A 131,409-nucleotide genomic window follows, 5' to 3' on the forward strand; every position below is an offset into this window, starting at 1 on the left:
GCTATAACCCATGTTTTTTGAAATTTTGAATTTTCTTCAAATCCTCAAAAATGATGAAAAACGGCGTGCTATAGTATGCCGTACGGTAGGGGCTATAGCCCATGTTCAAAAATGATGAAAAATGAGGATAACATTTTTTTCAAAAATTCAAAAACAATGGGCTATAACCCATGTTTTTTGAAATTTTGAATTTTCTTCAAATCCTCAAAAATGATGAAAAACGGCGTGCTATAGTATGCCGTACGGTAGGAGCTATAGCCCATGTTCAAAAATGATGAAAAATGAGGATAACATTTTTTTCAAAAATTCAAAAAACGATGGGCTATAACCCATGTTTTTTGAAATTTTGAATTTTCTTCAAATCCTCAAAAATGATGAAAAACGGCGTGCTATAGTATGCCGTACGGTAGGGGCTATAGCCCATGTTCAAAAATGATGAAAAATGAGGATAACATTTTTTTCAAAAATTCAAAAAACGATGGGCTATAACCCATGTTTTTTGAAATTTTGAATTTTCTTCAAATCCTCAAAAATGATGAAAAACGGCGTGCTATAGTATGCCGTACGGTAGGGGCTATAGCCCATGTTCAAAAATGATGAAAAATGAGGATAACATTTTTTTCAAAAATTCAAAAAACGATGGGCTATAACCCATGTTTTTTGAAATTTTGAATTTTCTTCAAATCCTCAAAAATGATGAAAAACGGCGTGCTATAGTATGCCGTACGGTAGGAGCTATAGCCCATGTTCAAAAATGATGAAAAATGAGGATAACATTTTTTTCAAAAATTCAAAAAACGATGGGCTATAACCCATGTTTTTTGAAATTTTGAATTTTCTTCAAATCCTCAAAAATGATGAAAAACGGCGTGCTATAGTATGCCGTACGGTAGGGGCTATAGCCCATGTTCAAAAATGATGAAAAATGAGGATAACATTTTTTTCAAAAATTCAAAAAACAATGGGCTATAACCCATGTTTTTTGAAATTTTGAATTTTCTTCAAATCCTCAAAAATGATGAAAAACGGCGTGCTATAGTATGCCGTACGGTAGGGGCTATAGCCCATGTTCAAAAATGATGAAAAATGAGGATAACATTTTTTTCAAAAATTCAAAAACAATGGGCTATAACCCATGTTTTTTGAAATTTTGAATTTTCTTCAAATCCTCAAAAATGATGAAAAACGGCGTGCTATAGTATGCCGTACGGTAGGAGCTATAGCCCATGTTCAAAAATGATGAAAAATGAGGATAACATTTTTTTCAAAAATTAAAAAAACGATGGGCTATAACCCATGTTTTTTGAAATTTCGAATTTTCTTCAAATCCTCAAAAATGATGAAAAACGGCGTGCTATAGTATGCCGTACGGTAGGGGCTATAGCCCATGTTCAAAAATGATGAAAAATGAGGATAACATTTTTTTCAAAAATTCAAAAAACAATGGGCTATAACCCATGTTTTTTGAAATTTTGAATTTTCTTCAAATCCTCAAAAATGATGAAAAACGGCGTGCTATAGTATGCCGTACGGTAGGGGCTATAGCCCATGTTCAAAAATGATGAAAAATGAGGATAACATTTTTTTCAAAAATTCAAAAAACGATGGGCTATAACCCATGTTTTTTGAAATTTTGAATTTTCTTCAAATCCTCAAAAATGATGAAAAACGGCGTGCTATAGTATGCCGTACGGTAGGGGCTATAGCCCATGTTCAAAAATGATGAAAAATGAGGATAACATTTTTTTCAAAAATTCAAAAAACGATGGGCTATAACCCATGTTTTTTGAAATTTTGAATTTTCTTCAAATCCTCAAAAATGATGAAAAACGGCGTGCTATAGTATGCCGTACGGTAGGGGCTATAGCCCATGTTCAAAAATGAAAAATGAGGATAACATTTTTTTCAAAAATTCAAAAAACGATGGGCTATAACCCATGTTTTTTGAAATTTTGAATTTTCTTCAAATCCTCAAAAATGATGAAAAACGGCGTGCTATAGTATGCCGTACGGTAGGGGCTATAGCCCATGTTCAAAAATGATGAAAAATGAGGATAACATTTTTTTCAAAAATTCAAAAAACAATGGGCTATAACCCATGTTTTTTGAAATTTTGAATTTTCTTCAAATCCTCAAAAATGATGAAAAACGGCGTGCTATAGTATGCCGTACGGTAGGGGCTATAGCCCATGTTCAAAAATGATGAAAAATGAGGATAACATTTTTTTCAAAAATTCAAAAAACTATGGGCTATAACCCATGTTTTTTGAAATTTTGAATTTTCTTCAAATCCTCAAAAATGATGAAAAACGGCGTGCTATAGTATGCCGTACGGTAGGGGCTATAGCCCATGTTCAAAAATGATGAAAAATGAGGATAACATTTTTTTTTAAATTCAAAAACAATGGGCTATAACCCATGTTTTTTGAAATTTTGAATTTTCTTCAAATCCTCAAAAATGATGAAAAACGGCGTGCTATAGTATGCCGTACGGTAGGAGCTATAGCCCATGTTCAAAAATGATGAAAAATGAGGATAACATTTTTTTCAAAAATTCAAAAAACGATGGGCTATAACCCATGTTTTTTGAAATTTTGAATTTTCTTCAAATCCTCAAAAATGATGAAAAACGGCGTGCTATAGTATGCCGTACGGTAGGGGCTATAGCCCATGTTCAAAAATGATGAAAAATGAGGATAACATTTTTTTCAAAAATTCAAAAAACGATGGGCTATAACCCATGTTTTTTGAAATTTTGAATTTTCTTCAAATCCTCAAAAATGATGAAAAACGGCGTGCTATAGTATGCCGTACGGTAGGAGCTATAGCCCATGTTCAAAAATGATGAAAAATGAGGATAACATTTTTTTCAAAAATTCAAAAAACGAAGGGCTATAACCCATGTTTTTTGAAATTTTGAATTTTCTTCAAATCCTCAAAAATGATGAAAAACGGCGTGCTATAGTATGCCGTACGGTAGGGGCTATAGCCCATGTTCAAAAATGATGAAAAATGAGGATAACATTTTTTTCAAAAATTCAAAAAACGATGGGCTATAACCCATGTTTTTTGAAATTTTGAATTTTCTTCAAATCCTCAAAAATGATGAAAAACGGCGTGCTATAGTATGCCGTACGGTAGGAGCTATAGCCCATGTTCAAAAATGATGAAAAATGAGGATAACATTTTTTTCAAAAATTCAAAAAACGATGGGCTATAACCCATGTTTTTTGAAATTTTGAATTTTCTTCAAATCCTCAAAAATGATGAAAAACGGCGTGCTATAGTATGCCGTACGGTAGGGGCTATAGCCCATGTTCAAAAATGATGAAAAATGAGGATAACATTTTTTTCAAAAATTCAAAAAACGATGGGCTATAACCCATGTTTTTTGAAATTTTGAATTTTCTTCAAATCCTCAAAAATGATGAAAAACGGCGTGCTATAGTATGCCGTACGGTAGGGGCTATAGCCCATGTTCAAAAATGATGAAAAATGAGGATAACATTTTTTTCAAAAATTCAAAAAACGATGGGCTATAACCCATGTTTTTTGAAATTTTGAATTTTCTTCAAATCCTCAAAAATGATGAAAAACGGCGTGCTATAGTATGCCGTACGGTAGGAGCTATAGCCCATGTTCAAAAATGATGAAAAATGAGGATAACATTTTTTTCAAAAATTCAAAAAACGAAGGGCTATAACCCATGTTTTTTGAAATTTTGAATTTTCTTCAAATCCTCAAAAATGATGAAAAACGGCGTGCTATAGTATGCCGTACGGTAGGGGCTATAGCCCATGTTCAAAAATGATGAAAAATGAGGATAACATTTTTTTCAAAAATTCAAAAAACGATGGGCTATAACCCATGTTTTTTGAAATTTTGAATTTTCTTCAAATCCTCAAAAATGATGAAAAACGGCGTGCTATAGTATGCCGTACGGTAGGAGCTATAGCCCATGTTCAAAAATGATGAAAAATGAGGATAACATTTTTTTCAAAAATTCAAAAAACGATGGGCTATAACCCATGTTTTTTGAAATTTTGAATTTTCTTCAAATCCTCAAAAATGATGAAAAACGGCGTGCTATAGTATGCCGTACGGTAGGGGCTATAGCCCATGTTCAAAAATGATGAAAAATGAGGATAACATTTTTTTCAAAAATTCAAAAAACGATGGGCTATAACCCATGTTTTTTGAAATTTTGAATTTTCTTCAAATCCTCAAAAATGATGAAAAACGGCGTGCTATAGTATGCCGTACGGTAGGAGCTATAGCCCATGTTCAAAAATGATGAAAAATGAGGATAACATTTTTTTCAAAAATTCAAAAAACGAAGGGCTATAACCCATGTTTTTTGAAATTTTGAATTTTCTTCAAATCCTCAAAAATGATGAAAAACGGCGTGCTATAGTATGCCGTACGGTAGGGGCTATAGCCCATGTTCAAAAATGATGAAAAATGAGGATAACATTTTTTTCAAAAATTCAAAAAACGATGGGCTATAACCCATGTTTTTTGAAATTTTGAATTTTCTTCAAATCCTCAAAAATGATGAAAAACGGCGTGCTATAGTATGCCGTACGGTAGGAGCTATAGCCCATGTTCAAAAATGATGAAAAATGAGGATAACATTTTTTTCAAAAATTCAAAAAACGATGGGCTATAACCCATGTTTTTTGAAATTTTGAATTTTCTTCAAATCCTCAAAAATGATGAAAAACGGCGTGCTATAGTATGCCGTACGGTAGGGGCTATAGCCCATGTTCAAAAATGATGAAAAATGAGGATAACATTTTTTTCAAAAATTCAAAAAACGATGGGCTATAACCCATGTTTTTTGAAATTTTGAATTTTCTTCAAATCCTCAAAAATGATGAAAAACGGCGTGCTATAGTATGCCGTACGGTAGGGGCTATAGCCCATGTTCAAAAATGATGAAAAATGAGGATAACATTTTTTTCAAAAATTCAAAAAACGATGGGCTATAACCCATGTTTTTTGAAATTTTGAATTTTCTTCAAATCCTCAAAAATGATGAAAAACGGCGTGCTATAGTATGCCGTACGGTAGGAGCTATAGCCCATGTTCAAAAATGATGAAAAATGAGGATAACATTTTTTTCAAAAATTCAAAAAACGAAGGGCTATAACCCATGTTTTTTGAAATTTTGAATTTTCTTCAAATCCTCAAAAATGATGAAAAACGGCGTGCTATAGTATGCCGTACGGTAGGGGCTATAGCCCATGTTCAAAAATGATGAAAAATGAGGATAACATTTTTTTCAAAAATTCAAAAAACGATGGGCTATAACCCATGTTTTTTGAAATTTTGAATTTTCTTCAAATCCTCAAAAATGATGAAAAACGGCGTGCTATAGTATGCCGTACGGTAGGAGCTATAGCCCATGTTCAAAAATGATGAAAAATGAGGATAACATTTTTTTCAAAAATTCAAAAAACGATGGGCTATAACCCATGTTTTTTGAAATTTTGAATTTTCTTCAAATCCTCAAAAATGATGAAAAACGGCGTGCTATAGTATGCCGTACGGTAGGGGCTATAGCCCATGTTCAAAAATGATGAAAAATGAGGATAACATTTTTTTCAAAAATTCAAAAAACGATGGGCTATAACCCATGTTTTTTGAAATTTTGAATTTTCTTCAAATCCTCAAAAATGATGAAAAACGGCGTGCTATAGTATGCCGTACGGTAGGGGCTATAGCCCATGTTCAAAAATGATGAAAAATGAGGATAACATTTTTTTCAAAAATTCAAAAACAATGGGCTATAACCCATGTTTTTTGAAATTTAGAATTTTCTTCAAATCCTCAAAAATGATGAAAAACGGCGTGCTATAGTATGCCGTACGGTAGGAGCTATAGCCCATGTTCAAAAATGATGAAAAATGAGGATAACATTTTTTTCAAAAATTCAAAAAACGATGGGCTATAACCCATGTTTTTTGAAATTTTGAATTTTCTTCAAATCCTCAAAAATGATGAAAAACGGCGTGCTATAGTATGCCGTACGGTAGGGGCTATAGCCCATGTTCAAAAATGATGAAAAATGAGGATAACATTTTTTTCAAAAATTCAAAAAACGATGGGCTATAACCCATGTTTTTTGAAATTTCGAATTTTCTTCAAATCCTCAAAAATGATGAAAAACGGCGTGCTATAGTATGCCGTACGGTAGGGGCTATAGCCCATGTTCAAAAATGATGAAAAATGAGGATAATTTTTTTTTCAAAAATTCAAAAAACGATGGGCTATAACCCATGTTTTTTGAAATTTTGAATTTTCTTCAAATCCTCAAAAATGATGAAAAACGGCGTGCTATAGTATGCCGTACGGTAGGGGCTGTAGCCCATGTTCAAAAATGATGAAAAATGAGGATAACATTTTTTTCAAAAATTCAAAAAACGATGGGCTATAACCCTAACCTGACGCTGCCAGATCCAAAAAGCTTGCTACACAAATTTGTTTCACAGCTTATTTGGATCTGGGATCGCGGAAGCAAATTCGATGACGGGGCTGTTCCTTTTTTTCAAGATACATGGTAGATGATTGGATGGGAGCGTCTGTCTATCACCGTGTGGGCGTGCAAACACAACCAATCATATCGACGTGTCTATATACCGTCACATCCGCATCCCGCCTTTAGCTCACGCTGATTGGTTCGGTACGAAGCAGATCTGACTCAGGGCTCAACTCCGTCAGAGATCCCAGATGAGTGTTTTGTTGGGGAATATGTTTCCGCAATACCGCCCTCATCTGGCAGCGTCAGGTTACTATAACCCATGTTTTTTGAAATTTTGAATTTTCTTCAAATCCTCAAAAATGATGAAAAACGGCGTGCTATAGTATGCCGTACGGTAGGGGCTATAGCCCATGTTCAAAAATGATGAAAAATGAGGATAACATTTTTTTCAAAAATTCAAAAAACGATGGGCTATAACCCATGTTTTTTGAAATTTTGAATTTTCTTCAAATCCTCAAAAATGATGAAAAACGGCGTGCTATAGTATGCCGTACGGTAGGGGCTATAGCCCATGTTCAAAAATGATGAAAAATGAGGATAACATTTTTTTCAAAAATTCAAAAAACGATGGGCTATAACCCATGTTTTTTGAAATTTTGAATTTTCTTCAAATCCTCAAAAATGATGAAAAACGGCGTGCTATAGTATGCCGTACGGTAGGAGCTATAGCCCATGTTCAAAAATGATGAAAAATGAGGATAATTTTTTTTTCAAAAAACGATGGGCTATAACCCATGTTTTTTGAAATTTTGAATTTTCTTCAAATCCTCAAAAATGATGAAAAACGGCGTGCTATAGTATGCCGTACGGTAGGGGCTATAGCCCATGTTCAAAAATGATGAAAAATGAGGATAACATTTTTTTCAAAAATTCTAAAAACAATCGGCTATAACCCATGTTTTTTGAAATTTTGAATTTTCTTCAAATCCTCAAAAATGATGAAAAACGGCGTGCTATAGTATGCCGTACGGTAGGGGCTATAGCCCATGTTCAAAAATGATGAAAAATGAGGATAACATTTTTTTTAAAAATTCAAAAACAATGGGCTATAACCCATGTTTTTTGAAATTTTGAATTTTCTTCAAATCCTCAAAAATGATGAAAAACGGCGTGCTATAGTATGCCGTACGGTAGGAGCTATAGCCCATGTTCAAAAATGATGAAAAATGAGGATAACATTTTTTTCAAAAATTCAAAAAACGATGGGCTATAACCCATGTTTTTTGAAATTTTGAATTTTCTTCAAATCCTCAAAAATGATGAAAAACGGCGTGCTATAGTATGCCGTACGGTAGGGGCTATAGCCCATGTTCAAAAATGATGAAAAATGAGGATAACATTTTTTTCAAAAATTCAAAAAACGATGGGCTATAACCCATGTTTTTTGAAATTTTGAATTTTCTTCAAATCCTCAAAAATGATGAAAAACGGCGTGCTATAGTATGCCGTACGGTAGGAGCTATAGCCCATGTTCAAAAATGATGAAAAATGAGGATAACATTTTTTTCAAAAATTCAAAAAACGATGGGCTATAACCCATGTTTTTTGAAATTTTGAATTTTCTTCAAATCCTCAAAAATGATGAAAAACGGCGTGCTATAGTATGCCGTACGGTAGGGGCTATAGCCCATGTTCAAAAATGATGAAAAATGAGGATAACATTTTTTTCAAAAATTCAAAAAACGATGGGCTATAACCCATGTTTTTTGAAATTTTGAATTTTCTTCAAATCCTCAAAAATGATGAAAAACGGCGTGCTATAGTATGCCGTACGGTAGGGGCTATAGCCCATGTTCAAAAATGATGAAAAATGAGGATAACATTTTTTTCAAAAATTCAAAAAACGATGGGCTATAACCCATGTTTTTTGAAATTTTGAATTTTCTTCAAATCCTCAAAAATGATGAAAAACGGCGTGCTATAGTATGCCGTACGGTAGGAGCTATAGCCCATGTTCAAAAATGATGAAAAATGAGGATAACATTTTTTTCAAAAATTCAAAAAACGATGGGCTATAACCCATGTTTTTTGAAATTTTGAATTTTCTTCAAATCCTCAAAAATGATGAAAAACGGCGTGCTATAGTATGCCGTACGGTAGGGGCTATAGCCCATGTTCAAAAATGATGAAAAATGAGGATAACATTTTTTTCAAAAATTCAAAAAACGATGGGCTATAACCCATGTTTTTTGAAATTTTGAATTTTCTTCAAATCCTCAAAAATGATGAAAAACGGCGTGCTATAGTATGCCGTACGGTAGGGGCTATAGCCCATGTTCAAAAATGATGAAAAATGAGGATAACATTTTTTTCAAAAATTCAAAAAACGATGGGCTATAACCCATGTTTTTTGAAATTTTGAATTTTCTTCAAATCCTCAAAAATGATGAAAAACGGCGTGCTATAGTATGCCGTACGGTAGGAGCTATAGCCCATGTTCAAAAATGATGAAAAATGAGGATAACATTTTTTTCAAAAATTCAAAAAACGAAGGGCTATAACCCATGTTTTTTGAAATTTTGAATTTTCTTCAAATCCTCAAAAATGATGAAAAACGGCGTGCTATAGTATGCCGTACGGTAGGGGCTATAGCCCATGTTCAAAAATGATGAAAAATGAGGATAACATTTTTTTCAAAAATTCAAAAAACGATGGGCTATAACCCATGTTTTTTGAAATTTTGAATTTTCTTCAAATCCTCAAAAATGATGAAAAACGGCGTGCTATAGTATGCCGTACGGTAGGAGCTATAGCCCATGTTCAAAAATGATGAAAAATGAGGATAACATTTTTTTCAAAAATTCAAAAAACGATGGGCTATAACCCATGTTTTTTGAAATTTTGAATTTTCTTCAAATCCTCAAAAATGATGAAAAACGGCGTGCTATAGTATGCCGTACGGTAGGAGCTATAGCCCATGTTCAAAAATGATGAAAAATGAGGATAACATTTTTTTCAAAAATTCAAAAAACGATGGGCTATAACCCATGTTTTTTGAAATTTTGAATTTTCTTCAAATCCTCAAAAATGATGAAAAACGGCGTGCTATAGTATGCCGTACGGTAGGGGCTATAGCCCATGTTCAAAAATGATGAAAAATGAGGATAACATTTTTTTCAAAAATTCAAAAACAATGGGCTATAACCCATGTTTTTTTAAATTTAGAATTTTCTTCAAATCCTCAAAAATGATGAAAAACGGCGTGCTATAGTATGCCGTACGGTAGGAGCTATAGCCCATGTTCAAAAATGATGAAAAATGAGGATAACATTTTTTTCAAAAATTCAAAAAACGATGGGCTATAACCCATGTTTTTTGAAATTTTGAATTTTCTTCAAATCCTCAAAAATGATGAAAAACGGCGTGCTATAGTATGCCGTACGGTAGGGGCTATAGCCCATGTTCAAAAATGATGAAAAATGAGGATAACATTTTTTTCAAAAATTCAAAAAACGATGGGCTATAACCCATGTTTTTTGAAATTTCGAATTTTCTTCAAATCCTCAAAAATGATGAAAAACGGCGTGCTATAGTATGCCGTACGGTAGGGGCTATAGCCCATGTTCAAAAATGATGAAAAATGAGGATAATTTTTTTTTCAAAAATTCAAAAAACGATGGGCTATAACCCATGTTTTTTGAAATTTTGAATTTTCTTCAAATCCTCAAAAATGATGAAAAACGGCGTGCTATAGTATGCCGTACGGTAGGGGCTGTAGCCCATGTTCAAAAATGATGAAAAATGAGGATAACATTTTTTTCAAAAATTCAAAAAACGATGGGCTATAACCCTAACCTGACGCTGCCAGATCCAAAAAGCTTGCTACACAAATTTGTTTCACAGCTTATTTGGATCTGGGATCGCGGAAGCAAATTCGATGACGGGGCTGTTCCTTTTTTTCAAGATACATGGTAGATGATTGGATGGGAGCGTCTGTCTATCACCGTGTGGGCGTGCAAACACAACCAATCATATCGACGTGTCTATATACCGTCACATCCGCATCCCGCCTTTAGCTCACGCTGATTGGTTCGGTACGAAGCAGATCTGACTCAGGGCTCAACTCCGTCAGAGATCCCAGATGAGTGTTGTGTTGGGGAATATGTTTCCGCAATACCGCCCTCATCTGGCAGCGTCAGGTTACTATAACCCATGTTTTTTGAAATTTTGAATTTTCTTCAAATCCTCAAAAATGATGAAAAACGGCGTGCTATAGTATGCCGTACGGTAGGGGCTATAGCCCATGTTCAAAAATGATGAAAAATGAGGATAACATTTTTTTCAAAAATTCAAAAAACGATGGGCTATAACCCATGTTTTTTGAAATTTTGAATTTTCTTCAAATCCTCAAAAATGATGAAAAACGGCGTGCTATAGTATGCCGTACGGTAGGGGCTATAGCCCATGTTCAAAAATGATGAAAAATGAGGATAACATTTTTTTCAAAAATTCAAAAAACGATGGGCTATAACCCATGTTTTTTGAAATTTTGAATTTTCTTCAAATCCTCAAAAATGATGAAAAACGGCGTGCTATAGTATGCCGTACGGTAGGAGCTATAGCCCATGTTCAAAAATGATGAAAAATGAGGATAATTTTTTTTTCAAAAAACGATGGGCTATAACCCATGTTTTTTGAAATTTTGAATTTTCTTCAAATCCTCAAAAATGATGAAAAACGGCGTGCTATAGTATGCCGTACGGTAGGAGCTATAGCCCATGTTCAAAAATGATGAAAAATGAGGATAACATTTTTTTCAAAAATTCAAAAAACGAAGGGCTATAACCCATGTTTTTTGAAATTTTGAATTTTCTTCAAATCCTCAAAAATGATGAAAAACGGCGTGCTATAGTATGCCGTACGGTAGGGGCTATAGCCCATGTTCAAAAATGATGAAAAATGAGGATAACATTTTTTTCAAAAATTCAAAAAACGATGGGCTATAACCCATGTTTTTTGAAATTTTGAATTTTCTTCAAATCCTCAAAAATGATGAAAAACGGCGTGCTATAGTATGCCGTACGGTAGGAGCTATAGCCCATGTTCAAAAATGATGAAAAATGAGGATAACATTTTTTTCAAAAATTCAAAAAACGATGGGCTATAACCCATGTTTTTTGAAATTTTGAATTTTCTTCAAATCCTCAAAAATGATGAAAAACGGCGTGCTATAGTATGCCGTACGGTAGGGGCTATAGCCCATGTTCAAAAATGATGAAAAATGAGGATAACATTTTTTTCAAAAATTCAAAAAACGATGGGCTATAACCCATGTTTTTTGAAATTTTGAATTTTCTTCAAATCCTCAAAAATGATGAAAAACGGCGTGCTATAGTATGCCGTACGGTAGGGGCTATAGCCCATGTTCAAAAATGATGAAAAATGAGGATAACATTTTTTTCAAAAATTCAAAAACAATGGGCTATAACCCATGTTTTTTGAAATTTAGAATTTTCTTCAAATCCTCAAAAATGATGAAAAACGGCGTGCTATAGTATGCCGTACGGTAGGAGCTATAGCCCATGTTCAAAAATGATGAAAAATGAGGATAACATTTTTTTCAAAAATTCAAAAAACGATGGGCTATAACCCATGTTTTTTGAAATTTTGAATTTTCTTCAATCCTCAAAAATGATGAAAAACGGCGTGCTATAGTATGCCGTACGGTAGGGGCTATAGCCCATGTTCAAAAATGATGAAAAATGAGGATAACATTTTTTTCAAAAATTCAAAAAACGATGGGCTATAACCCATGTTTTTTGAAATTTCGAATTTTCTTCAAATCCTCAAAAATGATGAAAAACGGCGTGCTATAGTATGCCGTACGGTAGGGGCTATAGCCCATGTTCAAAAATGATGAAAAATGAGGATAATTTTTTTTTCAAAAATTCAAAAAACGATGGGCTATAACCCATGTTTTTTGAAATTTTGAATTTTCTTCAAATCCTCAAAAATGATGAAAAACGGCGTGCTATAGTATGCCGTACGGTAGGGGCTATAGCCCATGTTCAAAAATGATGAAAAATGAGGATAACATTTTTTTCAAAAATTCAAAAAACGATGGGCTATAACCCATGTTTTTTGAAATTTTGAATTTTCTTCAAATCCTCAAAAATGATGAAAAACGGCGTGCTATAGTATGCCGTACGGTAGGGGCTATAGCCCATGTTCAAAAATGATGAAAAATGAGGATAACATTTTTTTCAAAAATTCAAAAACAATGGGCTATAACCCATGTTTTTTGAAATTTAGAATTTTCTTCAAATCCTCAAAAATGATGAAAAACGGCGTGCTATAGTATGCCGTACGGTAGGAGCTATAGCCCATGTTCAAAAATGATGAAAAATGAGGATAACATTTTTTTCAAAAATTCAAAAAACGATGGGCTATAACCCATGTTTTTTGAAATTTTGAATTTTCTTCAAATCCTCAAAAATGATGAAAAACGGCGTGCTATAGTATGCCGTACGGTAGGGGCTATAGCCCATGTTCAAAAATGATGAAAAATGAGGATAACATTTTTTTCAAAAATTCAAAAAACGATGGGCTATAACCCATGTTTTTTGAAATTTCGAATTTTCTTCAAATCCTCAAAAATGATGAAAAACGGCGTGCTATAGTATGCCGTACGGTAGGGGCTATAGCCCATGTTCAAAAATGATGAAAAATGAGGATAATTTTTTTTTCAAAAATTCAAAAAACGATGGGCTATAACCCATGTTTTTTGAAATTTTGAATTTTCTTCAAATCCTCAAAAATGATGAAAAACGGCGTGCTATAGTATGCCGTACGGTAGGGGCTGTAGCCCATGTTCAAAAATGATGAAAAATGAGGATAACATTTTTTTCAAAAATTCAAAAAACGATGGGCTATAACCCTAACCTGACGCTGCCAGATCCAAAAAGCTTGCTACACAAATTTGTTTCACAGCTTATTTGGATCTGGGATCGCGGAAGCAAATTCGATGACGGGGCTGTTCCTTTTTTTCAAGATACATGGTAGATGATTGGATGGGAGCGTCTGTCTATCACCGTGTGGGCGTGCAAACACAACCAATCATATCGACGTGTCTATATACCGTCACATCCGCATCCCGCCTTTAGCTCACGCTGATTGGTTCGGTACGAAGCAGATCTGACTCAGGGCTCAACTCCGTCAGAGATCCCAGATGAGTGTTGTGTTGGGGAATATGTTTCCGCAATACCGCCCTCATCTGGCAGCGTCAGGTTACTATAACCCATGTTTTTTGAAATTTTGAATTTTCTTCAAATCCTCAAAAATGATGAAAAACGGCGTGCTATAGTATGCCGTACGGTAGGGGCTATAGCCCATGTTCAAAAATGATGAAAAATGAGGATAACATTTTTTTCAAAAATTCAAAAAACGATGGGCTATAACCCATGTTTTTTGAAATTTTGAATTTTCTTCAAATCCTCAAAAATGATGAAAAACGGCGTGCTATAGTATGCCGTACGGTAGGGGCTATAGCCCATGTTCAAAAATGATGAAAAATGAGGATAACATTTTTTTCAAAAATTCAAAAAACGATGGGCTATAACCCATGTTTTTTGAAATTTTGAATTTTCTTCAAATCCTCAAAAATGATGAAAAACGGCGTGCTATAGTATGCCGTACGGTAGGAGCTATAGCCCATGTTCAAAAATGATGAAAAATGAGGATAATTTTTTTTTCAAAAAACGATGGGCTATAACCCATGTTTTTTGAAATTTTGAATTTTCTTCAAATCCTCAAAAATGATGAAAAACGGCGTGCTATAGTATGCCGTACGGTAGGGGCTATAGCCCATGTTCAAAAATGATGAAAAATGAGGATAACATTTTTTTCAAAAATTCTAAAAACAATCGGCTATAACCCATGTTTTTTGAAATTTTGAATTTTCTTCAAATCCTCAAAAATGATGAAAAACGGCGTGCTATAGTATGCCGTACGGTAGGGGCTATAGCCCATGTTCAAAAATGATGAAAAATGAGGATAACATTTTTTTTAAAAATTCAAAAACAATGGGCTATAACCCATGTTTTTTGAAATTTTGAATTTTCTTCAAATCCTCAAAAATGATGAAAAACGGCGTGCTATAGTATGCCGTACGGTAGGAGCTATAGCCCATGTTCAAAAATGATGAAAAATGAGGATAACATTTTTTTCAAAAATTCAAAAAACGATGGGCTATAACCCATGTTTTTTGAAATTTTGAATTTTCTTCAAATCCTCAAAAATGATGAAAAACGGCGTGCTATAGTATGCCGTACGGTAGGGGCTATAGCCCATGTTCAAAAATGATGAAAAATGAGGATAACATTTTTTTCAAAAATTCAAAAAACGATGGGCTATAACCCATGTTTTTTGAAATTTTGAATTTTCTTCAAATCCTCAAAAATGATGAAAAACGGCGTGCTATAGTATGCCGTACGGTAGGGGCTATAGCCCATGTTCAAAAATGATGAAAAATGAGGATAACATTTTTTTCAAAAATTCAAAAAACGATGGGCTATAACCCATGTTTTTTGAAATTTTGAATTTTCTTCAAATCCTCAAAAATGATGAAAAACGGCGTGCTATAGTATGCCGTACGGTAGGAGCTATAGCCCATGTTCAAAAATGATGAAAAATGAGGATAATTTTTTTTTCAAAAAACGATGGGCTATAACCCATGTTTTTTGAAATTTTGAATTTTCTTCAAATCCTCAAAAATGATGAAAAACGGCGTGCTATAGTATGCCGTACGGTAGGGGCTATAGCCCATGTAGGAGCTATGTAGGAGCTATTTTCAAAAATGATGAAAAATGAGGATAACATTTTTTTCAAAAATTCTAAAAACAATCGGCTATAACCCATGTTTTTTGAAATTTTGAATTTTCTTCAAATCCTCAAAAATGATGAAAAACGGCGTGCTATAGTATGCCGTACGGTAGGGGCTATAGCCCATGTTCAAAAATGATGAAAAATGAGGATAACATTTTTTTAAAAAATTCAAAAACAATGGGCTATAACCCATGTTTTTTGAAATTTTGAATTTTCTTCAAATCCTCAAAAATGATGAAAAACGGCGTGCTATAGTATGCCGTACGGTAGGAGCTATAGCCCATGTTCAAAAATGATGAAAAATGAGGATAACATTTTTTTCAAAAATTCAAAAAACGATGGGCTATAACCCATGTTTTTTGAAATTTTGAATTTTCTTCAAATCCTCAAAAATGATGAAAAACGGCGTGCTATAGTATGCCGTACGGTAGGGGCTATAGCCCATGTTCAAAAATGATGAAAAATGAGGATAACATTTTTTTCAAAAATTCAAAAAACGATGGGCTATAACCCATGTTTTTTGAAATTTTGAATTTTCTTCAAATCCTCAAAAATGATGAAAAACGGCGTGCTATAGTATGCCGTACGGTAGGGGCTATAGCCCATGTTCAAAAATGATGAAAAATGAGGATAACATTTTTTTCAAAAATTCAAAAAACGATGGGCTATAACCCATGTTTTTTGAAATTTTGAATTTTCTTCAAATCCTCAAAAATGATGAAAAACGGCGTGCTATAGTATGCCGTACGGTAGGAGCTATAGCCCATGTTCAAAAATGATGAAAAATGAGGATAATTTTTTTTTCAAAAAACGATGGGCTATAACCCATGTTTTTTGAAATTTTGAATTTTCTTCAAATCCTCAAAAATGATGAAAAACGGCGTGCTATAGTATGCCGTACGGTAGGGGCTATAGCCCATGTTCAAAAATGATGAAAAATGAGGATAACATTTTTTTCAAAAATTCTAAAAACAATCGGCTATAACCCATGTTTTTTGAAATTTTGAATTTTCTTCAAATCCTCAAAAATGATGAAAAACGGCGTGCTATAGTATGCCGTACGGTAGGGGCTATAGCCCATGTTCAAAAATGATGAAAAATGAGGATAACATTTTTTTCAAAAATTCAAAAAACGATGGGCTATAACCCATGTTTTTTGAAATTTTGAATTTTCTTCAAATCCTCAAAAATGATGAAAAACGGCGTGCTATAGTATGCCGTACGGTAGGGGCTATAGCCCATGTTCAAAAATGATGAAAAATGAGGATAACATTTTTTTCAAAAATTCAAAAAACGATGGGCTATAACCCATGTTTTTTGAAATTTTGAATTTTCTTCAAATCCTCAAAAATGATGAAAAACGGCGTGCTATAGTATGCCGTACGGTAGGGGCTATAGCCCATGTTCAAAAATGATGAAAAATGAGGATAACATTTTTTCAAAAATTAAAAAAACGATGGGCTATAACACATGTTTTTTGAAATTTTGAATTTTCTTCAAATCCTCAAAAATGATGAAAATTGGCGTGCTATAGTATGGCATGAATTGAACAAAGGGCATTGTTCAATTCATCAAAACATTTAGAGACAAACAAATAGACACTTATATGTAGTTAAAGCAACAGAGTTAAGCAACAGAAACAAACAACAATGGATTCTACAGTGTAAAGACACCAATTTAATTATAAATGTCAATAAAGTTGAATATCTAATAATATCAATTTAAAATGTATTATCCAATACAAATTTCCTTACCATTTTTTATGTTTTAGTTTTGTATTGCTATTTTTATTTGCTAATTGTAGATTGACCTACTTTTTGTTTCTGGCATTCCGCTGCTTGTTATTTTTTATTTTATTTTCATGTGAAGTACTTTGAGTTGCATTTTATGTATGACATGTGCTATATAAATAAAGTTTAATATGTGAAGTACTTTAGTTGTCAAGGATGCAGACAGAGTTGAACCCAGGAGCAAAGTCACAACAAACTAGAGTATAATAATAAAGTATTTAATAAAGAATTACGAGATATCTTACACAGGGGAATGCAGGTAGGAATCAGGCATGAATCAGAATGACATCAAAGTCAACACATGAACAGGCAGGACATCTGTGACACAGGTTATGAACTGACAATGAGTGTTTGTACTGAGTCCAGTTTTATAGTGAGCAGGTTGATTGGAGAAGTGTTCACTGCTGGGCTGATTAGATGGTTGACAGGTGTGTAAATGGAACTGGGTGTGCTGGAATGGGATATGGGAGGCCAGTGTGGAGACTGAGGGAGAGACAGAATGTGACAGAGTTGCATTTTATGTATGAAATGTGCTATATAAATAAAGTTTACACCACTGACTGTCCCTCCATATAAAATAAAGGCGAAAGTCACAAAAGAAAATTGATCAGTTACAATTCCAGACTATGAAGAATCATTTAATAAAGGAATACTTCCAGATTCAGTTAAAGATTAGCTACAATAATTGTGATATTAAAAGTTAAATGCTCGTCATATGACATAACAGAGAGGAATGGGCCGGACCCTGCGCGCGATGGTCCTCCAGCACCTTGATGTCATGACATGGGACTTGAACCGGCCAACTGTCTGTAGCAGAGGCAACGGGTCAAGCGCTCCACACCATTACGCCAAGGCACCTTTGGGCATTCAGCAGATGTCTCCTGGTGCTTTTGAGTTTTTATTTTTTATTCTAGCCTTGAAAAGTTCAAATTACTGCAGCATTGGTTGAGTATTAGTTTTGAACCAGTAACCTTTGGATCATGAACCTCAGATTTATCTTTTGAGCCACACTGGCATGTAAGGTACAATCGGGAACTTATATTTAACCATCTGTTTAGAATTTAGATGGATAGTGAAAATGTTCTTCAGGAGACTAGAACCCTGAATGTTCTGTTTATGAACCTCAGGTTTATCTCCTAAGCCACACTGGCATGTAAGGTACAATCGGGAACTTATATTTTTCAAATTAAAAAAAACATGGGCTGCCATGCCGGGATTTGAACCGCCTACCCAGGGATCACTGGACGACGTGCTCTTCTACCTCCTGAGCCACAGCCTCCCCTTACATGGACAAAATTCAATGAACACATATACATGCAGCACACCTAAATGATTTCACAGGTTGTTCAATAAACAATACACAATAATGATATAACAGGCCGTTAGGGTCACAGGTTGATTGGCTGTGCAGACACAGGAAGTATAGAACACACTCCTCCCTTCCTCACAGAAGAATGGAGCCAGTCCACGTTTCCCATTAATTTAACCCCGCCCTCTATACTCTCTCTCATGTCTCCATACCTTTCTGCCTTTCACTTCCTCCCCATCTCCTTCTATCACTCTTATCATGCTCTGTCTGTCTGTCTGTCTGTCTGTCTGTCTGTCTGTCTGTCACACACACACACACACACACACACACACACACACACACACACACACACACACACACGCTGGGTGGCATACTTAGTTTAAACTAGTCATGGGTTAAGGTTAGGTTTAGGTGTGCTGCCCCGTGGGAGGTTAGGTTTAGGGTGAGGGTTTGAGATAGGTTGTAGTTGTAGGACTAATGACTGGTCTATTAACCAATGACTAGTCTAAACCAAAAACTGTCTAAACTACAGTAAGTAAGTACTGCACCCCACACACACACACACACACGGACGGACGGACGGACAGACAGACAGACAGACAGACAACTATTCAATTCAGAAGCACAGCAGGAACAAAATATACAATCAGGACTGACTGACAGGAGTCTCCTGCAAAATTCGGCAGTGTTGGCAGGTAGCCTATATGACACATAAGATCTGCTCGTAATTACGGCACATTAATTAATGTAACAGGGTTACGCACGCACGTGCGCGCACACACACACACACACACACACACACACACACACACACACACACACACACACACACACACACACACACACACACACACACACACACACACACACACACACACACTTTAATTTCTAATTGCAGTTTTTTCATACATTTTACTTAACTGAGTCTAGCACACCGTGGATGGCTTTTTCAGGACAAGACCATATTCGTATGATCTTTGGCACCCCTCCCCAAGGGGGGGGGGGGGGTGCATGGGGAGGGAGGGGACCATATCTTATGAGGATGTGAGGAGGAGTGATGACCTTGACCGTGGACATTAAGAGCCATCCAGGCCCGGGTTATTATGAACCATCCCACTTCCTTCCTGTCTTTGTCCGTCGCCATGGTTACGTGATGCTTGGAGACCCCAGACTCACCTGTAAACACTGTGGCACGGACGCAAGACAAATAAAAAGAAGAAATGGTTATCTTTTGGGACTTCTATCTGGTCTGTTTTTTTAGGGGAGTTTCATCTTCAGTGACGTAGCAGTGGCTGAGATGTTATCTGCAGTGGGGTCCTTGAGGGAGTTCCACAGGGTCCCCAGCTACATTATAGTTTGGAACCCTTATGGGTCTGTACCTGACTGAGAGTGTACGAATGGAACCAAATGGACCCGTTGTATACAGTATACAGTTAAATTAACATTGATCTTATAAATTTGGGGTCCCGCCTTTCCCGTATGGCTCACGTTGCCACTGACGCCTGATGATATGGGCTATAGCCCATATCCTCGCGGTGTATAGCGTTGTATGAGAATGGGTGTTGCGGAGGATGAGAGATTCCTCTCATCCTCCGCAACACCCAATGCATTCTCTATGGCAATAGCACAAACTTTGGCATGCTACTAGTCCTACATACTTAAACCTACCAACCCCATTCTAGCCTACTTAGGTTCATCTTACGGTGGACATGTTTGCCTGAAAAGGAATCTTTGAAAGGTGTCATAGTTTTAGAAATATAGTGCTTTCAAATTTGAGACTTTTAATGGGGCTCAATGGCAGATTTTGGCACGTAAAAAAATCACTTTCACCTAGAAACTCCATTCACACTTTTTATAATTCAGCATGCTGTGGAGACACATGCTGGAACTTTTTATTTTGAAATGTTTTGTAGTTTGAGTTATTTTCGTCTTTTTTCAAATCTTCAAAAATGATGAAAAATGGCGTGCTATAGTATGCCGTCCGAGACCATGGTCTATAGCCCATGGCCAAAAATGATGAAAAACGAGGAGTTGGAAAAAAAGACGAAATTCACTCAGAGACCATGGGCTGTGGGTTCAAGTCTAGCTGAGTTTCTTCTACTCTTCACTGTGGACCACATTTTGGAGAATAACACCCAGAAGAACAATGGAAAGCTGAGGAGATTCTCAGAGTTTTTTTCTACCACTGGACAGATGGACGACAGGACACCGGACAGTACAGAAGATTCCCTTTCTTGTAATTGCAATACATAACATTAATTTAATATTGAACAAACCGTACAGTAATTGGCTCAGTAGTACACATGCTAAGCAAACTGATTTGTCGTGGCAGCAGATGATGACCAAAGGCAGTGTTCAGGAATTAACAGATCTTCACTTGTTAAAGGACCATTTCACCACTTTTCAACCTATCTTTATATAATAGGTCCTCACTAATAATCATGAAAAAATGGCACGATTCTTTTCTACTCAGTCTGTGTCGGAGGGCTGTGGGCAGTTTAGAAACCGTCTTCCAGTGACATCATCATTAGGCAGATTTTCTTTTAAACAATTTTTTTTACAAAAATATTTAGATTTTCATTATCGTGAGAACGATGGCTTCCATTTTTTTGAAGTTGAAGTTGAACTGCCCACAGCCCTCCTATGAGACACAAACCGAGTAGAAAAAAATTGCGCCATTCTTTCATGATTATTAGTGAGGACCTAGTATATGAAGATAGGTTGAAAAGTGGTCCTTTAAATAACATCAAACAACCATAGCATCACAGCAGGGAAACTGAGCTATAGAAGTATAGACAGTTAAATGCGGCCAGCGCATGAGAGGGCCTCTACGTCAGTTCAGTGGCCTTGTGGTTAGTGTCCACCCTGAGATTGGGAGGTCAGGTTCAATCCCCGGTCGGGTCGTCATACCAAAGACTATACAAAATGGGACCCCATGCTAGGCAGCCTCCATGCTAGGCACTCTGCATCAGGGGCTGGATTGGGGGTCAGGTCTCTGTGACATACTAGCATCATGTCCGGGGGGGTGTACTTGTCAGTGTGGCTGCTCGGAGGTAGTCCAACGTTTAAATCATGTTGTATAAAAATCATGTATTTCTTGGGGTCATTATTGTCAAAAATAGTAAAGAATAAATCTCTTAATTTTTCAAGACAAAAATACAAATACAATTGCCATATTCTGCCATCTACAAGCTCGCAATGTTGTGAGCTTGCAGATCGTCTATTTTCACTGTTCGTCGTGCGAGAAGCATATTGTCCAAAACTCGTACTTTTCGGGATGGAAATTCAAAAGCAGCAAAAGTGACAGTTCGACAAGCTCCACCCGTGGTTTCGTGCTCCAAGTCAAAGCCACTGGGCAACTGCTCTATGTGGGGGCGGTGGTGTTTCTGTGGAGGTGTACCACTGCTCTATGTGGGGGCGGTGGTGTTTCTGTGGAGGTGTACCCTGCTCTATGTGTTGGCGGTGGTGTTTCTGTGTGTGCAGGTGTACCCTGCTCTATGTGGGTGCGGTGGTGTTTCTGTGTGTGGAGGTGTACCCTGCTCTATGTGGGGGCGGTGGTGTTTCTGTGGAGGTGTACCACTGCTCTATGTGGGGGTGGTGGTGTTTCTGTGGAGGTGTACCCTGCTCTATGTGGGGGCGGTGGTGTTTCTGTGGAGGTGTACCCTGCTCTATGTGTTGGCGGTGGTGTTTCTGTGTGTGCAGGTGTACCCTGCTCTATGTGTTGGCGGTGGTGTTTCTGTGTGTGCAGGTGTACCCTGCTCTATGTGGGGGCGGTGGTGTTTCTGTGGAGGTGTACCCTGCTCTATGTGGGGGCGGTGGTGTTTCTGTGTGTGGAGGTGTACCCTGCTCTATGTGGGGGCGGTGGTGTTTCTGTGTGTGCAGGTGTACCCTGCTCTATGTGGGGGTGGTGGTGTTTCTGTGGAGGTGTACCCTGCTCTATGTGGGGGCGGTGGTGTTTCTGTGGAGGTGTACCCTGCTCTATGTGGGTGCGGTGGTGTTTCTGTGTGTGCAGGTGTACCCTGCTCTATGTGGGGGTGGTGGTGTTTCTGTGGAGGTGTACCCTGCTCTATGTGGGGGCGGTGGTGTTTCTGTGGAGGTGTACCACTGCTCTATGTGGGGGTGGTGGTGTTTCTGTGGAGGTGCACCACTGCTCTATGTGGGGGTGGTGGTGTTTCTGTGGAGGTGTACCACTGCTCTATGTGGGGGCGGTGGTGTTTCTGTGTGTGGAGGTGCACCCTGCTCTATGTGGGGGAGGTGGTGTTTCTGTGGAGGTGTACCCTGCTCTATGTGGGGGCGGTGGTGTTTCTGTGTGTGGAGGTGCACCCTGCTCTATGTGGGGGTGGTGGTGTTTCTGTGGAGGTGTACCCTGCTCTATGTGGGGGCGGTGGTGTTTCTGTGTGTGGAGGTGCACCCTGCTCTATGTGGGGGAGGTGGTGTTTCTGTGGAGGTGTACCCTGCTCTATGTGGGTGCGGTGGTGTTTCCGTGTGTGGAGGTGCACCCTGCTCTATGTGGGGGAGGTGGTGTTTCTGTGGAGGTGTACCCTGCTCTATGTGGGGGCGGTGGTGTTTCTGTGTGTGGAGGTGCACCCTGCTCTATGTGGGGGTGGTGGTGTTTCTGTGGAGGTGTACCACTGCTCTATGTGGGGGCGGTGGTGTTTCTGTGTGTGGAGGTGCACCCTGCTCTATGTGGGGGCGGTGGTGTTTCTGTGTGTGGAGGTGTACCACTGCTCTATGTGGGTGCGGTGGTGTTTCTGTGTGTGGAGGTGCACCCTGCTCTATGTGGGGGTGGTGGTGTTTCTGTGGACGTGTACCACTGCTCTATGTGGGGGCGGTGGTGTTTCTGTGTGTGGAGGTGTACCCTGCTCTATGTGGGGGCGGTGGTGTTTCTGTGTGTGGAGGTGCACCCTGCTCTATGTGGGGGTGGTGGTGTTTCTGTGGAGGTGTACCACTGCTCTATGTGGGTGCGGTGGTGTTTCTGTGTGTGGAGGTGCACCCTGCTCTATGTGGGGGTGGTGGTGTTTCTGTGGAGGTGTACCACTGCTCTATGTGGGGGCGGTGGTGTTTCTGTGTGTGGAGGTGTACCCTGCTCTATGTGGGGGCGGTGGTGTTTCTGTGTGTGGAGGTGTACCACTGCTCTATGTGGGGGTGGTGGTGTTTCTGTGGAGGTGTACCACTGCTCTATGTGGGGGCGGTGGTGTTTCTGTGGAGGTGTACCACTGCTCTATGTGGGTGCGGTGGTGTTTCTGTGTGTGGAGGTGCACCCTGCTCTATGTGGGGGCGGTGGTGTTTCTGTGTGTGGAGGTGTACCACTGCTCTATGTGGGGGCGGTGGTGTTTCTGTGTGTGGAGGTGTACCACTGCTCTATGTGGGGGCGGTGGTGTTTCTGTGTGTGGAGGTGTACCACTGCTCTATGTGGGGGCGGTGGTGTTTCTGTGTGTGGAGGTGTACCACTGCTCTATGTGGGGGCGGTGGTGTTTCTGTGTGTGGAGGTGCACCACTGCTCTATGTGGGGGCGGTGGTGTTTCTGTGTGTGGAGGTGTACCCTGCTCTATGTGGGGGCGGTGGTGTTTCTGTGTGTGGAGGTGTACCACTGCTCTATGTGGGGGTGGTGGTGTTTCTGTGGAGGTGTACCACTGCTCTGTGGGGGCGGTGGTGTTTCTGTGTGTGGAGGTGCACCACTGCTCTATGTGGGGGCGGTGGTGTTTCTGTGTGTGGAGGTGTACCCTGCTCTATGTGGGGGCGGTGGTGTTTCTGTGTGTGGAGGTGTACCACTGCTCTATGTGGGTGCGGTGGTGTTTCTGTGTGTGGAGGTGCACCCTGCTCTATGTGGGGGTGGTGGTGTTTCTGTGGAGGTGTACCACTGCTCTATGTGGGTGCGGTGGTGTTTCTGTGTGTGGAGGTGTACCCTGCTCTATGTGGGGGTGGTGGTGTTTCTGTGGAGGTGTACCACTGCTCTATGTGGGGGCGGTGGTGTTTCTGTGGAGGTGTACCCTGCTCTATGTGGGTGCGGTGGTGTTTCTGTGGAGGTGTACCACTGCTCTATGTGGGGGCGGTGGTGTTTCTGTGGAGGTGTACCCTGCTCTATGTGGGTGCGGTGGTGTTTCTGTGGAGGTGCACGGGACTGTAGGAGAAGCTTAGGACGGGCGGGCCCACGCTCCCCACGTGGCGCACTCTAATGAGGTCGGACAGGAAGCGCATCACTCTCAGGTCGTCGTCGCTGCCGCAGAAGCCGCCGTGCTCCAGGAGGAGTTGGCTCCTCCTCCTCCTCTGTGCGCGGACATCGTCCTCCTCCTCCTTCCCGGCTTGGTGTAGAGGAGCATGGAGCAGGTCCTCCACGGAGGAGGAGGAGGAGGAGGAGGTGAAGGTGTGGAGCAGAGCCTGGCCGGCCAGCGCCGTCAGGCAGCTCTCCAGGTGCAGCAGGTAGGTGCTGCCCCTGTAGATGGAGCTGTGAGGGACAGCCAGACACTTGACCACGGAGCCTGCGGACGGACGGACGGTATACTGTTGTTTAGAGTTATAACCAAGATGAAATAAATAAGTTAAACTGGAATTTAGAAAATAATAATAATCCCACTATCAGAATTAGGTATTATCCCACCCTCAATGTCTTCACATATTGTACATTTTATATAAAACAGCATTCATTATGCAGGCACAATTTCAGCCACATCTTTTGTCCATTAGGCCCACTCTGCTGCCATCTGGTGCTGTGTGTGTGTAATATCATGTCATGGTTTTTTTTGCACTAGAATCGAGCCTCCAAACCAGTGTTGTTTTCGTCGACTAACACTATGGCAAAGAATGTTTGTCGACTACCTTTTTTCACTGACGGAAACTAAATGGAAAATAAATGAAAACTAATCTATGGTGATTACATGATTTAGTTTGATGGTGTTATATTTTCTTTTGTGTTTTTGTTGTATTGTTTATTTCCCCTTTTTGTGCAGTCTCTGTGCTTTTATTTCTTTATTGCACAGCGGCTCCCTTTGTCAACTTGTAGTCTTTTGTATTGTTCTTAATGAACTTTTAATCTGCTTAATCAATGACCTCTTCCATACAGTAAAGGATTCCAAGCTGGCTTCTTCCTTTCCTTGCATTGTATTTTTGTTCATTGGTATTGTCTATTGTTTATACCATGTGTTAAATAAATAAACCTAAAACTAAGGCTAAATATAATTGACAATTTCGTCAACAGATAAAAACTAGACTAAAATGTTAGGAAGGGACTAGAGGTCCGGTATAAGTCATTTTACACTTGGTTGCATGCTGAAAATAGCAGATCTACAAGCTCACGACGCGTTGCAGCGTGACGCGTTGTGAGCTTGTAGATCGGCAATTTTCAGCAAGTGTAAAATCAGCCATTACGACGGCATTAAAGCCTGACAAAATACATTTTAGTCGACTAAATCAACTGTAGATTTAGTCGACTAAAATCGCATGACATTTAGTCGACTAACACTAAAACATTCCAGATGACTAAAATCTGACTAAAACTAAATTAAGTCTCATTCCAAAGACTATGACTAAACAAAAATAGAAATTTGCTGCCCAAATCTACACTGCTCCGAACATTTTAATCAAAGGTAGGGTTAGTGATATTTCTTGATCAAAACGAAAGGTTTGTAATAGTAATCATTACTGTGTCTCTCCAGCTCTTTAATATGCAGATATTTTCAGGTAGCTGGCAATTTTTCAGCCAATCAGGAGATAGTACCCATTTATCAGCTTAAAATTGTCTTCCTGGACTACAATTCCCATAATGCTTTGGTGCATCCTTGTGGATAGGGGGAGGGCAAGGGGCCAGCTATGCACTCCAATGTTGAAGCGCTGGGCCCTAGTGGTAAGAGGAAGGACTGCAGGCGGACCCGTGGATTCTTGACGAGGAAACCCCGTGCAACCGAGCGCCCAATGTAAAGCCCAGGTGCACTCTGGGTGCACTTCCGCATTTGGACACCAAAATTTGGTGTCCAAATGCGGAAGTGAAATGCTGAATCAGCGAAAAGACGGTACTTCCGGCAGCCTTCCGGGTGCTTCAAAACGCCACTGAGCAACTTCCACTGACATGAATAGCGGAGGGGGCGGAGCTTCGCGCTAGTTTAGTCTCTATCCTTTTAATACTCTATGGGGGAGGGCTGTCTTACTGAGACAATGATGTAGTCCAGGAAGTAAGTGAGCCCAGTGTCCATGATATCAGAGACACTGGGCTCACTGCTCAAATCTAAAATATCTAAAACCGCATATTACACACATAAAAACCCCCAGGAAAGTGTTCTAAATCTTCTAAACGTCATTAACATAATATATTTTTTTGCAAAAAAAGGTGAAGTGTCCCTTTAAATTGGTAGCCATTGTATCGCAGGAAAGACTTTCCGTCAGGATGGAAACTGGGTAGGTAATTCTGTCTCTTCTCATGACAATATTGTCACCCACCCAGCAGTGGAACAATACAACTAAAACATGTACAGTATGCACATGTACAGTATGTACCAACCTTGGTATGACGGACAGCGCAGGGTCCTCTGGTCCAGATCCAGCACGGCCAGGTAGCGTGCGTACCTGGCCAGAGAGTTGAGCACGCCGCACGATGAGGTAGAGGACGACCTGTTCATCAGAGAGAGAGGGAGACCAGGTGTGAGGCGTGAGGCAATTCCTTTCCACATTTCTTCTACTCCAATGTTGATGATAAAATATGCAGCAATGTTTCACAAGCCATCCATCTTCAACCTTCAACAAGCAGTGGTTCAGGAACCATTTGTATTATTATATTATTATTTAAAAAGAATTCTAGCTTTTATTTTTTTAAATATATTTTTTATCCCACGATTTTGTAACCCATTTTTCACCCCTGTGTCAATCATCTAATGTGATCCTGGGCTCTACACACCCTCCGCCAACCTAGTCCCCCATATATGGGGGACAAGGGGAGAGCAACGGACATGAACTCATGCTTCCTTCATGCCTGAGTGTCAAGTTGCTCCTTTACACAGGGGGGAGTTCCTTTCCCCTCCATCAGGCGCCCCGGCTGGCCAGGGGGAGGCAGTTTAGTGACCAGGATTACTGCATGTTTTTGTGTGAGGGTACCTACCCTAGGGGACACAGGGAGAACATGCAAACTCCACACAGAAAGGACCTTTCGCCAAATTCTAGCTTTTAATTAAGAAATTAAATTAAACAAAATAAGAAAACTGTGAAAAGATTTGGTAACCACTACCATACGGTCGTTTCTCTTATCTATGCTTTGAATGGGAGCAAAAGCACAATCACAGAGGCTGATCAGGAGGCAGGAAAACGGACACTACCGTTTACAGCCCAGAGGAGAAAAAAGAAAAAAACGGCGACGGGGGTCATCAATGAATTATTATCTGTGGCCTTGCACACTTACAATGGATGAACGGATTATACATTTTGGACATGCGGTATATACCTGTGTACGCCGATAAGACGCCAGGCGAGGAGGTCGGTCAGCTGAAGGGGAGCGGTCAGACAGGGCAGCACCGCGTCGGCGCCCTCCGGGCCTCCGGGGGCGGGCACGAACAGGGCCAGGGCGTCCACCAGCTTCCGGACGGCGCTCTCGTCCCCTCCGAGCACCACCAGCGGCCGGCCGCTCAGCAGGCAGAAGACGGCGTGCTGCGAGAAGGAGTTCTGCTGCAGGAAGCGCAGCGCTCGGAGGGCAGCCCTGAATCGGAATCATATATTGTCACAAAAAAGTGGGTGAAATTTGTTTTCGGGGCATACTTCCAAATCGTCATTTTTCCACTAAATTAACCCATTTTGGGACGGGAACCTTTTTTTTGGTGTTAGCATTATGTTATAATATAGCTATTGAAAAATAGCAGATCTACAAGCTCGTAGCGTGCCACTCGGTGGCGCGCTACGAGCTTGTAGGCCTGCTATTTTGTTTTTATAATCGAAGAACGACTGACAAAGAAACATAGCTTTTTTCAGAAAACTGTCAGGGTTTAGAAGACAATTTTATAATCAGATCTCAGGTACAAAATGGGATAAAGAAATGGAAGAAGAGAGGGGGGGGAGGGGAATAAGTCAAGGCAGGAAAGAAGAAAGTTTGAGCGCTTTAACCCACAAAAAGTTTCACAAACGGCAACATATAGCTTATTATTTACCTACGCCTCCTGCCCGTCCTCTGGCCTCTGCGGTGGTGGTGGAACCTGTTGTGGGACGACGACAGGGAGGTGGGCTCCGAGGAGGAGGTGAAGCTGGCGCAGTCCGACGCCACCTCCTCGTCCACGCTCAGTAACCTCAGGGGAGGAGCGGCGAAGCGAGAAGGAGGCGGCCACAGGCTCACCTCTGGCAGGAGGAGCGTTGTTGTTGTTGTCGTTGTCGCAGGAGGAGCCACGTTCACGTGGAGTTCAGGCACCGTGGGGACCCTCTGGCAGCCGTCTTCCCGGACTTCATTACCCACAGTCCTTTGCTGCGCGGACTCTTCTCTCTCACCCGGAGACTCCATTCTCTGAACAGGCTCCTCCTCCTCCTCTCGCTGGCCGTCATTTCCCCCAGTCCTTAATTCCTCCATTGACTCCTCCTCCTCCTCCTCCTCCTCCTGCTCCTCGGCATCCAGGAACCCGCCGTCGTCGTCGAGCTGGTGCTCCTCCGCCTCTTCCTCCGTGATGGCGGTGAGGTCGTCGGGGACGATGGACTCCGTGGTGCTCAGGACCTCGATGCTGTCCTCGCTGTTGGCGCGCCTGGCGGAGGCACGCTGCAGCACCGCGTGCCTGGCGGTCCCCGCCTCCACCGCCGCTGGCAGTGCGCGCCTCGCCGAGGTGTCAAACATCCCAGCTGATGTTTCTGCAGGTTAAAATGAGAGTGAGAGAACACGTTTTGTCTTGTATATTATGAGACATTATGAAAGTGATTCTCAAAGATTTTGTGCTATGTATTCATTTGGCTAGCGGGCCCCCCCATCTGAATAGATTTTGCACCACGGACAGATATTACTAACTAGTTACAGTAGCTCATTTGATGTGATGGTAATAACTGAGTATCAGCCAAGTGTTATATTTCACAGAACTGGGCATGCCATAGGAGGGAGAGCCACTAATAATGTCGTCCCTTCCAAGTTCAAGACTGATAGTGGGATAAACTCATTCCTGTACACAGGGGCCGTGTCCTGGAATAGTTTATCTCGTAGACTTTAACACAGATTCTCAGTGTGTGTGTGTGTGTGTGTGTGTGTGTGTGTGTGTGTGTGTGTGTGTGTGTGTGTGTGTGTGTGTGTGTGTGTGTGTCTGTGGGGGTCCCTGCTAGTATAGGGGCTTGACTATAGACTCAGGGGGTCCCTGCTAGGGGCTTGACTATAGACTCAGAGGGTCCCTGCTAGCCTGCTAGGGGCTTGACTATAGACTCAGGGGGTCCCTGCTAGTATAGGGTCTTGACTATAGACTCAGGTCCCTGCTTAGGGGCTTGACTATAGACTCAGGTCCCTGCTTAGGGGCTTGACTATAGACTCAGGGGGTCCCTGCTTAGGGGCTTCACTTCACTTGGGAGAAGATGAGTTTCAACCTGGCATTTGCCAAGAAGGCACCATGGCAGAAGTGCTAGTCAAAGTGAAAACTGGCCAATAACAGCTATAATGAAGTTTGGGATAGCAGCGGCCACTTGTGTGTCCAAAGTGGCCACTGATACCCCAAACTACAAAGAGGACTATAGCTTTTAACGGAAGAATCACACCCAGTGTGAAGTGAGCGGTGCAGGCACGCTCTCTACGAGCTTGTAGGTCTGCTATTTTTGAAAAATCGAAGAACCACTGACATAGAAACATAGCTTTTTCACAAAACTGTCAGGATGTAGAAGACATTTTTAGAATCTGATCTCAGGTCAGAATGGGTTGGTATATAGCCATATACATACATGGACACTGGTGCTGCTATAGACAGACACATAGACACACTCGGTCAAACGTTGGAGCCGCTTTCGACACTCAAACGTGAAAGCAGTGACCGTAATGTTGCCCAACAACAGCATTCATAACTAAGCAGAATGTGACGCCTGATGCATCCCTGCTGGTCATCACATGGGGACACCAAGGGGGCGGGTCATACCGTAGACGGCCTGCTGGGTGCGATACGACCTCTCGGTGCCGAGCACTTCGATGCTGTCGCCACTGCTCACACTCCCCGTCATCATCATCTCAATGGCGACGTCGGGGTCGGGGGTCACCGACGCTGACCCCGAACCCTCGTCGTCCCCCTCCTCCTCCTCCGCGGCCTCCATCTTGATGGGGATCTCCTCCACGCAGGAGTGGAAGGAGTCCAGGCTAGCCGGAGAGGCCACCAGCGGCACCTCCAGGCACTCTCTGGCTCCTCCTCTCGACCTCCGTGGATCCGACGACAGCTCTCTGCAGGGATGTTATTCATTTAAGCAATATTACACGAGAGGGTGTGGGTTAACGTGATTATTGCCCACGACAGGGATGCAGTCAGGAACGAGACGAAGTCGAGTTCCGCAAGCATCACTGAAGTTCTACCACAGTTACCCTTAAAACTAATAAAATCGCTGAAAGAATATATTCTTTTAATGACAGATGTAGTCACTACGACCACAAATGTCCCAAGAAACTAGCTAGCCTATAGCCACCGAGTTTGCTAGCGCTCTGGGAGAACAGAGCAGCTGAATTCTTTGTTTTGAGTAGGTGTTGATTTAAGGCGAGACACCCCAGGTGAATAGGGAAAAAAAGTTAAATAATAGCTATCACAATGAAACTTCTCCAGTTGATTACTTATATTAAAACTAAGATTTTTTGTATTACAAGTTTTCTGAAATTTTATGTTTAAATATGCAAATTAGGCATTATATGCGCTAATTTGCATACATTTCGGGACGATAAATCTGAAGATCGGATAAAGCCAGGTTCAAAATTATCCTTTCATTTTGTTGACACAGAGACAAAGAAAATTACACATGGGATTTTTGATATCTCTAATTATCACTCCACAAATCAGAAAATAGTGTCAACAGGCATAAAAAACCCAATTTTCGGCATGTTTTTGGTATAAAATGTGATGTAAATCAGGCTGTGAATGATATATCAACAAATCCATGTGTAAATGTCTGCGGAATATAGTTTTGAATAAGACTGGAAAGTTTGGTGTATGTGAGTTCAACTGAAGTGGAGATTCTTTAAAGATTTGTATTGTAAAATTCCAAAACGTTTTATTTGAAGCCACTATTTTGAGACAAAATATCTCATCCAAACCTTGGCAACAACATATAATGGCATATATCATTGGAAAGGTCTGGACCTCAAGCTGACTGTGGTCTGATCCAAATATGGTCACTTCCTTTGTACCAACAACCAATCATGAAAATAGAGATGGTGGCTTTTCACCCCGAAAAACGAGTTGTCATTGGCTAAAATAAACTATCCAACTAAACATCTAAATCTGTATTTTTAATGTGTATTTTGCTTTAGTTTGAAAGAAAACATGTTTAGGAAGCAAAATAGCAAAAAAAAAAGAAAAATCATGATTTCACCTGGGGTGTCTCACCTTAACCCACGGCTAGAAGGCTGTTTCAACCAATCAGATTGCTTCCTCGAAATGTGGTGTTGAAGTGATACCGTGTTACTTTCTTCAAATTAACTCGATGACTGACGCGATTTCTCGTGTTTAGGAATTTTACCCATCTGTGCCAATGATGACAAATCTCGTCATTATTATTGATTCGGAAAGATATCGTGTCACTTTCCGCTGTGGTCAGTCAATGAATTATTTCCCGTCCGTCCACTTCCATTATAAGTGTGATCTTTAGCTGTGTTTTTCTCGGGAATTGAGGCTCAGATTGAGGCGATTGAACAGAACGTCGGCGCTGCTATAAACGTTATGCTTCACTGGGCAAATACATTTTTGGTCATACTCGCACCTTGACAGGCATGCAGCAGAGATTCCATGCATTTATAGAGATGTCGTGTAGTGGTAAGGAAAGGAAAGGTACTATGTTTACCCAGGGTAACTGGACTAAGCTCAAGAACTTGTTTACAGCCAGGCCCTGCTCATAGAACATTTCATAGTAGAGGTTCAATGCCTTGTCCAAGGGCACTTCAGCGGTGGTAATTTTTAACGTGCCGGTCCGGGGATACGACCTAGCGACCTTCCGATATCAAGACCGCTCCGCAAACCGTTCGGCCACCGCTGCCCGCTGTAAACTAGTCGGTGGCCGTAAGTAATTCAAAATTCTGACCTAGCGTCTCTTTCCCTCTCGTCGTCCTCCTCGCAGCAGTCCTGCTCGGACCGGGGCCACAGGTCAAACAGGAAGTTGGTGAGCTCCAGCCTCCGGGACAGCGTGCGCGTGAGGCGCGCGGTGTGCAGGGCGCCGTGAGCGCCGCGCAGCCGGCGCTCCGTGTCCGCCAGCTGCTCCAGGGTCAGCGTCAGGAAGTAGGCGTCGCTGAGCTCCTCCAGAGGCTTCAGGCGCCGCTCAAACCGCCGGGGAGGGGAGGAGCTATGGAGGGGCGAGGATTTGGGTTTATTATTAGTTCGTTTTTATTTTCGTTTTTTATATTTTGCTTTTGTTTTGGCTCCAACCATCCGAGTTGCGCAAGCGCCTTCTTTATTCAGCTATGCGTGTCCACTGCTATGATTTTGGAATATCATAATATTTTAATCCTATAGTTTTAGGCCTGACGTCGAAATAAAATGAAAGAATATATATTCAAAGATTTGTGCCGCATTTTTACGATTTTTCAAAAATAGCAGACCTACAAGTTTGTAGATCTGCTATTTTTCAAAAGCTAAAATATAACATAATGCTTAGTTAAACCACCAAAAGGGATTCCCGCCCAGAATGGGAAAGAAGCACTATTTTTTACCTACCTTCATACAATTGGTCTTCACTAATGCTCATTATAAGATGCTGGCACCATTAAAAAAGCCTTGTATTTTTGTTTGTGTATCAATGCGGCACTATGTAACTTTTTCTAATGAATACAATGTAATTTAGTCCAATCTGTATGGTAGAATATTTTAATACAATATAACTTATCCAATTGGGGTGGTCGTATTTTGTCTCCCTGCTCTTCTATTGAGACATTTAGATAGATGGTGCCAAAGGTCATGTCTCACCTAGACACAGGATCTGACATGAATGTTGACCTGATAGTCAAGATTTAATTTATCCCCTGAGCAGGTAGGCAGGCTCTATTAGCTCAATGGTAAAAATGTGAGCACTTTGTGCCGGAAACCGTTTGAATCCAGGGTAGAAGAGGAAGGTTACACAGTGGTGCTTTAATTTGTTTAACTGAGAATACTTTCTTAAGGGAGTAGTTCACCCAAAGATGGACTTATTTTCTATCAAATTACTCACCCCATGAAGCCTTGAATGCATAGAGATTTTTTTTTGTCGCAATCCTAAGTCAATAATTTGATGAACGGTGGAGTCTACTGGTACTATTGACCGATGGACCGGTCATGAACTTATTGGAATGCGACAAAACAACAAAATCTCCATGAATTCAAGGCTTCATGTGGTGTGTGTAATTGAAAGAAAATACCGTTTTCGTTTTTTACTTTTCAAGATGGGAACCCGTTTTTGGGTTGTTGTTGTTGCTATGTACAGAGTCAGACTAGTATATAGCAACATAATGTTTTTGTAATTTTTGAATAAATATTAGAAGATAAAAATACTTTTTCTGTCCTTTCTGAACCTCACCCCTGACAAATACATAAAAATATGACACAAAAAACTAAAACACAAAAGATAATACTAAACTAAAGTAGAGTTCAAAAAGCAACAAAACTAACCAAAATTATTCAAACTAAAATTAAAGTGTAAAAAGAATAACCTTGGTGGGGGGGAGGGGCAGGGCGAGGGTGTCAGTGTCCCGGGCGGGTCAGCCAGGCTGTCGGACGGGTCGTATGGCAGGAAGTCAGGCTGCTTCAACTTCCTGTTGGGGTAGGAAGTGACCTGGTGGCGAACAGTGAATCAAACTAAGCGATTTAATTCGATTCATAACAATAATCAATAATCGATTATTTAAATTAAATAATCATTGAATAATCGATCCCAATTGTGAGCATTATACAGTATAGGCAAAATTGTTCAGAATTAGGTAAAGTAGCGGGTCTACAAGTAATTGATCCATATTTTAACTTTTCGTGTTTTTTTGAAAATGAACGTGCTAGTTGATACTACAGCGTCACACAAAATCATCAAAAGTAGCAGATATAGAAGCTCAAAGCTTTGTTGTTTGTAGATCTGCTACTTGAATTTGAATCCTAAAAAGTAACAGTTTTGGACATATGAGGTTTCCACCCAACAGAGACGATAAAACGAATCTCTCACAAGATAGAATCTGCCATCGCCACTGCCATGAACATGTAGTTGTTGTTAGTATAGGAAATAAAAAACACAGAAGCACCCAGGAGGAAATGGAGGAGGGGAGGAGACAAACAAAGTTCCTGTTTCAACACAACAAAGGCACACAACACACTTCAAATGTTACAAAACCGATAATCACCAGTTAGGTTACTTATCAAGATGACCTTTATTCGACCAGTATTCTGACAGCCTACTGGCTGAGATTAGGAAACACAGAAGTGAAACTGACTTAGAGCCGATTCATACTCCTATTTTACTGCTGTTTCGGCGCTGTAGTGCCGAAATGATTTCGGCTCGTCAGAAATTTTCAGTAGCACCGAAGAGACGACTTTAGGACTGTACCGGCCCCCCCGAACCTCAAATGACGTCACATTGTAGGCTCTACAGAGCCGAACCGACTTTTATTCGTCTATAAAATAGGAGCATGAATCGGCCCTTACATGGCCGGTTAAGACTGATATGAGGTTAGGGGACTTAAGCGGTCGGTTAAAACTGATATGATGTTAGGGGAGTTACATGGCCGGTTAAGACTGAGTTGGTGCCTATATATATATATATATTTATATATATTTTTTAACCTGCATCTCTGGGGGTGCCGGTGGCCTAGTGGTTCAGGCGCAAACCGCTATGGACACCATAGCTATAAGTGTAAAAGACGTACCTGGCGGAGGAGTTCTCTGTGGTCCAGGATGGAGTGCTCCACTGCAGCCAGCTCAGAGGGCTCATCTCCCACGTCCATGAACTCATCTGTGTCTGCTGCTGCTGGAGGCTGGAGCTCTGCTGCTCTCTGCAGAGTCAAACGCTTGTACCTGTAACCAAACATTTAGAAAATAAAGGATTTTCAAGTTGGGACGCCCAGTTTGTGCCACGCATTGGCACCCACTTTGAGAAGCTCTGCATTAGCCACAGATCCCAATCGACACAAAAAAAATTGAACGAAATGGACCCCATAAGGATCCATTTGGTTCCATCTGTACACAAGAAACGTCACACATTCCACATTGGCTGTGCCTGCCTGCACACACACACACACACACACACACACACACACACACACACACACACACACACACACACACACACACACACACAAGTCAGCCTACATACAGAAGGGTGACAAATGAAAGGGAAAGAAGTGTCATGAAGTGTGTCATTGTGTCAAGGTGCAGGGTCACCACGAGCCAACAGAACAGCTTCAATGCACAGTGACATACGTAGATCCTACAAGAGACTCTGGGGAACTAACAACACATTATTCACTGATGATGATGATGATGATCGCTGACATGTAAGTGGCAACTTATTGTAAGATATGATAATAGTTACGCAAGTATTCAGACAAGACAGGTCTGAACAGTTTGACACAATATCTTGAGAAAGATAAACATTGCATTTAAATATACTTCCTTTAGCTATTTGCCAGTTAGTTGTCCAGATCTTTTCAAATTATTGAGATATTAAATATCGGAAACCAAAACGTATAAGTTGGCCAAAACATTAAGTTAGTCAAATAAATATTATACGGTTATTATTATATAATATATATATTTAAAAAATATATATATATTATGAGTGGGCCTTGATTGACTTTCTCTGAACTTCGTTCGGCATTGGAAAGCCCACATTTCACCCCTTTTTAAAGAATCAATTAGTCAAGAAACATAATTGGACCATGAAGTCGAATTATTCCACTTATTAATAGGAAACCACTTTCAAAACCTGGCATCACTTTTCAAACTTCCATTTCAGCATGCATGTCATGGTAGGCAACACAACACATGTTTAAAGAATTGCAAAAATTGCAGATAAGCTCACATTGCATCACAAATCACAATGTGTTGTGTTGTGAGCTTGTAGATCAGCTATTGTCATGACACTACTATACAACGAACTACACGATAGGGCTTAAGTGGTTCACCAGGCTAGTTGATTTAGTCGACTATAAGAGAATCTGTGAGAATGTTTTCACTGTGATACATTAATAATACAAAAAGATGTTGATGAGTACAACTATGTATATTATACCCCTCATTCATCCTGGAAGAGACTTCTCCCATCAGGACAGAATAGAAAGGTTTCATCACAGGATACTTGTACAACATGGCTCGGCAAGGCTTACTTATTAAGGTCACGGGCAATGTGCTTTCAACCACAGTTACCAGCACTATTTACTTGAGTCTCTGTTCCTGGAAACAGTAGCCAGAAGCAGTTTTTGTCACTGAAGCTCCTTCTGTCCTTGCCTCAATAATGAACCGTCTTTTATAACCACATGGATCTTTATCAATTGTCAACTTTCCTTATCAACATTATTGCCACTGTTGGGCAGAAATGTGTATGTCTAAAAAAACCTTGATACTTTTCAGTATTAAAAAAAATAACCTGTGTTCCAATGGATCCACTGTAGTTGATGTTTAGCTCTTGTTAATAATACTTGTTTAGCTCTTGTTAAAACCCAGACAGACTTAACCACTTCCCCCTTCACTTTCAAATGTTGAAAATATGAAGGTTTCTGCCTCTGAGAATAAACAATATTTGCATCATTGCATGTATGCATCCATCTTGTGTGTATCGTCTGTTACTTTTCAGGATTCAAATAAAATAAATAGCCAAAATAGCAGATCGACAAGCTTGGAGCGCATCGATTTGCGCCACGTTTCGAGCTTGTAGATCTAATGATCCCCGAGCGCGGCATGGCTGCAGCTCACCGCTCCTTGGCTGCGGCTCACCGCTCCAAGAGATGGGTCAAATGCGGAGAACAACAAGAACAAACGTGTTTGACAAATGGCACGACTTTGACTTTGTACTATGATCAAGAAGGCAGGGCGTTAAGTTATGAAAAAACACACAAAAAGTTAGAATATGGAGATAAGAGGTTCCTGCCCGACAGCGACGATATGTGATGTATGCATCCATCTTGTGCTACTCCATGTGCGTATCTTACTCCAGCTCTCGTACTCTCTCTATGGCCCGGGCTACACTGGGGACTGAATTGGCTCCGCAACTATGCTACTATAATTAATGGAACCCGTCTGTGGTGCACAGGTTGTGCTCTATTTTTCGCGTGTCCGCAGTCCTTCACCTCACCTTCAGAGGGAAAAAAAAACAGGAAATACGTACCTACCCTAGGGGACACGGGGAGAACATGCAAACTCCACACAGAAAGGCCCTTTCGCCAACCCCGCCGTCGGGTATGGGCACTAATGACGCGGAGGAGGAAACACGCCGCCAGCACCCACAGCGTCCCGAGCGGGAATCGAACCCAGGACCTTCTAGCTGTGAGGCGACAGCACTACCAACTGTGCCACCGTGCCCCTACTCTTGTACTCTATGTGTGTATCTTACTCCAGCTCATGTACTCTTGTACTCTATGTGTGTATCTTACTCCAGCTCTTGCAGTCTCCGCTGCAGCTCCTTGGCGAAGGCCCGGCGGTTGCCGGTCTTCAGGCTGTCGGAGGCGCGAGAGAAGCACGCGGAGAGCTCAAGGAAGCAGTGCATCAGCTTGTCCTGGTCCGAGGACACGTAGGCCATGCAGAACGGACGCACCATGCCGCGCGCCTCCAGGTCGTACAGGGTCAGGTGGTGGACGTAGGCGAAGGCGCCGTCCGCCGAGTCTCCCAGCACCACCCGGGAGTCCTCGCTGAAGCTGAGGCGGGGGCCACCGCCGGCGCCCGTCATGGTGTAGTGGGCGGTGGGCCCGGGGCAGGACGCCTGGTAGTCCACGGACATGAGGCGCACGGAGAAGTGGTTGAGGTCGAACGTGCCGAGGACCCTGGGGTCGTCCGGGATGGTCAGCAGCGGCTGGGGTCCCACCTGTAGTAGGGGACAAACACAGTGACCGTTTTAGAAATGGTAAATGCTGGCGTTTACTATATATAACGCTGTGTGCGAACACAGCAGCCAGATTTGTGAACCATTGTGTTTCCTGCATCTGTCCCAAAAGTGAATGCAAAAACTTGAAAGATATGGTATTTGACTTGTTTCAAAAAGCAAACTTGAAGACTTATCTTTTCTCATGCCAAGAAAGCTCCTTTGAATTGAAATGTATTACTTTCACACAAAGTAACATTCACACAAAGTATAAGACATAGGGCTTAAAGGGGAATACCACTAATTTTCAACATTTTACTATGTCATATACCTTAGAGCTCTTGTGTGGAAATAATTAAAAAGTCCCCCTGGAGGTCTGGAAAAAATCATTAACATGACATCAAGATGTGATTCACCATGTTAATGATTATTTTTCAGGCAGAATGGGGGACTTTTTTATTATTTCCACACAAAAGCTCTAATGTATATTAATGACATAGTACAATGTTGAAAATGAGTGGAATGCCCCTTTAATCAAATTCTGGCTAAATTGTAAAACGATGAATTGTAAATTGTACAAAAACAAATTGTACAAAAACACCGTTCACGTTCACCTGCTCCGAGAACTCGGCCACCAGGATGAAGTCTCGGTGGAAGTGAGCGGCGGTGCTCCAGGGGTCCGCCGAGGGGAACAGAGGGACGGACAGCTCCTCTGGCAGGACGTCCTCCACCACCTCCACCCCGTCGTCCCCAAAGCCCTCCGTACCGGTGAACGCCAGCAGGTCCGGCGACCCGATCATCCTTCCTTCAGTCGGAGTTGAAGGGTCAATCCATGTGCAGCAGTGGAGTGGCTCAGCCTCAGAGCCTAATATCTCCCCTTGCCAAGGGGATGGAATCCCCCCTATAGGCTAGAGGATAAGGTGTTGGGTTTTCCACACGAAAGACCCCAGTTTCAAATCATGGGTGTTACACACATGGCCTCATTAAGGCCTCTTTGATAGGCTAATAGATCAATCCTCTTGATCTATAACCACCACAACTGTGTTTGAGTTTTGGGTTTAGATAAAAACTAAATCTTTGAGTGATGACAAAGTGAGATCAACTCATTGGATGGTCATTTAATGTGGTGTTGGTGGTCCTGTGTGGTCCCATGCAGGCAGCTTCTGTTCACTCCTGTTCAAACTCCTGTAGGATACAGAAAAGTATACCATCAAGTAAATAAAGTGATATTGTTCCGTTAAAAAAAAAACCTGAGCTTCCCCAGGACCCCATACCTTCAAGTATTCTGAAGTAGGCCTAGCCTACAAATTACAAAGTACATTTCCCAGTTTTAGATAAGGCCATATTATAAAGATTTATTTGTCCCAAAAATAGTTAGACTCCATAATATATTTGTAAGTTTCAAAAGTGCAATATTTCTAGTTGAAAAAAATATATAATTATTATCATTAAATAAATAAAACTTTTGTTAGGTCAGTATAGCCTACAGTAGGCTCGCCGCTCTCAAGCTAAATGTACAGTTTACTGTACAGTGTCAGTCCACCACTGCCCCTGTAGTGAGTCAGCTGTTATAGCGCTATAACATAGAAATAGAGAATTAAACGTGTTGCGCAGTTCACTTTAATATGGAAAGATCACTTTATAATTTTGAATCCACTTGAGCATTAAATTATCCCCCGCCCGCCGCCCACTATAACTATAATGAATACAAACCTTTTAGCTCGTTTGAAGAAATGGAACTCTTCCAAGAAGTGCAGCAGCAGCAACAACAGCAGCAACAGCCAATAAATAAGTCGTGGGTGGCGTAAACAAACGGCCACTTGGAGAGTAATCCGAGAAGCGAAAGTTCTCCGTCACGCAGACGCAGATCACACGGTCAGCCTGTGTAGAACAAGACGGGGGTTTAGTTTCCTCTTTTCATTTCAACTCCGTCTATATATATACTTTCTTCTGATTCTGAACTGCACCAAATAACAGTCTCTTCGAATATTATGCAGTCTGACCGGCTGCGGCATAATTATGATACCATGCACGTACTCTAAAACCCTACCTAGCCATGTGACTGACAGACAGCTGGTGGTGGTCAGGACTCAGCTCTGTTGTCAGTGTTGTGTCACACTTGTTCGGCTGCTGTCTTTAAGAGGTGCTTTTGGCGTTACACCGAGATTGGTGAACTAGAGAATCCGGTGACCCTGCGGGGTCGCTGTTTTGTTGGTTTCATGTGTGACAGGCCTGCAGCTAGGGCTAAACTCTGTCACTGTCACTCCGCCAAAGGACTTTTATTCTGTTAATTTGATTATACTTTATTTATTAACAGTTGCCAAATTAAGTACAGTGGTACGATATACAAATGGTGCAAAAAGGATAACACAAAAAAAACCTTGTCTTGTTTAGCCTATTTAATTCAGCATCGTGAAAACAAGTAAGAAACTACAACAACTGGGACTTAATTGACTCATATCAGGGAGTTACTATTTGTATGGGTTTTTTTATTAATAAGATACTAACTCAAAAGCCAATCAAATCTTTAGGTGAGGCTGGCGAACCTGTAGTTTATCTTTCGACAAATTCGACAGAATGCGAGATCTTGAGCCACAGTATTAGATTAGGGCACCGACCTGGTTGTAACAGCGGCGCTCTACAGCCAAACCAATTGTGGGCGGGTTAACTTTATGAATGAATTCCTCAGAACACAACCACAGACAGACTCGTAAACTATCCAAACGTTTATTTAGTGTTAATGTAACGTCCATTTATCACCTGACTTTGCCATTGTAACAACGAGCAAGAGTCGTCTCTACACATTCTATGCAAACATAAAAAGACCTGTTTAATGTTAGTAACTGTATCAAAATATTGATTTTAATTTAAAAAATCATAAAAAGTATATCGATGTGTAAACAACAAATATCGTATAGGCTATCGTTTGACTTTGTATCGTATATCGTTTTGCAATGGAAATAATCGGTATCGAATCATTTTGCAATGGACATAATCAATTAAGCAATACTAGTCTACTTGTGCATAGCATTGCCTGGCGACTGTGTTTTGAGGGGAGTTGAGTTTGTTGGTATTCAACCAATGACATCAGCCTGACCGCAATTTGTTCTTATTAGCGGATGACTTGGCTCTGCTGGTCTCAGACAGGGACAAATTGCAGGTTGAGAAAGCCCTCAGCTCTGAACTCGGCAGAATCTGCACCTGGCCCACTGCACAAACTATCATTACATCTGGCCTATGGGTAAAACTGAATCCATTCTCTTTGGGTCAAATAAAAACCTTATCAAGGCTGACGGCTTTACAGTCAAAGTAGGAGGTGACAATGTTTTAGAATTGATTTTAAGATTGTATTGCTTGTTTTTCTCAAAGCCAAGCCAGCTTATACATCTGTGATCTTTGAACTCACTATAAGCCAGGCCGCTGACTGAGTGAGATCATCAAGCAAAGTATTGCCTTGTCACAAAGGGGGGACCAGGCTTTTGCCGTAGGCTATGGACTCCTTGGTTGTGGAACTCACTGCCTGGGGACCTGAGGCATGCAGGCAAAGGCAGTGTCCTCTTCTAACAACACACCCTTTTTTTTCCAATGGAAAAAATAATTGACATTCAATGCTATTTTTCCACTAATTCATCTGAGTCTATTAATCAGAGTCGTCTTATTTTGATCGTTATTTTTATTGTTATTAGTATACAGTTATCTTAGAGGCAAATGTGATAAAATGGCAACTAATGTAATAAAAAAATCACACCCGTGTGAACTGAGTGGTGCAACTCCCCTCTCCCCAACCCCCCTCCTCTCTCTCTCTCTCTCTCTCTCTCATTAGCAGGCAACAGTGCAGCACGTGCAGCACTATCTCTCTCTCTGTTTCTGGCACAACAGCAAATAGTTGAACCAACACATACTGTAGGTGAACACGGACATTGCTGTTCCTTGGAGTGGTTGCACCACTCAAAAAACTAGATTTTTGTAAGAATACTTTGAAGACTAACAGGAGAACTCATTCAAGGTTTCTTCGACTATGCATGCACCTCATGGTATGGCACCACAAATGTCCTAAAAACAAGGCTCCAGAGATATCCCAAAACAAACTGGTCGGCCTCACTCTTAAAACTCACCTCACCCCTGCTCATTTTGATAGGTTGGGATGGCTTAGGGTAGACGTTACGTCAGAGTACAGCAACTTGCAATGGGCCTGGTCTACAAGACAGTGAATACACTCTATACACCACAAAGACAGCCATGTAGGCCTACCTGTCAAACTACTTCCTGAACGTCAATGCCAGCATCCACAATCACATCGCCAGAGGGAGCGCCAAACCATATTTGTCTCAAACAAGGGGTTAAAATGTTGCCCCTATGACACAAAAATGTGGCACGCCCTACCAACAGTTGTAAATGAATGTGAATCTCTACTCTCCTTCAAAGCCGCTCTCAAAGAGCACTCACGGGCGGCTGCAATTCGTAACTGGCCCCAGTAAAAAAAGTCAAAGTCCACCCCTTTATTGTACATATTATTGTGACCATAGGTTTCCCATGATTTCCCATCAGTCGTGTCACACATCATGTCACGCCTCCATATATGGCCACGCCTCGTGACACGTCACGCAACCATATATGGCCGTCTACATGAAGATCACGACACGGACCTCATCAAACCCTGGATAGCCAGCCCCATACATGGAGAAGACCATATGTTGATCTGACCTTAAGACACGCTTCATATATGGCCAGTACAGAATTCATTCCATATGTTGATCTGACCCTCTATCCCAGCGCTCGCCCAGCAGTATGCCGTCACTAAGGCGATCTCGCCCTCAGGACGTCTTACTGGTTTATTTTTCTTTCTAACTTCTTATACACTTTTGCAGATTATAGTACTGTATATTTATATGTCATTAAATGTTCAGATGACTTGAATATGAAGGACCCCAATGGAAACAAGCCATAGTGCTTTCTTGGGTTATAAAATCTCTTAACAGACCTTGTATTGAACTGTTTTCTGCAAACTGTTAAAGTATTCAAAGAATCAATTACAATTAGGAAATATGCAGCCCTATATGCTGTGCATTTATGTAAAGACAAAATAATGCATAAACGTGTATTATATTATTAACATCATTAGCCTACATTAAAGAATAAGAGTACAGGCTGAACATGTTAGAGTTTAGTTATTAAGTTAACAAGCAATGAGAAGAGGAATTAATAATCCTTTCATTTCTATTAGCACTGTAAATCCATTGCATCAGCTGATCTGTGACTACTATGCATCACTTTAAATCTGGCTGCTGCCCCACAGCATCACATGTCTTACTCACAGTAAGACTTACTTTGTGTAAGCCTCAAGTCTGGGCATCTTTCCAAGATTATTCTGCTTATACATCCACGTATGACGCCGGTGGTGTCACGTAGTCTATGTGAAGTTCACATACCTTTCTCACTGCTGGGCTGCCTGCAATTAATACAGTGATTGTTAAATTAAGAACAGGAATGCAAATAAGTGCAATAAGAAAAAGATATCCTCTCACAACCACTGACCGCAAGAGCCAACATTCATAACAGCATTCATACGGTGTTATTAACAACTGCATGTAATACAGGGACCTACTGTACAAGACTTACATCATAATTTAAATGGTTACTTTACCCAAAGGAGGCAAGCTACAGGCTGTAAAATAGGAGTAAACCTTTTTAAATAAAAACAATTGCCACATTAAAACCTCCAGTGAAGTATATATTTTATGTCTAGACTTCATTACTGCTATACTGGGTCTACAACCCTGAAAAGTTTCTGCAATGTCTTCTGTATAGCTACAATTTAGAGGTGGGAAGAACAATTATTTATGTTTATTTTATGGTAAATGTAGGGCATATAACACACACACACACACACACACACACACCAGTAAATATAAATGAATACCCTACTCACACTATAGTGTCTTACAAAACGATCAAAAATAGAAGATCAGCAAGCTGGAAATGTGGCCCGAAGTGATACGTTTTGAGCTCGTCAATCTGCAACTTTGAATCCTGAAAAGTAAACATTTCCACCCAACAGAGACAATATGCATTTTTTTAAATGAGTGATAACAAAAGAAATAAATCAGACGAGGCCATGTATGGGAACTCAACTTGCCTACCGCTCATTCCTGGTCAGGTGCAAGTGCGACTCACTTGCCTTGCTGCTATTGGTGTGGCTGCCCAGTTTGGAGGAGCTCTACACAGCTGCAGCACATCCCGAGGATGATCAAAGACCCCACACACGCCCTGATAACAGTCTATTCAAACTGTTGCCATCAGGGAAGCGGTATCGGCGCCTCAAGGGGACACGGTGGCACAGTTGGTAGTGCTGTCGCCTCACAGCTAGAAGGTCCTGGGTTCGATTCCCGCTCGGGACGCTGTGGGCGCTGGCGGCCCTTTCTGTGTGGAGTTTGCATGTTCTCCCTGTGTACCCTAGGGTTGGTACCCTCACAAAAAACATGCAGTAATCCTGGTCTCTAAAATGCCTTCCCCTGGCCAGCCGGGGCACCTGATGGAGGGGAAAGGAACTGGTTGGAATAACGTGCTCCTTCCACGTGCTACGTCCAACCAGGGAAACTCCCCCCCGTCAGGTGAAAAGGAGCAACTTGGACACTCAGGCATGAAGGAAGCATGAGTTCAAGTCCGTTGCTCTCCCATGTGCCCCATATATGGAGACTCGGTTGGCGGAGGGTGTGTAGAGCCCAGGATCACTTTAGATAATTGACACAGGGGTGAAAAATGGGTTACAAAATCGTGGGATATAAAATATATACCGGTATATTAAAAAAAAAGCCAGCACTAGCCGACTGAACAGTTTCCTCCCCCAGGCTATAAGAAAAAGTTACTGTTAAAACGACAAAGACACAACTATACTATAAAAATTGTCTTGTAACAAACTTGTTGGCTGGTGCGAGAACTTTATTTTGCACATTCTGTTACTTATCCCCTTCCATTTGCACATAATATGGCCTTGTGGACCTTCAATGAACTCCACGCAAAAAACATTCACCCGCTAGTAATCAATACACTATATATTCAATAATCCCACGCAAGCCATCCAAAAAGGTTCTGTTCATTTGGCGAGTCGGGTGTTCTTCTCACCACAGTCCGTAAAAAGAGACCCAGAAGCTTGTCCATGTGTGTGTGGGTGGAATTATCATTTTGCACATCCTTCAGAAAAATAAATAAAATAAAGACCGCATTTTTCAACAACTTAGGTTATATAAACCCGTCCTAGCCTCGTCCTCGTTCCCATTGGCACGTGTTTGACTTCCCTCAGTCCAGTTTGCTTATCAGGGTCACCCACCTCCAGCTGTATTATATATCCCGATATATTAATGTAAATTAAAATGCCTTTGACTCTACTTGGGTTCCTCTCCTCCAACTGGGTGTGGTAGAGTAAAGTGCACGGTGCTTGCTGCATCCTGTATAGGGTTGGGATCCTTAGTGGTTCCTCAATGTCGGATCGAGTTCCTCCGGTTCCGGATCCCAACGCTAGGGAAGGAAGGAGGAAGCAAGAAGGAGCCAAGGCCATCGAAAAGCATCGAGAAAAAAAAACAAAAAACACATTCAAGTGTCTATTAATAAGAAGAGAGTCTCTTCTGGTAGCAAATATGATTTGCAACATTAACCTCACAACTCTGTCATCAATGAAATGCCTTTTTTTTTTTAACACTTAAAAGGGGGATGAAAGTTGGAACCCTAGGCTGATTGTTTAGGATGTTGTTTTCCAGTTCAGGTTAAAAATAAAATACAGCAGGGTAAAAACATGGCAGGCTGCCTAGGATTGACCTTATAGTACCCCATGATGTAAGCAATGCAGCTGCAGCTAATCACATTAACAATGTGTGTTAGATTTAGGTGTACCTGCCATTGTGCATTGACAATACAGTTGACTGCCGTCTATGGTTGCACAAAGGTAATTGGTGCATTAATTAAATGTTCATACCTACAGTAACACTTAACTAGCCTGCCATGTTTTTTAATATGCTTAGCCTAAAAGCTGAAAAACAACAACCTACAATATAAGCAAAACCTAGGGTTTCCTTTAAGCCCTATTCAATTAAGTTGTATGACAGTGTCTCAAAAAAGGCAAAAGCAAAAACACAATCTAAAATGTCTATTTTTGCCATTGAAAGGTTTAGCTTACAATGACAACTTCCCAAAATAATGGACACCAGGTTGAAAGTGGTTAACACAAAACACCCCCTTACTTGATCTCAGGTGCGCGTGTACACGTTACTTTATGTGATATGTTGGTGTGTTTGTGTGTGTGTGTGTGTGTGCCGTGCACGTGTTCATATGAGCAGTACTTCGGGCTCCGACACGGCGCAGTAGAGCATGAAGCCTATCTGGTCCACCTGCTCTTCCGAGAGGCCGCTCAACAGATTGACGGCCGGCTTGAAGTAGCTGTGCATGGCGCCTTGCTCCAGGTAGCCGATGAGCTCCGTGACGCACTGTTGGAAGCGCGCGGCCACGGCGCCCTGGGACCAGTCGCTCTCGCCGTCGCTGAGGTGCAGGATGAGGTTGTGCAGCGGCGCGGCGGGGAGCGGGCGCAGCGCCGGGTTCAGGCGGCACACCGCCTTCAGGGTCTTGAGCACGAGCCGGCGGCGGCCGCCGTCCGCGGCGTCCAGCTGGGCCAGGCGCTGGGTCTCCCACGGGTAGAGGGACAGGTGCCACGCGTTGACCCAGGGCGAGGTGAGCTCGGGCTGGCCCGTCAGCGCCACGTCGCCCTCCCGGATCAGCGGCAGGATGGAGAGGAACAGGCGCTGCTCCTCGTCGCTCCCTTCGTCTCCGTGCCTAGAAGACGGCACAGCGTGGCTTAGGGGTAGGATTAGGGTTGGTCCCGATCGGAACGGGAGATCGGGCCGATAACGTCATTTTCAAATGGTCGGAATCGGATTGGGAGCCAAAGAACGTGAACGGGACATCCCTAGTATCAATATTATATCCATATGATGACATTAGACTGGCAGTGGATATTGTACTATTGTGATATGGCATAAACGTGTTCTATAGATATAAATATCGGATCGGGAAAAATCGGTATCGGCAGATGCTCAAAATCAAATGATCGGGAGCCAGAAAACGTGATCAGGACATCCCTAGGTAGGATCCTAGTCTTAGCAGAAATGGAAATAAGAAATAAAATGTAAAGATATTTTGAAATATATTTTCGTGGAAGTAAATGGCAGCTTCCTTACTCGGATTTCGGGAGGTGTAGTTCCAGACTCTATATAGCAGGGGTGCCCACACTTTATCTAGGACTGAGATAGTGCTTTTCATAGGTACTCCAAGACGCTTTACATGTGTGGGGGCCAGGGGAGGGAACATAAGAAAAGGACAACTTTATTTTTGACTTGAGAACTACTTTTAAAATGACCAGCTCAAGCTCGAACCTTTTTTTCCACCCATTGCTGAAAATGCTTTGAAAATGTAGGTGAGGGGGCTTTAATAATGGCGCTGGCATTTTAAGACAAGTGCACTTGGAATGGGAAATAGAGGGGGAAATGGAATTGGCGTTTTGTTTTTATAAATAAGGTTATGCTACTGATGTTTGCATGGAACACTATAGAAGCCATGAAGTCAGTGAGCTGATTGACATGCCCATCTTGATGTCAATCAATCAAGTCACCTTAATTAAATTAGCAGATGCCAATCATATTTACTTTTTTAAGGGCATGTCATGTGGTCTACCTGTGATCTACTGGTAGATCACTATCAACTTTTTGGGCACCTCTATAGCATGCGAAGATTGTTGAATAGTTCTCTGGCTACGTGAGACTAGTAGGATCCGGAACCAGAGACAATTGAGGCGATAGTAGACACCTTTATGAACACAGCTATTGGTAAGCATTTATTTTGCAGATTGCTCACACACAAGAAAAGCACATTAATAATAATAATACTTACTGTATCTCAAGCTGTGGGACTCCAGGTACGGGTCTGACCAGGCAGTCCATGGTGCTGCTGATACAAAGCCAGTTCATGGTGTCTAGAATAGCCTTGTTCATCATGTTCACCAGCGCCTCTGAAGACAGGTAACCCCCCACCAGGTGTCTGTGGCACAACACACACAACGTAGAGAAATCTCAGCGAAGCTCAACTCTGTATGTTACACAACATGTTGGATTGTTATGGATTCATCTGTTGCTAGGAGACATGCGGAAATCCTTGCATTTCAACATCCACAAGCAAATATATTGGGTGGAAACCTCATATGTCCAAACCTTTACTTTTGTTTTCAGCGTTCAAATACAAAAACCAGATCGTTGCAGTTAACAGGTAAAATCGCAAATTGGCCTGTTATAGCACAATCATGAGGCTGATTTGAACAATTTCAAGTGGCATTTCATCCTTGGCCTAGGGGCCCTAGTGGGAAAGTGCGTGCGAAAATGTATTGGCAATCGCACGCTGCATTCATTATTTGAGGCATTCTGTTCAAAACTGAGCAATCCTGCAAACTTGGGGCAGGTAAAGTATAACAAGCACCTGTCCCAGTAGCTGCATCCTCGGGGGTGGTACTCCAGGTTGACCCTGCGGACCATCCAGTGGAGGGGGTGGGTGAGGAGGGTCTCTTCCCCCGGAACCAGACGCCACAGAGACGACTCCAGCTGCAGAGGAACTAGAAGACATGCATGGTCCGCACTCACAACCTGCACACACACACACACACACACACGTTTGCAAATTGACATCACATCACAATGGCAACAAGCTCCTGGGGATTTTGGGTTCTCCCTTTGGCATGAACTGACTGACTGTACTACTTACTACCTCTAGTATTAACCGTGTTGTTCCGTATTAATCGTGTTAACAAAGTATTCAATCAATCAATGTTAGGGATTGGGAAGGATGACAGACTGAATTGTCACGTCACAGAATGGCTTTTGTGTACAAGCTACAGTTTGTTGCTCTCGGTGGAAACCTTGTGTGTCCAAAACGTAACTTTTCAGATAAAATAGCAGATCTACAAGCTCATTGTGAGCTTGTCGGTCGGCTATTTTCGCTACTTTTGCACAATGCCCAAAAAAAGAAATATGCAATGATTTGCAGATACATGCAAATAACCAGTGCCACGTAGTCGTACACAATGAAGAACTGTAGCAAAGTCCGTTAACCCATTAAGACCTGGAATGCATGTGTGTCACTTTAACTTTTAACCACTTTAACCATTATTTTATGAGGGGTCCCTGGAACAACATATGGGGCCGGCAGCTAATTCCACACATCATTTTTGGGGTCCTTGACATGAACAAGTTTGAGAACCAGTGACATAGAAACATAGGTTTATCTGAAAACTGTCATGATTTAGAAGACATTTGTGGAATCTGGTCTCTGCTAGTCTCAATGGGAAAATCAACGTGTGTGCATCAGCGCCACCTGCAGGTCATCGAGCAGAGAGCCTCCCAGACTCATCTCTCCCAGGGGCATGTCAGGGTGGCGCGTGTGGAGGAAGCCCTGGATCTCTGTGCAGATGTCCAGACCTAGACGCTGGGCCCGGCACACCTCCTCAGACCCCAGCGCTGCCCGTGTGTCATAGTACTGCTGCAGGCGCTCCTAGACGCAGACGCGCGCGCGCACACACACACACACACACACACACACACACACACACACACACACGCTTGTATTAGTGCAGGGGGGTCTTCAACAGGGCATCCGGGACACTTAGGGCAAGGGTTCAAATATTGTCACATCAGCTATTTTCACTTTTTTCTTGAAAAGTCTACCAAGTCTACCAAGATTTGCACCACGTTTCGAGCTTGCAGATCAGCTACTTTGATACTATTGTGTGACGCTGTAGTGTGATCAAGCAGGGCGTTAATTTACGAGAAAAGTCAAAGAGAAAAGTTAGAATATGGAATTGTGTTGACTAAGACTAATAGACTAAAAGACTAAGGTTTTTCAGGAGACTAAATGGTGTGTTATTCATAAGACTGAGACTAATCTACAAGCTCACAACGTGTCAATGTAGGCTAGTTGAACTATTCAAAAATGTTTTTCAAAATAGTAAAAAAAGAAATAGCAAAGAAGTTTAGGGGCTTATCATGGACGAAAATATAAGGCCAAATCTTTTCTGGAAAAATTAACATTGCATTAAGACTAAAAGACTAAGGTTTTTCAGAAGACTAAATAGGACTAAATCTAAATGGTGTGATATCCAAGGCTAAATCTAAATATTCCGAAAAGATTAACACTGTGCCCGACAGCAACGACATGTTGAGTTTATCATACACGTATGTTGCAATGATTAGTCAAGTGACAGTTTTGTTTGAACTTTCAAGAGATGTGCACATACTTCTGGATTATGTTATATATAGAACGTTGTTTTGGAACTGTCTAACAGGATAATGTAGTTTATATTTTTACAACTTTCAACATGGCGTCCCTAATTTGGGCATGTCATTAGGGGGGACGACGTTTTTGACGATTTTCCAAAACGACCCAACCATTTTCAAAAATGGATAAAACAGGCAATGTACAAGTCCACGACGCTTTGCAGTGTGGCACGTCGTGAGCTTGTAGATCGACTGTTTTAACAACCAAGTGTAAATTAGGGCTTAAGTGGTTAATGGCATTCCATAGAGGGTGCTTTAGCAAATGGAACGAACAGCTGCAGGGAAGGAACCGACGCCAATTCAGTTAACAAGTTAAAGCAGAAGAGCAATGCCGGGTGACAATTGTCACCATGCACCGTTTAGCTCTTGAAAAAGTCAGGGTTTCATTGTTATTAGGGTTACCAAAAGGTGCACAGCACAGCGGTCTATGATGTGAGGTGCCAGCCAAGGGATTAAACACTAAATAATGAAGGCGTAATAGTCGCACACTGGGAGCTTCTTCAGGTTGAAGAAGGCCCAGCTCAGTCTGTCCCAAAACGTTGGTAACGTTTGCATCGGCAGCTACGAGCGTGTGGCTATAATACTCCATTATTTAATTGTATAATAACAGAGGTTCTCAACCTTTTGTGGATCAGGGTCCGTCCACATTTCAAAAGGTTTGTCTCACGAAACCATCCGATGGCTGAGCAAGTTTAATTTATAAATCATTCAATCAATTGTGTTTCCCACTTGTATCAATTAAATGGAACTAACATAATATATATTCTAAATTCAGTGTCACAGTGAAAGCTTTTTAAGAAAATATACCATGACATTTTCTCACATATATTTAGAAAAATGGGTTTTTGCCAATGATTCGGGGGCCCACTGCGAAGCAATTAATTATTAGATAATCAGTAGAGCACCGAAGTCTGATGTAATTTACGCATTCTACCTGGGTCATGTTATTTTTTCCCCCCCGTTCAGAATTCCCATAGATAATATGTTTAATATAGCATCTGTGTTCCAAAAATAAATTAATTAATGAATAAAGAAATCACCCAAAGTTATTCTCCATTGGGAAGAAATTACTTCAATGACCCAGTCCCAGAGGATGAACGATGATGACTTCTGTACTCTCCTGTCTCTTCAAACTATTTTAAGTTTTCAGAGCACTTTAAAAACAAATGCAAATCTACAACCTTATGCAACTCTATAAACGGGGTTTAAATGAGAACATACTTGCAGGGTGAGGACACACAGCTGGATCCTCTTGGGTGTGGACTGGAGCACTGGTGGTGCATCCAGAGCGAGAGACACCTGCTGCTGTTGGCACAGATCACCTGGGACACAGATAGAAACCATAAACACAATTAACACAGGATATCATTGCTGTCGAGTGTCACACAGAAATAGTGAAAATAGCAGACTTGCAACGATTTGCATTGCACCACGTTGTAAGCTTATACATCTGCATTTTTGGGCCCCCTTGTAAGTAACTCAGACCCCCCCCAGCGGTCCTGGACCCCATTGTTCAGTGTTTGTGTGCATTTTCAGCACCTTTCTTCTGTTTGGCCGCCTTGGCCACGTGCTTCATGACCACGCCTTCTAGGCCATTCCTGATCATGGTGGGGGAGGCGGAGACTAAACTCAGCTCCTCCCAGCTCTCCACCATCTTCTGCTCCACCTTCTCGTCCTCCGCGGCACGCCCCGCTCGCTCGATCAGCTGGAGACGACACACACACACACACACACACACACACACACACACACACACACACACACACACACACACACACACACACACACACACACACACACACACACACACACACCCTGTGTTTAGGTATTATCATTCTAAAGCTTATTTTGCTGCTGTTTGCAGCCAACACGTTGAAGAAATCACAACCTGAGGCTTTGAACCCGTAATTGCTCCCGATGTGCAGATTGGTGCATTGCATGGTTTCCTCCACCATGGGTGTATGAATGTGTGTGTGGATGGGTGAATGTGATGCACAATCTATGTAAAGCGCTTTGGATAAAAATAAATCATCATTTATAATTAAGTAAGTTGCTTCTAAACTGCTATTCTATTATTATTTTTTAATAAAACAAATTATCCCACGATTGTGTAACCCATATTTCACCCCTGTGTCAATTATCTAATGTGATCCTGGGATCCTCCGCCAACCTGGGGAGAGCAACGGACTTGAACTCATGCTTCCTTCATGCATGAGTGTCAAAGTTGCTCCTTTACACCTGACAGGGGGGAGTTTCCCTGGTTGGACGTAGCGCGTGGAAGGAACACGTTATTCCAACCAGTTCCTTTCACCTCCATCAGGCCTTTCACCTCCATCCCCCTGGCTGGCCAGGGGGAGGCAGTTTAGAGACCAGGATTACTGCATATTGTTTGTGAGGGTAGAACGGGGAGAACATGCAAACTCCACACAGAAAGGCCCTTTCGCCAACCCCGCACTGATGACGCGGAGGAGAGAATAATCCGCCATCACCCACAGCGTCCCCAGCGGAACCCAGGGCCTTCTAGCTGTGAGGCGACAGCACTACCGACTGTGCCACCGTGCCCCTGCCATTCTATTATTAATTTAACCACTTCAAATAGTATTTAATCTTAATATAACTAATGACCAAAAATAACTGACAACACTGTGGGCTTGTAGATCTGCCATTTTCGGTGGGCTTCTATGGAATCTAAATGACTGAAATCAGTCACGGTGACAGAGAAATGCAATATATCACATACACACACACACACACACACACACACACACACGTGTTGGCAATTAAGACTTTCTACAACCAGGAAAAGCAGCTGTTATGAACAGCTGTTTGCATACCTCTCTAATGGAGAAGATTGGAATTACTTAAAGCATGCAAATTGAATTTACACCCACAAAGTAAGCCCGGGTAAGTGCTTAATTTCCACACGCGACACAGTGTAGTAGTAGCATAGGTGCTGCAGTCTTTCTAGGCGTTTGTGTTGTTGCTGGCTGCGTGGCAGTGCGTGCACGTGTAATGTCCGAGATTTGAACCTGTGTGTGAAATCAAACATCTGCCCCAACTCAAGGCCAATCCATTTTGGGCGGGAACCCCTTTTGGTGTTAGCATTATGTTATGCTTTAGCTATTGAAAATAGCAGATCTACAAGCTCATAGCGCGCCACCGAGTGGCGCGCTACGAGCTTGTAGGTCTGCTATTTTTGAAAAATCGAAGAACGACTGACATAGAAACATAGCTTTTTTCAGAAAACTGTCAGGATGTAGAAGACATTTTTAGAATCTGATTTCAGGTAAGAATGGGTTAAGGCTAACGAGCTTTTGGACGAGGATCAGACGGGCTTCATAATCAGCCGCCAAACTCATGACAATGTAAGGAGAACTATACACATTGTAGATCAAGCACAGAGGACTAAAACAAGCACTCTACTAGTGAGTGTTGATGCAGAGGCTGCCTATGATAGGGTCAACTGGAGCTTCCTTTACGCGGTATTGACAAGATTTGGATTCAATAAGAAAGCATTACAATGTGTAAAAACATTATACCAACAACCTACGGCTAGAATTAAAGTGAATGGGAGTTTATCTGGGAAATTCAACCTACAACGATCGACTAGGCAAGGATGCTGTCTTTCGCCTACGTTGTTCGCGTTTTTTATTGAACCCTTAGCACAAGCCGTGAGGGATAATGAAGGTATACAAGGGGTGACGGTAAACGGTAGCGAACACAAGATAGGACTTTTTGCCGATGATGTAATTGCCTTCCTCCAGAAACCAAATGACTCACTCCCCATCTTAAGCAAAGTATTAGAAGAATTTGGTCGTTTATCAGGCTACAAGATCAATATAGCCAAAACACAGATTTTGGCTTTAAACTATACTCCAAATGCAACTATAAGGGGAGCCTTCAATTTTAATTGGGAACAAAAAAGTATTAAATATTTGGGTATAAACATAACAAAAAGTTTGTCCACACTATATAAAGCCAACTACGAAAAATTAAATCAGGAGATAAAAAAAGACATTGAAAGATGGGCTACTTTGCCACTAGACCTGAACTCAAGGTTGGAGGCAATTAAAATAAATGTATTATCCAGACTGCTTTTTCTATTCCAATCCTTACCTGTAGAGGTCCCACAAGGGCAATTTATTACATGGGACAGAATGATCTCTAGGTTTGTGTGGGCAGGGCAGAGGCCAAGGGTCAGATTTCAAACACTTCAACTCCCAAAGGAAAAAGGGGGCATGAGTCTTCCCAACCTAAAAATGTACTATTATTCGGCCCAATTACGATATGTAGGATGTTGGTGTAAACCAGATTATATAGCAAAATGGAAAGATATGGAAAAGGAATTCAACAAACATCCCATTCAGAATATTATAGGAGACAAGGAAAAGTTTAAGAAAATAAAACATTGTATGGATCCAATCACACTGTTTACACTGGAGATCTGGTTTAAAATAGTAAAAAAATATAAGTTAGAAGAGGATATAAAGATTTTAAAATGGATGGCATTTGATAGTTCATTTAAACCTGCAGGGTATGATAAGGAATTTAAAATATGGAGTAATAGAGGAATGACGGCATGGTGTGTTTTGGAGAAAAATGGGGCATTGGAGAGTTTCACAGATTTGAGTGTTAAATACATGTTGGATAAACATGATTTCTTCAGGTATTTGCAACTAAGGGACTATTACACTAAGGAAGTCAAAGGGAGGCCCTCCATAGAAGTGAATGGTATTGTCCAAATCATCAAAAATATATACAAGGGGAAAAATATTCGAATTATATCAGCAATATATACAACTCTGATGAGTGGCAGTCATTCAACGGAATACATTAAAAATAAATGGGAAGCAGAACTAAACATAGAAATTACAGAAAAGGATTGGACACATATGTGGAGAATGCATCAGTCAACTACCAATTCACGGATATGGAGGGAATTCTCTTGGAAAAACCTATGCAGATTTTTTATAACACCAAAAATCAAGAGTAAACAGTTGAAGCAACAGATACAATGTTGGAGAGGTTGTGGGGATGCAAATGTAGATCACTCACATGTTTTTTGGAAATGTCCCAAAATGGATATGTTTTGGAAAATGATACATGAGCAGATACAAAAGATATTGGGATACGAGGTGCCTATGAAGTGTGATGTTTTGTATTTAGGAAACCTGATGGGGGGTCAGATACGAGGAGAGGATAGATATTTGATAAACATTTTATTGGCGGCAGCAAAGAAAGCTATCACAAGAAAATGGGGACAGATGGAACCTCCAACACAGGAACAATGGGAGGACTTGATTCAGGAGATTCATTTTATGGAGAAACTAACACACAGTCTGAGGCTACAAGAAGAAAAAATGGAGGACAAATGGTATAAATGGACAATATTTAAGGGTATAGGGGAATGAGAGACAACTGTGGATGCCTAGAAAGATGTATGTAACTTTTTAAAACGCAATGTCGATGCCTGTTGTATTTTTTTATTTTTCTGTTTTTTATTTTTTGTACGTCTGTGATGTTATATGTATTGTAAGTTGGTTTTTTCTGTCTTGTCTTGTAAAACAATAAAATTTTAAGTTAAAAAAAAAAAAAAAAAGAATGGGTTAAGGCTGGACTACTCTGCTCCACACACACGTGTGCGGCGATGTACAAATATACTTTGAACCTTCAAATACAACTCGACTGGGGGGGGGGGGAATCTGAAATTTCCACCCTGTGGTCTGGGCCCACTGTTGGGCCGCAAGCGTATCGAAGTGGCCCACCAAATTATTATTGGCACAACACTAGGACTTTGATGATTATATAACATTAATATTTAAAAAGTAATGTAAATAAATGACATGGATTTTGTTTTTTTTATCATTTCTTTAAACCTTGAAAATGTGTTTTCATAGTGATACCAATAAATAAGAACGTATTTCTAGTTGTAGTTCTGACTTTCTGAAAATGTTTTGTGCCAGAGAGACCCTCAGAAGAGAAGAATTCAAAATGTTTGTAATACTAAAGATTTTTCTAATATTTTCTAAAATAGCAGATGTACAGTACAAGCTTGTATAGTATATCTGCTGTTTTTGCATAGCAAACACTAAAAATCTAAAATGACAAGGATGCAGCTTTAACAGTTTTTAATGGGTTAAGTATTCTACATTCCACTGAGATTGCAATGCTCATTAAAATAAACTCTGAAATGATGACAATGATACAAAACATTATTTCGGTAATCTCAAATAATTGTGATTAGATTATGTAATGATAGGGACTGACAGACAGGTCTAGGCCCTTATCCAGAAAAGGTCAGGAACCACTGCACTGGAAAGGACACCGTATCCTTCCTTGACCAATGAAAAGATGGAAAAAACTCACCCTTTTGACAGCCAGCGTGGCGATGCCCAAAATTGCAGCCCCGCCCACTCCCAGGACCAATCGGGCGTTAGACAGCAGGAAGTCCACCACCATGGCGATGCCATCTTCTCCTCGCCCCCTTCTGCTGCCGTGGAAGTTGTACATCACTTCCTGTTCTTGGAGTTGGCCTTGAGGGACGGCAAAGGCGGTTCGTTTAGGAACATGCACAGCGACATGTTTCACAAACTCTACAAATGGTCTCCTACTGCAAGTGGGCACCGGCGTGTTTACTGGTGCTAGATCCTGCAAGAGTTGTGTTGCTGCCGCTGGGACAGAGAAAGTAGATTTTCTCCTGATTTGGCTCCCCTTTTTTTTTTAGGAAAAAAAAGGCCATTTTAGAATGAAAATCTTGAGAAAGTATAAACCAAACCAGTGTGGTGTAAGGCTGATTTTCTTTTTCGGTAGAAAACTGTTGAGTCTTATTCCGTAGCACAGATTAGCGATGTAGTAACGATAACCTTTTTGCCCTTCCCGATACTGATTCCAATCCCCATAACTTGCATATCGATTGATACCGAGTCCGATACCATTGTGTAATTAAAAAAAGAAATCGCACTTGTGAAGTGAACGGTGCTCTTATCATCATACATAACATCACATTCCGTGCTCAGCTAATAGGCCTATCTCACAGCCCTTTCCCCGCCCCCCTTAGTCTTAGTTACCAACTTACCATCTTGTTTTCATCATAATAATATTGGACCAGAGCAACATCCCTACCTGCTTTCTCTGCACCATTTAAGGCCGTTTCCAAATGTTAAAATGTAAAAGACCAACCAATATTATTATGAAGAAAACAACATGTTTAAAGATAGCTCTTTAAACATGTAATGTCTATGGAGTGACGTCACGTCAACACCACTAGGTCTGGAAAGGGGGCGGGGCATGGCTGTGAGATAGGCCTATTAGCTGAGCTCATTCCGTGCTCAAACAGACAAACACACATACACACAAAGCTGTGCAAAGGAGCCGCTCAAAAATATTTAGGACAGTGGTTCTCAAAGTTGGGTCGATGCCCAAGGACCCTCTGGGTTCCTTGAGGGGGTTCCAAATGAACCCTTACAAGTTTGTAACTCGGAGAATATAACTCGGAGTAGTTTTCTTTCAGAATCACTGATCTAGGAATAAATAAAAAGTTAACAAAATAATAATGACAATGTAAATGAAATCTCATCATGTGATACATTGCGTGGTATCGGAATGGCATTAACTAACATACACGTCATGGACACGGATACCAGCGTTTTGGGCCGTATCGCCAGCTTTACCGACACTGGCATCGGTACAACTCAAGCAGAGATCACTTATCCACTCTGAGATTGTCCCTTCTGTTTAGCGGATAGACAGGGTCGGGGCGCTGGGTATACGTGACCGCAACAGAAATACACTTTGTCAACTTGCCCAAAGCAGAGACTGTGCGCTGCTGTGCTTATAATATCGAGCCCTGATCACTTGGGAGCCAGAAATAGTATCACTGTTAAGTAACCACGTTGTTCCAGTCTGGAGCAGCAGCAAGGCTAGCTTTTTGGCACAAAACGGGTGAGAGGGCACAAGATCTATGGCATATACCCTTTTGTTCTGACTGGCATCCGTCTGTGAAGCTATTTATGGATGCAACATATGTACACATTGTCCTAGAATGCAGCATACGTGCCACGTTGTTGAATCTTCTGAACATTGAGGACAGCACAACAATGAACCAAATAACCAATACATGCACAGCACAGAATAAACACAGCTTGACTTTGTTAACTGGTGTTAAAACCAGACAAAGCCCAGGGAACACACAAAGCCACCTGTCATTCATTTAGCTAGAACAATGGTTCTCAAAGTGGGAGAAGATTGTGTACAGCAGCACAAAAATGTATCCATATTTTATACGAAGGCTATTTAAGGATTTTTTTATATATATATATTTTGGAAATGTTTAATCATTTTGATTTGTTTTTTTCACATGGGGGTCCGTGGCCTAATAAATATCAATTTGGAAGTCCTTGACATGAAAACGTTTGAGAACCACTGAGCTAGAAGTAGAAAATACAAGGAGATACAGCCAAGTAAAACAACACTCAAATGTAGGTCACATGATGGTTCAGTGGTTAGCACTGGTGGTCTGCATAGCCAGAGGTTACTGGGTTTAAACTTTGAACCCAATTTAGGGGCCTTTTTCTTTCTCTGTGGAGAGAGTAGCCTACATGTAGTGCAGGGGTGCCCAAAAGGTAGATCGCGATCTACCAGTAGATCACAAAGGCTGTGCAGTGTGCAGGTAGATCACATGGCATGTATGAAACATATAATTTAATAGAAAAACTATATTTTTGGGGGGCATCTGACACTTGAAATAAGGTGACTTGATTGACATCAAAAAGGGCCTGTCAGTTCAATCCCACAATGCGATACTACACAAACATCAGTAGCATTACAAAGTTATATAAAAAACTACCAATTATAATTTCCCCCTCAATTTCCTATTTCTTATGCAACGCCAGTGCCATTATTCCAAAGCCTTCCAAGGTAACTATTTTCAGCAATGTGAATTGGTGGGTATAGATCTTGTTGAGCTGGTCATTGTGAAAGTAGCTCTCAAGTCCAAAAAGAGTGGGCACCCCTGTGGATCTACTCACACAGCACAAAACATGCATGTATGTTATTAAGAGACATTGACCTTGAGCAAGGCACTTATTATAGCTGCATGGTTCCCGGGGCACTGCAGTGCTCAATGGCTGCACAGCTTGATCCTTATAGTTAGGATAGGCTACATTAAAGTATCATTAAATTAAATGGTAATACTGAACTGCTACTGAGTAAGGCCGAGGCTCTTCAGGTCTGTGTTATGAATTCAGCCAGAGAGTGGGCGGGGCAAGCTGATTGCTTGCTTTACGAGGGCATTGTCAATGAACAACAACAAAAACCCCCAAAGGCTAAGGTGACGTAGTTTCCATTTAAACATCCCCCACGTCTGGCGACGTTGATATTGGCTGGATATCACGGTATCCGATACAAACAATATTGATAAGAAGAAAGAAGGAATTTGTTTTTGTGCCTGCGTACTGTACTGGCTAACTAGCAAGTTTGCTAAGTTAACTAGCCTCAGCCAGCCAGTCAGATGTGTTGATTGTGTCCCAACCCTCACAATGTTATATTATGATCCAAGTGGATCTATTTCGAGGTGTATATATATATATATATATAGGCCTTACTTACCACTCAGTAAGGATTGGAAAGTAATACTACGACCCCCCGAAGCATTAGAATGTGTACTTCAGCCTCACACGGCATCCTGTAGCTAACAGCGGCTAACAACAAGCTAAGCTTAAGCTAACGACTGCTGCTGTCCAGCAGCTGTTGTGACTGACAGTCAGGAACCCGCCTACACCGCACAGCAGATTGGCACTCCATCCGGCCAATAGGAAGGCAGAGAGCGCACACACACGCACGCGCGCACGCACACACACACACACACACACACTGATTGATTGATTGATTGATTTATTAACAGTTTGCAGAATTACAGTACATTTCAAGTACAACTCAATACAAAAACTGTTAACAATGAGTGGACGACACCATTCAGCATTACACTTGTTTACAATAGGGCCCACCATTTTCAATTCATCAAAACATTTAGAGACGTACGAATATACACAACTATATAGTCAAAAATAAATCATCATAGGAAGTAAAAATGGAAAAGAAATGTATACAGTGAGGGGAAACAGAGGTGGGTGGGGAATTCAGATTTTACGGGGGCCAGTTTCGAATTGCAGCCGTCCGTAGGTGGCCTTTGAGAGCAGTTTTGAAGGAGTCAAGGGATTCGCATGTCTTAATGACTGTTGGTAGGGGTAGGGCCTTCCACATTTTGGTGGCATAGGAGCTAAATTAATTTAATCTCTTGTTTGTACCGAATCTGGGTTGCACATGGTTTGTTGAACTCCCTCTGGTGTTGTGGGTCGGTGTGGACTTCGTTGACATTAAGGAAGTATTTAGACAGGTACATGAGAATCTTGAGGATCAGACCCATTACAAGGTGTTGTACTCTGTCGTCAACCCTAAGCCATTCCAGCCTGTCAAAGTGGGCAGGGGTGAGGTGGGTTCGGGGAGTGAGGCCAAATAGTAGCCTGACCAGTTTGTTTTGGGAAGTCTGGAGCCTTGTTTTCAGGGCCTTAGATGCTGTGGTACCAGGAGGTGCAAGCATAGTCGAAGAAACCTTGTACGAGGGCTCCTGTTAGGGTCTTCAAGGTGTTTTTGTTGACCAGTGAGGAGATCCTGTATAGGAATCTTGTTCTTTGGTTGACCTTTTTGATTACGTGGGTGGCCATTTTATCACCGGAAAAATTTGCCTCCAGGATGGAACCTAGGTAGGTAATTTCCTCTTTTCGTGTGATAATAATATGTCACCCACTCTAACCAAAAAGCCATCTGGCTTGCTACTATTTGATCCAAATAGAATGGATTCCGTTTTTCCCAGGTGTAAAGATAGTTTGTTATCAGCGAGCCAGGTGCAGATTCTACCAAGTTCAGAGCTGAGGGCCTTTTCAACCTGCAGTTTGTTCCTATCATTCCCCCCCACTCAGGTGGAAGAGTGCATCACTGCATGCCTGGCTGACATCTCACAGTGGATGTCTTCTAACCACATCAAGCTGAACCCAGACAAGACTGAGATTGCCTTTGATGTATAGTGTCTGTAGACTCTGTACCAAGTGATCCATATGTTGTAGCAGCAGCGATGGGGAGTGGAAGAAAGTGGAGTCAGGCAACAGGTTCTATAGTCTACGAATCTGGTCAGTTTTATTGAACAGAATTCACTCAGTTACAAGGCGCCACGGGCAGAAGGCCCCGTGGTTGGCTGTTTTCACAGGCCTAATTGTAAATAACTCTACAGCTTACTGTTCTATGCAAGTCACCACCGTATCAACTTACACCTTCCGTGTGCAGTCAGTGTACCTAGCTGAAAATAGGTTTGACTGATATGTACATGTGTCCAGATCTGTCCAGATCTGATCCATCACCTTCTTCCCAGCTAAGCGGGAGCTAACTCCGCACGTCCCAAACTCTTCTCCCTTCTGGCTCCTAAACTATGGAATGCACTTCCCATTACAATCAGAACTGCAGACTCACTCCCAATCTTCCGCCGTAGTCTGAAAACCCACCTCTTCAGACTCCATCTTAGCCCATAGAACTTGCCGTAGTACTTGCCCTAGCTGCGACGACCTACAGGCGTATGCAAAGGCTCAACTTATGTAACTTAAATAGCATTTTATGTAGACATGCATAGTTTCATTACATACTGTAGATATAGATATTCCACTGTTAGCTTGTATGATTCATGATGACTATTTTCTTATGTATATGATGTATTACCATGTTTTTTGTTCTTGTTTACTGTAAGTCGCTAATATGTAACAGTGTCTTTACAGGTCTCCCTAAACCAGTAAGACGACCTGAGGTCACGTGCACACATCCGCCTGGTTGACGGCAGACTTCTGGGCTGGCTGGGCTGGTGCTTTGGCATGATAACTGGTAAGATCAACATATGGAATGAATTCTGTATTGGCCATACAGTATATGGAGCGTGTCTTGAGTGTACAGGATTTGATGAGGTCAGTTCAACATGGAATGTCAGAACAAGTCAACTCCATATATGGAGATCTAAGGGTGGAAGCGGGGCAGTGTCTTGAGTGTACAGGGTTTGATGAGGGCCCAGGTAGGTCCGGGCCTTCATTTTCGGACCTGTTGAATGGACAGGTATCAGTCAAAAGGGAGACATCGAAGAGGAAGGACGGTGGGATAGGATCAACATATGGAATGTCATACTGTATATAGAGAAGGCCATATATGGAGACATGATGTCACGAGGTGTGATGTCACGAGGCGTGATGGACTGATAACCATATAGGAGGCGCGTGACACGACTGACGGATGGGTTTTTCAGGTTTTCATAGTAATCTGCGACCTAAGGTCGCAACAAAACATGAATCAGATGACTACAGTTGATTCAGAACACCCTGCTGCTGGAGTCCTTGCTAATACCCAGAAAGTGGAGCATGTCAGTTCTGTGAAGCGGGTGCAAATCCTTACACTGGTTCTCGGAAGACTTAATTTCAAAATACTACTATTGGTCTATAAAGCTTTGAATGGTTTAGGGCCAAAATACATTTCTGATCTTATACAATATCATGAACCATCCAGACCTCTTCAGGTCATCTGGGGAAGATCTAGCCTGGCTAATAAGCCAGACTCAAATCACACTGTCGTGTGCCGGCAGGCCATTTTTTTTTGCCAACGGCTGATTCGGTCTGGCTTATTAGCCAGGCTAGGAAAGATCTGCTTTCTGTCCCTGAAGCCAAAAATAAACATGAGGAAACAGCATTTAGTTTGTATGAACCACATAATCTGGAACAAACTCCCAGAAAACACAGCTAAAGACCTTTGGTTTCTGCGACCTTTACCTTTCCGTTTTATTTCTCTTCTGCACTGTAACTTATTTTCCTTTCGGCTTTCCCTTCAGGGGTCACCACAGCGAATCATCTGCGTCCATCTCACCCTGTCCCCTGCCTCCTCTTCTCACCAACTAACTTCATGTCCTCTTTCACTACATCCATAAATCTTCTCTTTGTTCTTCCTCTATAGGCCTCCTGCTTGGCAGTTCCAACCTCAACATCTAGCGATATACTCACTAGCCCTCCTCTGTACGTGTCCAATTAACCCATCTCAGTCTGGCCTGACGCGCTGATGTACTCGTTCCTGATCCTATCCATCCTTGTTACTCTCAGATAATCTGTTATATTCTTCCTGTTTCTTTTGTTAGGCATCCTATTATATATTGTAGCATCTGACCCAAACCACCACACACTGGAGCCGTGAACCAAGTCAGCCCAGCGGGCGTTGTTTATTATAATGTTATTTTACAGGAGATATCAGCTCATCAAACGGGTAAGTTAAAGCAGTACATTTAACTTACAGTACATTGTCTCTTTTCCTTTTCGGGTGGATGTCTTTCAGGAGGTATAGGTTTCAACTGAGGTGAATACAAGGTTTAGTTAACTTAACATAGGATCAAGGTAGGTAAATTACTCAAAGTCTCTGTCCTAGAAGCGCTGTCATTTAAGGGAGATAATCAACTGTTTCGTTTAGCCATTCACTTATCCTCTCCCAGTGGACCGGTGAGTTAGCCTGGTGCCAGACTTCATCCAGCCAAAGTCAAAGTCATACGATTTGTCACACACGTTACCGCAGTGAAATTTGTTCTCCGCATTTGACCCATCTCTTGGAGCAGTGAGCCAAGGAGCGGTGAGCTGCAGCCATGCCGCGCTGCCAAGCAGGGAGGCATTGGGTCCCATTTTTTGGTATGACCCGGCTGGGGATCGAACCCCCGACCTCCCAGTTTCAGGGCGGACACTATAACCACAAGGCCACTGTCTGGTATATATTGTGGCATATATTAGTATCGCAACGCGAGGCTAGCGGTGAGTGGGGTTTGGAGATACAAGGTTTCCTTTGGATATCACTGAGCCCTGTGTTCCTTAAACATTCCTTATAGTTTCTCATGCCATGTCATCTGGGCTAGACATGGTCCGTGACCGTGCATATGTCTGAGGGTGAGAAACATACACGTGTGTCACTGACTCAGACTGTTTAACATTGAATGGATAATGTAAGGAGTGTATAAGAGTTCGCTTACCGCCGCCAGCGCCAACCTTCATCTTCTAGAGAGCAGACACCGACTGACTGTGAGGAGGACAGGTTTGTATGTTCGCGCAGGTGAGTTGCATCCTTGATTGCTCTAACACACCTCTTGTTACTGTAGGACTATATGGGGAGAACACAGAGCCCCTCCAGGTATCTCATTTAATTGCCCTCAGTAGGAGGCACAAAAGAGTCAATAGTAACTTTCTTTTAAACAATGCATTTGCCTAGATGGGCTTATTGATGCCTTTGTGTTTATTTAATCTATTTTCTTGACTGTTTATGCCATGCAGCACTTTGAGATTTGTGTCAAATAGTGTTAAAAAGAATGTATTATTATTATTCAAAGTGATTATGTGTCTTGATGAGTTGAATACACAGGTCAATGGAAAAGGCATCAGGGCATTATTTTGTTATCCTTTTAGCATTATGAATTCCCCAATAACCCCAATCCTTAACGGACCACAGATCTGTTTTTGATCCTATACACAGGTTCAATGTTTGTTTTGTAAACGCCATTGACAATGAAGGGAAAATGTACGTCATAATGTAACTCATTACGTCATATTCTCTTTATTGTTAGGCGTTTAATGTTTGTGTTGGCACCATTTGTTTTACATCTCCATTACATCACCTAATCAATCAATGAGTTAAACTTTAATATATTAGCGCCCCTCACTTCACACGAGTTTGATTTGTTACTAAATGCACACAACATTAACATTGAGAAAGGAGGTAAAGGAGACATTTTCTTTGTCAGAAAATATGGTTTATACTGCAGAAACATTTTGAAGTTGATCAGTTTTGATTTATTACATCACCTCATGTACCACAAGGTAAAAAAAAAAGCCTTCATAAGTGAGAAATTCAATTTCTCTAAGTTTTACAACTTCATTCATGTAAAGCTAATTATCATAATTGTTAACAATTTGTGGTAGGAAAAAAATGCCTTTATAAGTAAGAAATTCAATTTCTCAAGAGTTTTACAACTTCATTCAAGTACAGCTATAATTATCATAATAGTTACCAATTTGTGGTGGCCAGATTCAGTTTGTGCGGTTATAATTCAATTTAGAAGTGAGCATAACGGTTTTATTCATTCCCAGGTACCTGAGTATACAGTGGAGTTTGGAGGTGAGCCCTTTGTAGTGTAACATGGCCACAGAACGTGGGCTCCTAATTCATGGACTCAGAACATTTGACCATCTGCCAAATGCTCTGAATCAGAAAATGTAACATCCTTATGAAATCATCCTAATGACTTGTTTATGCATACCTACATTTGGAGCTTTGAGGGAGACGTGTACACCTTCATAAACATTGACTTTTAATTTCTTAACCAAAACCTTGACTTTTAATTTCTTAAACACTGAAAACCATACAAAAAAAGCTCAAATCACCTGACATGCTGAAAATAGGTATGCCATGGTGAAATTGGTTAATCCAAATGTGAATCCTGTTTTAAACTGGCAATGCCTTTAAAACAATTAAACTGTTGAGTGGGTGGAGTACAAGCTAAACTGTCAGGACATGCTATGGATGTTATTTTCTTTTCATTACTAATGATTAATGAAACTAAATCCAAACATCACCTGATACCAATTTGGAAAGATTAAATTTGTTTTCCTGATTTAGGTAGGAATGAAAAAATATATACCTGCAGCACTAAATAAAATAACTTCTAAATTAGGGGTCAGTGTAAAAAGCCCTTAGTTTTTTTTTTTAGGATTTGTGATAATATATTACACATTTGACCAAGCTGATGTTGGAAGATATTCAACCCAAAACCATGTTTATTAGGGATGCACGATATATATCAGTCAGCTCATCACATTGCTTATACCCATAGCAAAACTATGCCCAATATGTTGCCACGAATATAACTAATGTTGTGATGACAGGCGTGCTAGCCTAAATAAACGACATTTAAGCTAAAAAAAAAGAAAAAGAAAATCTCCCACACAGTCTTGAAATGCAGGAAAAAAAAGGTTTCATGGGAATATAACGTTTTCTTGCATTTGAAGACACTGCGCAGGAGTTCTTTCAGTGCGTTGGGGCCAAGTCTGGTCTTCTCCTACGCACCCCGTCGCCTATACAGTAGGTGTGCAAAAGCCTTGCTTTTATCCAAGCTGAAATACTTTGTGCTCATGTCCTTCTGTAAATGCACCAATGCAGACAGTGCTTCGAAAGAAAACATAACAGGTACTGATAGTTGTTTTGGGGGGGCGTTTTTTTCTGCACCAAGAATCACAGTTTAAGTATAAAACTTAAAGGTCAACTCTAATGGTGAAACATAAATTGGTATCAGTATCATCTGTAATTGGGAATAATCAGTTATACGCAAAAACAATGCCATTATCGTGCATCCCTGCTGTTTCTACAGCTGCAGCTACAGTTTCTGCATGTGGAACTGGGCTACGGGAACGTAGCAAGGGATAATCTGTTTGGATACGCATGTGTGCGAGTCAGAGCTGTGAGAAAAAATGCACAACGTTCAATCAAAGTGTATAGGTCTACACAAGCTCAACATTCTAACAACTTACATAACAATTCTTTTTTTGTTTTTGTCTCTTTTGTACAAGTCCATACATACATCTTTTTGCCCCATTAGCTCTGGAGGTCTGTACATCTTAAGTTACAAAAAAATACATGCTATTTTGATTTCTATGAACACAGAAAAAAAGAAAGGAAAAAAAAATAAAAGCATATTGTGGAGATTGTTTTTAACAGTATAACAACAGAGTATAACTGTAGATTAACTAGATGCTGGCTTTAAGTCTGCCAGAAACAAAACACACGGCCACAAACTGATTTAGATTCAAATCAAAAACAATAAAGGTGATGATAGCTCTTCTCCTTATGGCAGACTAAAAGTGGAGCAAGAAAGTGGCAAAAATAATCTGAGGTGTAAAACATGCAGGGACTGGGGTGTGTGTGTATTTATATGTATGTATGTATGAGTGTGCAAAGTCCTCAGTGACGTCTCATTTTTACTTTGCGTCCTGAATTTTCTCTGTGTTTGTCGTGCTCGTGGCCGCGTCGCCAGTAATTCTCTGAGCTGTTGCTATGGCGACGGTGACGGCTGCCGGAGAGGGATGGGCGCCTGTTCTCCTCCTTATCCATCTCTAGAACCCTGGGCCTGGTGAGAGAGAGCGAGGGACAGACGGACACAAGAGAAGTTCATTGAGATAATTAGGCACTGTGTAGAGTGATCAGGGTCACTACCAAAGATCTGGCATCGGTCAGCCCTCTAATGGGAATGCAGTACAACTCCACGATAACCTAAAACAACGGTTCCCAAACTAGCCGATCTACAAGCTCAGGTAAATAAAACTTTCGGGCAGGTGGAGGTTCCTTTCAGGTTGCCCGACCGGGCAAGTTCTCGTTTGAGAGGGGACGCATCCCTCTATATACACAACACGAGATACGTCTTTTGGTCTGTGGAATGTAAAATAAGAGCACTGTTAACCTACTGTATAATGTGCTGTTTTCACTGCCCATAAAAAGAAAAGTGTTAAATTGAACGGAAATTCACTTACCGGTATCTAAGATTTTATAATAAACGATTTACTTTTCGGGCATGCACCTTTGGGCAAGTAGAACATGATCTGTACTTGCCAGACGGGCAAGTGCCTCTGAGACCTTAGTGTCAATGGTGTGAGAACCCTTGATCTAAAACAAAGTCAGTAACGTACCTGTGAGCGGCGTCTGGGTCTGCCCTGCGATGACCCTGAGAAGAGCGCCTGGCCTTCAGAGGAGCAGGTCTCTCCAGTGGAGAGGAACGTAAAGGGCTGTCTGAGTCAACACGAGGTGCGTCAGGCTTGGTCCTGACAAACACAGAGGGAGCAAAGGTTACAGCCATGAGGAGAAAGCACTGCAAAGCAGAATGCCCCACACCACGTCAAACAAAAAGTCTCAAGGTGCACTCAATAATGTCATGAAACGGAGAAAACAGCTAGCACACATAGTTATATTTAACTCTCCACAGACAGAGCAACTCCGAGGAAGACCCATTAGGTATAAACATGTCCGTTGGTCTGTCAGTGGAGAGAGGTACATAAAACTACAGTTTTGTGACAAGTAATGTAAATGTATTGTGTGCTGGCTGTTTTCTCAGTTTTAGAACCAGAGGACAAAATTGAATTCTTCCCTACATTGCCTACCACAATTTTCAGTCCTTCAGTGCTTCCGTCATACAAGTCTGGAGCACGGAAGTGGATGTAAATCAAATTAGTCAAAAGCGTTATATAGCTTGCTGCTTGGCAGAAATGGAAATTCAAAAGTATGATTTAAAGATGCGTAACGTTATATTATATTTGAACGGAAATGACGAACAGATAATAAGCTTCCTTTATCGGCTTTCGGGAGGTTCAAGTTCCAGACTATACAGCATTCAGAGATTGTGGAATAGTTGTCTGGCTAGTGGCTACTAAACAAGACTACTAGATGTCTGGCTAGTGGCTACTAAACAAGACTACTAGATGTCTGGCTAGTGGCTACTAAACAAGACTACTAGATGTCTGGCTAGTGGCTACTAAACAAGACTACTAGATGATGGACTGCAGTGTTGACTCACTTCCTGAGGATGATGACCGCACGCCTCTCCTTGATGTCCTGGGGTCTGATACAGTGGGTGATGTCATCAGCAGCGTAGCCACTAGGAGAGAAGACAGGCTCTATAAGTATACAAACGGAACAAAATGGACCTGTATGGATCATTTGGTTCCCTCAACTTCAAGGGTTATGGTGTACCCATGGGCTAATAAATACCAAACTGAACTTGAAATTTAAAAGAAAATTGAGTTAATGGGCACTGCACAGGTGGTGTTCACTGGGGCTGGGGCGGTGCCACTCTATTTGTGGCGTTTACCCGTCACTAGAGAGTGGGAAGTTGAACAGAGACAGCGTTTCCAGACCTGAGCCGACAGCCGCAGACGTTTTCTCTGTCGGCCAGCGTCTTTTCCGGGTTTTTAGACAGCTTGTGGATGGAAATTAAGCTCCACCCACGAGGTTGACTGCCGCTGGTGCAAGCGTTTCCGGGAATCTGGCCGTCGCGGCATTCCGCCGCGTGGGTGGAGCTTAATTTCCATCCACAAGCTGTCTAAAAACCCGGAAAAAGCTGGCCGACAGAGAAAAAGTCTGCGGCTCTCTGGTAAGTCTGGCAACAGCTAGAGAGGAGGTGAGCGTGGGAGAAGACATTGTCTGTTGACCTTCGTAAACGCAACTTTATCACGTTTAGGTATAGCTAAAGCCTGGGAACTGTTGTACCTTTTACGTGGTGATCGAATAAATGGTCAAATTTACAGGTGGAGTGGACCTGAATTCATTTGCGTGTCTCTTTAACTCTCATGTTTTGCTCCTTGTGGTGGCCTTTTAAACCACCACAATAATGGCTATAGGGAGTTACAAATGAACCCTTATGGGCAACTGTCCGGGGGCGGCCAGCCATACACCTACCTGAGTATCGTGACACTGCCTCTCTTCACCGGCAGGATGTGCACGGGCTCCGACACGCGGATGGGCTTGAACTGGAAGCGACAGCCGAAGCAGAGGGCGCTGTCGCTGAAGAAGGACACCGACACGATGGGCCGTGCGAAGATGTGCTGGGGGTCAACGTGTGACACGATGCAGCCGCCCGGCTGGTAGTCGTTGATGACGGCGCTGTTAACGAAGCCCTCTGGGACGACTCCGCTGGACACCAGGCGCTTGATCACCAACTCTTCCACCCAGTCCGGGATGTCGTCCACCTCGCCCTTGGCGTACAGCCTCTCCTGGCCCGGCCCTCGCTTCTCCAGCTGGGCGCCGTATGTGTACCCCTCCCCGAAGAAGTACTTGTTCCGCAGAGGCGCGCGGTCCACTGTGTGCTCGCGGTACCGGCCAGCCTCCGCGTTGGCGACCACCTCATCGATCTTATCCTCGATGGCGGCGTACTCCTCCGCCGTGAAGATGCTCTTCTGCTCGATGCCGCTCTTCACTCTCCGGGCCTCATGCTCCTCGTGGGGTTCCCCCCCGCTGTTGTTGTTGTCGTCACCGCCGCTGTGCTCCACCTCGTCATCATCCGACTCCCGGAACTTGCGTTTTCGGCCGTTCCTCCCGCTACCATTGGCTCCTCCATCCGAGTGCTTGTTTTTGTGGTCGTCTCCGTGAGGAGTCATGGATTTCAACTTCTCCCTCAGGTCAGAGTATCCACTACTGGCTGCCATCATGACCCTGTGCTACTGCCACCCGCGGGTAGATATTTAACAACACAGTTCGGCAGGGGTGGGTGAACGTTAAGCCTGGCTTGGTAAACAAACACGGGTTCTGATTAGATCAGAGCGACATTGCAGCTACTGTGGGCTGAACGTGCAATCTAACCCCGGCGGTGTGGGGGTTGGCCAGCTGTCAAAAGACCAAGAGGCTGCTGCTCTCTCTCTGGCTGGCTGTCAGTATTGGTTGGTGGATGATGCTGATGCTGTAGCTGCTAAAACCGTTAGCTTGGAAGAGCCAACAAGTCAATACGAACAACACCCGAAGAAACGCACAAACAATAAATGTCATTAGCAGAGCTGATAACCCTGGCCACTCGGTCTATAGCTTAACGCTCCCGATAAACGAGCTTTACAATATTGTCGCACCTCACTCACCGACACGACACACACTCACACTCTCACACACACACATGCACACACGCACACACACACGGTGGCTAACGGTTAGCATTAGCCAGAGCTGCCTGCCTGTTGGTGGTGGTACCGCCGGACAAACACAACGTTTTCCATGTCTTATTTTTGCGTTTATGTTGCAAACCACCGGCTGACAAACCTCCGTACTTTTGTCCACCGACCGCCTGCCAGGAAATTATGAATTCATTGGAAGTCCATAAAGTAACGATAAGAAAAGATAGAACAAACAAACAGTTCCAACACGACTGTCTTTTCCTCAGTGGAAACCCAAACCAGGCTGAAAATAAACTACTCGTGTAACCTGCCAGAGGTCTGCGCGCATGCGCAGCCTGTCTTGACGTCGGCGTTGCCAGGTCTACGAAAACAAGCCAAAAAGAAGCGAAGACATTTTTGATTGATTCATTCATGATTCATTGATTGAACTTGAAGTATGTACCAGTTTGGAGAATTAGTAAATTACAGTACATTTCAAGCACAACTCAATACAAAACTTTACGTACAAATATACACTTTTATACCCCAAAACAGGAAATCATCAATCATAGAGGAGGTAAACCTAATAACTCTATGAGGTAAACAGGGAAAAGTAACATAGTGAGGGGGAAAAGGGGGTGGGTGGTGGATTCAGATTTATGGGGGCCAGTTTCGAATTGCAGCCGTCCGTAGGTGCCCTTTGAAGGAGTTTTGAAGGAGTCAAGTCAAGGGATATCGTAGAGTGCCTTGGATTAGTGGTTAAAATGTTGGTTTCGGGTTTCAACGTGGGAGACAAGCCCAAAGTGATTTATAATAATCGGACATGGCAACACTGTCTGTCATGCCTTGGGGTGGGTGGGCCATAGGGGGTGGGCGCTATCGTGTCCCCTGGTCGCTCATTGGCTGACAGACACGTCAATCCGTCTTGAGGGAACCCGAAGCCGGTTCGGGGAGGGTGGGTCATAGGGGCGGGTACCGTCCTAAAGTGGGCTCTTCGGCGCTACTGAAAATTTCTGACGAGCCAAAATCATAATTTTCGCCACATGTCGCAACTGTCTAATATACGAGTAAGATATGAGGGGGCCCATGCAGTTCAACTATGATTACCGGTATTTTGGGGGGTTACCAGTTCAATATGATTGTTTTGTGGAGGTCCCATTGTGAGAAAGGCTTCATCTGCAATGCATTCTGGTGCCAATTCTAGGCCAATGACAACACATTTTCTACAATCTATTGTATTCTATCCGTTCAAGTCAACTATGATTATTTTGTGGAGCCAGCAGTCAGGTTCACACTTACCCTAAAGTAAAATTGTCCTTTCTTTTCTTTTATATATAGGCTATAGTAAACTACCGGTTTCTCTACACTTACCTGTATGCCTAGGCTATCTGTGTTTCATTCTTTGCTGTACGTGCTGCCATGACAACTGAATTTCCCTGGCGATCAACAAAGGTCTGTCTGTCTGTAGTCAGTCAGTCAGTCTGTCTGATAAACATCTTTGGATTTTAGCATGCATACTAATACTATTTTCAGCAGTCAGCATAACATTTGGTGTGGACATGACTCACTCTTTGAAATTATGCTTTATTTCATTGTGATAAAAATATCCTATACAAAATAAACAAGTTAATGTGGTAACAACACATAAATGAAAACAGCACTTGTTTATAATATTAACATGTCTTAAGCTTTACAAACGGTTAAACAACATCAGTAGAAAAATAAAAACTGATCATATGTCACTTATAAAAAATTGTCATAACAAAGGCATACGTTACAAGTTATTTTTCTTCCTTCATTTGACAGTAAATAGCATTTCTAATAAAGCAACCCGCATCTTCATTGTGATCCATCAAAACTAGCAAAAGACATACCGGTACTAGCATAATATAAGTGCAATTATACAGTCGCCCTGACAATAGATTCTCAATTTAATAATAGCTAAACCATCAATGCAAAAACTGTGCAATCTATTACACTGGTAGTGATGTTGCATAATTCCCCCAAAAATGGAGCAACTGACTTATTCAGGTATGTATACTTTACATATCATAATACAAGATACAAACACCTGAAGACAAGAGGAGGTAGGTTATTCTGTGTGTGTACTGTATGTGTGTGTGTGTGTGTGTGTGTGTGTGTGTGTGTGTGTGTGTGTGACTGTGTGTGTGTGTGTGTGTGTGTGTCTGTCTGTCTGTCTGATGAGAACCTTTTAATGATGCGACTATTTGATACACCAGCGGTTCTCAAAGTGGGGCCCGGGGACCCCAGGGAGGCTTGAGGCGGTTCCAAAGGCAACATGACTAGAAGTTGGGAACCAAATGGACGCTTACACGTCTGTAACTATACATCATCAAACCATACTACTTTTATCACCATAGTAGCCGTCTAGTCGGTGTCGGCTCTCAGCTGCATTCAGCAACCTTTTTCCACACCTTCCAACCAACTGATCTCCTGACTTCATTCAGTTCATTCTAGTCTGTAGTAGTTTGTTTGGTGGAGAGGTACCTCGATGCATACCAAATGGTCTTTTTGTAAAGATAAAACTACAACATGGTGATCTCACTGGGAGGCAGGGTCAGTCTCTTCTCTCTGGCCGACATCATGTTCTCCACGTGCATGGCAATGACTCGACACAACTCCAAACCCTGCACGCACGCACGCACGCACGCACGCACGCACGCATGCACGCACGCACGCACGCGCACACACACGCACACACACACACACACACACACACACACACACACACGAATGAATGAATGAATGAATAAAGAAAACAGCCACAGGATAGTTCAGCCAAAATGCTAATCATGAAAGTCATTAGAATTGTGCTTGTGTGCTTTTGTGTGCGTGCGACCATGCGTGCATTACCTGCTCTAGTTGCAGTTGAACGACCCTCTGCGTGGTGACGTCTCCCAGAGTGAGGTCCACGTAGGGGTAGCTGGAGCCAGCCGAGGGCCTCTGGGTGCGGCTGGACTGCACCTCCGCCAGGGGGATCAGTGCCATCACCTCCTGCACTCACAGCACCAGCAGGACATTTCAGTTGACCGTCCATCCACAATTATGATGAACGGTTTAATCCTTCTCAAACCCTTTCATGCCGAGGACCCCCAAAATGATGTGTATATACTGTACCACACCAATGATTTTAAAATGTATAAACAATTCATTCATATGAATACAAATTGCATTTCTGTTTTGTAAAGAACAAAAGAGCCGATAAGACAACTAATTTAAATATACACGGAAAACAATGACTGACCAATAAACAAAAATTAATAATGTATGGCAAAAATTGTCTGTATATCATTCAATAACTTTATACTATATTATATTAATAATACAAATAAAAATAATCTAGTGGGCGTGTAGATCATGCGATTATGTCATAATTGTGAGTTGTGACAGTTTATATACTTGTTCCAGATCAGCATTTGGCCTTATTGGCCTTAGAGTGTCTATTTTGAGATTACAGAGTGCCCTGGCTGCCTGGCACTCAGCATCAAGGATTTGGCAGGGATTGCATCACTGCAACATACTAGCGTAGTGTCCAGGGGGTGTACTTGTACATCAAGTTGCCTGAAACAGGAGACTTCTGAGCTATAACACTTAGTTTATACTATTTTATATGGGTGGTCCCAACAGGTGTTATGGAATTTACATCATGCAGTGATATGCAATATTAATATTGTACATAGTTTTTACGTATTTGAGTATATTTATTTGTCAGACTACAGACTAGATATTTGCCTCTTTGACTGCTTGAACTGCAATATTAGTTATACCGTGTTATGTCGTGTCAATAATTCAACAGGTCACAGCCAGATTAAGGCAGCGTGTGTCATATTTCCACTAGAGGCCAAATGTCAGCCACAATGCTTGGCCTGTCTAGGTGTCGCTAGTTGACGGCAATAGCAGAGGGGAAGTATGGAAACATAGTGATCTGAGTATGATATCTAGATGGGTCAAGCTGACCAGTTGCTGGACACTTGTGTGTCACTGGTCACTAAAGGTCTGTGATTTAAATCTGGGACTGGACATACTAGAACACCAACATGATTTAAATGAAGAGGGGAATGAGACTGGACATACTAGAACAGTGGTTCCCAAACCTTTTAGCTCAAGACCCAAAATTGATATTAGAGAATTAGAGACGTTTGCCCGGGACCCAAAATAGTGAAAATAGCAGATCTACATGCTCACAGCGTGTCGCTTCGCGCCTCATTGTGAGCTGGTAGAAAGCGAAAGCGTGATCAACGTACACGATGGACAGCTGATGGACAGTGTGTGTGTGTGTGTGTGTGTGACAGCATGCAGTGTTTCCTCACGTGCGTGTCCTTGTGCAGGAAGTGCAGGCCGTTCTGGTTGACAGAGAGGATGGAGGGGGCGTAGTAGGTGGTGGAGCTGCTGCTGTGGATGTAGAAGAAGGAGGAGCCAAACATGGGGAACGCACTGACCAGACCTACACACGCACGTGCATGCGCGCGCACACCACACACACACACACACACACACACACACACGCACACACACACACGCACACACACACACACACACACACACACACACACACACACACACACACACACACACACACACGCACAGGCAGACGCCCAAACAAACAAGTTATTACTATACCTACTACTATTACTATACCGTGAGGACATTAACACTTTAGGACAGCAATTTTATCAAGCTCACGTTGTAACCTTTTGGCTATGACCACAAGCTATAGTTGGTAGGTTTGTCCATACTTTCCTAAGGTCTGTTATGGATTATGTGTGTGTGTTAAAAAAAACCCGATTTGAATCATGTGGATCTCGGTCTTCATGTGCCATGAGATGTGGCCAGCTAGCCTGTGACGTCACGTCAGTCATCTATCATCTATGACTCACACAAATACAAAATCTATATCAAATGGGGATGGCCTGTAATGCAATACAAACCGGCGGTCTTTTCTTTATTGTTGCTTTTTTCAAAGATTCTTTTGGGGGGGCTTTTATGCCTTTCTTGATAGGACAGTATTCTGACAGGAGGAATGACACACAGCAAAGGTCGTCGGGACCGGGATTCAAACAAGCAACACACTGTCTCTCTACGCCAGCCGTCCGCAGGCTCGGATTAACAATGGAACTTAGTGGGGCTTAAGCCCCACGGCCTGCAGCTTGCAGGGCCCTGTGCGACGAGAGACAAATGGTAGGTACAGCAGTGGCTTCCGTCGAAGCCATATTCATAGGTCACTGATTGGAATGTAACGTCAACACAGGAACCTCAGCTAGTGTTTTTGGTCGTCCAACAGTTTCTTAACCACTATAGGTGGGAGCCTGGAAGGAGACTCAAAAATAGAAGATCCAGTCGGGGAGCAGTGCTGGCGGTGGCCACGTGCGCGGTGGTGCGCTGAACGCACACACGTTCATTCACTGGGCGCACAAACGCAAAAAGTGTCATTCTTGATTGAGTTACGTGCGCGCGAATCACATGCACGCGGGCGAAGTGCGCGTTGCATGGGGCCTTTTGATTTGGTGTAGCACCACCAGGGCTTTAGGGGTTGATCCGTCACTGGCCGTTCAGGGCCAAACCGAAGTGAAAAAAGAAGGTTGTGTGAGGGGGACCTACCCAGGAACTGTGCTCTAGCCTGGTGAGGGCTCAGGGTCTGCACCTGCTGCATGTGCTGTGTCACCATGTTGGCCCACTGCTGTGGGGGCTGCTTCTTGAACAGAGGCGGGGAGATGTACTCTGACAGCTCATGGCTGGAGGGGTGGGAAAAGATCAATATAAATCCAGAGGTTTAAGAAGGTTATTAAAGTTAACCTTTTGTTTCTTTAAACATTCTTTATATTCTTTACGTTACATGTTTTTCAATTTCTTCCATATAGGTTTTTATTCCAAACAAAAACAAAACAACAAATAACATTACATACTGTATCAATTGGTACGTAAAAGATAAAGGTGACTTTAGTCAATCAATCATTACCTCTACAAAATCAGGTCGCAAAGGCATTACATATATATTAATTACATATTCAACCTAATTAGACCAAAACTTAATGAACTCCTCCTTCTGCAGCCGGAGAGAAAGTGATCTGTTCCATAATATAGATTAGATATCATTTACTATATCTATCCATTTCTTATGGTGGGGGCCTCGAGAAGTAACCAGGTCCATACAAAGACTTTTCTAGAGGTATCAGAACACCAAATAGGTATTCATCAGATCTCCCTGTCTGGAAATGTAAATGTCCAAAAAATAATGCAGTAAACTCTTCTGAAATCCCAAATTTGCCAGCAGATGTCACTGTTGAGGCCTGTTTGCCTGTTTCCAGAAAACCTAACAGCACAGAAAATCTACTGAATATTCAGGTTGTATTATTGAGGTCAAAATTTTTAAAAGAAAAACAAATTAAATAAATGAAAATGAATGTCATGAAACCTTTAAGACCACAAGATGGACTCCTTAGGTGCAATAGTGTCATCATAAATACGTGTCATACATATTCTGAAGAACACCTGGAGAGTTGACATTTAGTAATTGATCAAAATAAGAATATTATAATGGTGTGTAAAAACTAATTCTACAATTTTCCACGGACAAGATCAAGTATTTTGCCACAGACACATTTGTCCACATATTGCTGACCCCTGGTCCCAGCACTGAACCCAGGTCGGTCTAATGGTGAACACAACACTCACATGCTGGGGTTGAAGGCGATGTCTTTGGCTCGGTGCTGCAGGGCGGCTAGCTTGGAGATCTGGTGGAAGCGCTTATCACTCACCTCCCCTCGGGGGAGAACATTCAGGAGGCCCTTACGGTAGTCAGGGAGGATCTGGGTGTACACACAGACACACGCACGCACGCACGCACACACGCACGCACACACGCACACGCACACACACACACACACACACACACACACACACACACACACACACACACACACACACACACACACACACACACACACACACACACACACACACACACACACACACACACACACACACACGCTGTTGTTTATGTGGAGTCTCTGATTAATTCCATTCATTCATCAATTCTTTTTTTTTTTTCAGCGTAATCTTTGGATTCTGGATTCACCGTTTTACAAACTAAAACGCTCCGTGAGTAAAAGACACCAGTGGGTAGGTAAATAAGATATTTTTTCAAGGTGAACTACTCCATGAATAAAATATGCTCTTGCTCAGCAGTATCCACTTTATTCAAATTATTGTGAAACAGAGGAAAATATTTAATGATATTAATACTTTTACTCCAGTATTTTTTTTTAATTCCAGACTCTTACTTGCAACAGAGTATTTTCTACATTGCAGTATTGATACTTTTGCTTAGGTACAAAACATGAGTACTTTTTCCACCTGTGACTGCTGACTTTCCTCACATGAATCAGGGAGATAAAAAACCCATTGCAATAGATGTAGCAAGTGTGACATCTAGTGGCCGAATGTTGTCTGTTGCATCTTTAACACAGCAGATTGTATTTGACTGTAGCTGAGTGTGAGGAGGATGTACCTACTAAACCAGGGGTTCTCAATGTTTTTGTCTGGGGACCCCCGGAAGTGCTTTGGCCTTGTCTCGTGACCCCCGCCCTGTCCCCCTCCCCACCCCCAATACAAATTGACCGCTACAATAACCTTACTGTAATAATGGAGAAAATACATCACAAATAAATACTGAAACCAGATAATTTATCATTAAGGAAAGTTTATGCATGTACTCTGCATGTGTACTATCATGTAAACTCATCATTTCAATTTTCAAGCCATTCAGTTGGAAAATAAATGAAAACGTTTTTATTCATTTATTTTAATAATCTGGGGACGCCCCAACATAATTTGCCGACCCCCTGAGAGGTCGCAACCCCCAGTGCATTGTGTACCTGGTTGAAGTGCACTGTGTACCTGGTTGAAGTGCATTGTGTACCTGGTTGAAGTGCATTGTGTACCTGGTTGAAGTGCATTGTGTACCTGGTTGAAGTGCATTGTGTACCTGGTTGAAGTGCATTGTGTACCTGGTTGAAGTGCATTGTGTACCTGGTTGAAGTGCATTGTGCACCTGGTTGAAGTGCATTGTGTACCTGGTTGAAGTGCATTGTGCACCTGGTTGAAGTGCATTGTGTACCTGGTTGAAGTGCATTGTGTACCTGGTTGAAGTGCACTGTGTACCTGGTTGAAGTGCATTGTGCACCTGGTTGAAGTGCATTGTGTACCTGGTTGAAGTGAATTGTGTACCTGGTTGAAGTGCATTGTGTACCTGGTTGAAGTGCATTGTGTACCTGGTTGAAGTGCATTGTGTACCTGGTTGAAGTGCATTGTGTACCTGGTTGAAGTGCATTGTGTACCTGGTTGAAGTGCATTGTGTACCTGGTTGAAGTGCATTGTGTACCTGGTTGAAGTGCATTGTGTACCTGTTTGAAGTGCATTGTGTACCTGGTTGAAGTGCATTGTGTACCTGTTTGAAGTGCATTGTGTACCTGGTTGAAGTGCATTGTGTACCTGGTTGAAGTGCATTGTGTACCTGGTTGAAGTGCATTGTGTACCTGGTTGAAGTGCATTGTGTACCTGTTTGAAGTGCATTGTGTACCTGGTTGAAGTGCATTGTGTACCTGGTTGAAGTGCATTGTGTACCTGGTTGAAGTGCATTGTGTACCTGGTTGAAGTGCATTGTGTACCTGGTTGAAGTGCATTGTGTACCTGTTTGAAGTGCATTGTGTACCTGGTTGAAGTGCATTGTGTACCTGGTTGAAGTGCATTGTGTACCTGGTTGAAGTGTATTGTGTACCTGGTTGAAGTGCATTGTGTACCTGGTTGAAGTGCATTGTGTACCTGGTTGAAGTGCATTGTGTACCTGTTTGAAGTGCATTGTGTACCTGGTTGAAGTGCATTGTGTACCTGGTTGAAGTGCATTGTGTACCTGGTTGAAGTGCATTGTGTACCTGGTTGAAGTGCATTGTGTACCTGGTTGAAGTGCATTGTGTACCTGGTTGAAGTGCATTGTGTACCTGGTTGAAGTGCATTGTGTACCTGGTTGAAGTGCATTGTGTACCTGGTTGAAGTGCATTGCGACACAGAGCTCGTTGTCGAACTTGAGCACCTGGTTCCAGACGACCCTGCGGAACCAGAAGCTGTAGGTGCTGTCCAGCTCCTCCCCCTCCGTAGCGATGTCCAGGATGTACTCGTTCTTGTTCAGCGGACGCACATTCTGACCTGGACGGACACATTATTATTATTATATTATTATTATAGGGCAACTTAAAAGTACAAACAATTTTTTTGTTGCATGATAAAAAATAAAAAATAGTATAAAACTACAACTCGTTGAAACTTGTATTGTGGGGTTTACAAAACTGACGAATAGAGAACATTTCCTTAGTTTTAGTTTGAACAAATCAGGCAACAAAGTCTTATGCACACCTGAAAGGCTCAGAGACGGGTGTGTAGGCAGGGCTCAAAGTATTCAAAAGATTGCACATGAAGTGCACAAAGACCCGCACACCGTCTGCACTTGCAATATGAACACTTTGCATTGTTTGAAAAGTGAATTAATTAAAACTAAAATGAAATAAAAACGAATAACAAATGCAAACCTTGGGACAGAATTAATGCGCAAACCACACGGGAACAGTCAAACGTGTGATGATCTTTGCACTTTCCAGTGTTTTGGAGCTTGTGTGTGTATGTGTTTTACTGCATTTATTGAAAGACCACTATGTAGACGAAACATGTATGAAGAGAATGACCTCTGTTGGTGACCAGAAAGATAGTGTATTCGTCCATGGCCTCCAGTTTCTGTGTGCTCATCTCGTAACACAGCTCCTCGATCACGTCCAGAGCAACCTGAACAGCAGGACAACATTTTAAATGTAGGAGTTTAATTAACACTCATAATGAGTGATTTCATTTAGAGTAAGCAAGGTGAGCAGTAAACAGCATGAACAAGCACTATCCGTATGGACTTACGGAACAGGTTTTGACTTTCAGGTGACGCTCGATGCCTCCAGGGAAGAGGAACAGCTGTCGCTTGGAGCTCCGTCCTGCCTGGAGAGAAACACACAGACGCACACGCACACGCACACGCACACACGCACACACGCACACACACACACACACACACACACACACACACACACACACACACACACACACACACACAATGGGGATGTGTCCTCCAGGTGCCAGTTACAAATAGGAAAGCCTAAACATTTTGATTAGTAAGATATAAAAGACGTTATTGTACTGGGAATGGCATTATTACTCACCAGCATAGCCTGCAGTTCCATGCTGTTGGGAGGGACGGTGCGGCCGCCATATTGGAAGGTTTTCTTCAGGTTTTGCTCACATGCTTTCGCGATCCCTGCACACACAGACATCACAAGTAAGTGACACATCACATTGTCGGGGCGGAAACCTCGTTATGTTACTGTTCAGGATTTCAAATAAAAAAACAGCAAAAGTAAGAGCTCAAAACGAGTGTACAGGGTTTGATGAGGTCAGATAAACATATGGAATGTCAGAACAGGTCAGCACCATATATATATCTAAGGGTGGTAGCGGGGACATTCTCTTGAGTGTACAGGGTTTGATGAGGGCCGGGCATTCATTTTCAGGCCTGTTTTCACCGACTGCCGGGTGCGTCTGCACTAATAACTTTGGGGCATATGGAATGTCAGAACAGGTTCTGACATATATCCATATATGGAGATCTAAGGGGTTATTGATGACAACTAAAGGGCAGCACTCTGTGGATTCGTCCAGCCTCGACATTTCTAACATAAAAATCACACCCGTGTGAAGTGAGGGGCGCTAATATATTAAAGTCTAACTCATGTTGAAGCCATGTCAACGCCATTAACGATAAAGAGACAATATGACGTAAATGGCACATTATGACGTAAAGTTTCCCTTCATTGTTTACAAAACAAACATTAAACCTGTGTATAGGAGGGGCTAGCACCCCTCAAAAACATTAGGGTAGCCTAAACAAAATGTCCGGGTTCACAATGGGGCTCCATGGGCTGGCAAGTAGACTAATTGCGACAGCAGCTCGCATTTACTATGACATCAGGGATCTCCATCACTGATGATGTCACGTGATGTCACGGGACCTGGGCACCATATATGGGGGGCTTTCCCCATGTATGGGGATTTTGAGTGAGTACACTGACGGACAAAAACGTACGATGTCACAGTGAATGCGACCTGCGGTCTAGAGTAAGTGTACTAATGGGTTCCTACCCTGATAGAGAGCTCCACCTCCACGGAAGGCCTGGGCCAGGAACTTCATCAGATAGGGCTTCAGGACCTCCGTACAGCGATGGAAGGCTGTCAGGATGTACAGCAGCCTCCAGCCCCGCTGGCAGCTGTCCCTGCACAACACAACATACAATTACGAGTTACAATTTAATCCAGAGGTAAATTAAATTTACACGGTCATGTAAAAACTCTGCACACTGTAACTTTGTAAAGCTCCCAGTCAAGGCTCCACTATAAAATAACGCTTCGACACAGTCTTCATAAGTAGTAAATATACAATGTAATACATCAAATGCATAGATAGTAATCTAGGTCTAGATAGGTAAACCAAGAACCTATCATCATTCTAAACAAATCAAATCTATAATCTGTACAAAAGTATACAAACTATAGGATGACAGGTCTACAATACAAATTATGTGGCCTCTGTCCACATAACATACAATATCAATACCGATTTGATTTATATTGCAATTCTTAATTACATTGCAATTAGATTTTTTACAATTTATTGCCAAGTTACTTAAAACAATTCTAAACCATATAGAACATAAAATGTTCAATCTTACACTTCCATGTACAGTGTGTGTGTGTGTGTGTGTGTGTGTGTGTGTGTGTGTGTGTGTGTGTGTGTGTGTGTGTGTGTGTGTGTGCATGCGTGCGTGCGTTTATGTACTGTATGTATTGTATGTATGACATGTTATAATGCGTGTTAAACTTACGGCTTGGAGCTGGTGTTGGCGGTGAGCTGTTTGAGGAGCTGGCAATACGCTTCATCTTTCATCAGGCTGAACTCTCCTGTTAGCTGGGAACAAACACAGGCATGTGTTACAGACAGTATAAGACATTAATGCTAAAAATATAACACAAAAAATGTCCTGGCAACTTTTTCCATTGTGGACCACACTATCCCCCCCCACCCCTGAAGTTTGAGTTTGAGTGTGTGTGTGTGTGCGTACGTGCGTGCGTACATGCGTGCGTGCGTGCATGTGTGCGTGCGTGCGACGTGCGTGCGTGCCAGACTGAAGTGAATGTTGGCTGTGAATAAGTGAATAAGTTCATGTGCATGTGTTGCCTATATTCTGTTCATTTAGGGCTTTTATTTTATTGTATTACCTTCAGAAAGGTGCTGATGACTTCCTGGTCTGTCTGTCCCTTTATAGGATGGTCACCCATGAAGCGCATCGCCGCTGAGCACATGAAGCACACACATTTATTGAAGGATACATTTCTGTTGCAATTCATCAGATGTTTAGACGCATAGGAACAACACAATTACAATTTACAATTTATGGCATGGCAGAGCGACTTAAAGTAAGCAAGCACAACACATGGTAATACATCAAATGCATAGAAATAGTCTTCTAGGATCATGAGCAATCTAAGAACCTAACAAACCATCTCATTCAACACTTTTCATGTTTTTAAAAAAACGCACAAATGTGAGTTTGTGATTTATAGATCACTGTTTCTTAAAGAGGGGTGTTCTGGGGACCGTGAGGAGACCAAATGAACCATTTCCCACGCTATAACTCACAAATGGAACCACAAGGATCCATTTGGTTCAATTTTAATAATACCAGAGTTAAATAAACACTGAGGAATGTACTGCCGTACAGATAACAACATAAAACACATGAATGGAGGAGAGAGACACAGGTGACAACAACGTACACAGGAAGAGATCTGCCGCCACTCTGTTAATGGCTTGGTCGTGGAACTCGATGAGAGACTCAGTCAGAGGCGTCTGCAAACGACAACAAGGACAAAACCCCCAACAAACCATATGAATGTACATCAACTCATGGATGTGAGTAATAATTCATAATGGATCTCACAACACTAGGTGCACAAAAGGTTGCCTCATGTTATTCTGACAGGGCGCCGGGAACCTCATAATACCCGTTGTCAACTTGTCATAGCACCCGTTTTAACTATCTGTCTGTGTCCCACATGGAGATCTCTGTATCTGTCTGTCTGCCTGTGTGTGTGTGTGTGTGTGTGTGTGTGTGTGTGTGTGTGTGTGTGTGTGTGTGTGTGTGTGTGTGTGTGTGTGTGTGTGTGAAGAGTGCAAACTGACTGTGAAAAGTGGACTGGTTAAGTAATCAATTGGCAGGTGTATGGTTGCCATGGCAAACAATTGGCTGAGGCAGAGGCTGGAAATTGGTGAGGTGAGGGGATTTAGGCTGATTAGGCCCACTGGCAGAGCCTGACCAGAAATAATATTTACAGTGTAAAGAATGATCATGTACACAAATAAAAAATAGGTTAAGTTAGGAGCTAGATAATAATGAGTGCACAAAAAGATACATCTGCACACTGGTCTGGATATATTCATATTTGAACTGACGTACCTGGAATTGTATAGTTTGACTTGGTTACACAGATTATTGTGAAAATAGCCGATCTACAAGGCATTGTGAGCTTGTAGATCGGCTATTATCACAATGTTTGCCTCTTTCTGTGGTAACAAATATTTGACAATTTGGCCAATGTTTGTTATGTTGTTTAACAAAGAATGTTTCTATAGTATAGATTGTTGTTTCACATACAGTAGTAGGCTAGTATTTACAAAGGTCTCAAAAGTCCTTACATTGCCTTTAGAAATGTACAGATACCCTGTATACCCTTACACTGTACACAGTATGTTGGTTTGTTTACTGTTGAGTGAGAGAACAATGTCACACATTAAGCTAATCTTGGGGACCCCCTCAAAAACCTCCCTGGGGTTCCCGACCCACAGATGAGATAGTAGACAGGGATGGTACGGCACCTTGGAGAACTTGATCATTTCAGATGGATCTCTGAAGGTCTTGCCCTTGCTCTTCAATGAATCCCTGAGACACAAAGAAAACAGGACGAGTTTTACAACAACATAGTGCACAACTGCAGCAAAGTGCAGGATCCAACTGTGTGCGTGGCGTGCGTGTATTACTATATTTGTGAGGAACAAAATGTTCCCACAACCGAAGTCGAAATTTGGAAGACCATTTTCCTGGTTTATGGTGAAAAGAAAGAGTTGGGGAGTTAAAGCTTATAATTAGGAAAAGATTCGGGTTGGGGTTAGAGTTAGCATGTAGGGGTGAGGGGTGGAATTATGGCTGATTTATATTTGGCATGGTGCCCCAAATTGTAAAATTCTGGGCACACAACATTGCGCTTGAGCTTGTTTTTGGTGCATGACACCAGCACACAATAAGTATAACTCACACACTGTGGGCCCAATTCATCAAGCAATTTACACTCATATTTTGAGCCTACAGAGATTTCCGACCAGAATTCTGGTGTGGGATCCATCATTATTTTTTGACTGTGACTTTGAGCGCATATACTACGCCCATTCTCAAGTCAAGTCCGAGGCTTGACTTATCAGGGATAAAAGCTTGCGTAAATGTATTTAGCATGCTTTAGTCTTCATGCTGAATCAATTAATAGTCACAAACCTCAAATAGAATATGTAGTATATGTGCCCAACATTGGTCAACAACACATACAAAGAATTATAGCCTATATATATACTGTATATACTGTATATAGCCAAAAGCGATGTATTTCGCAGCTTGCGCTTGCGTGCATATTCTATGGTTCACATGACGGTCTGACAGACAGACAGTCATGTTTCAGTAGGGCTAATTATATCATCAATAGTTACAGACTGTAACTTTGCAAAGGGCTAATTATATCAAATAAAATAAAAATAAAATGTACTATCATTAATAAATGCAGGTGCATTATAAGTGAGTGTATACTTTATAACATTCAGTCAGTTCATCAATTGCGAGATACTCGCTTGCCAAAATAAGGTTGGAGATCCGTGCCTTTAGCAGGTTATGATATGATATATGACGTTTTTCTCCCTGAGGTTAGATATTTCCTGTTGCCTTATATGGCGTAAGAATGAGCTACACCCGCGATAGGCACAAATTAATTCATAGTACGACATGGCGACGAATGGCGCGTGAGATTTGGGCGTACCGAACATATACCCTCCTTTAGTCACTTTATTTACACCTGGGTGTTATTCTATTTCCTTAGTGAATCTGTGTGTGTACGTGTCTATGTGTGTGCATGTGTGCGTGCGTGCGTGCGTGTGTGCGTTTCTCACCCCTTTCCATTGGTTCCCTGTCTGAAGTACTTCTTGGCGAACTCCATCATGTCATACTTGGTGTCCTGTAGAAAGGTTTCGTCCACCTCTCCGTCACCCAGAGTGTCGAAGCCGTCCAGAGAGACTCTCTGCATGCAGCGACGAAGTTCAATCAACAAACATCCTCACAACGCAATGGAAATGTGTGTGTGTGTGTGTGTGTGTGTGCGTGCGTGCGTGCGTGCGTGCGTGCGTGCGTGCGTGCGTGCGTGCGTGCGTGCGTGCGTGCGTGCGTGCGTGCGTGTGTGTGTGTGCGCGCGTGTGTGTGTGTTTACAGATGTGACATTCCAAAGTTTAGAGACACTACCTACCATTGGCACTTCGGTGGGACATTGTCAAAGCATTACCACAGAAAATAGGGACAAGTGTGAAATGGTGCCCGGTGTGAATGGGCTTTATGCACACAGAATAACTCTTCGTACTTCTTCCGGGCAAGGAAGCTTTGAGAAGGAAAGGAAATGGTCACGTGACTGGGCTGCGCCATGACACTTTCACGGGAGCCAACTCACACCGGAAGTTCAATGAATACATGGCAGTGAATGGAGTCGGCTGGACCAGCTCATAACAAACATTATTTATGAACAATTGAGACCTTTGTCATATAATCGGTTCAGAAAAGAAGAAGACATATCACAGGTCAGGGGCGTCATGTTTCAATAATGATTGTGAGTGCTCAAAGTCCCGAACAAAAGCCACCTTATTAGCATTTGAATGCCCAAGTTGGATCGGCCCAACACCTCTTGCCCTTAATACGTGGGTGCATATTGGCTTATTATTTTAACCGTGGGTGTTTCAGCTACCAGGCACCCCCGGAGTCTCCGCGGCTGTCACAGGTTGTTTTCTAATCACTTGCTTTTCGATGTGCACATAGTATATAAATATAGTTTTATTTGAGGATCTAAACAGCAGCAGGTACCGTTTCTGGCTCGGAGGTATCGCGAGATTTGACTGACAGACGGTGGGAATTCTCGCGATACTTGGTACGTTCAGAAAAGTGCTTTGTGCTCTTTACCATGCCTCTATAAAATTACACAGTGTACAGCAACACAGCAGACAATAATGTGTTACATTATCTTATGTTATCTCCCAGAAGCGATAACTTTACATTACAAAAGGTCTAGTCATTCAGAAATAGTGTTTGTTCATGAGCTGGTCAGTGACTCTGCCAAACTTCCGGGTGTAGTTTGGCTCCTATGAAAGCCTCCATGAAAGTGTCATGGCACAGCCCAGTCACGTGACCATTTCCTTTCCTTCTCAAAGCTTCCTTGCTTCCGGGGCCTTTCCTTACTTCCTTCACAGGTGTTACCGATGATACAAATTAAGGCTCCTGTTCCATTTAGTGTACAGTGGTTCTCAAACGTTTTCATTTCAAGGACCCCCATAACTCGTAAGGGTCCATTTGGAGTTATGGGCGTCCTTGAAATGGACCCATAAGGGTGTACTATTTGTACACTCTCAGAGTCAAGGACTCAAGGACACTTTGAGACCCATTGGTGTAGCAAAGTGTTTCCAGTGATCCAACATGCACAATGGGGGTTATGGGGGTCCTTGAAATGTGTTACCAACAATGGTACTAATGAAGGCATTAGGTATCACCTAGAAAGTAGGGAAGTTCTTCCCAAAATGGTGTGTATGCATAGAGCCCATTGGCCTGGGGGGAGAAAAATACTTTACTGGGAAACAGGAGAATTAAATGAAGAGGTCAGAGTTCACGTGTGTACCTCTATAGTCTGGTCTATCTCGTGTGCTCCCATGGGGAAACCCACGGCCGCGGCCACCGCCGATGACACAGCCACTTGCCCTGCCCCTGGGCGGGGCTCGGACGTGCGGTCCAGCGGCAGGGACAGGAAGTCGGGGGCGGCTACGGGACGGACGCAGTCCACCGGGAACGCCCCGGCGCGGCCACACACCGCGCCAAACTTCCATCCTGACACACACGCACACACACACACACACACACACACAACAAAACATGGCCCCCTGATGCATTAGATTAAGGACAATATCAGAAAGTCACCACCAGAACCAGGGATGAGTCAAAGATGCTTAAAATGAGTTTATATAGGGTTAATATCAGTGGTTTTAAGGAGTCTGATAAAATGAATGTCAAGTATATATTATAAAAATATAAAAGAAGCAACTAAACACGTTCAGATCCGAACCTCGGATGGATGACCAAAACTACGGACTGCAATCCTATTTTAAATGGGACTCCATGGGATGCGCGCACGTTTCTTGGTGCTGGGGGTAGGCCTATATGCAAGGCGTAGCCTAGTTAGTGTTCAAAGTAGATTTTCAGTGAAAACATTTCATATTGATAAAGTACATTAATTCCGACAAAGGCAGACAATGGTTGGATTTCAATTGATGGAACACTCTGTCAAAGGCATCAAATGTGAAAAAAACACACAGAAGCCAGAGTATGACCCCATCTGTCTTAATGCATACAGAATCATGCAGTAGACAAATTATGTTGAAAGGAAGACGATCAAAGCAAGGACATTACAATACAAAATTAAAGCGTGGGCATAAGTCTGCCATTTGGATAAATTTCTCAGTTGTTATTGACAAAGATGGAAACAAATTTGTTTTATAGTTGCTACAAAAAGTTCAAAGAGAAATCACTTCTTCTTGTTAACAAGATACAACGGAGTAATGAGAAGCACTTTGATATGGAGATTCGGGCATAATAGACTTGTTGTTGGTCTGTCTGTCTGTCTGTCTGTCTGTCTGTCTGTCTGTCTGTCTGTCTGTCTGTCTGTCTGTCTGTCTGTCTGTCTGTCTGTCTGTCTGTCTGTCTGTCTGTCTGTCGATTATTGTGTAATTTGTTTGTATGTGTAAACTTGAAACATATAGACCTATAACAAGGTCTATTTCCCCTTAATCTTTATCCTTTTAGTGTTCTTCTACAAAAGAAAACGTACAAGTTAGTTACAAGGTTGCATTCTGTCGCGCGTGCCAAGCTGTCATTCTCTTGTTTTATTCATTTCTCAATCTCACCACGGAGTAACCTCGCATCTCGGAGGACAGTCAAGACGGGCAGTGTCGGTAGGCCAATCACAGGCAGGCGGGGCGTTACCATGCCTCAGCCATGCCTATGCTCGGACGCAAAGGAGATTCACGCGGCTTAAACGTTGCTATACGACTCACCGAAGTCTGGAGTATCTCTCTTCAGGTCTTCCAGGAACACCACCTTCTTCCTCACCACACAGCCATAGTTATATCCTGGAATACACACACACACACACACGCATGCACACACACACACACACACACACACACACACACACACACACACACACACAACTTTTCAGCAATCAAATTCAAAAGCATCAAAAGTAGCAGATCTACAAGCTTGAAACAGCAACAGCTACAAAATAGACCTGTTAGTTCCAGCCGTAGACTCAAGAATGAAAGTTAACGCTGACTATTTCAGTGTGTGTGATGTCATCGGTGTGTGCACCGTGGTGACCTCTCTCACCTTTCTCCAGGCCGTCCATGACCTGCAGCCTGATGATGTCACCTTTGTGGAAGGTGAGCAGCGAGCGATCGTCTGTCACAAAGTTACGCTCCGCTATCACGTAGTCAGAGTCCTGGGAAACAGAGCCGGGGACACACAAATACAACATTGTAACCCTGTAACCAAGACCATGACGGGTGCAGTACGTAGTTCAGACAAGTCATTGGTCCGACGAATGACAACCCACCTCATCTCCTAACCTAACCACAACCGCAAGCACGGGAGCAGACACTATAGTCCGACATGCGGATGAATGTCGGACTAATGCCCTGCCTGAAAAGCGTCCACCTCCCGACCATGACAAATTGTTTGACTGTTTGAGAACCTCTGGCTTAAGAAACAGACGTGTACATGAAGTGTACAGTATGTCATGACTGAAAGAATAAGGTTTGCGTATATATACAAAGTGGCCAAAATGAGTTCTCAGACGGTGGCCGGCCGGGATGTCCCTTAGACATGATAGGGTGAGAAGCTCAGTCACTCGAGAGAGAGAGAGAGACTCGGAGTAGAGCGGGTGCAGTCCTTAGTTTAGACAGTTTTTGGTTTAGACTAGTCATTGGTTAGACCAGTCATTAGTCCTACAACTACAACCTATCTCAAACCCTCACCCTGGCCTAAACCTAACCACCCATGGGGCAGCACACCTAAACCTAACCTTAACCCATGTCTAACCAATGACTAGTCTAACCTAAGCATGCCGCCGCTCCGGTTGAAGATGGGCGGACGTGTGAACGTACCTTCTTGATCTCATTGATGAAGGTGTCGATGATGTGCTTGACCTGCGGAGCCTTGGCCGAGAACAGGATGAGCTTCTCATTGGTCAGGTTGAACTCCAGCATGTTCTCCGATGGGATGGTCACAAACAGGATGTCAGCGTAACTATGGAAACACAATGAATGGGAGGGAGCAACTATCAGGAAGAAGGCACAACTAAGCATACCGTACGGGCAGGAACGTCTTATTTCCATATTTTACCTTTTGGTGGTTTTTCGTAACTTCGTGCCCTACTTGATCATACTTACAGCATCACAAGTAGCAGATATACAAGCTTGAAACGTGGTGCGAAGAGATGCGTTTTGAGCTTGTAGATCTAGCACTACGGCTACTATACGGCTTGTACGATCTGCTACGTTTTTTATTCTTTCATTTGAATCCTGATGAAAATCACAGTATTGGACATTTGAGTTCTCTACCCGACAGAGATGAGCTATCAAAAGGATATATCAAGTGGATCAAAATGGATTTGAAAGTTTAAGTAGACGCAACAAGAGCACGGGACAAATGCAAGTATAGGGAACAATGCAAGTTAGGAATGCATTCCTCATTAAGCAATACCTTGTCAGAGAGTCCCCGTTGTACATGTCTGTCTGTCTGTCTGTCTGTCTGTCTGTCCCTTTTATGTCCATATATGGAGATCCCTTATCTTTCTGTCCCTTTTATGCCCATGGCATAAAAAAGAGCGAAGGCAAAGACATACACAGAGGCCTCCGTATATGGGCGAGAAGGGGACACAGATGCACTATGACCCTCGTCAGTCCCTCGTGTGTCCCTTTTATGCCCATACATGGAGATCTGTGTCTGTCCGCCTGTGCTCTTTCATGCCCATATACGTATATGGAGACCTCACTCTGACTCAGAAATAACCATTAACAAAACCGATACGTCAAATGCGGGAAGCGAACGCAGCTATACACCAAATATGGAGTGTGTTGCATCAATCACAAACAAATCACTCTGCTCCATATATGGGCACAACAGCGGGACAGACACACAGACAGACATGATCTGCTAGGTCTCATAGTAAGTGCTCACTGCGTTCGCAATCAAGATGTCCAGGGCCACAGATTTGACCACTATGCCCATATATGGTCTGACAGGAAATATATCTCCATATATGAGCAAATTGGTCACATCTGTGGTGCAACCTATAGTATTTCAAATAGGGCTTACCGGTAAGTGGTTCATTAATAATGTAGCCTTTTAGTCCACCTGCTGGAATATGAACCCTGGCATTTTGAGTACCGTAACGTTTTATGTTAGAAATGTTGAGTATGGGTCCCCAACATCTAGAAACGGCGCGGATGCTAACTTGCATATGTTGAGCAATTTTTCATAATTGCCATAATATGTGACCATATACCATTAGCAACCTATATAAGGCAAAATATTTCAAATTTTCATCATGCTTTAAGTATCATGTGATTTGTAAAACTAGGGGGTTTTCTTGATGCTGAATCCATTCCAAGCATTAGTTTTGCACAAAAAACACTCCTTGGGCTAAAAACGGGTCAGCACATTTGGGCAAGTGGCTATGGCCGTGTTAGCATCTGGTAGTTTCTACATGCTGGGGACCTATACTCAACATTCTAACAGAAAAACTTTAGGGTACTCAAAATTCCCAAGTTCACATTGGGCTATATGGGCTGGCGAATAGACTTTACTTTCCAGAAATGACAGATACGGAGACGTCCATATGGGCAGAAAGGGGACATAGATGGGTAATCTGACAAAGCCCTCGGATTGGCGGTGTGATGTAGGTGTGAGGGCTTCATAACGGCCCAAAACTCTAGTACCGTATAAGGGGATTTTTCAGATTTATTGATATTTTATGGACAACGGGCCGAATCGACCGACTTTCCACTTGGCACATACTTCACTTGGCTCCTCGGAGATACGCGTGCCAAGTTTGAAGTCAATCAGTCAGACGGTTCTACCGAGCAATCTTTGTTCCTACTCTCACCTATGGTCATGAAGTGTGAAAGAATAAGGTCGCGAATACAAGCGGCCAAAATGAGTTTTCTTCGACGGGCTGGCATGTCCCTTAGAGATAGGGTGAGTTCAGTCACACGAGAGAGAGAGACTTGCTGCTCCTTCGCCTGGAAAGTAGCCAGCTGAGGTGGTTCGGGCATCTGGTTAGGATGCCTCTCGGGCGCCTCCCTAGGGAGGTCCTCGACGCACGTCCCACTGGGAGGAGACCCCGGGGCAGACCAAGGCGCAGTTGGAGGAAACACATCGACTCACTGGCCTTGGAACGTCTCGGAATCCCCCAGGAGGAACTCAGTAATGTTGCTCTGGAGAGGGAAGTCTGGAGCACTCTGGTGGAGCTGTTGCCCCCGCAACCCGACTACGGATAAGCGGTTGAAGATGGATGGATGGATGGACACGGAGGGACGGAATAGTCATGGTTGTCCCTTGCTGCCGACCCACCTGAAAAAGTTACATCGAGCCTCTGGATTGGAGGCGTGGCCCTGAGGACGGGCACACACAAAGAACCGCCTGCCCATGTTAGGCCCCTCCCTCTTTACCGTACGGAGGACGCACGGCTCCCCGTGGACCTTACAGGACGGCGGCGGCGGGGGCCCGCGAAACATTGATTTCCAGAACGTCGGCGACGTAGACGTCGTGGGACCGCCGGTGGTCAAACACTCTATTGTTGTCTTTGTCCCCGTTAGTTTGCCACTCTCCTTTCCTGTGCTGCCGTCGGGTGCCGAACGCGGAGACGTGTCACCACAGGCATGAGATGCAACGTTGGCGTCCTCGCCCGTGATTGAGGGGACCCTCCGCTGATCAGTGTGCAGGAATGTTGGGGAGTTTCGTGAAGAGCTCACTCGATGACTGGCAGTGACGTTGGTGGGCTTGGGTTTAAAGAAGGCGAAGAGGCTGCCCTGATGTGGCTTTGCAAGAGGCTTTGTCGCTTTGCCTTTCTTTCCCTTTGGGATGACGGACTCCACCGCAAATGTTCTTCTCTTTCCGTTAAGGCTCCCCGCTGCTCCGAGCGGGTTCATGTTCTCTCTCCTCCTCCTCTTCTCGGCCTCTTGTGATCCGGGCAACGGGTCACTAATGGCCTCAGTTTTAGCCGATTGTCGGTCCACCTTTGTCAGAAAGCGAAAGAGCTTTTGCTGTTTTCCTGCAAACTCTGGTAGGTGTCGAGTGCAGAGGGGAGGGGTCTGGGAGCTGGGAAGAAGCGTGCAGCTGAGCTCCCCCCAGACCGGACAGTGGTCCGAACCCTCCACCTCAGGCATGATGTCTGCCGCCACAAGCTGCTCCGTGGCCAGTGAGCGGTCAGCAAATATATAGTCGATGCGAGTGCCATAGTTGGTCTGCCGCGCTCCAGTGAGCGTGCACCAGTGAGTGAAAGCGTCAGAGCGAGCTGGGTGGAAATGACGAAACGTGTCCGCAAATTTTCCACCTTGGCTCGAATCTGATGAAGTCTCCTCCGACTCTTCCTCCTCCACTCTTATGTTTTGTTTACTCTCATGGTGTAAAAAGCCATTCAGCCATTTTCTCCCAGGGTTCTCTTCAAAACCGCCAGTGTCGTCGGGGTCACAGTGGTCTATCGGTCGGTGGGCTACGTTCAGATCTCCTGACACAATGACGTGGCTTCCAGACTTCAGTAAAGCTTCGGCACGACACTGAAGCAACTTGTAGAAACGCATTTTGAAATGTTTTCGCTCTGGCTTTTCGGGGTTGCCTCGCGGGCAGTACACGTTAACTACAGTAAGCGTTTGTGTTTGGTTTTGATATGCGGTTCTGTGCTGTGTGACCATGGCTCGTCCTTCGTTGTCCAAGAGCCGCAGCTCCTCTGCGAAGAACTCCTGATGGTCACCATAGCAGCCGACAGAGCCTTCACGGTTGGTCAGTGAGCCGCTGAGACCCTCTTCAGCGGCGAAGGGCGTGGCGACGTCCTTACAGTACGTAGCCACTCCCGCATAGCCGCTGCGTCCGCGACTGAAGCTGAAATAGGAGCTGTATCCATCAACAATGGCACTTCTTTCGTCCAGTAGGTCTCTTGTCACCTTGGTCTCCTGTAAGCAGACAATGTCTGCATCCAGTGAATCGAGAGCTTGTTTAATTCCTCCTTTAAACGTCCTGATGCCGTTTATGTTCCAAGTGACAATCTTCATTTCGCACCTAAATGTTATTGCATTAATCTATCCCAGTCTCGCTACTGGGCATCCGCATGCACCTGTGTATATGAAGGGCCTTCAACTGTTTATGGGAACTATACCATCATGGTTGCTCTCTCACAGATTGAAGCTTTTCACCAGGAAGATGTTTCTTCCCACTAACACTTAGCCAAAGTGATGTATCTGTATAGTTGGCTACACCACCATGACATGGCGGTAGACAATGGCAAACAACTCATACAATACTAAAGGTCTGTGCCTGTTACCCCTGTTGGCAAATATGATGTCTAAATATGGACATCCTCCACCACACCACGGTGACATCATGGGAAAATGCCCAAATATGGATTTCTACAACACGATGCTCACATCACAGAACAAATTGTATAAAATGAACACTCTCAGCAGTCTATTATTCACACTGCTTTCCCTGAGGTGAGCAGGTGTTTAGTGCTCTGAGATGATTTAGTTCATTGCTATCAACAATTGATTCATTGACACATTCTTTGCGAAGAACCTCGCGATGGAGGCCAGCCATGCCGGAGGAGAGTTCGGCTGCACACTCCCAGAGCTGCGCTCTCTCATGGAGCTCCGAGGTGCCGAGGCTCTGAGCAAAGTCAAGGAAGCATACGGGGACATTTACGAAGTCTGCAACCGGTTGAAGACGTCACCCACGGATGGTCTTAGTGGGCAGCCCGCAGACATCGAGAAGAGGAAAAAGGTGTTCGGGCGGAATCTAATAACGCCGAAGAAGCCAAAAACCTTTTCCCGATTATTGTGGGAAGCACTTCAAGATGCAACTCTGATTATCCTCGAGGTGGCAGCCATAATCTCATTAGGACTTTCTTTTTACGTTCCTCCAAATTCCAATGCAGCATATTGTGGAATCGCAGCTGGTGGCGTAGAGGATGATGGTGAGTCAGTGGCGGGCTGGATCGAGGGCACAGCCATCCTCCTATCCGTCGTCTTTGTGGTGTTTGTGACCGCTTTCGTCGACTGGAGGAAAGAGAGACAGTTCCGGGGGCTCCAGAGCCGCATAGAACGAGAGCAGAAATGCACTGTCGTCCGTCACGGACATGTCCTCCAGATCCCCGTTGCTGAGATAGTGGTTGGTGACATTGCGCACGCTAAATACGGTGACCTCTTACCTGCCGATGGCATCCTCATCCAGGGGAATGATCTAAAGATAGACGAGAGCTCTCTCACTGGGGAGTCGGACCATGTCAAGAAAACCCAGGACAAGGATCCCTTCCTGCTGTCAGGAACCCATGTGATGGAGGGCTCAGGGAGGATGGTGGTCACTGCCGTTGGGGTCAACTCACAGAGTGGAATCATCTTTACCTTGCTTGGATGTGCTGGTGCCGAGGATGACAATGAAGAGAAGCAGAAAAAGAAGAAAAAGAACAAGAAATGGGACGGATCACTGGAAAACCACAAGAAAGACACCCAGAATGGTTCTTCTATGATGACGCTGCATCTGAACGTTGATGAAGGGGCTGACACCGAGGACAAGAAGAAAGCCAACCTGCCAAAGAAGGAGAAGTCAATTCTCCAGGGCAAGTTGACCAAACTAGCTGTCCAGATTGGCAAAACAGGTCTGTTCATGTCAACCATCACTGTCGTCATCTTGTTTTTGCGTTTTTTGGTGGACAGCTTCGGTATCCAGGGCTTACCCTGGCTGACGGAGTGCACACCGATCTATTTCCAGCTCTTTGTCAAGTTCCTCATCATCGGTGTGACTGTTTTGGTGGTGGCTGTGCCAGAGGGTTTGCCTCTAGCTGTCACCCTCTCCCTTGCATACTCTGTCAAGAAAATGATGAGGGACAACAATTTGGTACGTCACCTGGATGCGTGTGAAACCATGGGCAATGCCACTGCCATCTGTTCTGACAAGACGGGCACACTCACCATGAACCGCATGACCGTGGTGCAGGTCTACATTGCAGAGGAACACCACAAGAACATCCCCGAACCTGAGAACATTCCCACCTCCACCTCGGAACTCCTGGCCCAGGGAATTGCGGTCAACTGCGCCTACACTTCCAAGATTATGGCTCCAGAAAAGCAAGGTGGTCTGCCGCGGCAGGTGGGTAACAAGACCGAATGTGCGTTGCTGGGCTTTGCCACCAACCTAGAGCTTCACTACCAGGCGATCCGCAATGAGATCCCAGAGGAGAAGCTGTACAAGGTATACACGTTCAACTCTGCGCGCAAATCGATGAGCACAGTTCTGAAGAAGGCTGATGGCAGCTATCGCATGTTCAGCAAGGGAGCCTCAGAGATCCTGCTCAAGAAGTGCTCCACGATCCTGACTGCCAGTGGGGAGTCCAAGGTGTTACAGCCGCGAGACAGAGGCGACATTGTGGAGAACGTGATCGAGCCCATGGCCTCGGAGGGCCTGAGGACCATCTGCATGGCATACAGGGACTTTCCTGCCTCAGAGGGCGAGCCCAACTGGGACAACGAGAAAGACATACTGACTGGACTCACTTGCATCTGTGTCGTTGGCATTGAAGACCCTGTCCGACCAGAGGTCCCTGACGCCATCAAGAAGTGCCAGTCGGCGGGCATCACGGTACGGATGGTCACGGGAGACAACATCAACACGGCCCGAGCCATCGCCATCAAATGCGGCATTCTGGAGCCTGGTGGTGACTTCCTGTGTTTGGAGGGTAACGACTTCAACCGGAGGATACGTAACAAGAGTGGCGAGATTGAGCAGCATCTCATAGACAAAATCTGGCCCAAGCTACGAGTACTGGCGCGTTCCTCACCTACGGACAAGCACACTTTAGTCAAAGGGATCATCGACAGCACAGCATTGGAACAGCGGCAGGTGGTGGCAGTAACGGGCGACGGCACAAACGACGCGCCCGCCTTGAAGAAAGCCGACGTCGGGTTCGCCATGGGCTTGGCCGGCACCGACGTCGCCAAAGAGGCCTCCGACATCATCCTGATCGACGACAACTTCTCCAGCATCGTCAAGGCCGTCATGTGGGGCCGAAATGTCTACGACAGCATCTCCAAGTTCCTCCAGTTTCAGCTGACGGTGAATGTGGTCGCCGTCATCGTGGCCTTCACCGGGGCCTGCATCACGCAGGACTCTCCGCTGAAAGCGGTCCAGATGCTGTGGGTCAACCTGATCATGGACAGCTTGGCGTCCCTGGCCCTGGCCACCGAACCCCCCACGGAGGCCCTGTTGCTGAGGAAGCCCTACGGCCGCGACAAGCCCCTCATCTCCCGTCGGATGATGAAGAACATCCTGGGACAGGCGGCCTACCAGCTCGTCGTCATCTTCACACTGCTCTTCGCCGGCGACACGCTCTTTGACATTAAGAGTGGGAGGGACGCAGCTCTCCACGCCCCGCCCTCGCAGCACTACACCATCGTCTTCAACACCTTCGTCCTGATGCAGCTCTTCAACGAGATCAACGCCCGCAAGATCCACGGCGAGAGGAACGTCTTCGCGGGGATCCTCAGCAACGTGATCTTCTGCGCCATCCTCCTCGGCACCTTCGTCGTCCAGGTGGTCATCGTGCAGTGGGGCGGGGAGCCCTTCAGCTGCGTGGGCCTGTCCGCGGCCCAGTGGCTGTGGTGCACGCTCCTGGGCACGGGGAGTCTGCTGTGGGGCCAGGTGCTCGCCTCCATCCCCACCGGCTCTCTGGGGTTCCTCACCACGGCGGGCCACGGCACCAAGAAGGAGGAGATCCCCGACGAGGAGCTGGAGGACATGGACGACGCGGAGATCGACCACTCGGAGCGAGAGCTCCGCCACGGTCAGGTCCTCTGGTTCAGAGGGCTCACCCGCGTCCGGACCCAGCTCCGGGTGGTGAACGCGTTCCGTACCTACGAGAGGACGGGGACACGTGCGCCACGGACCTCCATCCATGACTTCATGAGCGATCCGGACTTCCGGATAGAAGACTCGGAGCCTCACGTGGACGACATTGGTACTGAGGACGATTTCACCAACACCATGCCCACCAAACCGTCCCCTGTGACTGTTGCTCAGGTTCATGTTGGTTAAAGGGAGTTTAACCAACAATTAGGCAAGGTTTCAGCCCCCAATCATGATGTCACAGGGACATACATAAAGCAAACATAAAAATTCCATAGAATTGGCTGCCAAAAAGCTATGCACTAGGTACACTGTTGATTTTTAGATTTTTTGGACACTTTCCTTCATTGCAGATTCACTGCCATGCACGTTACGGGACATGAATGTAGTGCATGTGTTACAAATATTATAAGTCCATAGACGTGGCATGTTATGTTTAGTGCCCTAAACAAGTCCATAGACTTGGTTGCCATTCGTTTTTCGTTAAACATGCTCAAAACAAACTTGGCTGCCATATGATGTAATGTCAAAAGCCCTTCATTGGAGGTGCTAGCAACCTCAAAAGGTATTTAAAAATAAAACAATGTGTGCACAAGAGATTTGGTGTCATGTGGTTTGAGAGATTAGCTCTCGACACACACACAGTATTTTTCTTCATCTTTGTCCGTAAGACTCCTTTCACCAGCATAAATGACTTATGACTGATTTGTTTTACAGTAGAGTACTGGGGAAAACAGAAGAATAAATGCATAGGAACACTCACAAAAGAAAAATCTAATATATATACACCAGTGGTTCTCAACCTAAGGGGTGGGACCCCGGACGATTTTGGGGGGGTCCCCAGATGGCAGTAAAGTGACAATTTAAGGACCTTTTTAATACCTACAAAAAATAAATGAAACACCATTACTGCATCTATAAAGTAATCAATTATATACTATAATAAAATAATCACACCCCTGTGAAGTGAGGGGTGTTCTTTTCTCTTAACATCATCATGACGTAAAATAGACATTTGCTCAGACACTATATATGGCGTAAAAAATTGTCCATTCATTGGCAATGGGAATGTAATGTTTATGTAGGACAAATTTTGTGCACACACACCAAAAGCTAGATATACTGTAGGAGGGGCTAGCGCCCCTCAAAAACTGGTCAAACATTGGCCACAAGAAAGAGGCTAACATTTCCTCAAAGCAGAGCTTGTAGATATGCTATTTTCACAGTATATGGAACGCTTCAACTCCTACAATTCCGATTGCTTGTCAGGGTGGGGGGGTCCCCAGTGACCGGCCGGCCACAGCCTGAAAAGGTGGAGAACCACTGATATAAAACAGAACAACGTTTACAAATAGGTATGGAAAAGAAGGGCGTATACATACGTGTATGACCGGAGCACTCTGAAGTAGTCTGAGGCTGCAGCGCCGCTCTTGACCGTCTTCAGCAGCTTGATGCCACTGTGAGACACGGACAGGACCTGGACACCTGTCCCCACACTGCCCTGCGCACGCACGCACGCGCACACACACACACACACACACACACACACACACACACACACACACACACACACACACGTACGTAAGTATTACTATGTAATATTTACTCAACGTTTTAGGACAGATTTTCTGTTTGTTGTTGTCGCTATTTCTAACCCTGACTAAACTCTGTGTCTCACACAGAGAAAAGAACTGACGATCCATACAAGCTCACAACAACGCGTCGCAAAGACTCAATGCAACGGGTTGTTAGCTTGTAAATCAGCTATTTTCAGTGCACGACTATGGCACGCAAGTATAAAGCATCTTTTCTACTGGGGGTCCCTGGCACGAAGAAAGTTATGGGGGGACCGTGGTCATATACAGTACATATAATTTTGGGGGTCCTTGACACGTAAAAGTGTTACAACCAATGCTGTAGTGTAAACACTCAGCTCACCGAGGCAGGAAACAGACGAGAGAAGTAGATCTCCCAGGTCTCTCTGGCCGCAGTGACGATGATCTTCTTCACCTCTTCCGCTGACTCTGTGTTCTGTTCAACTCCATGTTTAGCTAACGCACACGCACACGCACACGCACACACACACACACACACACACACACACACACACACACACACACACACACACACACACACACACACACACACACACACACACACACACACACACACATTTTAATCATTTATTTATGTCCACATAAGAGATACAAATACAAGGACACAAATATTTACAAGGTGCCGTACAGAATGCAGTCAGCAAATCCCGAACAAATAAATACCCACACACCCTTCAGGGGTACAGGTAACAGCGTCTTCGCCATATTTGGCGGCTACCGATAGTGGAAGATATTGCACAGAATTTCGCAAGCCGTTTGGCTGCTTTTTTCGGCATCCCAAGTTGTTGGAAGCCTCTTACGACCAAACTGTGTACATGTCCTAGGCTGCCGAAGATAAACACATATAGATTGCACCTATAGCCTAGTTCAATGATGGACTGGAGGAGCGGCTGGTACTTAATGACCTTAGTCATAAAGGCTTCCTCTAAGCTAGAGTCAAAGGTGCAGGCCATTTCAAGAATGAAAACTGATTTGTTCTCTTCATTAACCACAACAACATCTGGTGTGTTAGCAGAGAGATGTGCAAAAATGTCAGTATTTTCAGTACAGAGTTGAAACATGGAAGGTTTGACACAGGAATGTTTGTACATTCTCACAGACAGTGCAAAATGTTTGGATATGTCCTTAGTTATTAGATCAACTATTCTGTCGTGGCGTGCTATGTAAAGCCCTTTATAGGCAAAACAGCCATTCAGAATGTGTGACATGGTTTCTGTAACAAGCCCTGTGGTGTGATGCAAGCAATGAGGTGCATGGGTGGAGGGAAACCAGAGGGAGAGGTTGAGTTTGGTGGGAAGGATCTGTAGCCTGGCTTTTACTGTAAAGGTGATAATGTCCTCATTGAGAGCAGTGTTCCTTATAAATGAATGGGAAACAGAGTGGTCAGCATGGGGAAGACAAGCCAGTTTCCCCTGGAGTTTGAGTCCAGTCCAGTGTTGTTGTTGCCGATGTTGGAACATATCCAACAGGGTCCGCCGGGCACCCTTAGGTGTCAACAGGTGGGTGTGTCCGCTGTAGGTCACTGTTGCTCTAACAGAGGTGAGAAGGTCAGTTATTATGTCCTCAGAGACCTCCACAGTCTCAGAGTCAGGCCGCGCCCACTCCAGGGACACACCGGCTTGGATGCAGAGGTCGTTCAGATCCGGCCAATCTGACGAGACACCGAAGCCTGGGGAGCGAGTGTCCAGTTTCCCACTGGGTTTCCTTTTGAACCCAAGGAAGTGGGGCTGTGGCTCCCTGGCTAAGGGGACCTTGCGTCTCCTCATATCGAGGAACAGGGAAGATCTGGCTAGCTCCCTAACATCCTTATCATCATTATTCAGCATGCTTAATAGATGAGCTATGCGCATGCTGATATAGATCCATGACACATTCGGTACACACACACACACACACACACACACACCATGTTTAAACGTCAGTGCTTATAGGAAGTGAAGGTGCATCTTGAATACAAACATCTATTTGACCTACCAAACAAAGACTTCATTTTCTGCCTTTCGTCCTGGGTGATGCGAACACATGCCATCGATAGAGTGTCGTTCACTATCTGGAGGAGAGGAGAGGAGAGGAGAGGAGAGGAGAGGAGAGGAGAGGAGAGGAGAGGAGAGGAGAGGAGAGGAGAGGAGACTGTTTCTGTAACCGGTGTAACTAGCAGTACAATAAGAATAAATTAAACCTTGAAAGAGAGATAATTTATGAACATTGATACGTAAATTATTATCCACCTTTACAGTACATTCATATCATAATGTACCTGTTTGAAAATAAGGTCAAGCACCAGGGGATGGTTGAAACTGTCTTTGGGATAAAACACCTGGAGATGAAAAAACAGTCACTTTACAGTAGCATGCCAATCGTGTGTGTGTGTGTGCACGGCGTGTGTGCTTACGTGCGTGTGCATGTGTGTGTTTGCGTGCACTACCTCCTTCCTGAGCATGATCCTCCAGGGAACGTTGGTGTAGGTGTAATGCTCCTCATTGGTGCTCTGGTGAAGTTTTGTCTGGATGCTCTCTGTCTCCACTGGGAGCTCTCTGGGAACTGCAACCCCCATTGATCACAATAATATCCATGTAACATCTCCATATAAATATATATATAATTCTGTGCGATGATAACCTGCATTAGTATTATGCAGGAGAGAAAGCAATTCATCTGAATGCCTTTGAATGTCTTTGAATGTGTGGTATAAATTAAGTAATTAAAGCTAATAATTCAAAACCATGCATATTATTGAAGTGCTTTATTCAGAGGAATTTATGGCCTAAAATGTTTAAACTGCACGAACCTGCAACATAACCACTTCAGCCCTATTTTATATCAAAAATGTGCCAGGACATGCATGGAAACGTCACGTATAAAAAACAAAACAAAATAAAACAAACGTTAGCTTACAAAAGCTGACGAGTGGTGACGAGCGTGAACAGCGTGAATGAACGCAGGAATGGCCCTGGCTGGATGCATATTATCAATGGTCTATTGTGTGACCTGCTAAGTAGTAGAGGTGTAGGCATACTGTCAGATGTTCTGAAGCAGTCCAAACCATTTCTCTTAATCTTAATCCAGAGCGATTTGCAGTAAACAAGGAAAACACAATGTATCAAATGTATCAAATGCATACTAGTGTCATCTAGGATCATATAGGTAATGCAAGAACCTAAACAGTAGAATATCCCCAAAAAAAGGAGATGGTTTGGGTACCAGTGGCTGATGGATTCATGCACAAAACTAGATAAAGTGCCCCTCGGGGCACAGGTCTCCACCAGGGGAGGTCAGGTTGTGGCCTCCTGGTGGAGAGGCTCCCCCGCTATAATAGGCCAATGTGAAAAGGGTGCAATTTCTTCTTACGCCTTGGATGGGAATTGGATGATTTGAGGCATTTTGTTCAAAAAAAATCCACCTAATCCACCTAATCCGCAATAACAGGCCAATGTGAAAAGGGTGGGATATCATTCTCAGCCTAGTAGGAAAGTCTGTGAAAGATTTCAAATAAATTGCACACTGCTTTCATGATTTGAGGCTTTTTTTCCCTTCTAAACGGGCCAATCCTGCAAATTTATGTTAGCCAATTAGGATGGAATCCTAATCCGTCTTGAACACATGACTATAGAGTTAGGCCCTCATTTATCAATCGAGTGTAAATTCTGCCACAGATTCGAGTGCAGGTTTCGTAGTACACCCACGTCGCCACGGCATTTATAAAGTGATCGCAAACAGCTGATCCTTCCTTAATTTCGTTCTGACGTTAATAAATGTGACGGCTGAAATCTATCTGGCACGCCCTATGAAATCAAGCCTCGCCCTCGTTTTTGCGACTGAACACATGAAATACGACCTGTGGGAACCATGGGAAAAACGTTTCTCCCGTGCCTTGCTGCCCGCCTCACCCACCTCTCTCATACACACACACACACACACACACACACACACACACACACACACACACACACACACACACACACACACACACACACACACACACACACACACACACACACACACACACATACACAGAAGCACACGCAACTTGCAAGCCCAACTAACTGGTGTCTTGTTAAATAAATAAAGAACGAACACCTGCATGAATTAAATAAAGTTGTAGGCCTACCCTGTCTGTTTCCCTCTCACCTCGCTTGCCTTGCTGTCATGTCCACGCAGGCACGCACGCACCTACATGACACGTACATCGACATCGCATCGCCATGAATGGAATTAGTTTGTAGGCTGGCCTATATACATTTTACCCATTCATGCGCAGTGCACGGCGAAGGCGTGATACTGCGCACTGCTGTGATATTAAAGTCCTGTGGATGACTCAGTGATGCCTGCATGAGAGATAGATGTCGTCAAGGCAGTCATAATCAACGTTTATGTAGTGATTTGATCATTGATGAACGAATCATAAACATATGGATGAAGGCTTGCCGCTTGCATGTGTGCTGGTGACGCACGCCGCGGTCCCGTCCTCCCGACCCCCGAAAATGATCTCGCTTTTATCTGAACTGTCAAAACTGTCAAAACCTGTCTAATTATTACACTTATTTAAATGGTGAATGATTAAGCCCCTTACGCCTATAGCCTGCTAGTACTTACTACAAATAGGCAAGCTGTATGCTTGTCATTGTCACTTGGAAGTAAAGGCGTGCAGTCCATTTATGTTTTTTTTTTAAATAATATTATAATCACATATGCCGCATCACTGCATGCGCTCCAAAATCATCTCAGAAGTGCGCTTGCATAACAAGGCCAGTAAAGCACTGTTTGATTAAGCACAAACTAATACATTGTAAACATGTTATATTGTTTTTAATTGCGCGATTTTAATTACTTGTAAAGTTGGAAATCTCTCCCTTTTTTTTACATACACATACCGTTTTATATTAACATTTTAGGAGTGAAAACATTATGTTTAGATGCCTGTGACAGCGTGTCAGCAGTTCAGACAACGCTGCTCCGCTTGTGTAAGACAGAAAAACAGCCAAGGAAAAAGCGTAAGACAGCTCCCGAGCAGACGTGGGTTTTGAACGTTGTCAAGTTCAATTTCAAGCTTTGCCAGAAATGGTAAATGTCGAAAATGTCGGCAATTTCGGCGTGCACCCATATTTTGGCGTACGCACGGTTGATAAATGAGGGCCATAGTGTGTAACGATTTGCAGGATTTTTGGACAGAATCTGGAGGAGTAATATAAAAAAATGTGTTTTACAAAAGTCTCCTTGTGGCGCTATAACAGGCCGTTCTGGAAAATTTGTGTCCGAAAAATTCGGCATGTACGCAGACGGACGGACGGACACACACATGGACGGACACACACACACACACACACACGCACACACACACACACACACACACACACACACACACGGAGTGCAAAACATAGTCTCTCCCCATGCCTTTGGCCTGGTGGAAACAATTACAGAGGTGACCTCTGCGAGGACATGCATATGACAACACTACATAGAATAAAATGTGGTATATATTTGGTATAAATTGTGTGGGTTAATAGTAGGCATACTACTGGATAAAATATATATATATACACAGTACACCCCTGGTTGTTTCCTACATGTCTTCACAGTCTTGGTATGAGTTATGTACTTAGTATAGTCTGTGTGTGTCTGGTTCCCTGTCTTACATCTCTGGAACGAAGCACTTTGTTCCTGCCTGACCTTTGCCTGTTATTTGCCTGTTCCTGTGTTGGAATGCTTTACTGCCACACAATTTCGTAAGCCATGAAATCCTCGAGGATTTCGTTTTTATGAACCACAAATCTGGAACAAACTCCCAGAAAACTGCAGGCCTGCAGAATGCCACTCAAAAACACAAGTAAAGACCTTTCTGTTTGCCACTGCCTATGCACTATAGGCAGCGGCAATGTATACTACAGGTAGGCCTATCAGTATATACATTTTTCTTTACTTTTTTTGTTTTATACATCCCAATGTATAACTATAATTGTATAATTGTGTTTCCTTTGCTTGATCATCTGTGTAAAGCACACTGAATTGCCTTGTTAATTGTGCCACTTTCTTGCATCCTGACCTTTGCCTGTTATTTGGATTCCAAATTCCAAGTTCCCCTTTTTGAGTTGTTTGCCTGTGTAGGATTGATTTCCTTGCTGCTGGATAAACACTGTTCAGAAGTCTGACTCTGGTGGTGGTGTTGCTCCCAATGCTCATGTATGGTTTGCCTGGCCGTGGGTGTAACAGTGGTTTGAACAGCAGCTTTATTGCGTGAACAAATCGTATGTGCAATCCACTGGTAACTTATTTCATTAATATGGTATTACGGTACGGTATTACTGTATTGTACCACAAGTAAGGAATAGAATATGAGAAATAAACTTTGAGAGGGCCATTTTCCCGGTTGGGGTTAGTGTTAGGATCAGGCCCTTCGATTTAGGGTTAAATTTATACTTAGTTGTGTGCTGGTGTCGGTTTGTAGATCTGCAATCTTTTTGGCTATTGTTCGGCAAATTTCAATGGCGTCCTAAAATCATTAGAGGTCCTCACAAGTATAGTAATACAAATGTGTGTGGGGTGTGTGTGTGTGTGTGTGTGTGTGTGTGCGTGCGTGCGTGCGTGCGTGCGTGCGTGCGTGCGTGCGTGCGTGTGCTGTACGTACCTGGAGGAGGTATGGGGACAGGGCGTTCCGGTCCTTTCTTCTGGCGAGTCTGGGTTTTGAATTGTGTCTGTTTCGCGGCAGGTTTCGCGGTAGGTTTCGGAGGAGGAGGTTGTGTAGGACGTTTGGGCTGCAGGGCAGAGACACAGTTACTGTTAGTCACTCAGAGGACAACCCACCAGATGCGTTGCAACACAATACATGGTGAGCTTTACAATTTACAATTTAGGCATTTAGCAGACGCTCTTAATTCAGAGCGACTTACATTAAGCAAGAACAAAAAAGCATCATACATCATACATCACACATCACATTGCATGCTTTCAGCATGCAACCATGCAAGTGTAAAAGCAGCCATTACGATGCCATCATGCAAGGGCTATAACTAATACTAGAATAAAACAAAAACATTTCAGATGACTAAAATATGACTAAAACTAAATGGAATTTTATTCAAAAGACTGCGTGCGTGCGTGTGTACCTGTGGAGCAGGAGGGTTGTCCATCTGGGGTTTCAGGATATGTAAGGCTTCATCACGAGGCGTCTGCTTCTTTTTAAACTTACCCTCTGGTCTCCTGTACAGATTCACACCAGTCTCACACTTTAATAACAAAGGATTAATGAAGGATAATTTAACTTTGTAAAACTTGTAATCTGACCGGTTGATAGGTATGGCATAATAGCCATATCCCTTGGTGAAATTGTCTTTGTACACTTCTATATCACTCTATATCAGAAACAAATGGCAAAATACATGGCCAGCGAATGCTACAGTACATGTCAAAAATATTGTACAGTCTGCATACTTCACTGAGTGAGTGACACCCACAGCCACAGCACTATAGTAGAGCAAATAGAGGGAGCAACCATCATACCACCCACATTTTCATTCTACTAGCTAGTCTGCCACAAAATGTGTTTGTCCTTAATGTCCTAGGCCTTATTATGGTAAAGTAGTACAAGCATATGTGACCAGATTTGACTGAGAGACTGCCATCGTACAAATTACAGCTTTTCACCAGTGGAGATTTTAATGACTTAATAGCACAGGCAGACGCTAAAAAAAAATCCAATGGCAGTCCCTCAGTCAAATGTAGTCACATATCATTGTAGTTAAGCTCACCTCTTGCCAGGTGGCAGAACTTCTGGTGGTGGAGGCGGTGAGTTATATCTGGTGATGATTTCTTTATAAGAAAGTCAAGCATGGGAGGATAGAAGCACATCAAACAACAATATGTTATTATTTAAAACTTTGATTAGACTTTATATATTTATGCATATTGCGTGGTTGCCCAATAGGCGGCCCGCAACGGGAAACTGTCATGCCCACACTGACCTCTATCAACAACTATTCATCATGGTAAGTTGTCTTTTGCTTTCCTATCTTCCTACCTTTCTCAGCCTGTCATACTGTACGTCTGAGAGCAATGCCTTTTGATTGATTTAAATATGTAATAACAGTTTGCAGAATTACAGTACATTTCAAGCACAACGCAATACGCCTCATATAATTTTCAAAGAGAAGCCGCAAAAATAAACAGCTCTAGTTTTTGCAAATCCTCAATGTTTTCAAGCAACCAAACAAAAGGTTGGTTCTCAACTTATTTAGTTGTGTCACCTTGTGTCAATATCTTAGGCATTTCATTTTTGCTGAACATTTTAAAACAAGCTGACACAACCACATCACAATGTGACGTGCATGTGAGCTTGCCCTTTTTGACAAAGAATTGGTGGGCTAGAACTCTCCAAAATTGGTATTGGCATCATGGGACCGAACAATCTGACAATGGCCAGGCTCTAGTCAACAGATGCAATTAAATTACCCGTACTCTCATCATGTCCTTGGACTCCAGAGTCTAGGAGGACTTACCGCCCGTGCATTCTCTGTCACTTTACACGTCCGTCAACCAACATTAAGGAACAAGCTAATTGAGTTTGTCAGTGCATTGGAGCCACGGTTATACGTGAGGAGATAAAATCCATAAAATACAGGCTGAGCGCCTCAAGCGTGCATCTTCCTCGCACCGTGTGTTCAGATTGAGGCGTGGATGTTTTAAACAGCAGTTATAATAATATACACTCATTTTTTTTATTACACCCTTTTTCAAATATACGTTTCTTATTGGGTGATTGAGCACAGGTTTAATAGTATAGTTGTTTTATATATATATATATATATATATATATATATATATATATATATATATATAACAATTAATACTATATTATCCACACACAACACAGTCACAGCTCAGGTCAGAATATGAAACAAGGGGTTCTTACCCTTGATATCTTGGCTGCTGGAGAGGATGGGGTCTGAAGGGACAACTGAACACTTCACTACCTCACCAGTAGCGGTTTTCACAGGCGTTGTTACCACCGGGGCTGGACACACAAGCAGGACACACACACACACACACACACAGATACAGATACAGATAAAGATGGATGGATGGATGGATGGATGGATGGATGGATGGATGGATGGATGGATGGATGGATGTCTGTCTGTCTGTCTGTCTGTCTGTCTGTCTGTCTGTCTGTCTGTCTGTCTGTCTGTCTGTCTGTCTGTCTGTCTGTCTGTCTGTCTGTCTGTCTGTCTGTCTGTCTGTCTGTCTGTCTGTCTGTCTGTCTGTCTGTCTGTCTGTCTGTCTGTCTGTCTGTCTGTCTGTCTGTCTGTCTGTCTGTCTGTCTGTCTGTCTGTCTGTCTGTCTGTCTGTCTGTCTGTCTGTCTGTCTGTCTGTCTGTCTGTCTGTCTGTCTGTCTGTCTGTCTGTCTGTCTGTCTGTCTGTCTGTCTGTCTGTCTGTCTGTCTGTCTGTCTGTCTGTCTGTCTGTCTGTCTGTCTGTCTGTCTGTCTGTCTGTCTGTCTGTCTGTCTGTCTGTCTGTCTGTCTGTCTGTCTGTCTGTCTGTCTGTCTGTCTGTCTGTCTGTCTGTCTGTCTGTCTGTCTGTCTGTCTGTCTGTCTGTCTGTCTGTCTGTCTGTCTGTCTGTCTGTCTGTCTGTCTGTCTGTCTGTCTGTCTGTCTGTCTGTCTGTCTGTCTGTCTGTCTGTCTGTCTGTCTGTCTGTCTGTCTGTCTGTCTGTCTGTCTGTCTGTCTGTCTGTCTGTCTGTCTGTCTGTCTGTCTGTCTGTCTGTCTGTCTGTCTGTCTGTCTGTCTGTCTGTCTGTCTGTCTGTCTGTCTGTCTGTCTGTCTGTCTGTCTGTCTGTCTGTCTGTCTGTCTGTCTGTCTGTCTGTCTGTCTGTCTGTCTGTCTGTCTGTCTGTCTGTCTGTCTGTCTGTCTGTCTGTCTGTCTGTCTGTCTGTCTGTCTGTCTGTCTGTCTGTCTGTCTGTCTGTCTGTCTGTCTGTCTGTCTGTCTGTCTGTCTGTCTGTCTGTCTGTCTGTCTGTCTGTCTGTCTGTCTGTCTGTCTGTCTGTCTGTCTGTCTGTCTGTCTGTCTGTCTGTCTGTCTGTCTGTCTGTCTGTCTGTCTGTCTGTCTGTCTGTCTGTCTGTCTGTCTGTCTGTCTGTCTGTCTGTCTGTCTGTCTGTCTGTCTGTCTGTCTGTCTGTCTGTCTGTCTGTCTGTCTGTCTGTCTGTCTGTCTGTCTGTCTGTCTGTCTGTCTGTCTGTCTGTCTGTCTGTCTGTCTGTCTGTCTGTCTGTCTGTCTGTCTGTCTGTCTGTCTGTCTGTCTGTCTGTCTGTCTGTCTGTCTGTCTGTCTGTCTGTCTGTCTGTCTGTCTGTCTGTCTGTCTGTCTGTCTGTCTGTCTGTCTGTCTGTCTGTCTGTCTGTCTGGCTGGCTGGCTGGCTGGCTGGGTGTCTGTCTGGCTGGGTGTCTGTCTGTCTGTCTGTCCGTCCCTTCCTTACCAAACTTCTTGGCTGGTTCCTTGTTTATGGGTATGGCTGGAGCCTTCTTCCTTGGAACACTGTCGTGGCCAGACTTGGCCTTCATGGGGATTAAAGCCACAAAGAGACTGTATTACTACCATGACAACAGTATCCACATGGCTCTACTGCATGCGCCATGATATTTACCATCGGGCAAGTTTGTACATTTAAATATGCCGACCAGAACGTTCCCACTCCCAGAGAGTTAGTGTCGAAGTGTCGGTCGGAACCCATGGGAAAATAAATTCTTCTAGTCTTCAGATTAGTGTCAAAATTAACCCCTAACTGCTCCTGATGAGCAGGTTGGTGCCTTGCATGGTTCCCCCTGTCTTCAGTGTGTGAATGTATAGTGCACACTGTAAAGTGCCCTGGATAATGGCGCTATATAAAATGGGCCAAGCAGTGGGTCCACTGGTACGACGCAATGGTACTGCACGTGGGCACCCCAAATGTCATGGTGTTTTTCTTTTTCTTTCTTTAAAACCTTTGGAAAATGTGTTTTCACTGTGATACTGATGAATAAGAACTTATGGTTCCGCCGATCCAAGGCCAGAACAACATGCTCTGAATATGCACGCGTTTTAAGTGGTCAGGACGGGTGGGCCGGCCATCACGAACGCGTTCAAGATATTCAAGTAGGCCCGGAAACCAGAAAATGTGACTTAAAAGGGCCATTCACACTGAGCACTACTTTACAACTATATCGTTCACCATTGTATTTATTTTTTTATATTTGGTGTGAACGTAACATTGTGATACGTTGTAAGCTTATAGATCTGCTAGCCTATACTTTCGGTGAAGAGATTTAGTGTACATGGAAAAATAACACACCAAGGACAGTGCAACTAGGGTCCGTTTTACTAAGTGATATTGATAAATTCCAAATATAGGCATTCTGTGGCACCTCTGGACTACTTTAGGGGAGTCAAAATATTGCTGTAAATATTGGAAAGTATAAGTAAAACTGACCTGTGGGCTATCTTTGTGTTGCTCCGACTTAACTTTGCTGGGTTTGGTTTCACGGGGCTGCTGGACTGCAGGACTGCTGGGGTCGGGTTGAGGCTGGGTATTATTGGGTCGGGGGGTTTGAGGCTGATGGGGCTGCCCCCCCTGGGGGTGGGCTGCGGCAGGAGGGTAGGGGCTGGGAGGCAGGTCGCCCGTAGGGTGGTAGGGGCTGGGAGGGATGTTGGCATAGGGGCTGGGGGGGATGTTGGCGTAGGGACTGGGCGGTATGGGGGAGTAGGCGTTATACGCACTGGGGGCGTAGCCCAGTAGAGGGCTGGTGGGGGGGCTGATGATGGGCGACGTGGGGGGGCTGGTTATGTTGGTCATTGCGTGCATGGTGGCCTGCTGCGCCTGAGAAAAACAACAACAACAACAACAACAAATCAAATGTAGGAACTTGATGTCTTTACAAATCATAGTGAAAATGTAACCTTGCTTGTGTTAAAAACACAAGAGTAGCCTGATGGAGGGGAAAGGAACTGGTTGGAATAACGTGTTCCTTCCACACGCTACAGTACGTCCAACCAGGGAAACTCCCCCCTGTCAGGTGTAAAGGAGCAACTTGGACACTCAGGCATGAAGGAAGCATGAGTTCAAGTCCGTTGCTCTCCCCATGTCCCCCGTATATGGGGGACTAGGTTGGCGGAGGGTGTGTAGAGCCCAGGATCACAATAGATGATTGACACAGGGGTGAAAAATGGGTTACAAAATCGAGTACTTGATTTGAGACTTGCTTGAGATAGATAATTATTACACACTTTCCTGTTAGCCTGGCTACATTCTTGCGGCTTTATTTATTTGTCAAACTCACATTGTCGTTGCATTTTTAATACATTTTAAAGTGCAGGCTCGTTCGCAAAGTCTAGCCAAAAATAGTACCTGGATAAATCAAGCTGAACCAAGCTTAATAATTATGAAAATTAAAAGCCATTAATTATGTTCACATTGCACAATGACCATTACAACAGCAGCCATTTGGCTCTCATGTCCATGGCGTGGGGTGGAGAGTGAGGTTTTCCACCCCTGAATGTGACATAAAAACGACGAAAATGGCCATTAGGTGAACGGTCAGTGAAGGACGTTACATACCATGATGACCGCCTGCTGTGTGGCGATAGTCTGCTGCTGCTGTGCCAGCATCATCTGCTGAGGATCTTTGGGGAGGGAGAGAGACACAAGAAGACAATTAGAAAAGGCAGAAATAAATATAAGAACACACACACCCTCTGGTCCTCTTTCTTAAAGACCCAGTGAAATGAAAAATACGATTTTCACAATTTTAGACCATAATCATCATCATATGGGCATACCTAACAATGGATGCCAAAATAATTTGAATTAGGTACTTCCTTTAAACGAAAACGTGCTGCGTGATGACGTGTAGAGGCTCACATCAATAAAAGCCAATAAAAAATGAAGCTCATCCGTTTGATTCCCATTGCTGCACGTCCTCCAAACACAGGTGGTTTTGATTACAGAACTACTACAGAACTACGTTTTTAATCTCCTTCAAGATGACATCCAGACAGTTTATTACTTGTTTTAAAACGTAATCATCACGCTAAAATATGTATAGAGGTTGTGATTGGTTAGATATAAGCCCCTGGCTTTGTTCCCCGTCTCTCTGTCACTTTGTAAACAAACACTCTGCATGTGCGTGGCTGCGTGCATGTGTCCGTGCATGAGACAGACTACGTCCCATAGCCTGGAGGTTTGAGGCTGAAACTTCAAAATAAAATGCTCAAATTAACCACTGTTCCATTATAAGATATTTAGGAAATTCACACTTTTTTGTTGGAGAAGAATTGCAATAAACAGCATTCTTCTTATAGGAAACCGTTGGGGAATCCGGCCCTGCTTGTTATGTTACACACCAGTTGGCACGCCTCCCGCAGGCGGTGGTGACATCACCCTCACTCCTCCCGCAGGTGGTGGTGACATCACCCTCACTCCTCCCGGAGGTGGCGACGTCACCCGTGACGCAGGTGGCGAAGTGACGCGCGACGCAGGTGGTGACATCAGCTCTCCCGGCATAGGCGGCGACATCACCCCGCCCACAGGCAAGACTCTCACAGCTGGAACAGATAACACAAATGAAGGATGTCGTTAGTTCATGCAGGGCACGGGAGTCATAGGCCTCATATACACGCGTACAGAACGCATGTTCTGTGTTCTGTCTGTGTTTGATGGCCGCCTCAATGCTTTTCCAATGGGATTGCTGCCCCCCTCCCCCCATCAGACACAAATGTTTGGTCAAACCATGTGACTGCCATTGGAAAAGCATTGAGGTGCCCATCAAACACAGACAGAACACAGAACATGCGTTTGATACGTGTGTATGAGGCCATACACGCCTCAACTGTAATCAGCTGTCAGTCTGCTGATTGCTTTCCTACACACCAATCACAGCTCATTCGCTCAACAAGGCGGTCCATTTGCGTGACTCAAGTTAAATACAGTGGGCCTGCTCTTTGACAGTGTTCCCTGGTGGGTGGGGTGGTACTGGGCGTGCATCACAATGGGCAACAAGGCATTCCCAAAAATATATATTTGGATAGAAAGATTGTCAAATTATAATTAACGTATAATAATACGCGCCTTTCCCCATGTCATTGGTTAGACCAGTCATTAGTCCGACAGCTACAACCTATCTCAAACCCTCACCCTAAACCTAACCTCCCACGGGGCAGCACTCCTAAACCTAACCTTAACCCATGTCTAACCAATGACTAGTCTAAACTAAGTATATGCACCCCCTGACTTGAGCTAATGTTTATCTCACGAATTACCTGCTAATATCGCATGAGGGTATAGTTAATGGAAAAACATGCATGAGTGCATTTTCTCCGGCCAACTTTCAGAGAATTGGCTTCATATTACATTTGAATGTAAACCCAGAGATAGTGCTCGTTATCCAGACTGACCTCCAGGGTGGGGGCTCTGTCCCCCCGGCTGTCCGTCCCCCGAGCCTCTTCCCACGCCACCGCCCCCCCGCAGCCTGCTGGTCAACTCAGAGGTTGGGTCCACGTCCTGAAGACAGACAGACAGACAGACAGACAGACAGACAGACAGACAACAAAAAAGACAAAGACAAACAGACAGAAATCTTAAGCATTTAGAGTAACAGTAAGCAAGGTACAAGTAAACACAATGAAATACAACACATGCATAGAGACTGTAACCTAGGATCATTGGTCAACCAAGAACCTTTGTAGGGAAGAGTCCTTTAATTTGCACAACTGCAGGGACAGGTGCGTCGGAGCAGGCAAACAGTGCGAACAATGAGAAGAAGAAAGGAACTTCCGACAGCCTGTCTTCACTCATAGCAGTAGTTTATTAGACGACTGGAGACGGAGTTACAACATTTCGCTCTATATTACGACCTTCATCAGGTATCTGGTTACAAAAGCAACAGGTAACGGTTCTATAGAGGAACTCAGCGAGGCGAGGAGGACCAATCAGACACACACGCCAGTCTGTTACCATGGAGAGAGGACAGCCCACACAGGTGGTAAAGGTGGTATTTTTTTAATCCATAGTAAACAAATGAAAACAATTTTTTTTGACATATTAGTGTCGATGAAATAGATTAGAATATGCATTGATGAATGCATAAACAAAAGGTAATAGGTGCAGAGAAAACACTATAGGGTCTGACCAAAAAATTAAAAAATGACATCAAAAGCGGTCAATATACAAGGCTCCAGCATCTATTACCTTTTACATTTATTTATAATGTTTATGTATATTGTAATGTATCTATTTCATTGACGGCTAAAAATGTAATTTTGTGCCATAGTTTTCTTTTGTCACTTATTTACTAGGGATTTGAAAATGTCCACCTTTACCAGCTGTACCACCAATGTCAGACTGGCGTGTGTGTCTGATTGGTCCTCTCTGAGTTCCTCTATACCATTACCCAAGAGGCCAATAGCAAGAGAGGCCAACTTTACCACCCACCTCTCCGCAGGAGACAGGAAGAATGTTGGAGTCTATTCATTTGGGAGAGTGAAGTGAACACAGCTTATATGATCCATTCCTTTACTCTAAGTTAACTAAATACTGGACCCAATCATCACAAGGCACACCATATTTCCAATATATTCATACTAAAATGGCTTCTTTTAGCGAGACAAATCAGGAGAAAATCTATTTTGTTATCGAGTATCGACTTTTCTTTATCCCGGAAGAGTCCGGAAGAGTCTCTCTGTCCATGTGCAATTTGACGGACGACACATAGGGGGCTCTGGCCCCATATTTAAGATGAGAACATGTGAATATTATAACATGAAATGAATGGACACATTAAAAGTGAAATAAAATGTGTTCCAATGCTTAATAATAATACAATTCTCCATAACTGTCTCTCAATGCTCATCCACATGACGTTTGTCAGTGTTGTCACCACGCCTACTTTTTTTTGTAGGCTTTTTGTGGGCTTTGTGTACCATTTCACCTCTAGTGGCTCCAATGAAGTTCGCCCATCTTAATAAATTAACAATCTTTGCCATTACCTGTTGCTCAGATACCTGATGAAGGTCGAAATAGAGAGAAATGTTGTCACTCCCTCTCCAGTCATCTAATAAACTACTGCTGACACTGTGTGGGACTTCCTTTCCAAACCAAGAACTGTCTAAACAGTAAACACTATATATATTTAAAAATCACACCCGTGTGAAGTGAGGGGCGCTAATATATTAAAGTCTAACTCATGTTGCTATGATTAGGTGATGTAATGATGATGTAAAAGCCAGGAGGGAGGAGGATTTGGGACATGTGGAGCGGTGTCCCAGATGTTAAGGTTCTGACAGCTTCTGAGCAAAACTCAGAGCTTGTACATATGGCATCACAACATGGATGCAAAATCAAAGACATGAATCACTGCATGTGAGCTTTATGATGTGCGTGCGTGCGTGCGTGTGTGTGTGTGTGTGTGTGTGACACTCACACAGACACGCAGTCCTCCACCCCGTGTGGGTGTCCGCGGAGCCTAATATATGCGGCCTGCCGTGCAAGCTCCAAACGACTTTGAGCTTGTCTTTGGTCACGTTTTCTAAAGTGTGAAGTTCCCATAATGTTGTTTAAACGAGTGGTTCTCAAACATATTCAAATCGAGGACCCCCAGAATAACACGACTTTGTCCACAGATTTGTGTTGTTAATGTTTCAAAAACATTTAAAATTTGAAACATTTGAAACATCTGTCGTTAGCCTGCAGTGGCCTGATGACACTCACCTGTGTTTGCTTCACTATCAACTTCTGCTCTCACACTGCCAGATCAAAGTTTGTTGTTACTGTGTGTTCCTGCCTGTTTTGTCCTGCTGTTGCCTCGTCCTCATGTAAGCTGTTAAGTGTTCTTTGTTCTAATAAATTCTGGACTTTACCTGCCTGCCTGCTTGCTCTGCATCTGGGTCCACAACCTGACACACATCGTGACAGGATATAGGTTTTAAGTGCGCATGTGGCCTATAATAACAGTCACCTTCTATTGGTCTTGTTTTCATAGACCTGGTGGCAACAGTGCTATTGTCATCGCGTCGTCATGCGACGCGGTGTGAATCGGGGATTTTTTTCCTCCCCCCAGCGTGCGCGTGCATAGCCATGTTGTCTCATTAAATAGTGAAGCGCTTCATTTGGCCAGCAGTGTCCGTTCCATCCACAGCGTAAGAGGATCCGTCGTGTCGCCCCCGGGCTGGGCGCGGAGGGGGAAATCACCCCGGAGATCGAGTGGCTGTGACGACATGTTACGGTAACTGGGTAACGCAATCTGGTTGCTGCTGCTGCCGGGTTGTCTGATACATGCTAGTGCCTGTTCAGCCACATCCGATCTCGATCTGAGCACGGCTCAGAGCGCTCACTGTGTCACTGTCCCCCCGACCCGACCCAGGAAAGGACCGAGGGTGCAGTGGTGGAAAGTAACTAAGTACATTTACTTAAGCACTGCACTTAAGTACAATTTTGAGGCATTTGTATACTTTACTTGAGAGAACCCACTGAAGGACCCCCAGGCAAAACTCTATGCAGGGAAGTTGGATGTTTCTAGACACGCGATTTCAAAGTCAAAGTCATATGATCTGTCACACACGTTACCGCAGTGAAATTTGTTCTCCGCATCTCTTGGAGCGGTGAGCCGCAGCCAAGGAGCGGTGAGCTGCAGCCGTGCCACGCTCGGGAATCATTTGATTAGTAGATTTGACCCCCAACCCTTTGATGCTTGAGTGTCAAGCAGGGAGGCACTGGGTCCCATTTTTACAGTCTCTGGTATGACCCGGCCGGGGATCGAACCCCGACCTCCCAGTTTCAGGGCGGACACTCTAACCACAAGGCCACTGAGCTGATTTCAAATGCAATTATCAGTCACATCCTTCTTCAATAGTTACAGAAGTTATTTAGTGTTCATCATAAATTGACCTTCTTCAACTTGACAGTTGTCTACCAAATTACACCATAATATGGTTTCTAATCATACTATAATTCAGTCAATGTCTGAGTGTGTGTCTGTGTGTGTGTGTGTCTGTGTGTCACTGTGACTGCTGTAGCTCCTCACTGCCTGGCCCTGCACCAATCACTACCACTTTCACACAGGCATAATAATATGGAGGGCGTAACGAAGCCCTTTTCTCGATTTGACACATTAATGATTAATAGTGAATTTATTAGTGAATTAAAAAAGCGAAAATGCACCCAGGGCGCAGTACCCCCCGTTAATTTCCCTCATAGACTTTTCAGAAAGTATTTATTTAAAGACGTTTACGCCGTGGACAAAGCCAACTCTTTTCGGGCCAAACAAAGAATTAAAAAGTAGAAAAAAAAACGTCAGGCTTTTTTTTGTTGTTTATCTTCTTTGTAATTATTTGTTTGGTCCAAAATATTGTGTGTGTTGTCATGATTTGTCACGACAAGAGTTGCAATTCAATACTCAATATCAATACTGGCACTCATTAATCTGCTTTCATCTATAGGTAACAATTTAGGCATTTAGCAGACACTCTTTATCCAGAGAGACAACTTACAATAAGCAAGAACAACACAAGGTAATACATCAAATGCATAGAAATAGTCATCTAGGATCATAAGTAAAACTATAAGAACCTATATCATCCGTCTATATCAGCAGAATATCCGCACATTTAAACTATAAACACTATAAAATGCCATAGAATGCCATATCAATAATGACCTGGCATCTGTCTACATAGCATGCTTTCTAAATCTACATATTTTAGCCTTTGCATGAGCCTGTAATGTCGTCGAGGCTGCGGGCTAAGGCGGAATCCGACGAGGTGAGTTTTCAGACTACGGGGGAAGATTGCGAGTGAGCCTGCAGTGAGCCTGCAGTGAGCCTGCAGTGAGCCTGCAGTGAGCCTGCAGTGAGCCTGCAGTTCTGATTGCAGTGGAGAGTTCGTTCCATTAGTTTGGGAGCCCAAACATTCTGTAGGTGCCCATGCGTGCGTGCGTGTGTGTGTGTGTGTGTGTGTTGCAGTGTGTGTGTGTGCTTGCAACTTACTCCGGTTCCGTCAGAGAGCGCAGGGTCAAATAGGCTATCGAGATAACGGTCCATTCCCCGCTGTGGCTCAAAGTCTGCAAAGAGAGAAAGAAAATGCATGCAATTGAACTTGAACTCTGTAGTGTGTGTGTGTGTGTGTGTGTGTGTGTGTGTGTGTGTGTGTGTGTGTGTGTGTGCGTGTGTACACTACAGTACCTTGAGTGTATGCATCGTATCCATTGGGCATAGCAGTGTCGGGGCCATCCTCATCGAACCCACTACCCAACAGGCTTCTATAAGACACAACAATGGCACAATCACACACACCTTGTTTTCCTCTGGGTGTGGCACCTATGTTTTCAATCCCACTACTAATGTATAGACATTCTGAATGCCCCTGCTGACAGATTCAGCAGCGTAGCTCGGAATCTGTTCATTAGAGAAGTGGACCAGTGGTCCGGGGACCACCAGTAGGCCTTGAGGGGGTTCCAGGTGGTCCCCAGTTGGTAACCAAATTGACCCTTATAGATCTTTAACTCTTGAGAGCCGGGTCCATTTGGTTTCATTTTACGCTCTCAGGAGTAAAATTATTGTTAAAAATCTGCATTACTTAATTTACAAGAAGTCTACACATTTAGAATGTTTATTTTGATTGACGTTTGCCTGTTGTCTCTCCTATTAAACATCAATACAGCATGAAATTGTGGACAAAGTCTTATCCAACGACAACAAAATATTCTTTCGTTTTGGGTCTGAGAGGCTAAATGTCATCATCAAATGGTGATGGTCCGTGGCTCAAACGCAGAAAAAATAATGGGCCTTCATAAGAAAAGGGTCGAAAGAAATATAAATAGTAGAAGAAGAATCCTCTTAGGTTGTTCTAAATGAGTGAGCAGATTAGGGTATATTTTCTATCCTGGCTAATAGACCCAATGTCCTGTCGGAATCAGTTGAGAAAAAAAATAAAGCAGACCAACCTCTGCCATTTAATTATTGGACTAAAAGCCACTGCTTTAGGGTTAGGGTCTTACATGCTAGCGTTGTGTCGGACCCGGGCCGGCTCCTGGGCACTGATGATGAAGTAGCTGGGTCGTTTGGGGAAGTCAGCCGGAAGCTCCAGGTCCGACATGAGATCCATCACGTAGTCTGAGCCCTCTAGCTCCACCCACTGGGCGTGTTCCTTCAGACACACCGACCAACCGCGACGGCCCTCTGTCACAGCTCTGCACGCACGCAGGCAGGCAGGCAGGCACGCACGCACGCATGCACGCACAGTCGCACACACACACACACACACACACACACACACACACACACACACACACACACACACACACACACACACACACACACACACACACACACACACACACACACACACACAGGAAACAGTTATTAGTGAATAAGTTATGTTTTATTAGCTAGTTTGATGTTTGCAGTCTAAGTATAAAACATGGATGCATAATCTTTTTAAACCTTTGGTTGCTTTGAATGCCAGCATCAGTGTTTTGTACATGTGAGAATTTTGGCTGGTTGAAGACCAAGCGTGATGCGGCATTCTGGATCAATTGGAGAGGCTTAAGTGTACATGCCGGTAGGCATGTACAGTACATGGTGTGTATTTTTAGGGTGAAAGTGCATGAGACCTGTGTTGGAGGATGTCCTTGGCCAGGTCTTCTCCCGTGGTCCAGGAATGGAGGGGACACAGGAAGGACACGTCTGGAGGACAGACAGAGGACAAGTTATTCACTGGGATCATTCCTTGTTTGTCACATTCTGAGCCAATAATTTGATGGCCAATCAATAATCTCCAATACGAGACTCAATTGAGTCCCTTTCATGACCAGCCACCCGGTCAAAAATAAACAAAATGTATGATCCCAGCGGTTTGACTCATATTGATCATGAATCAACTGACTGCGAGAAAACGCTGCTGAATCTACATTTTCGCCTGAAACAGACTGTATTAAATATGAGTGACTGGACTATCGTAAACGATACAGAGACACCTGCCCGACAATGTCGCCCGGAAAGTTTGTATATTTTTGGACAATGCTTATACTGTAGTATGAGACGATTTTAAGATGATCCGATGTTATTCTCCATCAGAGGTGGACAGTATTGAGTACTGTATAGATTATCAAAAAAGTACAGATCCTCAGAATCTGTACTTCTATACTATAGAAGTACAGATTCTGAGGATCTGTACTTTTTTGATACTCCTTAAGGCCTATTCATAGTCCAAAAAACAGAGAGATGTGTTGTGTGAGCGGTGACGTCATGTTTATAATAATAAACATATTATATTTAACTTTTAACTCTGAGTTGTAATTTCTGTAGAGTAGGCTACTGAATACTTTTAGGTTGGATGTTTGTTGAGGGTCCCTATCCCCCTCCAATGTCTGGCTTTCAGACATGACTCCATGCCAACGCGGAAGTCGTTCCCCATATAGAGAAAAACTTCTGCGACCCATGGGATGAACGAGTGACGTCAGGTACTTCGGTATACTCAACTCAATACAGAATGGAATGGATGAACACACACACACACACACACACACACACACACACACACACACACACACACGCACACACACACACACGCACACACACACACACGCACACACACACACACACACACACACAGGGTTCTCATAATGAGATGATGCCAAACTGGAAACACATGTGTTCATTGAGAGAACACGCATGGAGCAATAATTGCGCCGTGATGCTGAAGGCGTTTCTGAACATGTGACCAGCGGGCCGAGGATAATCTCACAGATGTTGTATGTATACTGGAAACACTGGCAAGGTGCGCCGATCCTCCCAATAACAGCTTACAGTACAGTACACCATCACATGCATGAGCATGTTATCTAGACCAGGGTTTCTCAAAGTGGGTGCCGTGGTGGAAACCCACAGGGCCAGTCCAGGGTTGACCGCAGAACACTTGGAATTCATCAATATCACTTCAGTTAAACCACTTAAGAGTCTATTATGCTTAGTAAACCAGACCTGAGTTGCACGGTACTTTTTCCATTTACCCCGCAACTCTCTTCACCTGGAATGCACGCATGCGCACACGCACGCATGCGCACACGCACGCATGCGCACACGCACGCACAGAATGAGCCGGGCATCCTCCTCCTATCCTATCTGCCATGTTATCTAATCCTCAGCAGAACTTGGCCAACAGGCCAGAGGACAGATTAGTTGGATGAGAGGAGGAAATTAGAGAGACACAGATAAGTCCTCGGCTGCGCGGCTGAATAGTAGCGATGCATCAATCACTAGGGCTCAGGTGAAAACAGGTGAGACGGGGTCAGCAGGGGGGGAGAGAGAGAGAGAGAGAGAGAGAGAGAGAGAGAGACATGGGGAGAGAGAGAGAGAGAGAGAGAGAGAGAGAGAGAGAGAGAGAGACACACACACATGGGAAGAGAGAGAGAGAGAGAGAGAGAGAGAGAGAGTGTGTCAGTCAAAGATGAGACACAGTTAAATACAGCTGGCTTCATGTGCTGTGCCCGTTTATTTTTTTTCTAATCCTGGCAGCTACAACGTATATTACGGCACAAATGAGACCGATGCCGAGTTATTCAAAGAGTGCAATAACTAAAGAAGAGATGGAGAGATGAATGTGTCAGTCTACTGCCAAATCATGTTTCAATCCATTTATTGCCATCCGTGTCTTTACTGACAAACTGATTTGATGGCAATGGTGTTTATGGCAATAGCCTGGCTGGGTGATTATTACTACAACTTGCAAAAATACACTCTAAGCTAAGAGTTGTGTGGTACAACTAAAGCCTTTATGTAGTAGTCCTTGGGCCGGACGAGATATCGGTACCGAAAAGGCGGCAAAGTTTAGTTGTGATTTTTTTATTCCTATACATCCCTAGATTAGGTTTTGATATGATAGACCTTGCTGACTGGTAGCTTTTTAGTGGTTATCACCTCAAACCCCCCTTTTTGGTATATGGCTCTGGCGAAATTGTGTAAAGGCAAATAAAAATTCACTAAAATTACATAAATACACATGGAAGTGTGAAATTTGGCATGGAGTATCCTGACACATAGGGGTAAGTATCAGAATAGGATTTTGGGGCTATCTACCATTGTATTCTTAAATATGACCTACATCATCCTCAGAAACACAAAAATATACACTGTCCGTTTAACAAATAACAACAAAGATGGTTATTTTCCAGCACATTAGGGTGAATATAACTGCCTCACTTGTATATAGAAAACTTCCCATATCCTTAAGCTTCAATTTAAGCCCAAGATGACCTCTCTATCTTGAAGATTACTCTTTCTGTGGCCAAAATGCTGCACTATACCTCAAATCGGAGACATTTTCATTATCAGTCCTAGAATGTAACAATAGGTTCACATGTTCTGCAACTACTGCTGTCTGAAGTTAGAAACATGAATACTACAGCAGGAACACAAATGCCTTTTATTATATTTATATTTATTTATTATATTATATGCACATAATAGCTTGTTTCAGTACATAGCCTATCAATAGTCAGTCACCCAAATCAATGTGCACCCAAATGTTAATAGAAAATAGAAGAAAAAAAATAGAAATGTTGAATGGGAGAAGAGGTAGAAACCTGATTGTGTCCACCTTGATGCATTAATATAATTCAACCATCATCACTCCATGTCACCCTCAATAAATATATGTGAAACCACAAGCCGACTATGGTCCTGCATGGTTCTCTAATAGGCACACTGGTGTAAGGGTGATATAGCCTACAACCAGCAAACCCCTTCGTACAGTATACAATTCTTTCATGGTCCTTTGAGCACGGATCACCCTGCCATCAGAGATGGACCGGAGTCCCCCTCCCCAGCTCCACCGCCACCATCGGCGCAGCAGCGACCATGGGCCCCAGCCCCCCAGCAGCCATGGCCCTCAGCCCCCCAGCAGCCATGGCCGTACTGTACTGTACATTATGTGTCGCATGTCGTTATAGGTGAGCCGTACTGTACTGTACATTATGTGTCGCATGACGTTATAGGTGAGCCGTACTGTACTGTACATTATGTGTTGCATGTCGTTATAGGTGAGCCGTACTGTACTGTACTGTACATTATGTGTCGCATGTCGTTAAGGTGAGCCGTACTGTACTGTACATTATGTGTCGCATGACGTTATAGGTGAGCCGTACTGTACTGTACATTATGTGTTGCATGTCGTTATAGGTGAGCCGTACTGTACATTATGTGTCGCATGTCGTTATAGGTGAGCCGTACTGTACTGTACATTATGTGTCGCATGTCGTTATAGGTGAGCCGTACTGTACTGTACTGTACTGTACATTATGTGTCGCATGTCGTTAAGGTGAGCCGTACTGTACTGTACATTATGTGTCGCATGTCGTTATGTTGTCCAGCATTCACAGCATGTCAGGGCCCTCAGCTCCACAGCAGCAGCCATGGCCCCCACTCCCCCAGCTCCCCAGCAGCAGCCATGGCCCCCACTCCCCAGCAGCCATGGCCCCCACTCCCCCAGCTCCCCAGCAGCCATGGCCCCCACTCCCCCAGCAGCCATGGACCCCACTCCCCCAGCTCCCAGCAGCAGCCATGGCCCCCACTCCCCAGCAGCCATGGCCCCCACTCCCCCAGCTCCCAGCAGCAGCCATCGCCCTCAGCTCCCCAGCAGCCATGGCCCCCACTCCCCCAGCTCCCCAGCAGCCATTTCAGGACTCTATAGGGTCCAGCATTCACAGCATGTCAGAGCTCTATAGGGTCCAGCATTCAATGCATTTCAGGGCTCTATATGGTCCAGCATTCACAGCATGTCAGGGCTCTATAGGGTCCAGCATTCACAGCATGTCAGGGCTATATAGAGTCCAGCAGTCACACAGCATTTCAGGGTTTCTATAGGGTCCAGCATTCACTGCATGTCAGGGCTCCATAGGGTCCAGCACTTTCATCATGTATAGGTCTATATGGCTCTGAAATAGCATTCAGGGCTCTATAGGATTCAATTAAATAGCTATCAATTCAATCCTTACATTAGGAGCATGTCTGGGCTCTCTAGGGTCCAGCATTCACAGCATGTCAGGGCCCTCAGCTCCCCAACAGCAGCCATGGCCCCCAGCTCCCTAGCAGCCATGGCCCCCACTCCCCCAGCAGCAGCCATGGCCCCCACTCCCCCAGCTCCCAGCAGCAGCCATCGCCCTCAGCTCCCCAGCAGCCATGGCCCCCACTCCCCCAGCTCCCCAGCAGCCATGGCCCCCACTCCCCCAGCAGCCATGGACCCCACTCCCCCAGCTCCCAGCAGCAGCCATGGCCCCCAGCTCCCCAGCAGCCATTTCAGGGCTCTATAGGGTCCAGCATTCACAGCATGTCAGAGCTCTATAGGGTCCAGCATTCAATGCATTTCAGGGCTCTATATGGTCCAGCATTCACAGCATGTCAGGGCTCTATAGGGTCCAGCAGTCACAGCATTTCAGGGTTTCTATAGGGTCCAGCATTCACTGCATGTCAGGGCTCCATAGGGTCCAGCACTTTCGTCATGTAGGTCTATATGGCTCTGAAATAGCATTCAGGGCTCTATAGGATTCAATTAAATAGGTATCAATTCAATCCTTACATTAGGAGCATGTCTGGGCTCTCTAGGGTCCAGCATTCACAGCATGTCAGGGCCCTCAGCTCCCCAACAGCAGCCATGGCCCCCAGATCCCTAGCAGCCATGGCCCCCACTCCCCCAGCTCCCAGCAGCAGCCATGGCCCCCAGCTCCCCAGCAGCCATGGCCCCCACTCCCCCAGCTCCCAGCAGCAGCCATGGCCCCCAGCACCCCAGCAGCCATGGCCCCCACTCCCCCAGCTCCCCAGCAGCCATTTCAGGGCTCTATATGGTCCAGCATTCACAGCATGTCAGAGCTCTATAGGGTCCAGCATTCAATGCATTTCAGGCCTCTATAGGGTCCAGCATTCACAGCATGTCAGGGCTCTATAGGGTCCAGCATTCACAGCATGTCAGGGCTCTATAGGGTCCAGCAGTCACACAGCATTTCAGGGTTTCTATAGGGTCCAGCATTCACTGCATGTCAGGGCTCTATAGGGTCCAGCACTTTCGTCATGTAGGTCTATAGGGCTCTGAAATAGCATTCAGGGCTCTATAGGATTCAATTAAATAGGTATCAATTCAATCCTTACATTAGGAGCATGTCTGGGCTCTATAGGGTCCAGCATTCACAGCATGTCAGGGTCCTCAGCTCCCCAACAGCAGCCATGGCCCCCAGCTCCCCATCAGCCATGGCCCCCACTCCCCCAGCTCCCAGCAGCAGCCATGGCCCCCAGCCCCCCCTAGCAGCCATGGCCCCCACTCCCCCAGCTCCCCAGCAGCAGCTGAGGGCCATGGCTGCTGGGGGGCTGGGGCCCATGGTCGCTGCTGCGCCGATGGTGGCGGTGGAGCTGGGGAGGGGGACTCCGGTCCATCTCTGATGGCAGGGTGATCCGTGCTCGAAGGACCATGAAAGAATTGTATACTGTACGAAGGGGTTTGCTGGTTGTATGCTATATCACCCTTACACCAGTGTGCCTATTAGAGAACCATGCAGGACCATAGTCGGCTTGTGGTTTCACATATATTTATTGAGGGTGACATGGAGTGATGATGGTTGAATTATATTAATGCATCAAGGTGGACACAATCAGGTTTCTACCTCTTCTCCTATTCAACATTTCTATTTTATTTTTTTCTATTTTCTATTAACATTTGGGTGCACATTGATTTTGGTGACTATATTGATAGGCTATGTACTAAAACAAGCTATTATGTGCATATAATATAATAAATAAATATAAATATAATAAAAGGCATTTGTGTTCCTGCTGTAGTATTCATGTTTCTAACTTCAGACAGCAGTAGTTGCAGAACATGTGAACCTATTGTTACATTCTAGGACTCTGGAAGGCTATAGTGACTGATAATGAAAATGTCTCCGATTTGAGGTATAGTGCAGCATTTTGGCCACAGAAAGAGTAATCTTCAAGATAGAGAGGTCATCTTGGGCTTAAATTGAAGCTTAAGGATATGGGAAGTTTTCTATATACAAGTGAGGCAGTTATATTCACCCTAATGTGCTCGAAAATAACCATCTTTGTTGTTATTTGTTAAACGGACAGTGTATATTTTTGTGTTTCTGAGGATGATGTAGGTCATATTTAAGAATACAATGGTAGATAGCCCCAAAATCCTATTTTGATACTTACCCCTATGTGTCAGGATACTCCATGCCAAATTTCACACTTCCATGTGTATTTATGTAATTTTAGTGAATTTATATTTGCCTTTACACAATTTCGCCAGAGCCATATACCAAAAAGGGGGGTTTGAGGTGATAACCACTAAAAAGCTACCAGTCAGCAAGGTCTATCATATCAAAACCTAATCTAGGGATGTATAGGAATAAAAAAATCACAACTAAACTTTAGTGGACTATAGTGGAAAAAGTGTAAAAACACTCATTACGACGGCATCAAGACCCGCCAAAATACATTTTAGTCGACTAAATCAACTGTAGATTTAGTCGACTAAATTTTATGACATTTAGTTGACTAAAACTAGACTAACACTAAGACATTCCAGGTGACTAAAATGTGACTAAAACTAAATGAAGTTTCAGTCCAAAGACTATGACTAAACTAAAATAGGAATTTGCTGCCAAAAACAACACTGAAACCAAGTTGTGTCACTCAACAGTGCAACAAGAGCAGATCCCCTTTAGTGGCATTTTTTAGTGGCAAGTTATTTGTTCCTGTACAGATTGGTTCGTGGACGAGACAAGACTTTGAGTAGCCTATTCCAACTGAAATGTAACCGGGAACGCTGTGATTATGTCGTTGAACTTGAAGGACTACACTGCCAGCTAACTTTACTTAATCCTCTTGGTTCCCTGTGGAACATAAGGGTGTGACTACAGTATCTGCTTCCATCTGGTCCTATCCTGTGCAGCACGCTGTGCCTCGTCTCACTTCTGAGGTCACAGTTCTTCGCCAGGTTGTTTTTGGCCGCTCCCTGGTTTCCTCTTTGCATCAACTTTATGGATGCTGTCCTGGTCCATTCGGAGGACATGTCCAAACCATCCGGTGGTGTTTAATTTCCGGCAACACATTGCGACAGTTCGTCTTTCTGTACAGGTCCTCATTCGAGATCTTTTCTGGCCCCAAAAAATATGCAACATATCTTCCAGAGACACCCATTGTGGACTGAGTTGATCTTTTTCCATGTCACTCTCAAACAGTCGCCAGCATTCTGAGCCATACTGCTAAACTGACTGCTGTTACATCTTGGCTGGATCTTGGTTTTTAGGCCGTAGCTGCTTGGATTTACAGCTGGTCCGAAGGCTTGCAAATGTGCTGCGAGCTTTCACGAGCCTAAAGGTGGTTGCACATTGGTGCGATTTTTGGCTGCGTTTTGCGGATCCAAAAGTAGTAGGCTATCACTAGCTGTCAGCCTTTCACCAACACTCCACTAGACTCCACTAGACTAAACAGATAAAATCGAATGAGTGAGTACGTGCGTGTGTGGTTCTCACTATCAAAGTAGTGTGTGTGTGTGTGTGTGTGTGTGTGTGTGTGTGTGTGTGTGTGTGTGTGTTTTTTGTGCGTGTGTTCTCACTATCGAAGCAGTGTATGTATGTGTGCGTGTGCGTTCGTGCATGTGTTCTCACTATTGAAGCAGTGTGCGTGCGTGCGTGCGTGTGTGCGTGCGTGCGTGCGTGCGTGCGTGCTTGCGTGCGTGCGTTCTCACTATCGAAGCAGTGTATGTGCAGCACGGTGTAAGCTCTCTTGCGGTTGGCGGTCCACTCCAGCAGGCAGGGTGGGTAGGTGCGCACGTACTCGGGTCCGGCGCTGGTGCGCTGCAGGGCCTGCAGGAGGCGGTGTTGACACACGCACTCGTAGCCGTCCGGAGCGTAGTCTGACACAAACCTGCAGCGAGAACAACCAAACTACCATGAAGCAGACGGATGAATGAACAGTATGAATACAGTAGACTGGGTTGTTATTGTATATCTATCGCCCTATGCTCTTAATGTTAAATGTTTAATGATGGTTGTTTAATTGTGCCGAGCAGGGAGAAAAAAGTAGCAGAGCCGAACGGCCAAGATAAAATATTATATGCACACTTGTTTTCTCATTCTGTAATAAATATTGGTTAAATATATTCGTGAGTTATCTGAATGAACTAAGTACATTTACTTAAGTGCTGTACTCGAGTGCAATTTTGAGGTATTTGTACTTTACTTGAGTAATTGCAATCTGCAGTATTTTTACTTGTACTCCACTACATCTCAGTGCCAAAATTATTCCTTTTACTCGACTACAATAATTTGAAAACTTTAGTTACTTTGGCGATTTCGGCCATTTGAAAATAGCAGATCTACAATGCGTCACGATGCGACGCATTGTGAGCTTGTAGATCGGCTATTTGCAAAACATTTTGTACACATTTCAATCTTGTGAAATGGGACATTCTGCAATGTGAGTACTTTTAGTACTGTAAGTTCATTTTGATGCCGATACTTTTGTAGTTTTACTTGAGTACATATTGAATACAGTTACTATACTGTAACGGAGTACATCTACATTGCAGTGTTGATACGTTTACTTAAGTACAACATTTGAGCACTTTTTCCACCAGTGAGTAGATGTGTGAGCATTTTGCATACATGGACATTAAGTAACATCTGCATGCAAGTGCACACGTGCAGACGCAAATGCACACAGGAACCATATGGTCACTGTCGGTCGGGTGCTGGAAAACCTCATAGTTATGTCAAAAACGGTTACTTTTCAGGTTTCAAATTCAAAGTAAGCGCGGCATGTTTAGAGCTTTTAGATGTGCTACTTTGTATGCTTTTGTGTGACGCTGTAGTACGATTGAATAGGGCGTCCATTTAAGAAATAACACAAAAAGTTAGAATATGGAGATAAGAGGTTTTTCCACCCGACCATACGAGAATTTGCACGCGGAACACGCAGAAGCACACAGCATGGAGTCAGACAGCTATGTTGTGTAACGTGATTGATGCCTTTTTCAGGCCCATCTTTTCATTTGTTATTCTTAAAATTGCTAAATACAATGCAGTAGTACTTAGTATTGATATACAATTGATTATTTACATAGCAAAACGATTCGATACCCTTATGAGTTGCTTGACGGGGGGTTCCAAATGGACCCTTAAGGTGGCTGCATGCATGCTACCATTTTAAGTGATCACCCTGTCACCTTTTAGGTGGATACTAGGCGCTCATGATAGACAGGGGATCTAACTGCACGTGGCCAGTGCATGAATGAGTCTTACTTGAGCAGGTACTTGGCCAGCCTCTGAGAGGGCAGAAAGGCAGAGAGACAGGCAGTGAGAAGGAGCCAGCCCCGCTCAGAGTTGAGAATGTTTGGGTTCCGCCACACCTGGTCGGGAGAGAGCAGAGG

At 43.4% G+C, this 131,409-nt stretch overlaps 6 protein-coding genes across 6 annotated transcripts in view; 1 reads left to right on the forward strand and 5 right to left on the reverse strand.

Moving 5' to 3' along the window:
- Nucleotides 1–24,421: 24,421 nt before the first annotated feature.
- LOC308312009 (guanine nucleotide exchange protein smcr8a-like) lies at nt 24,422–45,132 on the reverse strand. The gene is made up of 14 exons (XM_080758858.1): nt 44,732–45,132; nt 43,927–44,044; nt 42,715–42,791; nt 40,313–40,480; nt 39,214–39,784; nt 38,175–38,602; nt 35,454–35,601; nt 34,257–34,378; nt 32,660–32,944; nt 30,523–30,818; nt 28,588–29,269; nt 27,891–28,142; nt 26,958–27,067; nt 24,422–24,945 (listed from the first exon to the last, which is right to left on the reverse strand). The coding sequence occupies exons 5-14, from the start codon at nt 39,397–39,399 to the stop codon at nt 24,548–24,550; spliced, it is 2,907 nt and encodes a 968-aa protein (XP_080614984.1). The 5' UTR covers nt 39,400–39,784; nt 40,313–40,480; nt 42,715–42,791; nt 43,927–44,044; nt 44,732–45,132; the 3' UTR covers nt 24,422–24,547.
- Nucleotides 45,133–45,523: 391 nt separating this feature from the next.
- Nucleotides 45,524–60,704, reverse strand: mief2 (mitochondrial elongation factor 2). The gene is made up of 8 exons (XM_080759830.1): nt 60,568–60,704; nt 57,328–57,494; nt 52,501–52,666; nt 52,183–52,283; nt 50,003–50,179; nt 49,112–49,275; nt 48,533–48,679; nt 45,524–47,419 (listed from the first exon to the last, which is right to left on the reverse strand). Exons 2-8 carry the CDS (start codon nt 57,469–57,471, stop codon nt 46,918–46,920), a joined length of 1,401 nt encoding a protein of 466 aa, XP_080615956.1. The 5' UTR covers nt 57,472–57,494; nt 60,568–60,704; the 3' UTR covers nt 45,524–46,917.
- Nucleotides 60,705–66,809: 6,105 nt separating this feature from the next.
- On the reverse strand, nt 66,810–71,997 carry alkbh5 (alkB homolog 5, RNA demethylase). Its single transcript, XM_080759238.1, has 4 exons — nt 70,507–71,997; nt 69,626–69,706; nt 68,745–68,876; nt 66,810–68,188 (listed from the first exon to the last, which is right to left on the reverse strand). Exons 1-4 carry the CDS (start codon nt 71,253–71,255, stop codon nt 68,023–68,025), a joined length of 1,128 nt encoding a protein of 375 aa, XP_080615364.1. The 5' UTR covers nt 71,256–71,997; the 3' UTR covers nt 66,810–68,022.
- A 2,236-nt stretch (nt 71,998–74,233) lies between these two features.
- The window catches only part of myo15ab (myosin XVAb), a gene marked incomplete at both ends in the record, with an annotated part of 122,408 nt that continues 65,232 nt past the window's right edge, over nt 74,234–131,409 (reverse strand). Inside the window, 39 exons of the mRNA XM_080758870.1 lie at nt 74,234–74,335; nt 74,562–74,702; nt 76,019–76,152; nt 77,307–77,440; nt 78,381–78,514; nt 80,749–80,909; nt 81,443–81,539; nt 81,663–81,740; nt 81,962–82,056; nt 82,938–83,068; nt 83,678–83,760; nt 84,072–84,145; nt 84,630–84,702; nt 85,729–85,792; nt 87,061–87,188; nt 88,821–89,026; nt 90,250–90,324; nt 90,581–90,692; nt 91,357–91,498; nt 100,747–100,865; nt 101,303–101,415; nt 102,955–103,030; nt 103,238–103,297; nt 103,406–103,521; nt 107,603–107,729; nt 108,081–108,174; nt 108,723–108,783; nt 109,883–109,984; nt 111,443–111,521; nt 112,433–112,819; nt 113,558–113,622; nt 114,343–114,543; nt 115,393–115,498; nt 119,976–120,049; nt 120,171–120,247; nt 120,986–121,177; nt 121,601–121,673; nt 129,727–129,905; nt 131,282–131,388. Coding sequence (XP_080614996.1) covers nt 74,234–74,335; nt 74,562–74,702; nt 76,019–76,152; nt 77,307–77,440; nt 78,381–78,514; nt 80,749–80,909; nt 81,443–81,539; nt 81,663–81,740; nt 81,962–82,056; nt 82,938–83,068; nt 83,678–83,760; nt 84,072–84,145; nt 84,630–84,702; nt 85,729–85,792; nt 87,061–87,188; nt 88,821–89,026; nt 90,250–90,324; nt 90,581–90,692; nt 91,357–91,498; nt 100,747–100,865; nt 101,303–101,415; nt 102,955–103,030; nt 103,238–103,297; nt 103,406–103,521; nt 107,603–107,729; nt 108,081–108,174; nt 108,723–108,783; nt 109,883–109,984; nt 111,443–111,521; nt 112,433–112,819; nt 113,558–113,622; nt 114,343–114,543; nt 115,393–115,498; nt 119,976–120,049; nt 120,171–120,247; nt 120,986–121,177; nt 121,601–121,673; nt 129,727–129,905; nt 131,282–131,388 — 4,572 coding nt within the window. The remainder of the gene's footprint in view (nt 74,336–74,561; nt 74,703–76,018; nt 76,153–77,306; nt 77,441–78,380; nt 78,515–80,748; nt 80,910–81,442; nt 81,540–81,662; nt 81,741–81,961; nt 82,057–82,937; nt 83,069–83,677; nt 83,761–84,071; nt 84,146–84,629; nt 84,703–85,728; nt 85,793–87,060; nt 87,189–88,820; nt 89,027–90,249; nt 90,325–90,580; nt 90,693–91,356; nt 91,499–100,746; nt 100,866–101,302; nt 101,416–102,954; nt 103,031–103,237; nt 103,298–103,405; nt 103,522–107,602; nt 107,730–108,080; nt 108,175–108,722; nt 108,784–109,882; nt 109,985–111,442; nt 111,522–112,432; nt 112,820–113,557; nt 113,623–114,342; nt 114,544–115,392; nt 115,499–119,975; nt 120,050–120,170; nt 120,248–120,985; nt 121,178–121,600; nt 121,674–129,726; nt 129,906–131,281; nt 131,389–131,409) is intronic.
- On the reverse strand, nt 93,799–95,523 carry LOC308313360 (DNA-(apurinic or apyrimidinic site) endonuclease 2-like; the record flags this gene model as incomplete). Its single annotated transcript, XM_080760460.1, has 1 exon — nt 93,799–95,523. One exon carries the CDS (start codon nt 95,521–95,523, stop codon nt 93,799–93,801), a length of 1,725 nt encoding a protein of 574 aa, XP_080616586.1.
- LOC308313361 (plasma membrane calcium-transporting ATPase 1-like) lies at nt 96,050–99,553 on the forward strand (the record flags this gene model as incomplete). Its single annotated transcript, XM_080760461.1, has 1 exon — nt 96,050–99,553. One exon carries the CDS (start codon nt 96,050–96,052, stop codon nt 99,551–99,553), a length of 3,504 nt encoding a protein of 1,167 aa, XP_080616587.1.

This window comes from Protomyctophum bolini (assembly GCF_963924005.1).
Source record: "Protomyctophum bolini genome assembly, chromosome: 3".
NCBI lineage: Eukaryota > Metazoa > Chordata > Actinopteri > Myctophiformes > Myctophidae > Protomyctophum > Protomyctophum bolini.

Coding starts and splice junctions, on each gene's coding strand:
- LOC308312009 (XM_080758858.1), bottom strand. CDS start 39,399: ATGATCGGGTCGCCGGACCTGCTGGCGTTCACCGGTACGGAGGGCTTT. Junction 30,819..32,659: donor GAGAGGGAAAGAGACGCTAG/GTCAGAATTTTG, acceptor ACATCCCTGCAG/AGAGCTGTCGTCGGATCCAC. Junction 28,143..28,587: donor AGGACGGGCAGGAGGCGTAG/GTAAATAATAAG, acceptor ATTCCGATTCAG/GGCTGCCCTCCGAGCGCTGC.
- mief2 (XM_080759830.1), bottom strand. CDS start 57,471: ATGTACAACTTCCACGGCAGCAGAAGGGGGCGAGGAGAAGATGGCATC. Junction 52,284..52,500: donor GGCGGCCAAACAGAAGAAAG/GTGCTGAAAATG, acceptor TCTGTGTCCCAG/GTGATCTGTGCCAACAGCAG. Junction 48,680..49,111: donor GGATGCAGCTACTGGGACAG/GTGCTTGTTATA, acceptor GTTGTGCCACAG/ACACCTGGTGGGGGGTTACC.
- alkbh5 (XM_080759238.1), bottom strand. CDS start 71,255: ATGATGGCAGCCAGTAGTGGATACTCTGACCTGAGGGAGAAGTTGAAA. Junction 69,707..70,506: donor GGCAGTGTCACGATACTCAG/GTAGGTGTATGG, acceptor CTTCTCTCCTAG/TGGCTACGCTGCTGATGACA. Junction 68,877..69,625: donor GCGGTCATCATCCTCAGGAA/GTGAGTCAACAC, acceptor TGTGTTTGTCAG/GACCAAGCCTGACGCACCTC.